The 126,578-nt window shown below is 42.3% G+C and overlaps 2 protein-coding genes across 4 annotated transcripts in view; one reads left to right on the top strand and one right to left on the bottom strand.

Moving 5' to 3' along the window:
- Positions 1–6,456: 6,456 nt before the first annotated feature.
- BORCS5 (BLOC-1 related complex subunit 5) lies at positions 6,457–110,236 on the bottom strand. 2 transcript variants are annotated; one of them, XM_047787523.1, is made up of 4 exons: positions 110,113–110,236; positions 107,171–107,314; positions 36,513–36,670; positions 6,457–7,140 (listed from the first exon to the last, which is right to left on the bottom strand). In XM_047787523.1, coding segments are annotated over exons 1-4 (534 nt in total). In that variant the 5' UTR covers positions 110,114–110,236; the 3' UTR covers positions 6,457–6,909. The 2 variants fall into 2 exon arrangements, with proteins under 2 accessions (XP_047643479.1, XP_047643478.1); XM_047787522.1 differs by having other exon boundaries at positions 109,741–110,150.
- A 9,610-nt stretch (positions 110,237–119,846) lies between these two features.
- MANSC1 (MANSC domain containing 1) overlaps positions 119,847–126,578 on the top strand; it is a 15,227-nt gene continuing 8,495 nt past the window's right edge. Inside the window, exons 1-3 of one of the 2 annotated variants that reach the window (XM_047787526.1) lie at positions 119,847–120,239; positions 124,315–124,633; positions 125,864–126,004. In XM_047787526.1, the coding sequence (XP_047643482.1) occupies positions 124,411–124,633; positions 125,864–126,004 (364 nt within the window). In that variant the 5' untranslated portion in view covers positions 119,847–120,239; positions 124,315–124,410. The remainder of the gene's footprint in view (positions 120,240–124,314; positions 124,634–125,863; positions 126,005–126,578) is intronic. The other variant, XM_047787525.1, reaches the window with a different exon arrangement.

Below are 126,578 nucleotides of genomic sequence, written 5' to 3' on the forward strand. Positions count from 1 at the left end.
CATCAGGGGAAGTGTGACAGCCTTGAAGATGGAATCAAAAGCACTTGGTCACAAAAGCTTTTAGCATAAATCACACCTCACTATATAATACAAGGTAGCAGTAGGACTGTCTCTTGATTGGTGAAGAAAAGTAATTGAATCCTATGTTCCATCCTGTCCTATGTTGACACGGATGACCCCAAGCAAACTCCAAAGAGTAATGAATGGACACACACGTACACCCAGCCCACCGCACGGGATGCTGGTTACACTAATAGCAACACTACATTTGGTTGCCAAAAAGACGTTGTAATGTTTTGGTGTGAAGCATGTGAGTAAGTTATCTGGTCACCCTTCCCCTCTGCGGTTGGGACGTGCGAACGGAAAGGTACAATGGGAGCCCGTGTGTGTGTGTGTGTGTGTGAGTGTGTGTGTGAACTCAGTGTTACCATCAGTCCTTGAACAGCAGTGACATTGCCGGGGCAAGTGCTTGACAAAGAGGTTGAAAGGGTAAGGGAAAAAAAAAGCAAAATTACTTCTCTCACAATTGAGAAAAAGTTTACACCTACAAATTTCACAAGCAGAAAAACTCCCTTCTCCCCACTCTTAGTATCAACATTTTAAGTCACTTCCTACTGAGGACTACACATCTGGGTTTAGCTGAGGAGGTATATATAAACAAGAACGGAAGATAACATGTTCAATTACTCAAGAATTTTAACACACACTTGCTCAGGGCTCTCATTACCACAGATTCCTGGTTTTCCTTGGGACTTGCTGGGAGAAATGCCAACGCTAAATAAGTTCTACAAATAAACCCAAAAGAGCCAGGGATGCATGTAGTTCCCCAGGGCCATGAGATTATGTAGCCTTGGAGACGGCATTTTTATAATACTTAAAATGTACCTTTTTCATACAGAGAGATGGCTAGAGAATACCAAAACCCAACCTACCGACCAACCTCATTTTTTTTCTTTTTATGGCCACATCTGCAGCATATGGTAGTTCCCAGGCTAGGGGCTGGATCAGAGCTGCAGCTGCCGGCCACAGCCACAGCCATGCCAGATCTGAACCGCATCTGCAGCTTATGCCACAGCTTGCGGTATTAACCCACTCACTGAGGCCAGGGCTTACACCTGCATCCTCACAGAGACAGTGTCGGATCCTTGACCTGCTGAGCCACATCAGGAATCCCCAAACTCTTTTTTTGATTTTTTTGTCTTTTAGGGCCACACCTGCAGCATATGGGGGTTCCCAGGCTAGGCGTCCAATTGGAGCTGTAGCCGCAGGCCTACGCCAGAGCCACAGTGACGCCAGATCCTTAACCCACTGAGTGAGGCCAGGGATCAAGCCTGCATCCTCATGGATGCTGGTCGGGTTTGCTAACTGTTGAGCTACAACGGGAACCCTTTTTTTTTTTTTTTCCATTTCTTGAGTGCACGCCTATATCTTAAGGTATGGAGTCCTCAAAAACACATTTCATCAGGAGTTCCCATCGTGGCGCCGTGGTTAACGAATCCGACTGGGAACCATGAGGTTGCGGGTTCGATCCCTGGGCCTCGCTCAGTGGGTTGACTATCCAGCATTGCCGTGGGCTGTGATGTGGGTTGCAGACGTGGCTCGGATCCTGCATTGCTGTGGCTCTGGCATAGGCCAGTGGCTACACCTCCGATTGGACCCCTAGCCTGGGAACTTCCATATGCCACAGGAGCAGCCCAAGAAATGGCAAAAAGAGAAAAAAATAAATAAACATTTCATCAAATACTCACTCTGGCAGAGAACATAAATTACTAAGAATGATAAAACTGAGGGAAACAGACGTGAAATGTATAAAGTAACTGCAGAGGTGTTCATGGGATCCATCCCTGCTCTTAACCTGCAATTCATTTATTATATGTACATAATACACCCCTTCTGCTGAGCCTCCATTTCAAGTAGTGACATGAGGCTGCAGCATAGCGATCGATTTGATGGGGTCCATAAATGTCAGTGAGCAGACTGACCAGCGAAACAGGTCTTTACAAGAAGGGGTCTCTGTTCACCTAATTCATAATTAACAAAATGAAGGACAGGAGCTCTCCCCTGGTAACTCAGAATTTAACGTCGCTGTCAAGACCCAGGGCCACAGCCCAGACACAGCGGGGGAAGATGCTCCTTACTGTCACTAGAAAGTGACCTCTCAGAACTGCAGACTTGGCAACTAAGAGCCAGGAGGGCCTGAGAGGCCACCCAGACCGGCTCATGCTTTAGGGGAGTGGAAAATGAGGCTCAGGGAAATGTAAATGTCTCACCCAAGATCCAGCCTGGAAATTTCCAACCAGGGCACTTGGACAACACCAGGCCTCCTCCCCATCCCCAAAACATCCTAGAGTGTCCTTCCCCAGAATCCATCAGAAAAAGTAAAATATTAACAGACAGTTCTCCAAAGAAGACAAACGGCCAAAAAACACATGAAAAGATGTTCAACATCACTCACTATTAGAGAAATGCAAATCAAAACCACTCTAAGGTACCACCTTACACCAGCCAGAATGGCCATCATCAAAAGTCTACAAGCAGTAAGAGTGCTGGAGAGGGTGAGGAGAAAAAGGAACCCTGTTACATTGTTAGTGGGAGTGTAAATTGGTGCAACCACTGTGGAAAACAGTATGGAGACTCTTCAGAAAACTAAACATAGAACTCCCATTTGATCCAGCAATCCCACTCCTAGGCATCTATCCAGAGAAAACCATGACTCGCAAAGACACACGTACTCCGATGTTAATTGCAACACTATATACAGTAGCCAAGACATGGAAACAACATAAATGCCCATTGACAGAGGAGTGGATCAAGAAGATGTGCTATATATATACAATGGAATATTTCTCAACCATTAAAAGGAAAGAACGGCATTTGCAGCAACATGGATGGACCTAGAAATTATCACGCTAAATGAAGTCAGTCAGACAGACACCAACATCAAATGCTATCACTTACATGTGGAATCTAAAAAAAAAAGATACAATGAACTTCATTGCAGAACAGATACTGACTCGCAGACTTTGAACAACTTACGGTTTCCAAATGAGACAGGTTCAGGAGTGGGGGGATGCACTGAGAGTTTGGGATGGAAATGCTATAAAATGGCTGTGATGATTTTTGTACACCTATAAATGTAATAAAATTAAGAAAAAATTTGATTAACGTACCAAAAAAAGATACATATACCTGTACATTCATCGCAGTACCACAGATGCAAGAGATCCATGAAAATTCAGTGCATGAAATGCAACAGGAACTGTCCTGACAGCCGGTGACTGTCATTCAATGCATATGCCCATTGTTTTACTTCCACTAACAAATCTCATGCAAATTTCTCTGGTGGCCAACACTCACCAAAAAGGAACAAGGAATGAAATTCTGGAATAAGGAATTCTGCTTAGCCAAAGTTGACAACATGGCAAAACCACCACACGCCATAAATATTAACTACAATTATTTCAGGACACATCAGTTTTGCCTATTGTTCTTACCTCTCTGCTTCTACCCAGTAGGTAGCCCATAACTTTGGGTCCAAATGTAGGTTAACACCATGTTCTGTCTAATGTCTTTATAAGAAGGAAAAGGGTTGGATGGAGAGCTGGCTGGCAGGGAAGTTTATCAGGCCAGCCTGGCCTTTCTGCCATGCACAGACCTTCAGCTGCTGCAACACAGTGAGAAAGCTCTGTTCTTATAGGCTTAATCTGCATATCATTTTGTCATTTGTAAATTGTGTTTATTTGTAAATTGTATTAGGTGTAGTGAGGGTAACGGAACCTGATCCTTGAGCTGTTTTTACAGCTCTGGAGGCAACCAGCCCTTCCTTCTTGGGAAGTTACAAGCATGTCTCTATTCAGAGCCAGGTTCTGTGTACTCCAGGAACTCCAAAAAAGACAATGATGGTGCGGGGTTAAAAAAGCCACTTTTTGTCAGTCTAGGGTGAGGAAATATGAGCATGCCTTATATTATTTTTTCAACTTTTCTGCCATTTGAAGTTAAAAAAAAGTGAAGGGAGGAAAAACAGTCATCGAAGTAGGTGGGGATTTAGTCTAGCCATATCAGATTTTTTTTTTTCCTGCCACACCTGCAGCATATGGAAGTTCCCATGCCAGGAATCAAACCCGTGCCACAGCAGTGACGCAAGCTACTGCAGTGACAACACCGGATTCTTAATCTGTTGAGCCACAAGGGAACTCCTGGCCATATCAGATATTAAAATGTATTGAAAAATTATAATATTAAAAGAGTGTGGAGGAGTTCCCATTGTGGCTCAATGGAAATGAATCTGACTAGTATCCATGAGGATGCAGGTTCGATTCCTGGCCCCACTCAGTGGGTTAAGGACCTGGTGTTGCCAGGAGCTGTGGCGTAGGTCACAGATATGGCTCAGATCTGGTATTGCTGTGGTTGTGGTGTAGGCCAGTGGCTACAGCTCCAACTTGACTCCTAGCCTGGGAAACTCCATACGCCATGGGTATGGCCCTAAAAAGACAAAAAAATAAAAATAAAAGAGTGTGGAAAACCAAAACAGCATGAAACAGTATGGAGAGAAAGATCAATGGTTCAAATATAGTCCAGAACCAGATCCTCAATTACATGGAAATTGAATACATCAAAGGAGCATTGCATATGGCGGGGTAGGCGGAAAGCGTGATTCAATAAATGTTGCTGCCTTCCCCTCCATGACATTTCTTAGAATAACCGTAGCTATTTAACAGGTTTCTAAAGTTACAGAACATCTTTCTTGATTTGTATTCTCTAATGGATTCCTCTAGAAATGGTTTAGAAAAGTGGTTTAAAGCCCTACCAATATCCTCACCATCAAAGGCATTATAAAGATGAACTTCGGAGCTCCCTTTGGTGCAATGGGATCAGTGACATCTTAGGGGCGATGGGATGTAGGTTCCATCCCCAGCCTGGCACAGTGGGTTAAGGATCCGGCATCACCACAGCTGTGGCTTAGGTCAAGACTGCGGCTTGGATCTGATCCTTGGCCTGGGAATTCCATATGCCTCGGGGTGGGCAAAAAAAAAGGGGGGGGGGGACAAAATTATTTCACCAGCATGGCCCAAACTTTAAATAAAGGTGGAGCTCCCCATGCCCACCTCATTGCTTCCAGTTCCTCCCTGGCTCCCTCAGACTACTTTATCTCCTCGGGCTGGATGTCTTTACCCACCTTCCTAAGGAGCAAAGAAGAAGGCAGGTGCTGCCCTGGCCTCTTCCCTTGGCTCTGGTTTCAAACTTGTCTTTCCACCTCAGAAGGAATGAGAAATCTTGATAGCTTTTGGTTTTTAGAAAATCATTGAAGCTGTTGATTTTTTTCCATGTCTAAACTTTAAAAAATTATTTTTTTCGGAGTTCCTGCTGTGGCTCAGTGGCAGTGGGTTAAGGACCTGACAACATAGTGTCTGTGAGGACATGGGTTCAATCCTTGGCCTCGCTCAGTGGGTTAAGGATCTGGTGTTGCCACAAGCTGCAGTGTAGGTTGCAGATGTGGCTTGGATCTGGCATTGCTGTGGCTGTGGCATAGGCTAGCAGGTACAGCTCTGATTCGACCCCTAGCCTGGGAACCTTCGTATGCCAGATTTGGTCCTAAAAAAAAAAAAAATTCCATTTAACTTAGAATGGTCGTATTTCCGCTATCATCCAGCAGTTTTATGTCCTACATTTTACTCCAGGTTCTAAGAGTCTTACAAGATAGTGTCCAATTAAAATCTGAGATTAGAATCAGATAAAGTTTACCGGAGAGATGGTAAATTAAGTGGGGTCGATTTTTAACCTTATAAATTTACTGAAGGCTGTCTGGACACATAACAAACACTGCTGAGGTTTGGAGGAATCCAGGGAGCCCATGGAGACCAGCATGATATCCTGGCCCCAATGACCTCCCTCGATCCGTGGCTCCTGGTCTCAGTTTGCCTGCCCAGACCTGTTCTACCATCCACTTCTTTGCTTCTGCAGTTTTTTTCATCCATTTATGATGTGCAAAGTAGTGCACTAAGTACTTTTGTGGTTACTCAAATTGCTTTATTTCCTAAACCCCCATGGCAACTGAGCAGCACTTGGGAGTTTTTTTCTCTGTAGGAAAGAAGGGCCGGGACAACACAGCCTGTTTTGTAGCCCCAGCACAATGTCTGGCCCATCAAGTGGGCTCCGGGAACGCCCGCTGGGTGAGCCTGACGGCACCAAGCTAGAAAGCATGTGCTGGCTAAAACTTGCCTACAAAACCTACAGTCCCACCAGCGCGGATGTAGTAAGAGGAAACCTACAGTGTATCTGCATCAAGGAAAGCAGTGACCAGCGGGAGATGAACCCGACGAGGGTGTGGAAAGGGAGTCTTCAGTTTCTGATGACGACATGGGAGGGACACACTAAGTTGACACCGTAGCAATGCCAGTGTCTCGCCAGGCAGATGAAAACCTGCTGCGATGGGAGCACAACACACATACACCTGGATTAAATTCATTCTTTATGTTTACAACCCAGACAGCCTACTGAGAGAAATGGTACCAAGGCGTCAAAAACACAGAGCTTCTTAAAATATTTTTACCCTTGACATTTTTACTCTGCAAGCTAAGACTAGGTAATAGACACTGCCAATTAAAAAAAAAAAAAATGGAACTAAACAAAATAAAAATAATTCCCGAGGCACAGTTCTGTAAAGAATTCCTAACAGTTCAGACGTTCCACCTTCGGTGACCACTGAGAGTTGGTTTGTTGGCTTTGCGGGGAAAGTGCAGGAGGGAAGGGCTGGGCCTCACGGGTCTCCAATGGGGCTGGACCGCTTCCCCTGCCCTCAGGAGCGTCAACGCCTCCAGTGGCCTTCAGTCACCTCCCATGACTGTGGTTCCAATCGTCCCAGGGCCCTGGCGATGCTGATCTACGCCCACAGCTGGCAGGGTGAAGTGGCTAGAGCCTGAGTTCCCGCTCAGGCTTCATGCTGAAGGGCTCCAGGCGCTCGGCCTCGGGCAGCAGGCTGTTGAGCCGCTCCAGCAGCGGCACCGTCTGGTCGATACCCATCTGGATGCGGCGTAGGATAGCCGACATTTCGTTGACCTTCTGGATCTGCTCTGCGTATTTGGCGTATCTTTTCTGGCGCTCTTGCATGAAGCTGAAGAGGGTTTCTACAGACAGATCCATCTGCAGAAGGGAAAGAAGCGAGACGCGTTCAGTCCGGTGGAAACAAATCCTGTCATGAGGAGGGGGGATAAGCATGCAGGTGCTGAGCCCGCAGGCCACAGGGGGGTGACCAGCTTTCCAGGATGCACTGGGCATAAGAAAAAACCCTCCCATCGCTTCTCAGCCTTTTGGCTAAGATCAAGTGAAGAAAAAACCCTCCCCAACACGGCCCTTCCCAGCCACTGCCCCAGAACCAGCCTCCGAGGGAGGCAGCAGAGACGCTTTCCAGCTCTGTGTTCTGGGAGCGTGAGCTATGGAGACCTGGCTGAGACCCTGGGGCTTCTAGCTCTTTCTATCTACAGGAAAGAGTCCTGGGTTTGGAAATCAGACAGACTAGGGTGTGACTCTGGCTCTGCCACTTGAGTGGCTATTTCTTATCCTTTCTGTTTCAGGCTCTTCATCTCCAAAACCAGGGAACTGACTGCAGACTTGCAGGGTTTCTGTGAGGACACAATGAGGTGACACATGCAAACACACTAGCTCAGGATTGCTTCCTCCCTCCTCCCTGGTGGCTGCAGTCACTGCAGGGAAGCTGCGCAGCGGGGGTGGCACCCCCGGCCAGGACAGCAAATGCCAACCGAGTCAGGTCTCTCCCGTGCCTCGAAAACTGTGAGGACTGATTTGTGCACCCCCCACCCCATCAAACTTGAAGCTCTGGGCTCCCCTTCTGTGACCTCTTTTCCTCCCCTGGTGAAGCTCTTTGGAAGCTTTACCTGGATAAAAACAGGGAAGAGACCAACAGTGTGTCCATGCCTGTAAACCACCCCCCCCACCCCACCCGCACGGCCCTGCATCCACACCCTCTCCAACCAGGGAAGAAACAGTCACACCACTGGGATTCACATTTCTGTCCCAAAGCTCAAATGCTACCTCAACCCTTCCTGTCTCTCTGAGAAGCACAGCCCTGCCCAACCCCGGTGTTGGGTGAAGTACTGGCACGCCATATAAGTCACAGCAGAGCCAAAAGTGGTGTGATAAAGACAAAATCAAAACATTCAACACTCTTAACATTTAAGAGACTCAGTCCTCCCTCCCTAAGCCTGCCCAAAAAATAACCAGTTTTTTTGTTTTGTTTTGTTTTACAGTCACCTCTGTGACATATGAGAGTTCCCAGGCCAGTGACTGAATCAGAGGTGTAGCTGCCTGCCTACACCACAGCCACACCACCACCAGATCCTTAACCCACTGGGCAAAGCCAGGGATCAAACCCACATCCTCACAGACACCATGTCGGGTTCTTAACCCACTGAGCCACAAAGGGAACGCCACGGTTCTATTTTTATATGTGTTGGGGGGGAGAGGGATGGTGAGTGTGTGGGGGGAGTGTTAGAAGAACTTAGTGCTTGTTTTTTCTACACTGGTTCTCTTGTCCCTTGTTTTGCAATGCCAAGGGGACAAAAAACCAGCCAGTGAAAGTGAGGGTGCAGGGTGAAAAAACAAAATCCACCAGAGAGGGAAACTCCACACAAGGTGGACACAATGTATACCTCGAGCACATCAAATTACCTGACAGAAAAGTTACCGTCTTTTCAATCCCTTCCCATTCCTTCTGAGTGCTGCAAGGAAAGTCTCCCTCTGGTACCAGTAAGATTTTGATACCTGGAAATGTGTACTAAAATGGGTAATGCCTACTTCTCCGGCCCCTGCCCTTTGCTGTCTTGAGACAACAGGGCTCCTGACCCCTAGCCCCTACCTTAGTATGAACCACAAAGCCCAGCTACAGACTCACTCAAGCATGTCTGACATGACTTTAGGCCAGGTCAGCAACTAATGCAGTTCTGAATCTTACCATTTGTTTTGCTTTGTTTGCCTTTTCTAGGGCTGCTCCAGCAGCATATGGAGGTTCCCAGGCTAGGGGTCTAATCGGAGCTGTAGCTGCCAGCCTACGCCAGAGCCACAGCAACGCAGGTTCCGAGAAGCGTCTGCAACCTACACCACAGCTCACGGCAACGCCAGATCTTTAAGCCAGATCCTTAACCCACGGAGCAAGGCCAGGGATCGAACCCGCAACCTCATGGTTCTTAGTCGGATTCGTTAACCACTGAGCCACGACGGGAACTCCTGAATCTTATTACCATTTTGACAATCTGGAACATGTTCACCTTTCCTACTGCTATTCTGGCACAAAGATTCTGCCAAGGAAGCAGAAATGCAGCACATGGAGTCCACAGACATGAGTATCATTGTGCGCCGTGCACCACGCAAGGTCCTAGCAATATAAATGTTGAGAACCAAAACCATGTACACTCACATGGTGTGCTGTGCACATTAATATGAGTTTCCTCTTCCACTCTCTGTTAACATGACTTTATTATTCCAGGAAGCTTGGGTCCAAAAGGGGAAATGTTGCAAATAACTTTGTTTCAGGTACTTCCAGAAAAAAAACCATTTGAAATGCAAAAAACCATTAGATTTTCCAACAAAGAAGGACTATTTATTCCCCACGACTTGTGCCTCAAAACCCTGGCCTTGCTGTGAGCACATGACTAAGGTCACGTATGTGTGGCAGCCTCTCATGGCAGCTTCCAGGCAGCTTCCTTAAAAGTTTGCTGCCTGCTCCTCCTCTCCTCTTCTTCATCCCTTCCCTCCCTCTGCTGCTGCTGAAATGCAGATGCAGCCCCTGTGGACCACGAGAACAACTACAAGAACAACTACAGACACAATCCTTGTGTCGGCAAAGCAGTGAACTACAAGTCTGGGTCCATGAGGACTTTCCCGGTAAGAGTCATACCAGGCCTGGGAGAGAACAATGAACTTCCATTCTGTGGAAGCCGCCCTGATCCCAGGTCTCTGTAACACCAGTTGGATTCAATCTTACACTGACAGAATGAATGTGATGAGCTCTCTGCCCTAAGGAACTCACCAACTCACCACTGACTCTTAGACTCAAACGTCAAACCCTGCCCGCATATTCATAAACTGTCTCTGGAGGCAGCACATCTCAAAGGGCAGGTGGCAAAGGAGGTAAGGTTATTTGTGGGTGTAAGTACAGCCTTTACTAAGACATTAGACATATCTGTGGAAGGCGTCTAATGTGGCTCCAAATACCTTGTGTGGATTTACTCCCCTGGTTGGTACACTGCCAGCAATAAATCCAAAACTTTAGCAACCCAAATCCAGCAACTTACAAAAAAAGATATTATATCATTACCGAGATATATATCCTTAGCTTATCATTTAGCTAAGGATATAAGTCTTTGCAGCATCTGAAAATCAAAGGAACTTGCCATTTCCATATAATCAAAGTTAAAAATCATATAATCATTTCAATAAGTGCATGAAAAGCATTCAACAAATTCAATTATAAAAAAATTCCAGCAAATAAGGAACAGAAGGAAACTTCCTCAATCTAATAAAGGGCATCTACAAGAAATGACAGCTGGAGTTCCCGTTGTGGCTCCGCGGTAACAAACCCAACTAGTATCCATGAGGTGGCTTTCGATCCCAGGCCTGGCTCAGTGGGTTAAGGATCTGGTGGTGCCGTGGCTGTGGCTGTGGCCGGCATTGGAGCCCTTGCCTGGGGAACTTCCATATACCATGGGTGCAGCCCTAAAATAAAAAGCTAAAAAAAAAAAAAGACAGCTTACACAGTTAGTGGTGAAAGATACTTTTCTCCTTAAGATTACGAACAACCAAGGATGTTCACTCCCATCCCTCTATCCAATGTTGGAGGACCCAGCTAGTGTAATGAGTCAACCAAAGGAACGAAAGGCACAGGAACCAGGGAGGAATAAGTAAAAGGGTCTTATCTGCAGATGACATGATAGTGTACCTACTACAAAAGATTCTTAAGGAGTCTACCCAAAACTAATAAATCCAACAAGTGAATTTTGCAGAGGTGCAAGGTCAATATAAAAAAATCAATTGTGGAGTTCCCACTGTGGCTCGGTGGTAATGAACCCAAACAGTATCCATGAGGACTCATGTTTGATCCCTGTCCTCGCCCAGTGGGTTAAGGATCCAGTGGTGCTGTGAGCTGTGGCGCAGCCTGGCAGCTACAGCTCCAATTTGACCCTAGCCTGGGAACTTCCATATGCTACAAGCAAGACCCTGAAAAGTAAAACAGCAAACAAAGATGTCAATTCTTGCCAAATCAATTTATAGATTGATTTACAATTTTAATCAAAATTCCAGAAGGATTTGACAGGCCGATTCTAAGTAAACAGAGTGGTCAAAAGAATTTTGAAAAAGAACAAAGTTTGAAGATTTACAGTACTTGATTTAAAGACTTAATATAAAGCTAACAGTGATCAGGATAGAGTGGCGTTAGCATAGAGACAGACATGTACAGATCAATAAAATGAACAGAGTATAGCAACAGATCTAAACATATGTGTTCAACTGATTTTTTTTTACAAAGTTTCCAATGTAATTTAATGGGGAAAAGAAAGTTTTCCAACAATTTGTGGGAGTATAACTATATCTCTATATAAGGGGAAAAAATAAACCTGAATCTCTACACCTCAGCCCTTGCAAAAATGAGCATGAAATAGATCACAGACCTAAACATAGAAGCTATAGAACTTTTAGAAGAAAACGAAAATCTTTGCTACCTTCAGACAGGCAAAGATTTCTTAGGTCCAAAACACATTAACCATAAAACAAAACAAAAAAAATGGTTAAATTGATCTTCATTAAAACTATGATCCAGCAATCTCACTCCTAGGCATATATCCAGGGAAAAACCATAATTTGAAAAGATACATGCACCCCTATGTTCATAGCAGCACTATTTACAATAGCCAAGACACAGAAACAACCTAAATGTCCTTTGGCAGAAGAATGGATAAAGAAGTTGTGGTACATAATATACATACAATGGAATATTACTCTGCCATTAAAAAGAATGAAATAATGTCATTTGCAGCAACATGGATGGACCCAGAGATTATCATACTGAGTGAAGCCAGACAGAGAAAGACAAATATATGGTACCACTTATATGTGGAATCTAATAAAAAATGACACAAGGGAACTTGCTTATAGAACAGAAACTCACAAATTTCAAAACCAATCTTATGGTTACCACAGGGAAAACCATGCGGGTAGGGGAGGAATTGGGAGGATGGGAGTAGCATATACACACTACTGTATAGAGTAGATGATTAACAAGAACCTACTGTATGGCCCAGGGAAATCTACTCAGTAGTTTGTCATACCTATAAGAATGGATATTTGATTCACTTTGCTGACACCTGAAACTAAAGCAACACTGTAAGTCAACTATGCACCGATAAAATTTTAAAAACAACCAAAAACCCCTTCTCCTTGAAAGATACAATTAAGAAAATGACATGGCAAACCACAGACTAAGAGAAGATACTCTACACATATATATATGATAATAGACACATCCAGAATATATAAAGACCTCTTACAATTCAATATTAACAAAAAATCCAAATTTGGGATCTTTCCAGGAGAACTGACTTTGGCCTCTGCCTCATTAAAGCATTCATTGAATTTCTAAAGAAAGTCTACTTTTAAGACCTTTAAAGGGAGAATTAAGATCCTCTCCAGGAAAGTATGCCTCCAACTGATGAGCTGAATATCAAAGGAATTTATTCAAAAGAACAGAAGGCTGGCGGGGGTTGGGGGGTCGTTGGGGGTACAGTGAAGAGCCCCTGGAAGTGAGTGAGGAGCTCAGGGAAGAGTCCTGCTGGAGATTAGCTCCAAGTGGGACCCAGCCCTCTCGGGATGAAAGATCCAAGGAGGTAAAAGAGTAAAACCTGCCTGAAGATGGACCCCACAGGACTGCTAAGTAAGTGGACTACAGATCAGGGAAAATGAATAGCTGGATGTGAACCAGACAGTAGTCCCCCCGGAACTCCTTTGCAGAAGCCCCAAGAGTATAGAGGAGAAAACATTCTGGTCAGTTCTCAAATCACTCTGAGGACCCTGGAGGCTTCGAGTCCATGATCAAGACTATCCTGAATACCATCCACTGTCTCTGGGTAGTTACTGCAGCCAGAGGAGAAGTGGCCACTCATGACGCCAGCGCCCACCGGGGCTGCGCACTTCACCTCTGGAGAAACCTGTTCCGGGGACTCTCCCAAAGGAGCTGAGGTGGCAGAAAAGGACTAAGGTGTTCTCAGACCCACTGGCTTAAATTCTCAAGAGTTCACCTTCCAGGTTTCCCCAGAGCTTTTCCCTCAGGTGGGAAGTGACCAACCAGACCCTGTAAAGGACATGTTTAGACATCTGAAGCCTCTCTGAGCTGGAGCTGATGTCACTCTGAGTCACTCTGAGAGGGGTGGCCTCACAGGAAGAGAGAGGGTTTCCACAGAAGCAACAAAAGAACCAGAGTTCATGTGAGTCTGAGGAATCATTCCAGCTTTATGGCCAACTACACAAAGCTCAGGTAAAGACTGTGTTATCGGGCAGAACTGGGTCAAAATCCTGGTTGTGCATATGACTGATTATCTTTGTGACCTTTAACCAATTACTTAACCTCTTTGAGCCTCAATTTTTTCACCTTTAAACCAGGGATAATGATAGGACTTACCTCACTTAATGTGAGGAATGAGAAGATAACAGGTACAATCACCTGGAGCAGCTCCCGGGGAAAACAGAGCTCCATAAATTACAAGACATATGTGAACTGACGCACTTCTGTATACTAACAATGAAATATTAGAAAAGGAATACAAAAATATCTTTTAAAATTGCATCCCCCAAAATCCAATGCCTGGAAATAAATAAACTATAAAACAAATACCTAGGAATAAATAAACTATAAAACATTCATCAAGGAAATTCAAGAGGATTCAAAGAAATGGAAAGATATTCCATGCTTCTGGATTGGAAAAAATAATACTGTAAACATGACCATACTACCCAATGCCATCTACAGATTCAAGGCAATCCCTATCAAATTACCCATGACATTTTTCACAGAACTACAACAATCCAAAAATTTATATGGAACCACAAAATACCCAGAAGTGCCAAAGCAATCCTGAGGAACAAAAACCAAGCAGGTGGCATAACTCTCCCAGACTTCAGGCAATAATACAAAGCCACAGTCACCAAGACAGTGAGGTACCAGTACCAAAACAGACATACAAACCAATGGAAGAGAAAAGAGAACCAGGGATAAAACCCAGACACCTACAGTCAATTAATCTTTAACAAAGGAGGCAAGAATATAAAATGGGAAAAAGACAGTCTTTTCACCAAGTGGTGCTGGGAAAACTGGACAGCTGCATGTATATCAATAAAACTGGAACACACCCTCACACCAGGCACAAAAATAAACTCAAAATGGCTTAAAGACTTAAACGTAAGATAAGATACCATCCAATTCCCAGAAGAGAACATAGACAAAACATTCTCTGACATCACCTTACAAATGGTTTCTTAGGTCAGTCTCCCAAGGCAACCGAAATAAAAGCAAAAATAAACCAATGAGACCTAGTCAAACCGACAAGCTTTTGCACAGCAAAAGAAACCATTAAAAAAAAAAAAAAAGACAACTTACAGAATGGGAGAAAACAGTTTCAAATGATGCAACTGACAAGGGCTTAATCTCTAAAATATACAAACAATTTATACAACTCAACAGCAAAAAGCCAACAACACCATGGAAAATGGGCAAAAGACCTGAATAGACATTTCTCTAAGGAAAATATACAGATGGCCAACAAGCACATGAAAAAATGCTCAACATCACTGATTAGTAGAGAAATGCAAATCAAAACTACTATGAGGTACCACCTCACACCAGTCAGAATGGCCATCATTAATAAGTCCCCAAATAACAAATGCTGGAGAGGATGTGGAGAAAAGGGAACCCTGCTGCACTGTTGGTAGCATGTAAATTGGCACAACCACTATGGAAAAAAGTGTGGAGGTACCTTAGAAAACTGTACATAGAACTACCATATGACCCAGCAATCCCACTCTTGGGCATATATCCGGACAAAACTTTCCTTGAAAAAGACACATGCACCTGCATGTTCACTGTAGCACTATTCACAATAGCCAAGACATGGAAACAACCTAAATGTCCATCGACAGATGAATGGATTAAGATGTGGTATATGTACATAATGGAATACTACTCAGCCATAAAAAAGAACAAAATAATGCCATTTGCAGCAACATGGATGGAACTTGAGACTCTCATACTACGTGAAGTAAGTCAGAAAGACAAAGACAAATACCGTATGATATCACTTATATATGGAATCTGATATACGGCACAAATGAACCTTTCCACAGAAAAGAAAATCATGTAAATCATGTAAATCAATAAAAATGGAACATACCCTCTCACCAGGCACAAAAATAAACTCAAAATGGCTTAAAGACTTAAACGTAAAACAGACTTACGTCTAGAGAACAGACTTGTGGTTGCCAAGGGGGAGGGGAAGGGGTGGGATGGACTGGGAATTTGGGGTTAATAGATGCGAACTATTGCCTTTGGAATGGATAAGCAATGAGATCCTGCTGTATAGCACTGGGAACTGTATCTAGTCACTTATGATGGAGCATGATAAAGTGAGAAAAAAGAATGTATATATGTATGTGTGACTGGGTTACCTTTCTATACTGTAGAAAATTGACAGAACACTATAAACCAGCTATAATGGAAAAAAATAAAAATCATTATCCAATAAAATAAATGTGAACTGAAACAGAGACTATGTTGAGAAACCTCTTTTACATGAAAAATTGAAAAGCAAGATTAGGCGTTCCTGTTGTGGCTCAGCAGGTTAAGAACTTGACTCGTATCCATGAGAAGGCCGGTTTAATCCCTGGCCTCGTTCAGTGGGTTAAGGATCCGGCACTGCCGTGAGCTGTGGTGTAGCCTGCAGATGAGGCTTTGATGTGGTCTGGCTATGGCTGTGGTGTAGGCTGGCAGCTGATTTGACCCCTAGCCCAGGAACTTCCATATGCTGCAGGAACAGCCCCCTGCAAAAGAAAGAAAGAAAGAAAGAAAGAAAAGCAAGATTAAGTAAAGAAGGGTAGAAAAAATGATGACACTTTTAAGATTTTCAAATAGGCACATGGATCTCTGTTGTAAAGGCGGGGAGCTATTGTTATGCCTCAGCCCTCTTACATTAACCATCTCCAAGGCTTACACATCACTCAGGAAAATTCACCATTGTATTTTTTGCTGACATGTTTTATTTTTGTTCTGGATTTTTGCTACTGAAAATCTTACCACAGAGTCCCATTACTCATCCCAAAGTTCCCTACATAACAACACTACATAACAACTAAAATCATTATTAGCATACAAGTCCTTCCATGTGTTTTTGACTTTTATGTTCGGCCATGAGGATGAGTTACTATTACCACTGTTTGGTGCTACTCAACATGGTAAAATAAAAATATATGTGTGTACTCACATGTATATGTTTTTTTTTCTAAAATTATTTTTGAAAGCAAGCAGAAGAGTTTTAATAAATGGTATCTTCTCCAACAAGAGTACACTGCTTCAAAAACTGTTACATAAGGAGTTTCCTGGTGGTCTAGTGGTTAGGATTTGGTGCTTTCACCACTGAAGCCTGGGTTCGAGCAGCCAAAAAAATTACATAAATTTCCTTTTTTTTTTGGCTTTTTAAGGCTGCACCTGGGGCATATGGAGGCTCCCAGGCTAGGGACTGAATTGGAGATATAGCTGCCAGCTGCCAGCCTCCACCATAGCCACAGCAACATAGGATCCGAGTGGCATCTACGACCTACACCGTAATTCATGGCAACACTAGATCCTTAACCCACTGAGTGAGGTCAGGAATTGAACCCACAACCCCCACAACCTCATGGTTCCTAGTCGGATTCGTTTCCACTGTGCCACAATGGGAATGCCCATAAATTTTTTTTTTTTGGTCTTTTTTTGCTATTTCTTGGGCCACTCCCAAGGCATATGGAGATTCCCAGGCTAGGGGTCCAATCGGAGCTGTAGCCACCGGCCTACGCCAGGGCCACAGCAACGCGGGATCCGAGCCGCGTCTGCAACCTACACCACAGCTCACGGCAACGCCGGATCGTTAACCCACTGAGCAAGGGCAGGGATCGAACCTGCAACCTCATAGTTCCTAGTCGGATTCGTTAACCACTGCGCCACGACAGGAACTCCAAGGAACGCCCATAAATTTCTTAAAAAAGGAGTTCCCATTGTGGCTTACTGGTTAAGAACCCAACTAGTATCCATGAGGAACTGGCATGGCTGTGGCTGTGTTATGGGCCAGCATCTGCAGCTCTGATTCAACCCCTAGCTTGGGAACTTCCATATGCCACAAAGGAGGCCCTAAAAAGCAAGAAAATAAAATAAATAAAAATGGTAATAATTATACCTGTCCAGCCATCCATCCTATTTTTACAGTTATGTTATGAAGAGTATAAATGAGATGATATATACACGAGTGATCTAAAAACAGAACAGAGCTATAAACATGTAAGGTTATTATAACAAATTCCACTGACTGGCCGAATATGTTTGGAGATTTGCTTTTCATAGTACTAAAGTGAAACTAATAAATTCTCCAATTAAATGACTACATTCAAAGGAAAAAGCTTCAATTTTTTTTTTTTTTTTGTTCTTGTTGTTTCTGGCTGCACCCAGGGCATGTAGAAGTTCTTGTGCCAGGTTAAAGCCGTGACACAGCATCAAACCTGCAGTGACAACACTAGATCCCTAACCTGCTGCACCACAAGAGAACGCCAAAGTTTTATAAAAAGCTTCACCCTGTCACATGTTCTGAATCTCAAAACCACCAATCCTCCCAATTAGAAAGCAGTTAGCATAACTATATAAATTAGTATTAATCTTTGTCCCGGGAGCAAAATCGGTCCTGCAAATACAGCTCAGAATTCCCCAAAGAAGATATACATATGGTCAGTAAGCACAGACACGTAACATCTTTAGTTATGCAGAAAATGAAAATCAAAACCACAAAGAGATACTACTTCATATTCACTGGTATGCTTAAAATAAAAAGCCAGACAATAACAAGTGTTAGTGAGGATGTGGAGAAATTGGAACCCTTGTGCACTGCTACTGGGAACATAAAATGGTGCAGCACTAGGCAAAACAGTTTAGTTTCTCCAAAAATCAAACACAAAGTAACCATATGGCCTAGCAATTTCACTCACAGATATATACTCAAGTGAACTAAAACATAACGTTCACGCCAAAACTTGTAAGCCAATGTTCAAAGCAACATTACTCACAATAGCCGCAAAGCAGTAACAACCCAAACGTCTGTCAACTGATAAATGGATAAATAGCATGTGGTATATCCATACAACAGAATATTGTTCAGCCATAAAAAGGGATGTGATACCGATATAAGCTACGACATGGATGAGCCTTGAAAACATTATGCTAAGTGAAAACCCAGACCCCCAAAGCCACAACGTATATGATTCCATTTACACGAAGTAGGCAATCCAGAGACAGGAAGTAGAATAGTGATTGCCAGGGAGAGGAGATGGAACATGAGAGTGACTGCTAATTTATATAGTGCTCCTTTGGGGGGATGAAATGTTCTGGAATTACTGATGTTGGCTGCACAACTTTGTGAATATACTAAAAACCACTGCATTGTACACTATAAAAGGGTGAGTGGCACCTCAAACTCAATTTCTTAGTAATTTCCTGGAACCTTCCTTACTATTTCTTACCTTTAGAAGCCACATTCTTTTTTTTTTTTTTTTTTTTGGTATTTTTGTCTTTTGTCTTTTGAGGGTCTCACCCACAGCGAGATGAGGTTCCCAGGCTAGGGGTCAAATTGGAGCTATTGCCACCGGCCTATGCCACAGGCACAGCAACGCCAGATCTGAGCCACGTCTTCGACCTACACCACAGCTCACAGCAACACCAAGATCCTTAACCCACTGAGCGAGGCCAGGGATCGAACCTACAACCTCATAGTTCCTAGTTGGATTCGTTTCCACTGCGCCACATTCTTAATGTCACTCCAACTAGAAGCACCTTCTTCTTAGGGTCTTTCTTCAACTCTAAGAACCCACTGCTGGGGCATAGTTGCTTGAACGTTCATCCATCAGCCCCCTCCTGATTTTCCCTCTGACTCATGCTACTAGCTGTCTCCACTTCAGAGAGTGGATTGCCCCTGCCACCAATCAATGGTTGGTACATTCTAGCCCACCCTCCATCTTCAATCCCCACCCATCTAGTGGGGATTCGGACAGATCCTAAAGGTTAGGGTATACCAGAGTGCAACAAAAGCTGTTCTGCATCAGCTCTGTGTTGTCTGGCTTTCTGAGCCTCCTCCAGATTTCCATTCCCACAGAGGGTTTGGGAGCTCTCTGTGGGAATCTTCCCCAGGATACCTCTCTCTTGCACAACTGACAAACAATGGGCAGACGTTTTCATTAATGACGCCATGAGCTAAATGGCACCAGTGGCTAAATGGCACCAGTTACCACATAACTGGACATTCTGCAGTGACTCTGTTCCTGAAGACAACAGTTTGCAATGGGCGCTTACACGAGTAAACTCTTGTCATTTATTCTCATCTCACACCTTTGATCTGTAAGTTAGACAAGAAGAGAAATCCCTCTCTGGCAAATCTTGGTCTACACGGTCTACCAAAAACAAGAGCTGAAATCCATTCTAGTGGGGATTATTTTTTTAGCCATCTAAGAATGAATGAACATCATATGAGGATGAGGAAGGTAGAACACATTACGTAACATTTAGTCATTCCCTAGTTATTTTTATTAATGTAATAAAACAATGTATAACAGTTATAATTACTATTCACTGAGTATCAATTAAATGTCAGGCATTGTACTATGTATGTACACCATGTATATTATCCCTATTGCTCACAACAATCCTATAGGGAAAATACCTTTCTCCTACTGGAGCTGCAAAATCAGGGAGTCAGAAATCCTAAAACGTGTCCAGGGTCCTACAGCTCATACTAACAGTGAAGACAGAATTCAAAATAGTGCTTTTTTGCCTAATCTCCATCTATCTTTTTTTTTTTCCTTTTTTGGGCCACACCCAAGGCATATATATGGAGGTTCCAGGCTAGAGGTCAAATCGGAGCTGCAGCTGCCAGCCTACACCATAGCCACAGCAAGGCAGGATCCAAGCCAAGTCTGCAACCTACACCACAGCTCATGGCAATGCCAGATCCTTAACCCACTGAGCAAGGCCAAGGATCCAACCTGCATCCTCATGGGTACTAGTTGGGTTCGTTAACCGCTGAGCCACAATGGAACTCCTCCATCTACCTTTTCAACAGAGCTCACTAGCTCAAATACCATTTCAACTACATACATACCAGTTTGAGCAATGTGTTCAACACTTTTCTGAAATCCTTGACAGATGAATATAAATGGGAAGTTTTATAGTTTTCCAGCAGAGTGAAAGGACACTTTTGTTTCTAATTTAACCCCACCATTTATTTTCTTAATAACAAAAAGAACAACTTGCCAGACATAACATGAACATTCATAAAACAAAACCTAAGAGGAGCCTAAAGGGAATAAAATATTTGGTAGCAGATAAACTTTAATGACATTTTCACTGGCAAAGACTTGTTTGTACACTTCGTACTCTGACCTTTCGCTTGTGCAAGCATTTCATAATCCTTGACTTCACTGAGGGGGCTCAGAATTCAGAATTTTAGCACTGCAAGGGTCCTCAGAAATCATTCAATCCCACGCCCCTCACTTTCCAGAGGAAGGCCACCCCCCGAGTGGGTCAGTCCACACAGCAGGCACTGCCAGAGCCAGGGTTGGACTCCAGTTCTTCTGACTGAAGGGCTCCCAAACCATGCTGCTGTCAGCTGTGCCAGCAACGAGAGATGGCCGGAGACACTTCCATTTCCACAGCTAGCTGTCCCTTGTCAAACGAATTATAACTGTGTCACCACTGTGATTGAGAAGTTTCTCAAGACACCATTCCTGGCCACAAGGAAAACAAAATCTATTGCGAATTGATGTCAAAAGTCAAACGGCAGGGTCACACTGAGCAAATGCCTCCTTGTCCTTTGGGAATAGGAACCTGCTCAGTAGGCCAGACCTGCACTGAGGAGGATATTGGTCACAATTGTGCGGGGTTTCTGGGTCCTTCTGGAATTACGTAAGCCCTCTCCAGTTCCGTATTCGTCTGCAGTTTCCTGTTGCGCAAGGGACAGACAATGGGCAGACTGTCGCCAGTGTTTTCATTAATTACACCACAGGCTGAATGGCATTGATTACCACATAATGGACATTTTGAAGTGACCCTGTTTCCTTTGTTCAAACAATGTATCCGAATGTCTCGGTGAAGGAACACATTTTATCTGGGTATTCAAGAGAATGAAGACATAGGGGGATCTCGGGAATCTGCATGGCATCCCTGGGCCCCAGGGATTATTTTAGGACTTGTCCAGCTTCCCCGTGCCCCTTCTTACCGTCGGAGGCATTATGTCCAGGCAGGAAGGGAGGAACAAAAGCCGAAAACCTTTAAATGGTTCCCAAAGCCAAAAACATACAAGTCAGGCAGATTATCACCCCCAACCCCCACCAGAAAAGGGCTAGAGAGTGACACTGAAAGGCCACAAAATAGGAAAAGAGATCAGGGTTTAAAAAAAAAAATCAAAGCTTGAGGGCAGAAATCCCACTCTCCTCCAGCCTACCCTGGAACTGCAGCCTTTCCCTGGACTATGACAGATGCTAGTTCTGAGCCCACAAACACCCTAGAAGACCCTCGGCCTCCTTGAGAAGTCCCTATTCTGCTTCCTCTTTCATTAAAGCCCTCCATCCCTGCAGCCCCCCTGAGTGGGAGGGGGCAGCACGGTCCACTGCCCAGCTTCCCTGACAGTGTCCCTCCGTCCACCTTCATTGCTACCATGGTCCATCCAAGATACTGGGAAAAACCCTTTTCTTAAAAAAGTGATAAACTGGGGAGTTCCCGTCATGGCTCAGTGGTTAATGAGTCCGACTAGGAACCATGAGGTTGCAGGTTCGCTCCCTGGCCTTGCTCAGTGGGTTAAGGAACCGGCGTTGCCATGAGCTATGGTGTAGGTCACAGACATGGCTCAGATCTGGCATTGCTGTGGCTGTGGCATAGGCTGGCGGCTACCTCTCCGATTAGACCCCTAGCCTGGGAACCTCTTTATGCCACGGGTGAGGCCCTAGAAAAGGCAAGAAAAGGCAAAAAAGGACACACACACACACACACACACACACACACACACACAAGTGATAAACTGGGAGTATGGGAAAATTAGCTGGCTCTCTTCTTTCCTTCCTTTCTTCCCCTCTTCTTCCCTTCCTCCCTCCCTTCTTCCCTTCCTTCCTCCCTTCTTCCCTCCCTCCTTCCTTCCTTCTTCCTTCCCTCCCTTTCTTTCTTCTTTGGCTGCACCCATGGCATATGGAAATTCCTGGGCCAGGGATTGATCCATGCCGGATCCTTGACCGACTGAACACAGGGGGCATTTCCCCTTTTGGGGGGGGACACTTTCAAGATATAAACAGATCTTCAGGGTTATTTTCTTAAGTGTGGCTGCATCCCCTTAGGATACTTTTAAAATACAAAAACACACTGTGAAAGTGGAGGATGGGATCAGGGAAAGTGAGGGACGAACAAGGAGAGGGGTTGGGAAGTGAAAAACTTTTGGATCAAGAACTCAAGAGACAGGGAAAAGAACAGGAGAAAAGGCATGGGCCCTAGAGTCTCAAATGTGGGGGTTAGGTCTCATCTGAGTCTCAGCTCCTCCATTTAATAACTGAGTGACTTCGAACGGTTTGCCTTGGTTTCTGTACCTGTCAGAAGTCGATGGTAATGCGTGTAAAATCCCTATCCTAGATCCAGCACATGGTAAAAGGGTAAAAAACTCCCAGCTGTTTTATTATTCCTCCTCTTCTGCCTACATCGGGAGAAGAGCTGGAGGAGCCATGCTGGCGATGGAGTGGCAGGTGGTGAAGAAAATCTGAGAGCCACAGCAGTAACCTGGACTCTCCTTCCCAATGTCCAGGATTAAAGGGACATAAAGGTAAGTTTGTATGGCCTAAGTGACACACTCAATATTTTAAAACCTGAGCCAAGGTTTTAAATGATGTAAAACTGGGTTAATTATGTGCTCTCTCATTCCCTCATTTATGCACGCAAACTAGCCATGAATACAACCCCCCCTTTTTTTGTCTTTTTGTCTTTTGGGGCCATACCTGCGGCATATGGAGGTTCCCAGGCTAGGGGTCCAATCAGAGATATAGCCGCTGGCCTATGCCAGAGCCATAGCAATGCCAGATCTGAGCCATGTCTGTGACCTACACCACAGCTCACAGCAACGCCGGATCCTTAACCCAATGAGCGAGGCCAGGGGTCAAACTTGTGTCCTCATAGATGCTAGTGGGGTTGGTTAACTGCTGAGCCATGACGGGAACTCCGAGCCCCCTCCTTTGACTCAGAGGAGAGAACAGACTTTGGAAGTTGTGTGAAGGTCAAGATTTTACAGCTAAAATCCTCTGTCCTGTGCCTGAGGAAAGAAGCAAGAGGCGGCCAGGATGAGAGGAGATGATGCTGATGACAGAGATGACATAATCTGACAGATCCCAGGTGGTGCCCAGCTCTTAAACACTGGGCCCGGTGACCTCTCCTGAAATGCCTGGCCTAGAGTCCAAAGGCCCGTGTCATTAACCCGTGCACACGGCTAAAGTGACAAATCAGCTTCCCCGTGCAAATTCACCCAGTGAACATTTCCTGAACATGAAGGGAGGAAAGAGACAGGAGACCCCCCTGACCAGGGAGAGCAGGGGTGCTTTTAGACAGGCTGCTGGCATTTCACAGGAGGTGTGGAGGAGTGGAGACCAGAGAGAGACCTGCAGTAAGTGGCTTTGGCAGAACACAGCTATGATGATTACGAGATGGAAAGGCAGATACCTGGTGACACAGAGTCTAGGTCTCAGCAAGGTGAAAGAGAAAGTGGCTGATAAAAAAAGAATGAAATAATGCCATTGGCAGCAATATGGATGGACTTAGAGACTATCACACTAGGTGAAGTAAGCCAAAGATAAATATTATATGATATTGCTTATATGTAGAACCTTAAAAAAAGAAAGACGCAAATGAACTTATGTACAAAATGGAAATAGACCCACAGACATAGAAAACAAACTTACACTTGCCAAAGGGGGAAGGCAGGCGGAGGGATAAATTAGAGGTTTGGGGTTAACGGACAAATACTACTATGTATAAAACAGATAAGCAACAGGGACTTGCTGTACAGCCCAGGGAACTACACCCAGTATTTTGTAGTGACCTATAAGGAAAAGAATCTGAAAAAGAACACACACACACACACAACATAATCACTATGCTGTACCCCTGAAACTAACCCAATATTGGAAATCAACTATATTTCAATTAAAAGAAAAAGAAAAAGACAACAGCTGAGCTGCACTAGGATGCAGGAAGAAATCAGTACTAAACTGTATTGTAATTGTGCCACGAATGTGCATGCCCCTGCAATAACATCTTGCAATCACCTCCCTGTTGGACTTGCTTGCATTTGAAAGAAATGACTTTTACTTGCTTAAAAAATCCTTTCATGTACACAGCTCTGTGGATCCTGCAGTGGACTTTCCCATTTGCTTTGGGCTGCCAGTTGACCGTCACCTTAACTTTTCTGCAAGAGCAATTCTAGTAATGGTTTCAAATGACCTTAGACAAGCCACAAGCTCTCTACTCATGTGCAGAAGGAGATCTGGGGAGTGAAGCATCTAAAATCTCACAATCCAACAGAACATGATAGAAGATAATACGAGAAGAATGTATGTATATATACATATGACTGAGTCACTTTGCTGTACAGCAGAAATTGACTGAATGCTATAAATCAACTATACCTAAAAAAACTTTTTTAAGTAAGAAAATTAAAGTAAAATCTCACAATCCTAAAGCAGGAGTAGAATAAAGTTAACTGTGGCCTCGAGTTCTAGGGACATGTCCTAGAGAAAGTGGGAAGGATTTTAGGAATCCTTGAGACTTGAAATAATTAGAGATGTTTTTATTTTTAATTAAAAAAATTTTTTTTTCTCTTTTTAGGGCTGTACCCGTGGCATATGGAAGTTCTCAGGCTAGGGGTCAAATCAGAGCTGTGTCTACGACCTGTACCACAGCTCACAGCAATGCCAGATCCTTAACCCACTGAGCAAGGCCAGGGACCGAACTCAAGTCCTCATGGATACTAGTCGGGTTCACCACCACTGCAAACTCTAGAGATGTTTTTAGGAGTATGTGATAAACAAAGTCCTACTGGAGAGCACAGGGAACTATATTCAGTATCCTGTGATAATCGGTAATGGAAAAGAATTTTTTTAAAATATGTATATATAGGTATTACTGAACCACTCTGCTATACGGAAGTTAACACAACATTGTAAATCAACTTTACTTCAATAAAATTAATTTAAAATAAGATAAAAGGAATATGGATCTCATGTGTCCTCCCAAGCAATGAGAGAGAGCAAATAAGCCTTTAGTTCAGAACATCCAGATAAATGTGATAATGAACAGATTGTTAATAACGAATAGGATCCTGGGTACCGTGATTGCCGTTGGTCAAAAGAAGTGTTGCTGCTGAATAGCATTCAGAACTTTGTCTAGATACTCATGTTGCAACAGAAGAAAGGGTGGGGGAAAAAATGTAATTGTAATGTATACATGTAAGGATAACCTGACCCCCTTGCTGTACAGTGGGAAAATAAAAAAAATTATTAAAAAATAAATAAATAAATAAAATAAAAAAAAAAGAAGTGTTGGTAAATTTTAGGTAGAGACAGAGTTCTGAGGAAGAGTCTTCTGGCTGGCGCTGTATGTTAAAAGTTCCTTTCTAGTAAGGTCTTCCTGGTCCATCCTACCTAAAACTTTCACTCCACTGAATTTCAAATTCCTTTTCTTGTTCGATATTTTGATTCTTAGCCTTTATCTTACATGCTCTATGTTTTACTTTTTTCATCTTGTTTATTATCTGCTTCCCCAGTGGAATGTAAGGCCTATGAGGAAGGGACTCTGTTTCGTGCAGGCATATATCCTTAACACCTAAAGCAGAGCCTGGCCCGGAGCTGAATGGGTTCATAAACGAAGTGGACTTGTAGAGGCACATGCATATCATATTCTGAAAGGCATATTTTTATCTTAGTGAGTCCAAAAGCTGCAGCCAAGGCGACAGGACACTAATAAGGCTCATATATTATAACATAGAATAGAATTATTCCAAATTGGGGGGGGGAATGCATATTCAAGATGGAGATTTGTAAAATATAGGAAAACAACAAAGTAGGCTAAAAGCAAATATGACTATCTTGTCACCAAAGGGCAACCACAGCTAATTGTTTTACTTCCTTCTAATCTTTAAAAAAAAAAAAGATATTTAACATATTTGAAATCGTATTAACTATAAAATGCAGTGTACTTGTTTTTTTCACTTAATGTTTAAAAGCTTGAGTGTTTCTTAAGAGTTCTGGCCATGGCACAGCAGGTTAAAGACCTGGTGTCATCTGCAGCAGGTTGGGTTGCCACTGAGTCTCAGTTTCAATCCCTGGCCTGGTATAGAAGGTTAAAGATCTGGCGTTGCTGTAGCTGTGGCAGAGTTCACAGCTGTGCTCAGATTTGATCCCTGGTCTGGGAACTTCCATGTGCCATGGGTGCAGTCTCAACAAACAAAAGCTTGAGTGTTTCTTAAATCACTTGTTTTTCATCTATAAGGGATGAAAATCAAGTGAAATTTACCATGGAAGCTTGCACCAACTCTTGGGAACGCAAAGTTGGGCTAAAGATACATTTTAGGAATATAAATTCACAGATGACACTGATATTCAAAATGTATCTCAAAATTTAGTATAACCTTGAGCACACAGATAGACTATATTCCCAGTCTCCTCTGGAGTTGCCTGTAGCCATGTGACTGAGTTCTGGCCTAAACGGTGTGTGACACAGGTTTAGTCCAGAAGAACCTCCTAGCTATGCTATTCCACCCTCTTTTCTCTCTGCCAACCAGATCCTCTCAGCAAGGTGGCCCTGGGTGCAAGAGCCACAAAATGGGAGGAGCCTGAGTCCCTGAACTCAAAGGAGGAGTCACCTGCTAACAGGAACATCCACCTTGAAATGAGCAAGAAATAAACTTCTGCTGCATTTGAGCCATTACACAGTTTGTGTCTATTTATAGCTATAGTCTAGCCTACTCCACCTAAAAGAACTCTCATAACCTTTATTTTCTCTAATAGAATAAGAAAGCTTACCAGTCACTATGACAAAAATATTGACATAATTTAAGAAAATATTAAGTTTTTCATTTAACAAGCATTTACTAAATTGTTACAATGGGCCAGGCACCTGCTAAGCACTGAGGCAACATTCAAATGCGCAAAAATTCCTGTTTTTCTTCACTGAAAGAGACACAGGACAGAGAGTATCTCTTCCTGGGCCTACTGCCGCCGCTATAACCCAAGTGTCCTTACTACTGCTCACTCTCTGGCTTACAGACTGCAGGTCCTCTGGCTTTCCTCTTGTGAAGAAAGGCTGAAGGGGCCTCTGATGCTGCCCACCCAGGCAGGTGGGAAATGAGCTGGGCGGGGGGAGTGGGACGGGGGCTCGAGGACTTGGCACGTGTGGCCAGTACTAGGAAAGCTGGCAGACCCAGCTGTCCAGGGGCACATCTGGGGCAGGTGAACTGGGGGGTGACGGGGCTGCTGTTCACACATGTTCCTATGTCAGTGTCCGGCACCTCAATGGAGGTTAAATCTCAGAGCAGTCAAATGATTGGGTTTTGCTCAGGCTTCGCCAAAAACCACAAGCCTACATTTCCAAAAGGCAAGTAATAACCTAGACTGGGCCCTCTTCCAGGATTTCTGCCTTTTGCTGGGACAGCGCTGGTGTAAAGGAAGTGTGGGGCCAGGCCCGAGGAAGTCCTGGCCGGCATACTGTACAGCCAGACGAACCACAACAAGCCAAGCCCCCACCTGTATTTCCTGCCACTCACAAGGCCAGTTGTATATCTTACCTAAGAGAAAGGTTGCCCAAAGGACAAGAAGGGGAGACAACTCTAATTATGCTCCAAGGGTTCAACCTGAAACTCACACCAGAGTAACTTGTAAGATAGAAACACAGAACGTTCCTGAAATGCCTTGCCCTCAGTATTTCAGCCCAAAGAGGCCCAACATTTCTATGTTCTTGTCAAAATTTACAGCTTTAAACACATGCTCCCAACCTATTTTATAATTTGAAGTTAAGCAACCAGTGACCAATGCCGGCACATGCTTAAAAGCAGCAACAGGAGGAGTTCCCTTGGGGTGCAGTGGGTTAAGGATCTGGCATTATCACCACAGCATCTTGGATCACTGCTGTAGCATGGGTTTGATCCCTGCTCTGGGAACATCCATATACTGCAGGCACAGCCAAAAAAAAAAAAAGGCAGTAACAGCAATCTCACAATGTTGTCATTTAGAGGAGACTCCTCCGTTCAGGGTGGCAGGCAAAGAGGAACTGCCTCACCTGGCCAACGGTTCACACGAACCAGGCTTTTCATTGAAGGGGCTCAGAATGAACACTAGTGCCAGTTCAGACACTGATTCTCTGTGCAAACCATGAGAAGCTCATTTAACCTTGGTCAGCCGCTCCTCCAGCCCCATGGGAGGAAACACGGTAGAGGAAGTCAGGTCAAACGCTTGGAAAATGGCTCCAGCTGGGTCTTAAACATTACAGTACTGTCGGCTGAAAGAAATCCTTGTCCAGCTCTGTGTGCAGGCCCTTGAAGGGTAGTTCACCCCTTCCAACACGAGTTGAGTGCCTACTGCATGAAAAAGGAATAAAAACACCATGATAAGATTCCACAGAAGTAGAATATAAGTAGTATGGTAAAGCAGAAAAGAGGACAGGCAATCAAGAAGCTTCATCTTAGTCATGAACTGGAAGAAAAACCTTGGGCAAAATCCCAAATAAATTCAGGGATCTGTGGTTTCTTTATTTGTGCAACGAAAAGGGCTGAATTAGAGAATCTGGAGGGTCTCTTTATAATCCCATGTAATCATGTGGCTTTCTTTTATTTATTTATTTATTATTTATTTTTTTATTACTCAAATGAATTTATCACATCTGTAGTTGTATAATGATCATAACAATCTAATTTCACAGGATTTCGTAATCATGTGGCTTTCTAAGGATTGCAACGCTTATGTGTCCAGCTGAACCCATTCAAAGCCTCATGTTGGTTTATGCTAGATGGCATGCTTATCAACACATCTAATGATGAAACACACAAAGGCTACCAGAATCACTCATGAATTTAATCTCAAGGCCCTTAAGCAAGTACACAGTAACTAACAAAATTAACCTAGCAGCTGCGTTTTAGCTAAGAAGGTATTCTCAACTGTGAACTCAGTTACCCTTTGACAGCAACTAGAGAGAGGCAGAAACATGACCCAGGTCAGTGACAAGAGCCACTCCACATGTCTCAACCATGCGTCTCTTGGGCTGTATATGTGCCATCTGCCTTCCTCCCCAACTCTCACCACCTCTGCTGCCCCAGGGAAAGCCTCTACATTTGGAGGATGGGTGTTCTTTTCTCCTTTACCTTTCAGTAACCCCGATTACAATGGCAGATGTGCCCTAAAACTGAAAGTATCTGCCTGCCAACTTGAATCCTTAACAAGAAAAATGAGATATCACAGACATCACTGACATGATAAGAGGTGGGGCATCCACAGCCTAGAAGCAGAGGGATAATCATGTGCCACCATCTAGTTTCACATTTCTCAAGATCCACGCTCCCCAGGACTCAGTTTGCTCTTCACAGAGCAGAATAAACAGTTAACTACAAAAATTCCAGAAAGCACATCTGTGGCATGAAAGAAATCGTGCAGGGCTTGAAGGAAACCAAACGGGGCTAAAAATTATCTGTCTTGCCTCCACTTCGTTCTTTGGCATACTTGGGTTTGCTGACAGTACAGCTTAAAATAAGCCAATATTTAGGATGCTACTGGTCTCAGGAAACTTTATACAGGCCAGTTCATAGCAAAAAGGTTAGGCTCTCCTCTTTTAGTCATTATTATATTTAAAACAGTAACAAGAGCTAATAACATAGTGTTTACTCTCAGGCAGATAGAGCCCCATACTCTACGTAGAGTAACTCATTTAACCCTCAGGAGAACTGTTCTGAGATGAACTACTATTCTTATCCCCACAAAACAGAAGAGGAAGCTGACACAAGAATCAAGTAACTTGCTCAGGGTCACCACACAGCTAATTCAAGGCAGTGCCAGGGCTTGAACTCAGGCAGTGAGGCCCTGGAGTTCGCACTCAGAACTACTCTGCAGACATGCCCACGGAATCCAGGTCCAAGTTTTCCTACCTGGACTAAGCACTCAATGAGTCCTGCCCACAACGTACTATGTACCCAATAGTCATGCCCAGCAAATGACCTCCCCTCTTCTTCAGAAAGAAAACACAGGCTCCTTGGGCATGACTGAGCTGTGCCAGGTCTCCTTTTCTTAAAAATCTGCCTAGATCTCCCATGGTCTCTCAAAACAAATGCCCTCAGGGCTCTAAGTCCCCCGCTCTCGCTGCCTAGGAGACCTCGCTCTCAGAATCCCTGTCTATTCTGCATCTTCCATCTCTTCCCCCTTACCCATAAGCACATTCAAACACACCATCTGCAAAAAAGCAAAAAAAAAAAAAAGCAAAAAAAAGCAAAAAAAAAAAAAAAGCAAAAAAACTCCACAACAACAACAAAAAACCCTAAGCTTTCTTTGATCTCCATCCACTTTTTTTAAGGACCACACCTGCAGCACAGGGAAGTTCCAAGGCTATGGGTCAAATCGGAGCTGCAGCAGCCAGCCTGCACCACAGCCACAGCAATGTTGGATCTGAACTGCATCTGGGACAACACCAGATCCTTAACCCAACGAGCAAGGCCAGGGATCAAACCTGCATCCTCATGGATACTAGTTGGATTCATAACCCACTGAGCCACAACGGGAACTCTCAATCTTGTTTTTGTTTTTTTGGGTTTTTTTTTTGTTTTTTTTTTTGCTTTTTAGGGCCGTATCTGGAGCATATGGAGGTTCCCAGGCTAGGGGTCCAATTGGAGCTACAGCTGCCAGCCTACGCCATAGCAACATCAGATCCGAGCCGCATCTGTGACCTACACCACAGCTCAGGGCAACACGACTGAGCGAGGCCACTGAGCGAGGCCAGGGTTGAACCTGCAACCTCATGGTTCCTAGTCAGATTTGTTTCTGCTGCACCATGACGGAAACTCTGGACTCTCAATCTTCATTCACTTTTAGTTCTATAGTTTTAGTCACTATCTCACTCTGTGACCACAGATAAATTGCTTACTTTCTCTAACAGGCTTTCTGCATCTAAATAAGGAGGGCCCTGAACCAGAAGATCGCTGAAGTTCTTCCATTAAAAACACCTGTGGTTCAAAGCTCCCACCGTGGCTCAGCAGTAATGAACCCAACTAGTATCCAGGAGGATGTGGGTTTGATCCCTGGCATTGCTCAGTGGGTTAAGAATCCAGTGTTGCTGTGAGTTTCGACAAAGGTTGCAGGTGCAGCTCGGATTCCGAGTTGCTGTGGCTGTGATGTAGGCCGGCAGCTGCAGCTCCAATTTGACCCCTATCCTGGGAATTTACATGTATCTCGAGTGCAACCCTAAAAAGACAAAAGACAAAAACAAAACAACAAAAAAACACCACTTGTGCTTTTTTTTTTTTTTTTTTTCCTCAGGGCTGTATCTGGAGCATATGGAGGTTCCCAGGCTAGGAGTCCAATCGGAGCTACAGCTGTTGGCCTACACCACAGCCACAGCAAGCCAGACCTGAGCTGCATCTTCAACCTATGCCACAACTCATGGCAATGCTGGATCCTTAACCCGCTGAGCGAGGCCAGGGATCAAACCTGCAACCTCATGGTTCCTAGTCAGATTCATTTCCGCAGCACCACGAAGGGAACTCCCAGCCGTGGTTCTTAATGGAATGATTTCTTGAAACAAGTTTAGTTTCTCCACTGTCCCCTTAAGCCCCAAAGATCATTGTCTACTGAGAGTGTCAGCTGTTCCCCCCGCCAGTGACACACTCTTCTTTCTCCCCATTCATTTCCCAAATCACGGTTGTCCTTTCAGACCTAGCTTCAGCCTCACTGGCTCCAGAATTTCCTGATCTTTCACTCTCAAGAGAACTTCAGTGTTGAACCCCAATTGGGCACGCACCATCCATGGCACTGCATCTTCTGTCTTTCTGTTCTGTGCATCTTTGTTCCCTTACCCAGACTAAGTGCTCAGGGGGCAGGGACCAGTCATGTTTCTCTGTAACCCTTAAAGGACCTCACATGAAGTCAGTCGGTGACAGATGCTCATCCATGCTGGCTGGCTGACCGGGGGTCATCCTGAAGCCACTGAGGAAACTAGTGGTCAGTGTACATTACAAGACTCTGAGTATGAAGACAACCACTGGCTTCCACTCCTCTCTTACACATGCATTTGTAAAACACACTTTTCATTCAAGAGCACCATCCAAATTGGACAACAGAAGAGCTCAGCTGACCCCTTGATTTTCTATCTGAATCAGAAACGGTTACAGCCATCTTTCCACTTGATCCAAATGACCACAAGCGTGGCGGCTGTCTGGATCTCTGGTTGATCCAGGTTCTACTTCCAAACACACATTCTCCACAGTTATGAAGTTCCCTGACTTTTCAACATGTATAGCATTATGTTACTTCCTCACACTTGCAACCAAACTTCCAGGAAACATCTGGAATAATATCAGAGAGTTGGTGTTTGATCAAAACTACATCCTCTGCTTTATTCATTTGGAAGTGACTCATTTTGACCCTTCGGTTTGAAACAAGCTCAGATGGATGTATGCGTCTCAGGGGTTGGCCAGCACATGCCAACAGAGACGGATCTCCAACAGACCCTAAAACAGGGCTCAGCCCCTCAGGCCTAAGAGAACTGAGGCACTGTGCTCTGCGTGACAACAATCCTGGGTCACTACCCACTGCTCAAACGGAATCCCAAGGCTCCACCAGCAGAACTTTAAGCTCAGTTTCACTGTGTTACACGAATGCGCCACAGCCCTGGTGCTGAGCTCCAGTCACACGTGAGAGTCTTCCAGAGCATCTTCATGAACACCAATGCCCAGCTTCTCCCTCCCCACCTACCAGCCTTCAAAGATTTCCGTCTAGTTGGTTTGGAGTGAGACCTACACATCAATGTCTTCCCAAAAGCACCTCAGCTACACTGAATGACTTAAGGTCTGACTGCTAAATATTTGGAGTATAATATAATGGCACCGTGGCTGTGTTTTTGAAAAGAAGTCTTTTGTGAGTGGAAAAACTGGTGAAATTTAAATAAGGTCTCCATGTAGTTAGCAGTAGAGAACCAATGTTAATTTCCTGGGCTAAGGTTTTATAAGATGCTCATTTTAGAGAAAGCCATGTCAGAGGTATACGGGAACTCTCTGAATTCTTTTTTGTGACTTTTCTCTACATCTGAAAGTAATGCCAATTAAAAAATTTTTTAAGACAAGTCCTTTATCTTTAAAGATGCATACTTAAATATTCATGAATGAAACGATATGCCTGAGATTTACCGCAAAACAGACTAGCTGGGGAGGCGGCAGGGACTGAGCGGGAATGTGGATGACACAGGAGTGCTGATGTCTGTAGTAGCCGAGCGAGGACAGGGAGGGTCATGGGATTTGTCTACTTCAGGTTATAGTAAAGCATAAAGTTTTCCACCACCTATATTAGAGGAAAATAATCCCAGGTGATTCCAACACGCATTCAGGGCCAAGAAGCTCTGCTCTCTGGAGTCTTGAAAATGTGGTCAAATGAGGGGCTGTGTCTAATACCATCAGCTACCAAATACTTTATTTGGCTCTTTTTCAGTGAGTTAGTCACTTAATCTTTCTGTACCACACTTTCCTGAACTATAAAATGACAGATACGGAGTAGAGGACTTTTCAAACAGAAGACGAGAAGCATTAAAACATGAATTTTTTCTAGAATCGTCTGAGAGCTGATGTCACAGTTCATTTCCAGCACAGTCAAAAACGGTAAGATCTTATGTCTTCAAAAACATTTCCCAACGCATGCTCTAAAAAAATACCACCTGTATAAGATGTCAACAGATGTTACCTAAGATAAGGGTTCTGAAATAAGTTTAAAAACTTATTCAATAAGTAAAGAAAACTGGGTTTCTTTAATGGAGAATTCATAAGAGCTTTTAGTGAGACAGTAGGCTTTATGACTTTCCAGGGGTGGTGATGAAATACGCAAAAAGCCTCACCTTCCTTACATGGAACTGGTTTCATACAACTTTTTTGGAAAACAGTGCTTTAGACCAGTGGTTCCTGAACCCCAGCTAATGGAGAATGGCATTAGTAACATTTGCTAAGTTTACTAAAATGATTCACAGACCACATCCTAGACCTACCGGAGGGGAGAGGAGAATTCAGTATCAAAACAAACAAAACTCCAAGTGATTTTAATGCCCAGTCCTATTTGGGGCTTAAAGCTGTCAATCATAATGCAGTAAAATAAGTATAATATCTGACAGATCACATCAGTGGCATCCAATATAAAAGGTCGTATTTAATGATCTTCCAGATGAAAGCATTTAGCCCATGAGAGAAGCATCTATGTATACAACAGTTCATGAAAAGTAAGTACTAAAATACTGGAGGTGCAGGCAAATTCATTTATTATTAAAAATTTTTTTAAAAAATTTTTGTCTGTCTTTTTAGGGCCACACCAGCAGCATATAGAAGTGCCCAGGCCAGGGGTCCAATCGGAGCAATAGCTGCCGGCCTACGCCAGAGCCATAGCAATGCCAGATCCGAGCCGCATCTGCAAACTACACCACAGCTCATGGCAATGCCAGATCCTTAACCCACTGAGCGAGGCCAGAGATTGAACCTGCAACCTCATGGTTCCTAGTCAGATTTGTTTCCACTGCACCACAATGGGAACTCCGGTGCTGGCAAATTTAAAGCTATCGATATAACTAATGACTACTTTGTAGTCCTGAGGGTGTAGTGCGTCTATTACTAACTGCTCATTAATTTGCAGTGATGCTCCACCGTCTACTTGTGTATTTCCTCACGCCCATCTTCTCTCGCCAGGGTCAATGACCAGGACTGCTCTGTTAAACTCCAGGGAGTGCCATTTACATAAGTGGTTTCCCCAAGGTACACTCTTGACCTTTTCTTTCTTTTTAAATGATTTTTATCTTTTTTGACCTTTTCTTCATATGACATTATTTTGGGGTATCAGAATAGAAGTCCCTTCTTAAGTGAACACTTTGGAAAATGTATTTACTGACACCTTGGTGCTCCCAGAGTTGTGTCATGTGGTGGCCCAGTCAGTGATTTATTTAAATGCCTAAAAGAAGTACCTACTTACTGTAATTCATAATTACTCAACATGTGTACCATGTTCTTTCATTAACTAAGATTTTTCTGGTTTGTTTTTTTGTGTTTTAGGGCCACACCCGAGGCATATGGAGGTTCCCAGGCTAGGGGTCTAATCAGAGCTACTGCTGCCGGCCTACACTACAGCCACAGCCACGCCAGATCTGAGCTGCGACTGCAACCTACACCACAGCTCACGAAGGATCCTTAACCCACTGATCGAGGCCAGGGATCAAACCCGCAACTTCATGGTTCCTAGTGGGATTCGTTTCTGCTGCGCCACGATGGGAACTCTTCATTTACTAAGTATTTTCACATGAATTATCTTGCATCTTCCCTCACAAAAACACTGTGGGTTAAGGAGGCATAATTGTTCCCCTCCAGCCAATAGGAATCACTGAGCTTTGTCTCTAACACAGTGGAAAATACAACTGAGGGAGCTGTCAGGGCTCCTATTCTCAAAGAATCGAACACTCCATTGGAAAACAAAATATAAATTGCACACGGGAAAGAGCTGAAGTCAGTTCAAAGACATGTTAGCCAAAGCAAATCAGTCTGGCAGGACTTCTCACATACTAGCAATAGTTAACACTTACTGAGCAATTTAATCCTCTCTCAACCCGTGGGGTAGGTTCCTACCCTTTTTCAGATGAGGAAACTGAGACCAAGAGCAGTTAAGTAACTTGGCCTGAGCAAGTAAGTGGTGAACCAGGATTCAGACTCCAGATGAGTCTACTCCATGGACCGCTCTTTTTCACTATCACATTTTCCTGCTGAGAAAGACAATCTTCCCAAAGCAATGGGGACAAATGTCAAGACATTTAGATAGAAAATGACGGCTTCCCAGCAAGTTGGGATCCCTGGCTCTACTGCCCATCAGAAATGGACTCAGGAGCCACAGGGAATTGCAAGAATGGATCAGCAGTGATATTTTCTCACAGTACATACCTCTTTGATTCGCTTAACCAAAGCGTTCTGGTCAAAGGCCACGGCCTCTGCACACTGATGGAGGTGATCCTGGTAGCGGAGGCAGAGCTGCAGCACCTGCTGAGAATCCAATTTCTCCAATTTGGTGTTTGTTGGGGATGTCTGGCCACTCAGTAGCCCTTCAAGCAGAAAAAAAAAAAAAAAAAAAGGATCCAAAGAAATGGAATTACTGATAAACTTATAAACAAAGTAGTTTAGTAACAAGTGCAGTGAACACGGTAGGAGACTTAAACTTAACCTTTCATCTTTTGTCATATGCTAATGACAATCACACGACTGTAATTTTTGGAGCATCTATCATGTGCCAAGCACCTGGCAAAGTGCTTTTTCATACTCATAATTGCCCAGAAGAGTAAACTATTATTAGTCCCATCTTACAGGTGAGGAACCCAAGACGCCGAGGGGTTAAGTAACTTTCCTAAAGTCACAGAGTAAGTGGTTTCTCCAAGACAGAGCTCCTGACCTTTTGGCACCATTTTAACATATCGGGAATATAAATCCCTTCCTGACTGAAAAATATGGAAGATGTACCTACTTCATTTCTTTTGCTAATTCAAACTTTTGTCTGAGAAACAGAAAAAAAGAAAACATACACAGAAACTGTTAGGAGGTGCAAAAATGAAAATATTTAAAAGGTGAACAGTCCGTCCATTCGCTAACATGCCATAAGCCTCATTCTTTACATTTTCTTCCAACATCAGTTTAGTTGAACAAAAAATGAATTCCCTTTAAATTTGAATAGGACATTATATTTTCAAAGGCTTTCGTACGGGTCTATTTTACCTTTAAGGTGCGTAGACCAGGATAATTACTAGTATTTACAAAAGATGAATTATCAGTAAAAGAGGCTACACGACTTGCTCAGGGTCACACAGCAAATTCCCAACTTTGGTTTGACTTCTGGTCACATGCTTCCTACCAATCACGAACTTTTTGGTGTTAGGACCTCTCCCACCCTCTCAAAAATTATTCAGGACCCCAACGAGCACTTGTGTATATAGTTTAAACAAATATTCACCTGTTAAAATTAAAATTGAGAAAATTCTTGAACATTAAATCATGTTAAAATTTGTCTTTTTGAATTTTTTTTGGCCATGCCCTCAGCATGCAAAAGTTCTTGAGCCAGGGATCAAACCCATGCTGCAGCAGTGACAACACCAGATCCTTTAACTGCTAGGCTACTAGGGAACCCCGTGAATATGAAATCATTTAAAAAATATAATAATAACCCCATTACATGTTAACATAAATATTTTAAGGAAAATAACTCTTTTTCAAAATAAAAAAGTGAGAAGAGTGGCACCAGTTTACAGTTATGAAAGTCTTTTTTTTTTTTTAATAAAATTCTGTTGTTTTAAGTGACACAGTCTATGTACTTTGATGGCAGCCCTAGCAAACTAATATACATGCCTATGAACTTCCCCTTCTGTGCCACGACTTTTTTTTTTTTTTTTAGGACTTCACCAGAGGCCTATGGAGGTTCCCAGGCTAGGGGTCCAATCAGAGCTGTAGCAGCCAGCCTACACCACAGCCACACCAGATCCGAGCTGTGTCTGCAACCTACACCACAGTTCACAGCAATGCTGTATCCTTAACCCACTGACCAAGGCCAGGGAATCAAACTTGTGACCTCATGGATACTAGTCAGACTGGCTTCCACTAAGCCACTACAGGAACTCCTCTACGCCACATTTTATTTATTTATTCTTTTTTTTGGCCACCCCATGGGATATGGAGTTTCCAGGCCAGGGAATCAGATTTCAGCTGCAGTTGCAACCTACGCCACAGCTGCAGCAACGCAGGGTCCTTAACCCACTGCCACTGGGCTGGGGATGGAACCTGTGACCTGGCACTGCAGAGACGCTGTCAATCACATTGCACCACAGTGGGAACTCCTTGAAAGTCTTTTAAGTGTCTGCTTCATAGTAAACAGTTGGGTTCCCATATCTGCTTCTGCATTTACTCTGTTGCTATTTCACATCACGCAGCCTCTGAAAAACTCCACTGTCCACTTGTAAAAGAATGAGAGTAACAAGCAAATGTCTAGTATTCCTATGAAAAGAGTTTTAACTTCAGAAAATCCCTGCCAGGGTCCTGGGGATCTCGGGGACCCCCCTCTCACAGGCTGAGAGCCAGGACACTCGCTCTAGAGCCAACGGCACAGCGGGGATACACCAAAGTATGACAACAGTGCATGTACTGGGCACCATCAAGATGGACTCACCCATATCAAAACTTGTCTTGGGAACCCTTCCCCAATCCTGCCCCCCACCCACCAATGTCAAACCTTCACTAGTTCTGAGGAATTGGGGCCTAAGCCGGATCTTTTCCCCCTAAACAGGCTATAGGCTCGGCTATCTGGTGAGGCTATCAAAGAATCCTCTCAACTCTCCATCTGGCCTGACAGAGCACAGGCTGCATCCCAGGCAGCTCCCTGTCCCACACACTCCACTGCCAGCACAGGGGCGCTCCGTGGCTCTGCTGCCAACCCCAGCACAGGTAAGCACCAGGAGCTTCCCTGAACCTGCTTCCTCGGAGGAGCTTTCAGTGAGGCTGGTACTCGCAAAAATAAGGTTTTTTGTTTGTTTTTATTTTGCAATTTTTGTTTTGGTTGTGCCTGTGGCATACAAAAATTCCTGGGCCAAGGATCGAACCTGAGACATGGTAGTGAAAACACCAAATCCTTAACCACTAGGCCTCCAGGGAAGTCCTGAGGATTTATTTTTTAATTTGAATTTTTTATTGCGATCTTATGTATAGGATCTTGTGTATCCCTTTACCTAGTTTCCACTAAAGGTAACATCTTGTAAAACTATACTATAAAATCACAATCAAGACACCAACACTGAAATAACCCACTGATATGATTCAGATGTCCCCACCTCACTTATACTGGGGTGTGTGTGTTTAGGTCCGTATAATTTTTTCACACGTGCAGGTTTGTGTATCTACCGCACAGATACTGAGCCATTCCACCATCACAAAGATTTCTTCTGCTGCTTTTTTGTTTTTTGGCCACACCTGTAGCGTATGGAAGTTCCTGAACCAGCAGCAACCCAAGTCACAGCAGTGACAACACCAGATCCTTAACCCACTGAGCCACCAGGGAACTCCTGCTGCCTTTTATAATCACATCCACCTCTCTCCCATGCTCAACCCTTAGCATCCACTAATCGGTTCACTGTTTTTCAAATGTTGTCATTTCAAAAATCTTTAAAAATGGAATAATCCAATATGGAACTTTTGGGCATTGACTTTTTTCACCCAACATAATAACACCTGAGAGATTCATCTAAGTTGTTGTAAGAATCAATAGTTTGTGGCTTTTATCTCTGAGTAATATTCCATGGTTATGTGAATGCCAGAGTTTGGTTAACCATTCACCTACTGAAGGACATCTGGGTTGTTTCCAGTTGTGGTTGTGCCTGTGGCATACAGAAACAGGGGCTATTACAAACAAAGCTGCTATGCACAGTCGTCGTACAGGTTTTTGTGTAAATGTCAGTTTTCCTTTCGCTGGGATAAATGCCCAAAGGTGCAGTTGCTGGCTTGCATGACAACTACATGCTTAGTTTTATAAGAAACTATCAAACTGTTTTCTAGAGTGCCTGTAACCAAAAAAATGGGTGATTTTTCAGATCACTAAAACCTCCCGACGAAATTATCAAGGGCTACCCTGCTACTAACAAAGTTCCAGGAATGCAGACTTGGGAAGAAAGGCAACTAAAGCTTTTTGCTGCCAATCCAGGACTGAAGTAGAAAGATGGTGGAGGCACCGTGGAAAGAGGCACCGTGGAATGATTCTGTGCCATCAAAAGTAGGCCAGCAAATGCAAAGGCCATAAAAGAAACACTGATAGATCCGGCAAGAGAAAAAAATCAAGACCCCTCACGGCAAAAACAGTGTAAGTTAAAAAAACAAAAAACAAACAAATAATTAAAAAAAAAAACCCTGCAAAAGATATTTGGGACGCGTATCATAAAGGGTAAGCTTTCTATTAGACAAAGAGCTCCTAGAAATTGGCAAGTAAAAATCAGCAAAGATGGACAAAGGATAAGAATGGCATTTCACACCAAAGGAAATACCGTGCCTCAACTCTAGAAAAGATGCAGAACCTCACTCATAAGAAGAGAAACAGAAATGGAAATTTCTCTGCAAGCCCTTTTCACCCATCAAATTGGTAAAAGTCCAAAAGTATGATTAAAAACTCTGTGGGTGGAATTATGAGGAAACAGACATTGCTGATTTGTGTGGAAGTTGTTAACGCCTCCATAGAGGGTGATCAGGCACAGATATCAAACTTACAAATGCATGAACCCGCTAATGCAGCAATTTCTCTACTAGAAATTTATATACACATTAGCACACATGCTCAATGACCTATAATTATATATAAGATTATTCATTGTAGCAGTGATTGGCATAGTAAAAGATGAGCAAACACCTCAAAATCCATTAAAAGAGAGCTTGCTAATTAGTCAAGCAATTTACATTTATAAATAGTATTCTATGATCATAGAAAAGTACATACTCACATGGAAAAATCTCCATAAGGTATTAAGTAATAAAAGAAAGGTAATATAGAATAGTGTAGAGAGTGCACGACCATTATGTAAAAATTGGGGAGGGCTATAAGTAAATAAAAACATGTTATATTTACTTATAGTGACGTAAAGAAACTCTGGACTGACATACAGGAATTAGACAGGAATTAGACAGGTGGAGAAGAACAGCAGGGAGGGACTCTTTCAGAGTATACTTTTAACATTTTTTTAGTTGTATGAATCTATTTTCCTTTCAAAAATGTTTACAGAAATAGGAGTTCCCACTGTGGCACAATGGGATTAGCAGTGTCTCTGCAGCATCAGGACACAGGTCCAATCGCCAGCCAAGCACAGTGGGTTAAAGGATCAGGTGGTGATCCGGCTTGGGGATCCGATCGCTGTCCTGGGCACTCCATGTGCCGCAGGGTGGCCAAAAATGAAAGAAACGTGTTTGCAGAAACAAAGTAATTTTAACAACAAAAAAAAATGGCTAAGGTCTTTCCCATCCATCATTAAGTCATGTCCTCTTGGGCATTCTCTCCTCTTCCCCACCCCAAGTATCCCCAACTCTCTGAGTCAAAACCAGTTTCCTACCTTCCACACTCACCAAGGTCTATGTGGCTGAATGAATAACCTTAAAACAGTATCTATTCCAAGGAGGTTAAAAAGCCTCCAATAAACTGTGAGCTGGTAGAGGACACGGGGCCATGCTTTACTTACATGTAATTACACGTCATTTAGCATGTGTGCTAATGTGTATATAATTTCCTAGTAGAGAAACTGCTGCATTAGAGGCTTTATGCACCTGTATGTAAAAGGCTAGGTTAAGAGGATGCAGTTCTATTGCTGGGATTTCGAGAAAAGAGTGAGTGGGAAGACTTTAGGAGGAAAAATGGCTTCTCAGGGTCCCTACTCTGTCTTCTCCACATTTACTTCAGGGGGAGGCCTGGTCTCAGCCCGCCTCTGCTCCTCCGAGGTGAGCAGAGCCCTCACTGAAGAGGGGCGAGGAGGAGAGCTAAGGCCCAGGCCCCACACACCAGAGGGCTGAAGCTGGGGGCCCAGAAGCCAACTTAGGTTCACAAACTAAAACCCTTACTCTTTCTCCGAATGAAAAGGGGGCTGCCAAGTCTAGGAGGCACCCTACAGTGTTCAGATTAAGCTGCTCAGCCAACTCCAAAGTCAAAGAAATTACACCTCAAATCACCCTTAAAAAAATCACAATTGTACCCTCCCCTAAATCACTTTAAAACAAAGTCCAGGTACACAGGGCTTTTCTGATAACAGTATCAGAATGTGCTTCTTAGACTCACAGGAATCTCTGAAAATCTGCCACAAAGACTGCTCTAGAACAGAGATGGAGCAGGACAAAGAAAGCTGCCACTTTGTGGCTTCTACCCATGAAGCCTCAAAGCTATGGCAAGCCAGGCCCATTCTAGAGGCAATGAGGACAAAGTTTTCCCATCACTCTCGAGTGTCTCGAACCCATCACCCTGATTTTGATGACGGAACCACCCTTAATCTTCTGATTAAAAAAGGAGGGACAGAAAGCTGGGTAAATTTAGAAACAGTGAATTTTTCATTTTCAGGAGACCACAAACTGCCAGCCCTCCAAATGGTTTTCATTCTGAATGCAAGTTAAAAGTTGGTTTTTAGTCTGAATGCATGCTAAAAGTTCTTTAAAACTGTACGTGCTTTAAATGAGATATGTATTTTCCTGCCCTCCCAACCCCTACCTGTCTATAGCCAGCCAGCTCCCCTCATTTGCACTACCTGCCTGGCTTATGGGGGCCTCTAGGCTTACTCTCCATTTTGACTCTTATTTACCAACTCTAATACCAACCGAAACCCTTCACTTAGGCAACAGGGGAGTGAACTCTCTATTGCCTTGAAATTATTTTTTGTATATACATTTTTTGGGCCGTTCCTGTGGCATGTGGAAGTTTCTGGGCCAGAAATTAAAACTCAAGTCACAGCAGCAACTAGAGCCACTGCAGTGACACTGCAGGATCCTTAACCTGCTGAGCCACCAGGGAACTCTTATTTTTTGTATAGGTTTATAAATGTGCTTTATGGTGAAGAGTTTTTCTTCTTTTACTTTTTATTACATAAATTTTCAAACATAGAAAAGAAAAAATAGATACCCAAATACCATCTAGAAGCAACAATGAACATTTTATCATATCTGTCATCTTTGTGTTTTCCTGAGCCATTAAAAAAATTAGACATTATGACACTTCACTCCTAATACTCTAGCCTTCCGTGAGTTTATGGTTAGTTTTTCACATTAAATGAAAGTTTTCTAAATCATGTCTTCTTTCCTCTGCTAGGGACCAGGGCCATTACCCTCAATTTTCTAATTCTTCTTTAGCTTAAAACAGTGATGCACACAAAAGAGAAGTTTGAGTTAAAAACCTGATCTAACAGATTCTGTATTTGCAAATGGCAAATACAGGAGACATTTCCTAAGACCCTATTGAAACCGCTTTGTTTATACAGGAATGGAACGAGGGCTCCAGGGAATGTGTGAGGACCAAGACTGAGCATTACACAGGCCCAGCAAATTGCCGTCTGTACCTACCTCTTTGTGTAAACTGGTGAGTGGAAAAACCATCAGGGTTAGAAATTTGGAAAATATTTTGCTGAGCCATCTTTTTCTTTCTGAAATGTCAGGTAGGAAAAAAAAAGGTTTTCTGAAGTACAGTTACAGAGCCATATGGGTATTAACCTATACTATTAACAAACTGAATTCCTTAACTTTTAGAGGCTTAGCTAGTTTCAGGACTAGAAATGAGTACTGTGAATAGCAAGGCTCACACATGGTAAATGGTATAACGAGCTCCATTTCCCGCCACAGAATCTGACAAAAGTTACTGTGAAAGGGAGTTCTCTTGTGATGCAGCAGGTTAAGGATTCAGCATTGTCACTGCAGCAGCTTGGGTCACTGCTGTGGCATGGATTTGATCCCTGGCCTGGGAATTTCTGCATGCCTCAGGTGCAGCAAAAAAAAAAAAGTTACTGAGAAGGTACAATTAAGCAACGGATTAAAAAAAAAAAAAGAAAAGCAATTCCCTACAAAACTAATAAGGGATCTTTGACTCTATTGATCATAATACATTTCAAAGTTAAAAGCACATAAGCCATGTGTGTTACTGACCTAATATAAACTCTTGTTATCAAAGGCACTCTCTCCTCTTCCCTTAAGAAAAGGGAAACGTCTAAAAATACCCACCCAACTTGGACAGGACCTTCTGATGTGTGTGATATATTCCTTTAGGATATTTAGAAAAAAAGGTGCACACCATGCTGGCTCCTTTAGGAACTTTTACCTTCAACTTTTACATTCTGAGAAGATGGCAGAATAGGAAGTACCAGGAATCTGTCTTCCCATCTAGACAACAAGTTGCCGCAGAGGCACACCAATCTCACCGAGAAGCAGCAGCCACACAGAATGGCCACCATCATTGTTTTGATTAATATATGTGGCAGAAGAGACTACAAGTTCAGACAACCCCAGTACAACAGCCACCCTACCACGATGCTCCCTTTGGAGAGAAACAATGTTTCCAGTAGCTCCCTGCTAAGGGTTTCCAATAACTACCTAACCAATAAAGAACCTCCTCAATGAGGTAGCGCTATAGACAGAATGTCTCCCCCACCCCAGTTCCCATGCTGAAACCTAATCCCTAATGTGATGGTATGAGGAGGCAGGGCCTTTGGGAGGTGAGTAGGTCATAAGGATGAAGGTGTCATGAAAGGGGTTAATGCCCTTATAACAGAGACCCCAGAGGTGTAGCATATTGACTGGCCTAGTCACCATGTGAGGACACAGCAAAAAGACCACCATCTGTGAAACCGGAAGTGGTCCCTCGCCAGACACTGAATCTACAAATACCTTCATCTTGGACTTGATAGCCTCCAGAACTGTGAGAAGTAACTGTCTGTTGTTTATAAGACATCCAGTCTATAGTATTTTGTTACAGCAGCCCAAATGGACTAAGACAGGGAACAGGGGGAAAAGGGATTTGAGCTCTATTATTTATTAGCTGTGCAAACATGGACAGTTTACCTTATACCTCTGAGTCTCAGTTTTCTCACGTAAAACTGGGGGTAATAACCACCACCACCCCTTTTAGGGTTTGCCTAGCAAACAGTGGCATCTTGATAAATATCTGTCCCCTTTACTCTTGTGTTTTTTTAAGACTTGGGGGGCAAATGGGCACTCAGGCTTCAAGAGAATCTTGGAAGGTTACCAGAAGCACTTCATGCCTCTAAGTTCAGACACATATTTGTGTTCATGGCCAATGGCCCTGGTTTACGAAACCAAACAAGAACAGAGGCTGTCAACAACCAAAAGCAGATACAGTGTCTCCAAAAGCGATCACTATCCACAAATGAGACACCTCAGTATCTTCAAGGAATCCTGTCCACTGTTGTGAACTTAGCTTTTTATAATCTTCTTCACTTTTTCTTCCCAAAGAATTAAGGAAAAGGTTCAACATATTATCTTCCTTTAACAATTTCTAGGTTCAAAGACTTGCTCTCTTGCTGAACTTACAAGCCAGGGAAGGGAGGCCACATGATATTGTTTAAAAAAAAAAAAAAGTATAAGCTTAGCAGTTGGATAGATGTGGGTATTTGAATCCAAGGATTGCCACTTATTCCCTATGTGATGTGAGGGTAGTCACTTAACTTCCCTGAACTCAAACTCTTCATCTACACATTAAATATGATTTACATTAAAGCAGTTCTCCTTTACTGTGAGAATTATATCACGTTAGGCCTAGCACAGTTATCTTGCACAGAGTAGGTGCTCAATTCATGTTAATTTCCTCAATGTCCCCAAATTCCTAACTACCAATTTCTATAGTCAAAAAAGCAGGGTTCCAAAATCTAGCTGTATGATGGGCTAACTCTACCATATGTAGTAAGTATTTGCTAGCACTTCCATCTACAAACCAGCACTGCAGAAAATAACTAGACGTGATCCCACTCCTCAAGCAGATTACCAGAAGATGCAGGAGTAAAATATAAAGAAGGCAGATGTGAATAGGGACTAAAATTAAAAAGAACAACAACAAAACCCTCCAAAACCCAACTAAAAAATGGGCAAATGACTTAATCAAACACTTCTCCAAAGATACACAAATGTCAATAAGTACATCAAAGATGCTCAACATCACTAATCATTAGGGAAATGCAAAACAAAACCACGATGAGAAAGCACCTAACCATTAGAGGGGCAGTTATCCAGATAACAGAAAATAGTAAGTTTTGGTGAGGATGCAGTGAAATTGGAACCCTGTGCATTGCTGGTGAGAGTGTAAAATTGTGCACCCACTCTGGAAGACAATATGGTAGTTCCTTTAAAAATTAAAACACAGAGGGGATTCTGAGAAGATGGCAGAATAGGAAGTACCAGGAATCTGTCTTCCCATCTAGACAACAACTGCATGGCAGAATTTGTCTGATATAACTATTTTGGAACTCTGGAGTCACTTCCAGGGAAAGGCTTGGATGGTAAACAGTGGTTAGTTTCACTTTCATCTCTTAGGACAGCAGCAGCTATCCATCCCCCAATCCCTGTGGCAGGCAACTGTGAACCTGTTCCTAGGGTAACCTATACATACCTTGTAGGAGGCAGGGTGGGCAAAAAAGACCCTGTCCTCCAAACATCAGGGGTCTGTGTTCTGACAGCTGATTGGTGCTTCTAATCACAAAGGTACAGACAAGGAGGCAGGGCTACTGTTGCAGACTCCTCTCCCTCCAGCTGAAGTGGCTTCCAGAGGATTTTTAAAGGGCTAGCACCTTCCCCCATTCCCACCTTAATTTTCCTCTTTTGGAGCTAGACATTGAACATGAGAATATTCAAAAGCTACCATATACATGGGGAAAATTACTGTACATGCCCAGGGAAGGTGCAGGCTCAGAAAAGACCTGGGAAGACCTTCTGTTTAAACCTCAGGCTGCTCCTCAAGCAAAGAAATAGCCTACAACAATCAAATAAATAAAAACAAAAGACAACAACAAGGCAGTTCCCATTGTGGCTCAGCAGTAACAAACCAAACTAGTATCCATGAAGGTGCAGGTTTGATCCCTGGCCCCACTCAGTGGGTTAAAGATCCCACATTGCTGTTAGTTGGGATATAGGTCACAGATGTAGCTTGGATCCCACATTGCTGTGGCTACGGAGTAGGCCAGCAGCTGGAGCTCCAATTCGACCCCTAGCCTGGGAACTTCCGTATGCCAGAGGTGCAGCCCTAAAAAGACAAAAGAAAAAGACAAAAACAAAAGCTGGCAAACCCTGGGGAAGGAGGAAAATCTGATTCCTGGAGTAACCACATTATTAGATGCAATGTCCAGTTTTCGACAACAAAAAAAATCACAAGACGCACAGGAACAGAAAATCATTCAAAGATACAAACCAACCAAAAGAAACTGCCCTTGAAAAAGACCTGCTGGCAGACCTACTACACAGAGATTCTTAAACAACTCCCTTAAAAATGCTCAAAGAACTAACTAAAGACATGGAGAAATTCAAGAAAAATGATATATAATAAAATGGAAATATCTCAAGATAAAAAACCTAAAAAGGAATAAAATGATTCTGGTAATAAAATGAAAACTATGATTACTGAAACAAAAATTTCACTAGCATATTTGATAAGGCAAAAGAATCGGTGAAGTTGAAACAGGACAATGGAAATTACCAAATCTGAGAAATAGAAATAAGATAAAAAGAGCCCCAGGGACTGATGGGACACCATCAAGCAGGTCAACAAACATATTGCAAGAGTTCCAAAAGGAGAAAAGAGAAAGAGGCAGAAAGAATATTTGAAGCAATGTAACTGAGCAGGACCCTGTGGGTACCTCTATCAGGTTTATGCTTAACCTCTTTATCTGAAGTTTATTCCTTTTCTTGGAAGGCAGCTATGCTCACCATTATACCACCAACACTACTTCAAGTTGTATTCCTTTTCTTGTCTGACACTTGTTCTCCTAAAGAAAAGGGAGGAATTGTAATCTAGCAGGACCCTTCGAGGCCTTCTCCAGGCAGGCCTTTCCCTATATCCTCTGTTTTAGCTCCTCTCTGCAGCAGAACATGTATCTTGTTGGAGGTTTAAGGGAAAATTGTCATCTGACCTCTGTGGAGAGCTGCAAGAACAAAGGGTTTCTGCACCAAGGAGTTTGCAACAACCATCCACACCCTTTCCTCACCTTGCCTTTTTTTTTTTTTCTTTTTGCCTTTTCTAGGGCCGATCCCACGGCATATGGAGGTTCCCAGGCTAAGGGTCTAATCGGAGCTGCAGCCACCGGCCTACGCCAGAGCCACAGCAACAGAGGATCCAAGCCGCATCTGCAACCTACATCATAGCTCACGGCAACACCAGATCCTTAACCCACTGATCAAGGCCAGGGATCGAACTTGCAACCTCATGGTTCCTAGTCAGATTCGTTAACCATTGCGCCATGATGGGAACTCCTCCCTCACCTTGCTTTTAAAAATGCTTTGCAGCGTTCCCGTCGTGGCTCAGCAGGTGAAGAACCCAACTAGTATCCATGAGGATGTGGGTTCAATCCCTGGCCTCACTCAGTGGGTTAAAGGATCCAGGGTTGCCTCAAGCTGCAATGTAGATCACAGATGCAGCTCGGATATGGTGTTGCTGTGGCTGTGGCAAAGGCTGGCAACTGCAGCTCCAATTTGACCCTTAGCCTGGGAACGTCCATATGGCACAGGTGCAGCCATAAAAAGAGAGAAAAAGAAAAATGCTTTGCAATTTTCTTTGGGGGGTCTGGGATATTTTGAGGGCACAAATCTCCCATCTCCTTGCATGGCCTGGCAATAAACCTTCTTCTGCTCCAAACTCTGACATTTCAGTTTGTTTGGCTTCACTGTGAGTTGGGCACATGGACTTGTGCTATCAGAAATATTGCCTGAAAACTTCCCAAATTTGATGAAAGACATGAATATATTATATATATACAAGAAGCTCAACAAACTCTAAGTAAGATGAACTTAAAGGAAATCCACACCAGGACACATTATAGATGGTCTACAACTTATAATGGTTCAACTTAATGATTTTTTTTTACTTTACAGTGATGCAGAAGTAATACACATAAAACAGAAACCATACTTTGAATTTTGATCTTTTCTCAGGCTAGTGTTATTCAGTATGATACTCTCATGATATGGGCACCAGTAATAAGCGACAGTTCTAAGTCAACCCTGTGATTACAACAGTATACCTACAACCATTCTGTTTTTCACTTTCAGAACAGTATTCAATAAATTAATGAAATAGTCAACATTTTATTATATAATAGGCTTTGTGTTAGATGATTTTGCCCAACTGTAGGCTAATATATGTGTTCTGAGCATGTTCAGGGTAGGTTAGGCTAAGCTATGATATTTGATGGGATAGGCATATTAAATGTGTTTTCAAATTTACAAAATTTTCAATTTATGCTGGGTTTTTTAGAACAAAACCCCATTTTGAGTTGAGGAAGATGTGTAAAATCAAACTGTAAAAAGTCAAAGAGAGAATTTTGAAAGCAACAAAAGAGAAAAGCAATTCATTTCAAGCAAGGGATCCTGAATAAGCTAATCAGATTTCTGAAAAGAAACTTTGTCAAATTGGAGCAGCAGCTGAGGCCTACACCACAGCCATGGCAACACCATATCCAAGGCACATCTTCAACCTATGCCACAGCTTGCAGCAATGCTGGATCCTTAACCCACTGGGTGAGGCCAGGGATCAAACCCACATCCTCAAAGAGATAACATCAGGTCCTTAACCTGCTGAACCACAAGGGAATTCTCAAGGTGATTTATATTCAAAACTGTCAACCAAGAATCCTATAAGCAATAAACTTGTCTCTCAAAAGTGAGAGAAAAATTAGGTCATTCCCATGTAAAAGCTGAGGAAGTTTGTTACCACTAGATATGCTTTGCAAGAACCAAATGGAGTCCTGCAACTTGAAATGAAAGGATGCGTGACAGTACCTTAGAATTGTCTGAATAAATAAAGGTCTCAGTAAAGGTAAATGTACAGGCAATTATAAAAGCTAGCATTATTATAACAATGGTATGTAAGTCCACTTTTTGCCTTCTACATGATTTAAGAAACTAATACATTTAAAAAAATTATTAGCTTGTGTTTTTGGACAATGAATTAAGGTGTAATTTTGTGACATCTACTACTGAAAGGAGTGAAGATGGAGTTGTAAAGAAGCAGAGTTTTTAATGGTACTGAAGTTAATCTGATATAAATTCAATTTAAAGTATTATAATTCTAGTATGTTAAATGTAATTCCCATACTGAAATTAACAACAATAACAACAAAGTAATTATAGAATATACAAAAGAAAATGAGAAAGAAAATTTTTAAAATTTCACCACAAAAAATCCAACTAAACACAAAATAAGGTAGCAATGCAAGAAATGAGGGTTAAAAAAAAAACTATAAGGCATTAAAGAACACAAAGAAAAATGACAGAAGTAAGTCTCTCCTCATCAGTAATTACTTGAAGTGTAAACAGAATAAACTTTCAAATCAAGAGATTTTGATTGGGATTATAGATTTTTTTTTTTAAAAAAGTGTATGATCCAACTTTGTGCTCTCTACACAAGACTTGTGGGGTTTTTTTTGTTGTTTTTTGGCCACTCCACAGCTTATGCAGTTCCCAGGGCCAAGGATCAGACCTGAGCTGTGGTTTCCACCTAAGCCACAGTCATGGCAATGCCAGATCCTTAACCCACTGTGCCAGGCTGGGGATCCAACCTGTGTCCCAGCTCTTCCAAGACACCATCAATCCTGCTGCACCACAATGGGAACCACACGAGACTTGCTTTACATCCAAAGACACAAATAGATTGAAAGAGAAATGACAGTAAAAGATATTCCATGCATATGGTAACCAAAGGAGAGCAGGAGTAGTCATGCTAATTCAGACAAAAGACATATACTTTAACTCAAAAAAAGTTACAAGAGACAAAGAAGGACATTAAATATTAACAAAAGGTTCAATACAGCGAAAGACATAACAACTGAAAATACTTATGCACCTAATAACAGACCATCAAAATACATTAAGCAAAAATTGACAGAATTGAAATAAGAAACAGACGGTTGTAGGAGTTCCCTTGTGGTATGGCAGGTTAAGGATCTGCAGTGGCTCAGGTCACTGCTGTGGCATGGGTTCAGTCCCTGGTCTAGAAACTTCCATATGCTGTGGGCAAAGCCAAAACAAATAAATAAATAAAACAGAAGGAAAACTGAAAAATTCACAAACTTGTGTAAATTTAACAACACACTCTTAAAACAACCAGTGGATCAAAGAAGAAATCACAAGGAAAATTAAAAAATACTTAGAGACAAAGAAACCAAAACACAATACACCAAAATTTAAGAGAAGCAGTAAAGCAGGGCAAAGGGGGAAATTTATAGCTATAAATGATTACGTTAAAAAAGAAAAAAGATAACAAATCAATGACCTAACATTACAACTTAAGGAACTAGAAAAATAAAAACTGCTGTAAGAAACCTTAAAGATTACAAAAAATTTTTAAGATAAATGAATTTAGTAAGGTAGTAGAATACAAAGTCAACACACAAAAATCAGTTGCATTTCCATACACTAACAATGAACAATCCAAAAAGGAAAGTAACAATTACATTTACAGTAGTATCAAAAATAATAAAATAGTTATTAACCAACGAAAGAAAACACTTATATAATGAATACTCTAAAACATGGCTGAAAAGAAGTTGAAAAAGACATAAATTAATGGAAAGGCAACTCATCTTTCATGAACTGAAAGACATAATATTATTAAGATGTCAATACTACCTCAAGCAATCTACATGTCCAATGCAATGTCTATCAAAATTCCAACATTTTTTGCAAAAATAGCAAAACACATTCTAAAACTCATATGGAATCTTAAAGAAATGTCAATTGTCAAAACAACCTGGAAAAAGAAGAGCAAAGCTGGAAGATTCATATTTTGTGATTTTAAAACTTACTACAAAACTACAGTAATTGAAACAATGTGCTACTGGCATAAAAAAAAAGCCATATAGATCAATAGAATAGAAAACCCAGAAACAAACCCTCACAAATATGGTCAAATGATTTTCTACAAGGATGTGAAGACCATTCAATGAGGGAAAGAACAGTCTTTTCAAGATACAGTGCTGAGAAAACTGGATATCCACATGCAAAAAATTAAGTTGAACGCTTATCTAACACCACATACAAAAATTAATTCAAATGGTTCAAAAACCTAAACTATAAAACTCTTCAAAGAAAATAAAGTGGCAAAAGCTTCATGAATCTGGATTCGGCAATGATTTCTTAGATGTGACACCAAGAGATACAAGCAACAAAAGAAAAAACAAACTGGCCTTCATGAAAATATAAAAATTTTATGCATTGAAAAGCACTATCAAAAGAGTAAAAAGGCAGCCCACAGAATGGGAGACAATATATGGTAATCATATGTCTGATAAGGGATTAATACTCTCTCTCTCTCTTTATATATATACATACCCTAACACAATATAAAAAACCAAACAACTCAATTCAGAAATGGTCCAAACCTGAATAAATATTTCTCCTAAGAAGACACACAAATAGTCAATAAGCACATGAAAAAATACTCAAAATCACTAATCATATGGGAAATGCTAACCAATGCTACAGTAAGATACTATCGCACAGTCATTGGGATGGTTACTATAAAAAAGGAAGAAAATAACAAGCGTTGGTGAGAATGTGGAGAAATCAGAACCACTGTGCACTATTGATGGGAACGCAAAATAGTAAAGTCATTGCAGAAAGTAGCCAGGTAGCCCCCCCCCAAATTTAACACAGAATTACCATATGATCATGAGCAATTCCACTCCCGAGTATATACAGAAAAGAACTAAAGGCAGAGTCTTGAAGTGATATTTGTATACTCACATTCATAGCAGCATTATTCATGGGAGTTGGAAGCAACCCAAGCATCCATCAATGGATGAATGGATAAGCAGACATGGTATATACATACAATGTTATATTATTCAGGCTATAAAAAGGAAGGAAATTCTGACATAGGCTATAATATGGATGAGCCCTGAGAAAATTATGCTAAGTGCAGTAAGCCAGATACAAAAGGGCAAATATTGTGATTCTACTTACTAAGGTACAAAGAATAGTCAAATTCTAAAGGAAACAATGTAGAATAATAGTTGCCAGGGGCTAAGGGGAGAAGAAAATAGGAGGTTAGTGTTTTATGAGCACAGAATTTCAGTTTCAGAGGATGGAAAAGTTCTGGAGATGGATGGTGGTGATGTTGCCTGATAAGGTGCATGTACTTAATGCCATTGAATTGCATGCTCCAAAAGGGATAAGATGGTAAATTTTATGTTATGTATGTTTAACCACAATAAAAACATCAAATAGATTGATTCTAAGTTTTGTTAAGCAAAAGTATTTCACAGTACTTCTCTAATAAAGTAGCCAAAAATTGTGGCCAACAGGGAAAAAATGAAAACTAAAAAGGATAAACCAAAGGAAAAAAATCAGTCTCATTTCCTTCTCTAAAAACTGAGCGAGTCAAAACATGTTTTCTTCCAAGTCTAAACTTTGAGAAGTCCATATTTTTTAAGAAGAGAGAGACAAGTTATTATTCTACACTGCTGTACCCGATTTTTTTTTGGGGGGGGAGCAGCACCTGCTGCATATGGGAGTTCCTGGGCTAGGGGTCAAATCAGAGCTGCAGCTGCCAACCTATGCCACAGCCACAGCATTACCTGATCCGAGCTGCATTTGTGACGTACACTGCAGCCTGTAGCAAAACCAGATCCTTAACCCACTGGGCAAGGCCAGGGATCAAACCCGCATTCTCACAGGCACTATCAGGTTCTTAGCCCACTGAGCCACAACGGAAACTCCTTACCCTAATTCTTTTTTTTTTTTTTAAACAAAGTCAAGACTGATTTACAATTATTTGCAGAAAGGAACATATTTAAATTCAGAAGACCCTTACTCTGAGTGTGAAAACAAAAGAAACAGTCTACTACAAACGTATGTAGTTTGGATGCCATAGCCTTTCAACACCTCTCACTGAATGAACACAGAAAACTCACTTTGTCTCACTTTTCTGGAAGAATGCACACCAGCCTGTAAAAACAGGGCACCTGGGTCCTTCCTGCAACTTGGCAGCCAGAATTCACCACGCCCAGGTATTCTCTACGTGCCGAAACATCAACACCCCCAAACTGCAGCTCTCCAAACAAAGTAAGGATGGTTGTTGGGAGCACCAAAGGGGTCTTCCCTCTCTAAAAGAGTTTGCTTTGAGGAGCAAAGTTTTCTTTTAAAAATAGGCATGTAGGTCCTGCTGTAGAGCACAGAGAACTATTTCCAATCACTTGTGATCAAGGTATAGATAGGTATGACAGAAGGTATGAGAAAAAGTATGTATAATATATGTATGTATGACTCAGTCACTTTGCTGTACAGCAGAAATTGACAGAACATTGTAAATCAACTATAATAAAAAATTTAAGGAGTTCCCACTGTGGCTCAGTGGTAACAAACATGACTAGTATCCATGAGGATACAAGTTCCATCCCTAGTCCCGCTCAGTGGGTTAAGGATCCAGTGGTGCCATGAGCTGTGGTGTAGGCTGGCAGCTGCAGCTCCAATTTGGCCTCTAACCTGGGAACTTCCATATGTTGCAGGTGTGGCCCTGGGGAAAATTAAAAAAAAAAAAAAAATTTAGGAGTCCTTGCTGTGGCACAATGGGATCAGTGGTGTCTCTGCAACACTAGGACACAGGTTTGATCCCCATCCAGCACAGTGGGTTAAAGGATCTGGTGTTGCCACAGCTGTGGTGTAGGTCACAACTGCACTGATATCTGACTCCAGCGCAGGATCCATACGCTGCAGGACAGCCAAAGCAGGGGGGTGGGGGGTGGGGGGCATTTAACACATGACTTTAGTTAGAGCAGATCTTCTTTAAAATAAAGACTGTGTGAGGCCACCAAGATTGACTCTAAAAGACAGGAGGCTATCTTTATAGAGTCAACAGCAAACACCAGAGACCTGACTTTTTTTTTTTTTTTTTTGTCTTTTTGCTATTACTTGGGCTGCTCCCAGGGCATATGGAGGTTCCCAGGCTAGGGGTCCATCAGAGCTGCAGCCACCGGCCTAGGCCAGAGCCACAGCAATGCTGGATCCGAGCCGTGTCTGCAACCTACACCACGGCTCACGGCAACGCTGGATCGTTAACCCACTGAGCAAGGGCAGGGACCGAACCCGCTACCTCATGGTTCCTAGTCGGATTCGTTAACCACTGCGCCACGACGGGAACTCCTGATTTTTTTTTAAGATTATCAGAAAGATGAATTATAGGTTCACTTTACTCAAAACAAATGAAGCACTAAGAAAAGGATGCAACAAAAAAGAAATCTGAAATATTAATCCCAAGACCTCCTTGCTCCAAAGGGTCGCCCTTCTTCTAGGTTTTAACTCACAGCTTCTTTGAAGGGTTACGTACCCTGTACTCCAACAGATAACGGGAAACACAGGATTGTTAACTCTGAAGAAAACACCCTTCTCAGATGGAAAGTTCTCACTTGTTAGGAGCTTAAAATGCTGAGGCAATACTGTTAATTTATAACAGCTAATTTCTAAGATCAAGACTGAGTTTAAAGGAGTTCCCAACGTGGCTCAGTGGTTAAAGAATCCAACTAGGAACCATGAGGTTTCGGGTTTGATCCCTGGCCTTGCTTAGTGGGTTGGGAATCTGGCGTTGCCGTGAGCTGTGGTGTAGGTCGCAGATGCGGCTCAGATCCCATATTGCTGTGGCTGTGGCGTAGACCAGTGGCTACAGCTCCAATTAGACCCCTAAACTTGGAACTCCATATGCCGCTGGAGTGGCCCTAGAAAAGGCAAAAAGACAAAAAGACAAAAAAAAAATTGAGTTTAAAAAAAACTGACTTTTCTACACATGAAGTCTACTAATAAGGAAAATAATCTTGATTTCTACTCAGCTTATACACAATTTAAGAGGAAATAAAGAGCATTTTTTTTCCATTATACACAGAGAGAATTAAGACCCAAGGAGCTGGCAATAAAGCAAAGTGTCACAGATAAGAACCTAGTGGCCTATTATATCTGCACTGCAGCTAGAACACGCAAGTTCCACACCAATCTATACACGTACACCCAGCCACTAAATAGGGAGCAAATGTTGCAAAATAGGGGCTTTCCAAGAGGAACATCCTCTGGTGACACAGTATTTCTGAGGCAAAACAGAAGCAGAACCAGTGCAAAGTCCAGACCAGGGCGTGCCAAGTGCTTGGTGATGGCAACAGTATGACCTCAGTGAGTCAGTTCTGCGGCTTGATTTTGGCCATTATGCTTGGGTAGGCTGAACAAAATCTGGTTCTAGAGCTCCTTTGGAGATCCTGTGTACTATCTACTATCCTTTTAATAAATTCTCCCTTGGCTTAAATCAGCCAGAAAATTTGACAGATACACTTAACCTCAATTTCTCTATTAGTAAAAGAGGGTAAAACTATGTACCTTGAAGGTAGCTGAGAGGATTAGTTGAGATATGTTAAAGCCCTTCGTAAACAATGATATAGTCAAATGTTTGTAAATAAACACTTAACTATAGGTTGGGCACTATATAAAGCATTTAATTTCAAGAAAAACAATAGCTAACAGTAATGATCACACTCTTTTGCCAAGCACTGTGCTAAACTCTAATATGTGTTTTATATATATATATATAGTCAGGATTACCTTAGGAGGCAGATTTTAGTATCCTTTGTATTGAGTAAATTAATAGTAATAATAATCATGACAACAAAACACAGTGATGAAATTAACAAAAAAGAAATAGTGTAAATTAGAGTTCCTGCTGTGGCTCGGTGGTTAACAAATCTGACTAGGAATCATGAGGTTGCGGGTTCAATCCCTGGCCTTGCTCAGTGGGTTAAGGATCTGGCGTTGCCATGAGCTGTGGTGTTAGGTTGCAGACGAGGCTCGGATCCAAGTTGCTGTGTCTCTGGAGTAGGCTGGCGGCTACAGCTCCAATTAGACCCCTAGCCTAGGAACCTCCATATGCCGCGGGAGCGGCCCAAAAAATGGCAAAAAGACAAAAAAAGAAATACTGTAAATTAACGATTGGGATGACAGAAATATTACTGTAATTTATGAGAGAGAATACAGTAGCTAAACCATGAGAGCTACGGCATTGCCAATTCTTACAATTTTAGTGTGCATAATTTGACAATTTACTTGAGAAATTAATTTTTTTTCTCTTTTTGCCTTTTCTTGAGCCGCTCCTGTGGCATATGAAGGTTCCCAAGCCAGGGGTCTAGTCCAAGCTGTAGCCACCAGCCTACGCTACAGCCACAGCAATTCAGGATCCGAGCTGCGTCTGCAACCCACACCACAGCTCACAGCAATTCAGGATCCTTAATCCACTGGGCAAGGGCAGGGATCGAACCTGCAACCTCATGGTTCTTAGATTCGTTAACCACCGCACCATGACAGGAACTCCAATTTTTTTTTCTTTTTAGGCTGCACCCATGGCATATGTACGTTCTCAGGCTAGGGGTTGAATGGGAGCTACAGCTGCCGGCCTACACCACAGCCATAGCAATGCAGGCTCCAAGTCTCGTCTGCAACCTACACCATGGCTCATGGCAATACTGGATCCTTAACCCACTGCGCAAGACCAGAGATCGAACCTGTGTCCTCATGGTTACTAGTAGGGTTCGTAACCACCGACGGGAACTCCAAGGAAATTAATTTAAAATAACATTTTCCTCTTAATTTATGCTTAAGACTGTGTTGCTTATTTGAGAGTTGGTTATACTTTGGAATCAAAATGTTTTCAGCTGCTCTATAGCTCATTTATAACGAAATTTTACTTTTCAGAGGGTGGATCTGGGGAATACACTTGGTTGAAGGTTCATTTAAGGCATTTAACATAGCATCCTTTTAGTGTATTATTACTGACATTCTTGCTTTCTTCCCAGTTATCTGTTAAGGTTCTTGAGGAAGGAATCATGTATTTTTATCTCTGAAATTCAGTCCCGAGGCACATGAGTGCCTTATAGACATATACAAAGTCACTCTCCATAGATGTTTGCTGTTTCACAGACTGAGGAATGCTCACATGCGGATGAGTTCTGCGAACACACAATTGGTGCCCCCCCAACCCCCAGGCCTTGGCTAAGGCTCCCTAACTTCTGAAGGCTCACTTACTCCCATTCCATTTCCTCCAAGCAAAGTTCTGATTTAAATTTATTTCTTAGCAGAGCAAGGGACACACCTTCTGTTCATATCTCTCCAAAGAAATGAACTCATTTCTGTCTGTAAAGTAAACTTACGTCACCCAATTGAAAGCGATAGGCTCTTCTTGTGCAAGAAGTGAATGAGGCCTTAATCTATAAATCACTTGACTGCAGCCTTTTGAAAATTTGGCAAAGGCGGTTATATGGAACTAGTGATAAAAGTGATACCAAAGGTCAACAAAATGAGGATTGAACTTTGTGCTTTCCCCCAGCAACTACCCACATACATACACACTACACCCCGTCATCACTAGGTCAAAGCTTGATTGGTCCTGTGTAATTAAATCATATATTCAACAAGTCCCTCCCTCGTCCTCTTACCCTTGGTCTCAATTTCACTGAGATAACATATCTGGATCCCAAAGTGACCACAAAAGCAAAGATTCCTATCACGGGGCTGGGAGAACGGGTTTCCACATGCCCAGCCCATCAAGCATGTGCGTCACTGCCTTTGTTGTAGAAGACACCCAAGTTATAAAAATTCAAACTTGTCCCACTATCCCTAAAGCACACAGCTGTGAAAACATCCTTCTTAATGGAACATATCAGCTGATAATATTCAGAAAAGAATTATGTAATCATTTGTTGTTACTCTTTTCTCATTCTGTGCTTCAGTTTCCCCAGAGACAGGAAGGAGCCCCACAGGGTGCTAGGGAGAGAGTGGAAATCATAGGAAGGAAATCCTTGATGTGTCTAAACCAAGGAGAGAGCAGCGGGGATTATCAAAGACAAGCAAGTAGAAGCAATATACCTCCAAGAGTCATACCACACCACCAATACGGTGTACTGACTGAGGAAGCCAAAGACATCAATGTCTTTGAACAGAAATACATCTGACTTTTTGATGAAATTCATAGAAATAAGTGAGGGAGACACACTTGGCAAACTGGTTAAAGGTATAGGTTTTAGAACTAGACCTGGGTTTAAACATGGCTCTGCCTTTAATATCGGTGTGACAGGAAAGGTCTTTAAACCTCTCTGAGCCTCTGCATCCTCATCTGCCAAATGAGGAAAATGCCTATCCCAAGAGGTTGTACAGAGTTTAAAGGAGGTAATATACATACCAGCTCTGTGCAGAAAAGAAGAAAAGAGAGCGACAGAGACAGAACGATAAAAGTTCTTAGCATTACTAGTGGAACAGTGAGACAAAACCTCTGCTTATATGCATGCAACTTCTAAGAAATAATAATAAAACAAGTAGTATCTATAGACACTTGGAACTTTTATACTTTTCCACCAAGTATAAAAATATGTGGAAGGATTTCTGAGCCTACCTATGTCCACATACATAATTTTCACTATAAATGCAAGATTAAATTATATCTTAGAAGGAAACAAAGACTAAAAGTAGGTCAAACACATGTTTGTTTTCATGTCAATTACAGTAGAAGCTAACAGATAAACGCACAAAGGTGAAATATTTCCAGCATTACTTTTAGGGAGCCTTTCATTAAAAAACAAATGAAACGGGAAGTGAAAATCAGATCTGGGCTTAAAGTGACAGAACCACACTCAACTAACTAATCAAAGCTGTCTAATAAAGAAGCTAACCGCCTTGTATGGCAACAACCAGCTTGGGACTAGATACTTAGCAAGTCAAGCCTATAAGTCTACTTCTCTGAGATAGTCTACAAAATACACTCAATTAGGGGAACTCTGTAGGAAGAAGACGGTTGGAGGATAAAATTTTTAAGTCTTCTCCAATTCTAAAATTCTATCAACCTTGACCACTACAATACACAAGCAATTCCACCCTACGAACATCATCCCATCATACCTAAAAAAAGAAGGGTGTCCAAATTCAATTTGAAAGACAAATTTGCCACTCATATCAAATATAAGAGAAGCTAAATTAATGGAGCTCAGGATCCCCCAAACCACATTTCGTTTTCCTCTCTCTACTGCTTTTTTCTTTTCCCTGGATGCCTTGCTTATAATCTCTTCGATCTAATTCCACAAATATTTACTGACCTCTTCTAGAAAGCTATCACAAAGAAACAAACTGCAACTCATAAGAAGGAAGATACACACACACACACACACACACACACACACACACACACACCAAGATTTCTTACTTCAGTATTGTTTTAACATCAAAGATGTCCACCAAGGAGAAAAATCATTCAATTACAACATTTATACAAAGAAGTGTTACACGGCTATTAAAATGGTGCTTTTAAACTATAGTCAAGGAAACAGGAAATGCCACAATATAATCTTAACTGAAATTGTGATATAAAAGGACAAATTCAGCATGATTCTAATTAGAGAGTAAGTGTATATCACATATATGTTTACACTAAAGGAAGTACACAGTAAAATGTTAACAATGGCTATAGCTAGGTGGTGGAATTTTTTATTTTTTGTAACTCTGTTTTCCAAATTATCTCAAATAATCACATAGTCACTTTGCGATCATAAAAAGGAAACATTAATTTCTAAAAACAAATATGAACCAAAAAAACCCCACCAAACTGTGTTATAGTTATCCTGGATCTGTAACTCTGAAAGTGAAAACAATTCCTTTAAAAGGAGGAAGCCTGATATACAAAAATAAGTTTGCATCTGACCCTATGTTTGAGATGGTTGCTAAGCACAGGGCTATCTTTAAATTAATCCGTAAATAAGGAACAGCTGGGACAATATCTAGTGTTAGCGAGGATATGGAACAACAGAAACTTTCATACATAGCTGGTAAGGATATAAATCAGCACAATCACTTTGAAGAGTAATTTTACTATATCTAATAAAGGTGAAAATATGTGTGCCCTGCTAGGCAGCAATTTACTCGCAGCTACATAACGCTAGGGAAAAGTCTCACACCTGTGCACGAGATGAAAGGTACAAGGTGCCCATTGAAAAGCTGTTTAATAGTGAAAAAAATAAACAATTCCAACATAAACTGTGAAATACTCATATAATGGAACACTACACAGCAGTGGAAAAAATGAGGTATATATCAAGATGGATAAATCTCGAAAATATAAGCCAAAAAAAGAAGAACAAAGAAAATTATAAAAGTATATGGGAGAGTTCCCGTTGTGGCGCAGTGGTTAACGAATTCGACTAGGAACCATGAGGTTGTGGGTTTGATCCCTGCCCTTGCTCAGTGGGTTAACCATCCGGCGTTGCCATGAGCTGTGGTGTAGGCTGGCGTCAACAGCTCCGATTAGACCCCTAGCCTGGGAACCTCTCATATGCCGCAGGAGCGGCCCAAGAAAGGGCAAAAAGCCAAAAAAAAAAAGTATATGGGAGTTCCCATCGTGGCAGAGCGGAAATGAATCTGACTGGGAACCACAAGGTTGAGGGTTCGATTCCTGGCCTCGCTCAGTGGGTTAAGGATCTGGTGTTGCCGTGAGGTGTGGTGTAGGTTGCAGACGTGGCTTGGATCCTCCGTTGCTGTGGCTCTGGCGTAGGCCAGCGGCTACAGCTCCGATTCGACCCCTAGCCTGGGAACCTCCATATGCCACAGGGTGTGGCCCTAAAAGGACAAAAGACAAAAAAAAAAAAGTATATGAAGCAAACATAGTGGAATGCAATTCATACAAAGACAAAACACATAAAAATATACTAGATATTGTTTAAAAACAAATATGTAGTAAAAAGTAAAGACATGAAAGAAATTCATGAGTATGGTTAACGCCAGTCAGATCAATGATTCTCTGCAGAGAGGAAGAGAGAAGGAATATTAGGGAAGATTACAAACGGTGGTGAGGGAGCTTTAACTTAATTTGAAATATTTTTCTCCTGGGGGGAGGGCAAGATCTGAAGCAAATACGGCAAAACATTAAAGTCTGATGAAGCTGATAAATGAAGACTCAGATGTTTCCTACTTTGCTACATGCTAAGATCTTCCAAATGAAAAAAGAAATATTAGGTAGCAGCTGGAAATCTCTATTGAGGGCAAGGCTCTCAATCCACAGCAATAATTTGCAAACTATTTTAAAGTGTGAAAATTAATAAAAGAAGCCTCACTACAATGGAGTCAGGAGGCCAAATAGGAGATAAACATTGCTTCTCCTACAAGAAACTGACTACCCCAGAAACTCAGCCAATGAGAAACAACCCTGTTAATCAAAACAACCCTGCCCATGGAGTACCCACTGTGGCTCAGTAGTAACGAAACTGACTAGTATCCATGAGGATGCGGGTTCAATCCTGACCTCACTCAGTGGATTAAGGATCCGGCATTGCAAACAATTTAAAAAAGAAGCTGTGGTGAAGGCCAGCAGCTACACCTCCAATTCAACCCCTAGTCCAGGAACTTCCATATGCTGTGGATTCGGCCCTAAAAAAGCAAAAACAAACAAACCCACCTCACCAATTCTCTTTCTCTCTATAAAATAACATTCCTTGCCTCTATTTATTGGACTTGCTTAGAGTTTTTGCCATGTCTTGCTTGTCCTGCATGGTAATTCTCTATATTCCTGAATAAGCCCATTTTTTGCTGATAAAATGACTTTTTTTTTTTGTCTTTTTGCTATTTCTTGGGCCACTCCCGCGGCATATGGAGGTTCCCAGGCTAGGGGTCCAATCGGAGCTGTAGGCACTGGCCTAAGCCAGAGCCACAGCAACGTGGGATCCGAGCCGTACCTGCAACCTACACCACAGCTCGCGGCAACGCCGGATCGTCAACCCACTGAGCAAGGGCAGGGACCGAACCCAAAACCTCATAGTTCCTAGTGGGATTCGTTAACCACTGCGCCATGACGGGAACTCCAGACTTTTATTTTTAAGGTTAACATTATTTGGTGTCAGAAGTGGGTTCCAGGGAAGATACCCCCAACAGCTCCACTTGGGCTGTTCCTATTGTAACTGTGCTGGCCTTTGGTCTGATTCCTTTTGGAACCAGGCAGTTCCTATCAGAACTGTGCTAGACTTTGACTCAATTCTTCTTGGAACCAGCCTAGTTCCCACTGAAATTGTGTAGTTTAGGAATTTTTCTTCTCGCTCTAGAGAAAAACCTCTAAGAAATTGGGTCCCAGTCATCAAAGTGCTTTGATGGTACCTCCTCTTCTGGGACCCCAACCAGTTTTATGTTTAAAAACTGCAGTCACTCCTCAGGCACATTTCTAACTAAATGGAATGACTTAGCTGAAAAGTAATTTATAACACCCATGGCTATTACATGGAACTTTCGAACTCCCCAAATCTGCTAGACAGACATGATTCTAAAATTTTTTAAAGTGAATAAGATACCTCTTTGGATTGGTATTTTGAGGCTTTCAAACAATATCAAGATCTCTCCGCAAAATACAATTTATAAAATAACTGAGGCAAACAATTTAAAAAAGAAAAAAGAGAGTTCCCACTGTGGCATCAGTATCCATGAGGAGGCAGGTCCAATACCTGGCCTCAGTTAGTGGGTTACAGGATCCAGCATTGCTGTGGCTGTGGTGTAGGCTGGCAGCTGTAGCTCCAATACAATCCCGAGCCTAGGAACCTTCACATGCCGAGGGTGCGGCCCTAAAAAGACAAAAAGATAAAAAAGAAAAAAGACTTCTGAGTCCTCTCTTTCCCTTCTCTCGGTTTCTTTTTTCTTTTTTCTTTTTTTTTTTTTTTTTGGTCTTTTTTGTTGTTGTTGCTATTTCTTGGGCCACTCCCTCGGCATATGGAGGTTCCTAGGCTAGGGGTTGAACCGGAGCTGTAGCCACCGGCCTACGCCAGAGCCACAGCAACGCGGGATCCAAGCCTCGTCTGCAACCTACACCACAGCTCACGGCAACGCCGGATCTTTAACCCACTGAGCAAGGGCAGGGACCGAACCCGCAACCTCATGGTTCCTAGTCAGATTCGTTAACCACTGCGCCACCACGGGAACTCCCCTTCTCTCAGTTTCTGACTCCAACTTCCAGTGGCATCATCTTCCTTCCCTTCACTATGTCCACTTCCTCTACGCCCTCAGTTTCCCCATTCTAATTCTCACCACACTTCCCCTTTTCCCCCAACCTCTTCCCCATTCCCTCCCCCTCTGAACCTATCAGAACCCACCCCTTAAAAGTTAACTCTTAAGATGATCCAAATAAATCCCAGGTTTTTTACGATGTCTGGACTAAGACCAAACTGCAAGCCATAGTTAAAGAGTTTCCTAAAAGTAACTAAGGACCCCATGGGTTTGCTGAAGAATTGAACATAGTTATTCAAATTTCCCAACCTGGTCTTTTATCCACGTGCTTGTTGATGAGGGTCAAGCCAAACGCTGGATGAAACTCCCCTGATGGGAACATCTTGAACAGAATTTAGAAAAACAAATCCCTAACTTTTGACCAAAAAATGCTGAAAACCTCCACCAAGCAATAATAGCAGTTTTTCCTAAGCCTATTGACTGGAACAAAATTTAGGCTTACACACAAAAATCTGATGAACCTGTTCATGACTATTACAATCAACTTCAGATTGTTTTCAAAGAAATTTCTTTTAGGTGATTTAATGCATCACCTAAAAGAAAAACCACTCAAGTCTTAATTTTCAGCTATGGCAAATGAGGACCCTTAAATACAAAGCCAAAAAAACCCCAGTTTCTGCTATTAATGCAAGAGCCAGGACACTGGAAAAAAGATTGCTGCAAACTTAACTGCTCCAGGCTTTCTTCCTTCTAGCCAGTCTTTCCAATGTCTTCCTAATTCCCAGTGACGGGGCTCCAAGGAACTACATGGGCTCTTTCCAATCCTCTCTCTTAATCAACTCAGAGAAACCACTTTCCAGACTGGGAATGAATCTCCCTCTGTCCCTACTGACACCAGAGCTACACTCTTAGTGCTCAATCCCACTGCGACAAAGCAGCCTCTGCCTTGGAATAGTAACACAGCTCAAAAAGTAGGGGTCTCTAATAAACCTCAACAGGTTCCTATCTCTGAACCTACTCCCTTTAAGAGATGCATACCCTTTTCTCCTCAGTTCCTCCACCTCTACCTATTCATTTACTAGGCCACAGCTTCTTAGAAAAGTATCATGCTGAAATCACTTTCTCCTAAAAGGGGGAAATAATTCTAGAATTTTACAGCAGCAATCAAAATAGCCAACCAAGTGAATTAAATGACCCTTCGACATTTTTTATTTGCTCCATTTCTGATGTCACTATAGCTGAATCTGGGGGTCAATTATTCAGTCAGCTACTGTTCTCTTTATGGGCAAAATCCTCAACTGATATTGGCAGAATCTGCAGTGCACCTGCTATCAAGATTCGAAGAGATCCTTCAAAACTTCTCTCAAGAATTAATCAATATCCTATAAATAAAGAAGTCTTTTGCTGCATCAAGCTCGTAACAGAGGATAACAAGGCCCAGGGCCACAAGAGTACTAGTCCCTATACTACCCCTATTTTACCTGTGAGAAAACCCAACCGCCAAAAAATGGAGGTTTGCTCATAACTATGAGCAATAAACCACATAGTTATCCACTGACGTCTTATTGCTCCTAATGTGCACACACAGCTGACATTCATCCCCACTGAAAACAAATTTTTTACTGTAACTGATTTATGCAGTGCACTATTTTGTATTTCAGGTGATAAGGCTAGCCAATACCTTTTTGCTTTCACTTGGCAAGAAAGACAATACACCTGGTAATGCTCCAGGGTTTCACAGAAAGTTCCTCTTCCTTTTCACACATCTTGAAAGCTGATTTGGATGACACGATGAAGGCAACAGCTGCTGTACCTCTACATTGCTGGCTAAGTACTCAGAAGGACACAGAGTCTTTCAGAGGCAAGGCTTGAAAACCCAAACCTACCAAGGGACAGTAAATACTATAATTCAACATGCACGAGAAGGTCTTTAACTGATGTAGTTACCTCAGATGAGTTTTCCGCCTCGAAGTTCTAGATCTATGATGCACAAAATTGCCCGGGAAATACCAACACGGTAAGCTTAACAATGCCATGTAAAACCCTCAGTTTCTTTACTGTGTTTCATCATCCCCTTGCCTTCCATCTTTATGTCCCAATCCACATCTTTTCTTCACGCATGCCTCTTCCCTGATGTCCCTCTGTCCTGTTACTTCCCTCTACCTTACCTCCTCCTCTGCCTATACTCCTGGGCTAAATATCTGCTGCCTCTCAGAAAAAGAGACACCACTGACAGAACTGGAGATTTGAGGGAACAATGATGGGCTAGATAGAAGTTATTCTTTCTCTTGGAGTTCCCGTCGTGGCGCAGTGGTTAACGAATTCGACTAGGAACCATGAGGTTCGGTCCCTGGCCTTGCTCAGTGGGTTAAGGATCCGGCGTTGCCGTGAGCTGTGGTGTAGGTTGCAGACGCGGCTCAGATCCTGCATTGCTGTGGCTCTGGCCTAGGCGGGCAACTACCGCTCCGATTTGACCCCTAGCCTGGGAACCTCCATATGCCGCAGGAGTGGCCCAAGAAAAGGCAAAGAGACAAAAAAAAAAAAGTTATTCTTTCTCTGTTGGCAGTGTCCTGCCCTAATACCCATCTTTCTAAACTTCTTTCCAATGGTCTTTTTTTAAATGGTCTTTTTCTGAATGAAACCTCTATCATAAATGCACAGCTTTCTAGGACTTTCCAAGAGTTTTATGCAAACCAACTTGAACAAAGAAAAATTGTGCTTCTTAATAATCCTGAGTATAGACTGGTTTTAATTCTGGCCCCCTCTGGGGCCGGGGGTGGAGCAGGGGTAGAGTGGAGGTGGGATTTGGAAGAATGAGACGGAGCACTACTTGAGTTTAGTAGAAAGGGATGGAAATCATCCTCCAACACATAGAGGCAGTCCCACGCAATGAAGACCCGTTTGCCCAAAACACAGGTAGAGCCCCAACCCCCTCCCCAAACTCTTATTTTATTTATTTATTTATTTATTGTTTTTGCTTTTTAGGGCCACACCCGCGGCATACAGAGGTTCCCAGGCTAGGGGTCCAGTCAGAGCTACAGCTGCTGGCCTACACCACCGCCACAGCAACATCAGATCCGAGCCACGTCTGTGACCCACACCACAGCTCACGGCAAGGCCAGATCCTCAACACACTGAGCAAAGCTAGGGATTGAACCCGCAACCTCATGGTTCCTAGTTGGATTCATTTCCTCTGCACCATGATGGGAACTCCCCTCTCTTTTTTTTTTAAGGATAAATTATTTATTGTTCATTTCAAACAGTCGTCAATTTTAACTTTGGGGGGGGAAGAAATATCTATTTAAACGCAACTTCCTTCAGCAAGATCTATAGGACATATGTCCTTTTTTAAACTTTTTTTCAAACTCTTGTTATAAAACACTGGACCACAGACCTTCACTAAGCCAGGTAACTGCAACCAATTTCAATACATATTTGGTTAATCATAGCACTTCCTAGCTCTTAGAAAGATGGGAAATTGGCCATCAGGTTGTCTCCATTCCCCATGTGGCACAGAATTTTCAAAGGCAGAGGCAGGTGGTGTCACATACTCCCCACAGTCTGCAATATTACTCCATCGTGTTTGGAAATCCTAACCAAAATGATTACGCTTTGAGTTTGATATCACTGAGTTTTAGGGACTTCTTCCCTCATACTTGATGCATCCCTCAAGTGAGCCAAAACAGCTACAGGGGCCATTCTTCCCTGAAAACAAGCCAAGGCGGTTACACAACCCTCACAACAACACCATGGAGGGAGTGTGGGAGGAGCCCGGTAAACATCTCTCTCCTTCATCAGTTCATGTTCCAACTCAGATGCCTCCTGACAAAACAAACATGGCTTTTGTGTCATAGTAATTCCTTTGTAGCAAGCAACTCGATCTCACATTCCTTCTCCAACTTATTTTTTCCCCATCATTCTTTACCCTTTCCCTCAAATCCCTCCTCCCCACCATGTTGTACTATTTGTATGGAAAAAAAATTTTTTTCAGAGTTGCTTCTTGCCAAGTGTGACATCAACTCATTCTTATTTAGTGATGTCCGGCAAGAACTTGCTCTCCCAAAACGTTTGCTCCTTTTGAAGCAACAAGATTACTAACCTCATTTTGTTTTCCCTGTCACTTGTTTTTGATGCATTAGTTATCTTCTGAGACAAATGACATAACACCTCATTTCTATGACCCAAGGCACTCTACATGTATACACAGGTCTTTGCAAACAAGCTTCAGGAAGACAAGGAATTGTCTCTGTTATTAAGAACGTAAGTAAAAGATAACATGATAAAGTAACCTGATCATTTTAAACTCCCTGAATAAGATAGCTCTGTTTTCAGGACCAAGAGAGGACCATCAATACTAAAGAAAATGAAGGCTTATGGCACAACACTGTAAATCAACTACGCTTTTAAAAAAAGAAAAGAAAATGAAGCCCTACAGACTATTCTGGGTAATGAATTTTTGTTACTCAGGGGGAAAACAAAGAATAAAAATGGGTGACCTTTAAATAGTAAGACAGAAGTTACACTATTTCAACTCTGGCCAAGCACTACTTAATGCATAATTTTTGAAAAGCCAGCAATTTTATTCTATACATAAAAAGAAGCTACAATTCAGAATTCTTTTTGGTTAGCTTGCTGGAAAAATCAGTTGGTGCTGGTATTCTTACCATGTAGTCCAACTATGATGGAACCATGAGCTATGTCAGGTAGTAATCCTCCCAATCCTTTCAGTTCCACTCCTCTGTTAATTAAAAGGCGCAACTGAAAACAATTTAGTCCCTAGGTCTCCTTCCTTCAGGGAATATTAGCAGCTAACCTCACTTAGTGGTCAGTATAGAGAAGTGACTTCCCAGGGTGGGTTGGTCCTGAGCATGAGCTCAAATTCCAGTACCTGCTGATCAGAGTGGCACTGAGGAACCTCGTCCACATGAAAAACGTGTGCATATATGCTCACGTTTTCCTGGTTCACTGTCTAAGACATCAAGGCATTAGTTCCAAAGCACCTAGACGTACTCAGAGCTCAGAAATCTGGGTAGACAGCTAGCTCTGTTTGGAGTGTTCCAAAGCTCTAAGGGATACCAGGTTTCAAATAAAATAGGAGGCGAACAGGAAGGCATATACCTTCCTGGGGTACTTAACAAAAACAAGCGCAGAAAGTCTATAAGCATAGAAAATCAACTATATTTATTTTATTATTATTATTATTTTTTTTGTCTTTTTGCCATTTCTGGGGCCGCTCCCACAGCATAAGGAGATTCGCAGGCTAGGGGTCGAATCAGAGCTATAGCCTCGGGCCTACACCAGAGCCACAGCAACGTGGGATCCGAGCCGCATCTGCAACCTACACCATAGCTCACGGCAATGCCGGATCCTTAACCCACTGAGCAAGGGCAGGGACCGAACCCGCAACCTCATGGTTCCTTGTTGGATTCGTTAACCACTGCGCCACGATGGGAACTCAACTATATTTTAATTTATAATTTTTTTAATGGAAAAGTCTATAAAGAAATAGAAAATCATAGCTGTGCATGTGTGCGTGTGAAGTCAGCTTGAGAAAAAAACAGAGGAAAAGGCCTTAAAAGTTGTAATTCCAGAAAGCGGCTCAGGTGACTTCATCCCACCCACCCACATTCTTTTGATTTTCAAAAAAGTATGATGAGCACTTTTTCAGTTAGTGCTCCAGAAAGACTGCAGCTGGTCAAGCGCAGGTGTCACATGCTCAGTTAAGAACGTTATTTTATCAACATAGAGGTTAACAGCATCTAAATAAGGGTAGCAATTTCCAACACGAACACGATAAATTCATATGAGCATTCACTCTGCTTAAAGATAACAGACCCAGAAGGTTCCTGGTGTGAATAGTCAAATAATAACATGAAGAGTCATAATTGCCCCAACTCCCACCCAAGATTCTCAGCTTGCCCTTTATAAAATACATCTGTGTTTACACACATCGGGATGGAAGCCTTTGCCATGACTGAGATACTGCATCCAATGGACCCACCTGCCCCTCTCCTCCTCTCCTACACTCCCTACCTTCCACCCCATCTCAGCACCACTTTCTTTTTTTTTTATGTCCACACTCACCACATATGGAAGTTCCCAGGCCAGGGACTGAATCTGAACTGCAATTGCAACCTATGCATTGGGCCAGGGATTGAACCTGAGCCTATGCAGCAACCTAAGCCACTGCAGTCGGATTCTTGATGCAACTCACCATAGCAGGAACTCTCAGCACCACCTTAAATGTTCTCCTCCAGGATCAGATGTGGCATCACAATGGTGCTCAGCCAGGGAATATTCCATGTTCAAGACCAAAATGACTCCTATCAGCTGTGGTTTGGCAGGGCAAATGTATTTTTGTCTTTTTTTTTTTTTTTTTTTTTCCTTTTTAGAGCTGTACCTGTGGCACATGCTAGGTTTCTAGATCGAATGGGAGCTACAGCTGCCAGCCTACGCCACAGCAACACCAGATCTGAGCTGCTATCTGCAACCTATACCACAGCTCACGGTAACGCTGGATCCCTTACCCACTGAGTGAGGCCAGGGATAGAACCCAAATCCTCATGGATACTAGTTAGGTTCATTACCACTGAGCCACAATGGGTAACTCTTGCTAATTAAAAAAATTAATTTCCCTGCCCAATGCGGCCATTATTCTGCTTCCTCCAATAACCAACCCTATAACTGTTTCCTCTTTCCTTTTTTTCCTACACCTAAGCTGTCAGGCCCTATCATTTCTTCCTCAAAAATGTCTCTCAAATTTGCTCTTACCTTCCACTGTTCCCACACCAGTCCAGACTTTCATTGCTCATCAAAACTAGAAGACACAGAGTTCCCACTGTGGCTCAGCAGGTTAAGAATCCAACATAATATCCATGAGGATGTAGGTTCAATCCCTCATTTAGTGGGTTAAGGATCCTGTGTTGCCCAAGCTGCAGCAGAGATCACAGATGCAGCTTGTATCTGACATTGCCATGGCTGTAGGGTAAGCCTCAGCTGCAGCTCTGATTCGACCCCTAAGCTGGGAACTTCCATATGCCGCAGGTGCAGCTCTTAAAAACAAAAAACTAGAAAACGATGACAGTATCCTAACTTCTGTACCCATCTCTGTCTACTGTCATACTGATCCTCCAAAATACACAGCTCTCAATGTGCCAACACCCTGCTCCCTACTGCAACAAATATAAAACTCCAATTGCTTCTTCGAGCATCACCTTCACATCCCTTCCGTGACTTTAAAGGGCATGCATGATCTGGCCATGGTTCAGCTTTCCGACCTTACTTATTACTCCTCTCCAAGTTGCACCCTCCTCTTTCGTCAAGTGGCTATCTCACTGACTCCACCCCAGATTGCTAAAAGCAGCATCCTCAGGCCCACCTTGCTTATAGGACTCCCTCCTCCACCCCTCCCAACCCAACCCAACCCATCCCACTAAAATCCCGCCTATTCTTTTAGGCGCAGCTCAATTAATAACTCCTCTACATGGCAGTTTCCTGTGACTCTGGTTCACCTAATCCAATATGATAAAAAGAACCAAGTTGTTGGAATATGACAGACTTGAGTTTAAATCTCTGTAGAAATCGAACGTGTTGTCTAATTCCTTTCTTGTAGCTCAGCATTCTTACCTATAAAACGAGGATGACGTTAATACCTCCTTCATAAGGTTGTTTTGCAGATAACATAAAGATTCCCCGTGGAGAGCAGTTAGTGTAGCTTCGTACATGGTCAACAGGCACTTAACAAAATGGTAAGTATTATACATCACATGACCTTATATGTGCAGTATGCATATAAGACTCTAGGACTTAAGGAGTTCCTGTTGTGGCGCAGAGGAAATGAATCCAACTAGGTTTCAGCTTTGATCCCTGGCCTCGCTCAGTGGGTTAAGGATCCAGCATTGCCATAAGCTGTGGCGTAGGTCGAAGATACAGCTCAGATCCCGTGTTGCCGTGGCTGTGGCATAGGCCAGCAGCTGTAGCTCTGACTTCAACCCCTAGCCTGGGAACCTCCATATGCCAGGAGTGTGGTCCTAAAAAAGCAAAAAAAAAGCAAAAAAAAGAAAAAAATCTCTAGGATTTAAGTCAATCATGATGTTTTGTTTTTCCTCTAGGTTATAAAATTATCCAGGAGCAAAAATAGTATCACATCCAATTGCGTCTCACTTATTTAATAATTCTAACTCCCTAAAAATCCAAGAACAAGCAGAAACAAATAAAATGGCTTACAGGTTGCCCAAATAGTTACTATGAATTCTACACATTAATGCCTAGCTGTTTTACAGCCCCTAAGAGAGCCCAATGTTTTTTATTTTGGTTCCCAAGCTGACAATAGCTAGTAAGGTGGATGCTATTTGTTATCAGCAAGGGTGACAGAAAAACTATAAAAAGTAAACATACATGCCTGATCTGTGCAAAACTGCAAACAAAATCAAGTCTAGCAACTAAAGCTTCTAGTTGGGCAATTAGCATGACTTGCTTCAGAGATAAAGTAGCCCTAATGTTAAAAAATAGAGAACCATACAAAGTTAAAATGATGGTGATCATCACTGTTAAGGTGAGAAGAACATTTTACATGATTAAAGCATGTAATGATGATTAACTGTTAAAGTGAGAAGAATACTTTACATGATTAAAGCAATTATTTGCAGAGTCCCTGATATATACCAAAGACATTCTATACATAAGCAAGCCATGCTGCTCACACAAATTAATCCTATTAGCTTCCTGAGGTAGGTATCAGTATCCCTATTTTATAGATGAGGAAAACGGAGCTCAGAGAGGTTAAGTGACTTGCCCAATATCATATGGCCGATGTGTGACATTTTTTAGCCCTGAACAAACTCCAAAGTCTGCATTCTTTTCCCATTGTGCCATACTGCCCCTCCGCACGCTTGTTTTTTTTTTGGTTTTTTTTTTGTCTTTTTGCTATTTCTTTGGGCCACTCCCGTGGCATATGGAGGTTCCCAGGCTAGGGGTCGAATCGGAGCTGTAGCCGCCAGCCTACGCCAGAGCCACAGCAACGCGGGATCGGAGCCGTGTCTGCAACCTACTCCACAGCTCACGGCAACGCCGGATCGTTAACCCACTGAGCAAGGGCAGGGACCGAACCCGCAACCTCATGGTTCCTAGTCGAATTCATTAACCACTGCGCCACAACGGGAACTCTGTGCACGCTTGTGAATTTTAAGAGCTGACTGCAATCTAATTGATTGAAACTTATGAAAAAAGATTCTTTCAGTTCTGCTTAAACACATCTAGAAATCAGGTGTTCCTGCGGTGGTGCAATGGGTAAGGAGCCAACTGCAGCATCTCAGGTCGCTGTGGAGGCACAGCTTTGACCCCTGGCCCAGAGGAGTGGATTAAGGATTGGGTATTGCTGCAGCTCCAGTGTAGGTCGCAGCTGGGGTTCGGATTCACTCCCTGGCCCAGGAACTTCCATACACCGCAGGTGCAGCCAAAAAATAAAAATAGTGAAACAAAAAACCAGTATCTAGGAGTCCCCGTCGTGCCTCAGTGGTTAACAAATCAGACTAGGAACCATGAGGTTGCAGGTTCGATCCCTGGCCTTGATCAGTGGGTTAAGGATGCAGCGTTGCCTGAGCTGTGGTGTAGGTCGCAGACTCGGCTCAGAACCTGTGCTGCCGTGGCTCTGGCGTAAGCCGGCGGCTACAGCTCTGATTAGACCCCAAGCCTGGAAATCTCCACATGTCGTGGGTGCGGCCCTAGAAAATTCAAAAAGACAAAATCAACAAACAAAAAAGAACAGTACCTAGAAATAGAGAGTTCATTATTTGCAAGGCAGCTTAGTGGCTAGGAGCACAGGCTTTTGAGACCAGTCAAATCTAGGTTACAAACAGCTGTTCAGCTACTTTCTAGCTGCACAACTGAACAATAGCTTTCTTGTCTATAAAATGGGACTAAAACATAGATAACCAAAAATCCTACAACACAGAGAATTATACTCAATATTTTGTAATAACCTATGAAAGAAAACTATTTGAATATATAAATATAAACATAAATTTAAAAATATACAGGCAAAAACAAAAAATAAAAATATACAGGGACTTCCTGTTGTGACTCAGCAATAACGAACTCAACTAGCATCCATGAGGATGTGGGTTTGATCCCTGGCCCCATTCAGTGGGTAAGAGATCTGGTGTGGCCATGAGCTGTGGTGTACGGAGCAGACACGGCTCAGATCTGGAGTTGCTGTGGCTATGGTATAGGTTGGCAGCTGCAGTTCCAATCTGACCCCTAGCCTGGGAACTTCCATATGCCACGGGTTCAGCCCTAAAAAATATATAGATAAAATAGATAAACAGATAAAAAACTGAATTACTTTGCTGCACACCTAAAAGAATGTAAATCAACTATACTTAAATTAAAAAGTTAAATTAAATGGAACTAAAACGCACCCATTTGACAAGGTTGCTGTGGAGGTTAAATTTGAGAGCCTGCAGAAAAGTGCTTAGCTCACTACCTGATGTATTGCAATATTACCATTCAAATGATATTACTTGCTGTATTACAGTTATAGTTGTACAACAATCATCACAACCCAATTTTATAGCATGTCCATCCCAAACCCCAAGTGCATTCCACCACCTAACCTGTCTCATTTGGAAACCTTAAGTTGTTCAAAGACTGTGAGTCAGTATCTGTTCTGCAATGAAGTTCATTGTGTCCTTTTTTTAGATTCCACATGTAAGTGATAGATAGCATTTGATGTTGGTGTCTGTCTGACTTCATTTAGCATGATAATTTCTAGGTCCATCCATGTTGCTGCAAATGCCATTCTTTCCTTTTAATGGTTGAGTAATATTCCATTGTATATATGTACCACATCTTCTTGATCCACTCCTCTGTTGATGGACATCTAGGTTGTTTCCATGTCTTGGCTACTGTATACAGTGCTGCAATGAACATTGGAGTATATGTGTCTTTTCGAGTCATGATTTTCTCTGGATAGATGCCTAGGAGTGGACTGCTGGATCAAATGGTAATTCTATTTTCAGTTTTCTGAGGAATCTCCATACTATTTTCCACAGTGGATGCACCGATTTACACGCCCACCAACAGTATAATAGGGTTCTCTTTTATTGACACTCTCTCCAGCATTTATTGTTTGATGATGGCCATTCTGGCTGGTGTGAGGTGGTACCTCATAGTGGTTTTGATTTGCATTTCTCTAATAATGAGTGCTGTTGTACATCTTTTCATGTGTTTTTTGGCCATCCATATGTCTTCTTTGGAACTGTCTGTTCAGATCTTCTGCCCATTTTTTGATGGGTTGTTTGTTTTTTTGGTATTGAGCTGCAGAAGGTGTTTATAAATTTTGGAAATTAATCCCTTGTCAGTTGCTTCATTTGCAAATATTTTCTCCCATTCTGTGGGCTGTCTTTTCATTTCGTTTAGGGTTTCCTTTGTGGTGCAGAAACTTAAGTTCAATTAAGTCCCATTTGTTTATTTTTGTTTTTACTGTCATTACTCCAAGAAGTGGATCTGAGGAGATATTGCTGTGGTTTATGTTGGAGAGTGTTTAGCCTATGTTTTCCTCTAATAAGACTTTTATAGTTATCTGGTCTGAAGTTTAGGTCTTTAATCCATTTTGAGTTTATTTTTGTGTATGGTCTTAGAAGTGTTCTAATTTCATTCTTTTACACGTGGCTGTCCACTTTTCCCAGCACCACTTATTGAAGGAGCTGTCTTTTCTCCATTGTATATTCTTACCTCCTTTGTCACAGATTCGTTGACTATAGGCACACAGGTTTAATTCTGGGCTTTCTATCCTGTTCCACTGATCTGTACTTCTGTCTTTGTGCCAGTACCATATAGTTCTGATGATTGTAGCTTTGTAGAGTAGTCTGAAGTCAGGGAGCCTGATTCCTCCAGCTTCATTTTTCTTTTTCAGGATATCTTTGGCTATTCTGGGTCTTTTGTGCTTCCAAACAAACTTTAAAATATTTTGTTCTAGTTCTATGAAAAATGTCCTTGGTAATTTGATAGGGATGGCACTGAATCTGTAGATTGCCTTGGCTAGTATAGTCATTTTGATACTATTGATTCTTCCAATTGAAGAGATAAATTTTAAAAAATATCACTAGAGAGATGTGTCCCCCTAAGTCACCTCCTCTCCAACCTAAAAACTCTATCTGCGCAAGTTCCCATTGTGGCTCAGCAGTAACGAACATGACTAGTACCACGAGGACTCAGGTTCAATCCCTAGCCTCGCTCAGGGGGTTAAGGATCTGGCATTGCCATGAGCTATGGTTTAGGTAGCAGACATGGCTCAGATCTGGCATTGCTGTGGCTGTGGTGTAGGCCAGCAGGTACAGCTCCAATTCGACCCCTCGCTTGGGAACTTCCATATGTGGCGAGTGGGGCCCTAAAAAGAAGGGAAAAACACCTCTGCTTCAAGACATCTTTACATGACAAGGTTTCCAAACAATGACCTTCTGGTCATTTTATTCAGGACATACCCTAGTTTATAAATATCTTCTTAAATATGACACCCAGAACACTCTCACAGGTATAGAAGGACCAGTGCCACATACTCTGCCTTCCATCCACATTCTGAACTTACTAATCACTAAAAACCCCCCACTGAATTGCTGTTGAGCCAGTTTTCCCACACTTTGTCCCTATGTAACTGATGGTTTTTCATCTAAATGTAGGACTTGACATTTATTGCTTTTAAATGTCATCCCGTGGCTTCAGCCCATCTTTTAAATCTGTTGAGATCATTCTGAACCCTGGATCTATCATCCGTCATCTTAGATATTCCTTCTAACATTTTATCATGTGCAAATTTGATTAATATGCTGCTACCTCTTTATGTAAGGTCAATTAACAAATGTCTAATGAGTTATAAAGCATACCCAGAGTCCTTTGGTAGGGGTTAACTGATATGATGTTGAGTAAGACAGAGGTCAGGTAAGAATCCTGTAGTTTCTCACTTATGATCTTCTTGTGCACTTACCTTGAAAATTTTTAGTTTGCAAAAGACAAAGCTGATGAAGGCTGTCTGTATTTTTAAAGGGAGCAAGTCCTTTAGGTACAAAGAGTTGGGATCAATGGATACAAGGTTACAGTGATGGACATTTTGGAATGATCTTCCTTCATCCCTTCCTTTTAATGAAAATATTTTTTTCTATGTCTAAACTTCTGGAACCTCTTCTATCCTCCACAATTCATTCAAGACGGGGTTTGAGTAATTTCATCTACAAGTTCTTTCATTTCCGGGACTGGAGAGGGGGCAAAAGGGGTGCAGGGATAGACTAGGAGAGGGTAGGGTGATGAGACAAGCACCAGAAAACAATGCATTTTGATCAGCTAATTGTACTTACAGTGTCTTCCATCTGGGATTTTAGCTACTCCTTTGTCTTATCATTTCCAATTTATTATCCTTCTTCTTGACAGAAAATATGGAAGCAAAAGAGGTGCTAAATAGTTCTGCTTTGTCATAAACAGGACATCAACCGACACAAGAAACTGACTACATCTATTTATTGCTGCTTTTGCTCTGAACATCACTTTCTGTATTTCTAGTTATCTTTCATGTCCCTCACCCCAGAAGCAGCTTCTTTTTATCCCAGCTTTTAGACATTCTGACCCTATTCTTCCAAGTCATATCACCCCTTTATACCTGTCTTTGCTTCTTTCTACATTTAGGACACATGCTTTAAAAATCAGAGCATTTGGAGGGGAGTTCCCATGGTGGCTCAGGGGAAACAAATCTGACTAGCATCCATGAGGATGCAGGTTCAATCCCTGGCCTCGCTAAGTGGGTTAAGGATCCGGCATTGCTGTGAGCTGTGGTTTTGGTCACAGGCAAGGCTTGGGATCTGGCGTTGCCGTGGCTGGGGTGTAGGCAGCTGAAGCTCCGTTTCAACCCCTAGCCTGGGATCCTCCATAAACCACAGGTGTGGCCCTAAAAAAAAAAAAGACACACACACACACACAAAAATTAGAGCATTTTAGGAATATTCTGTGCCCAGCCACAGTGATCATTCAAATATCTTACTTTTTTCTTTCTCATCATCATGATTTGTATAAAGATGCATCATAACAATTTAGAGAAAGTAAAAAAGATGGGGTTGAAGATTTGAGACAAACTTACATTCTAGGGGGATGATCGATAAGCAAGTTCTACAAAAGCAAGTAATTTATATTTTACCAGAGGCTCACCTACTAGAACAGCACCTAGAGTTCATAGTAGCCACTTCAATGTTTGTTGAACAAATGAACAATCACAATCTTAAAGAATGGTAATGTTTGAGCAGGCTGATGGAGAAGACAGCTTTCAGATAGAACAGCATGAGCAGAGGCGTGGAAGCAGTGAAAAAGGAAGCAGTCCTATTCGGCCTAGAATTCAAGACACAGGCACAAAGTGGCTGATGGGACAGAAAGACTTCTTGAGATCTTCACGTCAAGCTGAGGAGCTCAGACCTGAACCTGGCAAGCAGTATGGAGCAACCCAAGACTGAGCAGAAATCACATGACATGAGCTAGGCTTCCGAAAAGACTCTGGCAGAGGTATGCATGATTAACTAGAATTTTTAAATGTTCATTTAAAATGTATTTGTCTGTATATGGGACTAGGGAGAAAAAAAAAAAAACCTGACGAGGGACAGTTAGTATCGTCCTACAGACTTTCTATTTGAACTCACAACATTTGTCTCAGCAACCTGTGCTCTGTCCCCATGTTGGAACAAGCAAGAGTCAGTGAGAGTTACCAAAGCCAAAGGAGGGATAAAACAAAGCCAAAATAAAGAGGCACTAGAACTGTTATCTTCTTGCCAGAATTGACTGCAAGTTGGAGGAGTGTTGGCTTCAACTTGCTAAAAGAATGGCTTAGTTGTCTAACCAAAGGGAGTTATGCTCATTTATCTGCGAACATTTATTTCATTTCCATCTCACACTTTTAATGTGTGGGGCTGCCTTGATATTGTGTTTCCATCTCTTCCAGTATATTGGCAGGAAATGGAAAGAACAGCAGAAAGATAAAGCCCATCTGGCCATAATGTTAATGTTAGCCTTCCTCTGGTCCCCTGACCAGACTTCCAAATGACTCTTACCTTTTCTTATATGTGCCCCTTATGAGTCTGGTTTCCTTCCCATAATTACTCATGCCTTGTCCTACTTTTCCTTATTGCATTACTATGGAACATTGCCTGTTACAGTGGTTTTACTAATATGCTTATCTACTACTGCTCAGTAACCACATCCAAAGAAAACAGTGGATGTCATGATGACATTTATTTTATCTTCTTTAGTTACAGATATATTTATTTTGCTTTTGAATATTAACTATCCCTGGCTAGCAGTTCCTCTTTGCTCATTTCTTGCACTCTAAATTAGCAGTATCCACGACACTACTAGTTTATTTAGGTTTAGGGCAGGTTTTTTGATTTTCGTTTTTGGTTTGCTTTTTTTTAGGGCCAAATCCATGGCATATGGAAGTTCCTAGGCTAGGGGTCAAATTGGAGCTGTAGCTGATGGCCTACACCATAGCCACAGCAATGCTAGATCCCCGAGCTGCGTCTGCGACCTACAACTCAGCTCACGGCAGCACCGGATTCTTAATCCACTGAAGGAGGCCAGGGATCGAACCCGCATCCTCATGAATACTTGTCGGGTTTGCTACCGCTAAGCCACGATGGAACTCTCTAGGACAGGTTTTAAAAAAAGTTTTCTCTCTCCCCTCAATGTTGCAATTTTCTCTCTGATGACCGCCACTCTGTTTGGGAAGTGTGGTCCACAATGTCATCTAAAGTCTTAGGAAAAAACCAACTCGACATTTTATGTAAGTACTGTAGCAATAAAAACATGTACACAGAGTTATACATAGGATACCATAATAAATATTGCATCCATGACATCTGATAAAACATGATACTAATAAAAAGATACCAAAATAAGTCTTAATACCTATTATAGTACTGAACTTCACCTTTTGCTAATTATATATATATATATAAGGTGGCAATCTCCTTACCCCCCAAAACACAAAACAGAAATTAGAAAGTAAAAAATATTCTTAACAGATGGCAAGAGTTCTGTGTCTGCTGACTCTAATAGGGCCTGAGCTCTTCTCTCGCTCTCTGATCTCAGTCCTGTCCTGTTAAGCATTTTTCAGTGACGTGAATGAGGTCACTCAAAGTATGTTAATCATGGGGGTCCAAAAATAGCCTGAAGAAGTTAGAAACACTGGCTACAGCTGACATGAACTCTAAAGACGTGCAATGAAGGTCCAAAAAGCTATCTGCAGAAATACAGAATGAGGGAGGTGTGGCTTAACATCAGCGTAAGTAAAGAGGACTTTAGGATTTTTGATGATGCAATATGACTCTACTGCCTGTGGCTGCCAAGACAGCTACCTCAAACTTGGGCTGTCTTAAAAGAAATACAGCATGCAGAGCAAGACAGAAGATCCAATCCACACCTGGAATACTCTTCAGTACTAGGGGTCACGCTCTAAAAAGGGTCAAAACAGTATGTTTAGGTTTCAGGTCAGAGGGCTGGGTGAGACAAAATCATGTTATACGGGAACTGAAACTGTCTAAAGAAGAGTCTGTTCCACAATTTTTAAAGGTGCGGATATGACTTTTACGATCAGATTAAAAGACATTTCCATTTTGGATTAAAAAATATGTAAATATGCCCAGTGTTAAAGAGGATATTATGAAACTAACACATTCAGACACTGCTAGTTTTACTATGAACTGGTTTATTAAATCTTTCGGAAAACAATCCTGCCATGTGCTGTGACAGCTGTTAAACTGTTGTTACAGTGGCTTTATAGTCAAACTATGGTAGTTTCGTAAGATGGAATAGTGATCAGCAACAAAAAGGAACCATATACTGATATAACCATAGGGATGAATCTCAAACGCATTACGCTAAGTGAAAGAAGCCAGACGCAAAAGGCTATAACTTAAATGATTCCATTTAAACAACATTCTGGAAAAGGCAAAACTTCAGGGATGGATCAACGATAGTCAGAAGCTGAGGTGAAGGGTGAAACTGACTATAGAGTGACATAGGAGTTGGGAGAAATGACAAAACTATTTTATTTCATGATGTTAGACTGGTTTCACAACTGTACAGATACATCGACACTCAGAGAACTATACTTTAAAATGGGTATATCTTACTGAATTTAAATTATTTTTTTTAATAAGGGTAAAAAAGAGAAAATCTTGAAGGCAGCCAGAAAAAAAGAAATACATTACACACAGAGGAACAAAGAAATAAAGTTAACAATAAAGACTTTTTCTGATCAACGAAAACAAAGAATTCATTTCCAAAAGATCCATACCACAAGAAATGCAAAAGGAAGTTCTTCAGGCAAAAGGAACATGATATCAAACAGAATCCTGGATCAATATAAAGAAATGAAGATCTCCAGAAATGGTTGAAATGAAGGCAACTATGAAATACCTTTTTTCGTATTTTTAATAGCTCTAAATAATGATTGTCTAAAGCAGGGGGTCAATAAAGTATGGCACAAGGGCCAAATCGCACCCACTTCCTGTTTTTGTAAGTAAAGTTATATTGGAACACAGTAACACCCATTCTTTTATGTATTGTCTATGGCTGCTTATGACAGAGTTGAGTAGTTGAGACAAAGACCAGATGGCCTAAAATACTTACTATCAGGCCCTTTACAGAAAAAATTTACTGCCCCCTGGTCTAAAACAAAAATAGCAATGTATTGTGGGTTTATAGCTTATGTAAAAGAAAAATGTATAACAACAATAGCACAAAATATGAAGAGGAAATTGGAATATAAATACCTTCCTGAGATAAAAACTTTTACACTACATGAAGTGGTGATTAATGAAAGACATGCATTGTAAACCCTAAGGCAACCACACAAAGAGTTTTGAAGATTGAAATGATATGCCAATAGTGGAGATAAAATTGGATCATAACAAGATTTGATTAATGCTAAAGTAAACACAAAAAGAAGGAAAAAGAATTAAAGAACAGCTGGCATAAACAGAAAACAGCAAGGTGTAAAAGTTCAATCCAACCACGCTGAAATTACATCGAATGTAAGAAGGTTGAAGATACTGTATAAAAGACAAGAGATTTTTCAACATGAATAAAAAAGCAAGACTCAGCTATATTCTGGCTACAAGAAACACACTTTAAATATAAACACAGATTAAAAGAACGGGCCAGATATGACCTTACTATAGCTAAGTAAGGTGATCAACAAAACATCTTTATAAAAAAATTCTGAAGCGTGAGAAATCGGCCAAAGGCATATAATAACCTGAGAAGAATTTATGTCTAAAAAAACAGATGAACTTGAACAAAAACAGTGGGGAACTGTGGCATTCTAACCTGGGGCTTCTCCCATCCCTCCTGCCTCAGCTAAAGTAGATGTTGTGCCAGAATGGAGCAGGCTATGAAAATAAGCAACTTTTCTGCTGCCCTAGGAAGAGGCTCACTTGATTTGAAGCAGTGGATAACACCCAGGCGCAATCATATTGTGGGAATTGACTATCTCAGAGATGGGAAAGTGGGAAAGGCTAAAAGTTCTACTCTCACAAGGTTGTGGTCATGGTTAGGGCAAGTTTATTCCTGGCTGAGGCTGCATGCATTTACAGCAAAGACCCGAGAGGTCCCAACCAGTCGCACACTCCCAGCTGACCATGAGGCTGTGCACATGTCGAGAGAAATGGGGAAAGGACAAGCAGGATGTAGAAGATGAGAAACTTGAAAATGGTTGAACTTTGAATGTGCTTTCCCAGACACAGATTCACTGACACATGACAGACACTTTACTGGATCAAGGTGGTTGAATACAGTTACTGGCTGACTAGCAAGCCATAGAGACATAAGGACAACCCCTAGGAAAGCTGACTTAAAAATAAAAACAAGTTTTAAAAAGGAGCAGAAACATCAATAGCCACAAATCACAGGGAGAAGAGATTTTACAGGCTTAGCAAGTATGTTACTAAACAAAGAACAAAAAAGTAACAGGAGGATATGTTAATTAGCTTGACTGTACTAATTATTTCATAAAGAACATGTATATTGAATCATCAAACTGTATACGCCAAGTATATGCAATATTTAATGGTTAAAGATTCCCCAATTTAAAAAATTAAAATCTTGAGGAGCTCTGGGAGTTCCCGTTGTGGCGCAGTGGTTAACGAATCTGACTAGGAACCATGAGGTTGCGGGTTCGGTCCCTGCCCTTGCTCAGTGGGTTAAGGATCTGGCATTGTCGTGAGCTGTGGTGTAGTTGCAGACGCAGCTCAGATCCCACGTTGCTGTGGCTCTGGCGTAGGCCAATGGCTATAGCTCTGATTAGACCCCCTAGCCTGGGAACCTCCATATGCCACGGGAGCGGCCCAAGAAATAGCAAAAAAGACAAAAAAAAAAATCTTGAGGAGCTCTGAATCTAGAGCTGCTATAATGTTGTTGAAAATGCCTAGTTCTCACGAAAAATTCTAAGACATAAAAAGAAGCAGGGAAGTGTGACTCAAACTCAAGAGAAGTAGCCAAAAGAAATTGTCTCTGCATATCCCAGATACTGGATATAGCAACAAGTATTTCAAAGCAGTTACTACATATAAGTTCACAGAACTAAAGGAAATTAAAGAAAAAAACTATGGCAAAAATGAATATACAAATAGAGATTCTCCAAAAGGAAACAGAAATCCTGGAATTGAAAAGTACAAAAGCTGAAATGAAAAATTACCTAGCAGTTTAACAACAGTTTTGAGATGGCAGGAGAAATAATCAGTGAACATGAAAACACAAACTATCAAATCTCAGTAAGAAAAAAGGCTGAAGAAAAAATGAACAGTTCCAGAGATCTGTGCAACAACATCAAACATACCCACACATACACAATGGAAATCCCAGAAGAGGAAAGAGAAGCTTACCAAATTTGATGAAAATATTAATCCCTACATTCGAGAAGCTTAATGAATTCAAACTAAGACAAATACAAAGAAATCAACACCTGTATAACAAACTGCTGTAAGCCAGAGTCCAAAAAAAAATCAAGGGAAAAGTGACTTATCTGAAACAATGGAGGCTAGAAGAGAGTTGACATACATTAAATACTAGGGAAAAAATTTTGTCAACCAAGAAGTCCATATGCAGCAAATTTTCTTTCAAAAATGAAAATAAAGATATTCCCAGACAAACAAAACAGAAAATTCATTGCTAGTAGACGTATATTACAAGAAATAACCAAGAAAGTTTCTTTAGGCTGAAAGAAAGTGACAACAGTTGGTAACTTGAAGCCACAAGAAGAAATGAGGAAAAATAGTAATATGTGGATTAATATAAAAGAGTCCATAAATATGTTTTTACTCATTTCTTCTAACTTCCTTGAAAGATATAAACATTTAAACACTGCATTTGGGTGTTTATGACATATATATATAAACATGTTTAGGAGTTCCCGTCGTGGCGCAGTGGTTAACGAATCCGACTAGGAACCATGAGGTTGCAGGTTCGGTCCCTGCCCTTGCTCAGGGGGTTAAGGATCCGGCGTTGCTGTGAGCTGTGGTGTAGGTTGCAGACGCGGCTCGGATCCCATGTTGCTGTAGCTCTGGCGTAGGCTGGCGGCTACAGCTCCGATTCAACCCCTAGCCTGGGAACCTCCATATGCCGCAGGAGCGGCCCAAAGAAATAGCAAAAAGCCAAAAAAAAAAATGTTTATAATAAACTTTTTTTTTTTTGGTCTTTTTTGTCTTTTCGTCTTTTGTTGTTGTTGTTGCTATTTCTTGGGCCGCTCCCACGGCATATGGAGGTTCCCAGGCTAGGGGCTTAATTGGAGCTGTAGCCACCGGCCTACGCCAGAGCCACAGTAACGCGGGATCCGAGCCGTGTCTGCAACCTACACCACAGTTGACGGCAACGCCGGATCGTTAACCCACTGAGCAAGGGCAGGGACCGAACCCGCAACCTCATGGTTCCTAGTCGGATTCGTTAACCACTGCACCACCACGGGAACTCCCATATTTATTTTTTAAAGTCTTATATATAGTAATATATAATAGCAGAAAAGAGGGAGTTCCCATCGAGGCTCAGTGGAAATGAATCCGACTAGGAACCAGAAGGTTGAGGGTTCAATCCCTGTCCTCGCTGAGTGGGTTAAGGTGTTGCCATGCGCTATGGTGTAGGTCACAGATGCAGCTCAGATCTGGCGTTGCTATGGCTGTGGTAGAGGCCTGCAGCAACAGCTCCAATTAGATCCCTAGCCTGGGAATCTGGCTAGGACCCGTGGCATATGGAGGTATTCAGGCTAAGGGTTGAATATGGGAATCACACTGGACAAAACAGCAAGATCCAACTATACGCTTTTTATAAGATACACAGCTTAGATTCAAAGACACAAATGAGTTGAAAGTAAAAGGAAGAAAAAAGATATATACTATGCAGAGAACTATAAGAGAGAGTGGCTATATTAATATCTTTAGGACAAAAAGTATTATCTTTAGGACAAAAGTAATATCTTTAGGACAAAAAGTATTATTAAGGAAAATTTTCATAATATTAGAGTGATTACATCAGAAAGATATAATAATGATAAATGTATTCACACCTAACAATACAGCCTCAAAACAAATGAAGGAAAAACTGACAGAATTGAAAGAAGCAACAGACAATTCAACAATAACAGATAATTGGGAATTACCTTGCAGCAGGTTAAGGACACTGCATTGTCACTGCAGCGGCTCAGGTCACTACTCTGGCATGGGTTTGATCCCTGGCCTGGGGAACTTCCATATGCCACAGGTGCAGCCAGAAAGGTAATAATAACAACAACAGTGATTAACTTAGTAACTCTCTCTTAATAATTGGTAAAACTAAAATTTAGTAACTCACTCTTGATAGTTAAAACCAATAAGGATAGAGAAGACTTGAACCCAATCAACTTGAGCCAATGGCTGGAGAGAACATACTCTTTAGAAGTGTACACGGCTTACACCATTCACAAACAGTAACTCAAAATGGATCAAAGACGTAAATGTAAAACACAAAACTATAAAATTCCTAGAAAAATAACAGGAGAAATTCTAAATCTCATTGGGTTTAGTGATGACTAAAGCAGAGCTTAGAGGAAAGTTTCTGGCTTTTAAATGCCTGTTTCAGAAAAAAAGATGTGAAATTAATCAACTAAACTCATAACTCAACAAACCAGAAAGAGAAATGCAAATGAAACCCAAACCAAGCAGAAGAAAAGAAAATAATGAAGATGAGAGCAGAAAGCAATGAAATAGAAAACAGGAAAACAAGAGAGAAAAATCAGTGACACAAGTTGGTTCACTGAATAGATCAACAAAACTGACAAATCTGTAGTCAGAATGACCGAGAAAAAATGAGAAAAGACTCAAATGATCAAATCAGGAATGGAAGAAGAACATCACTATTGCCATCATAGAAATTTAAAGGATTAAAATGGATTATGAAAAAAATACAAAATTAGGGACGTGAAAGACAAAAAATACCAAAATTGACTCAAGGAGAAATAGAAAATCTCAATAGACTTATACCAACTAAAGAAAATCTTGGGCCCAGTGGCTTCACTGAGAACCATATCAAATATTCAAAGATCAAATAATACCAATCCTTCACAAACTCTTACAGGAAAGAAGAAATACTTCCCAATGGATTTTATGAATCCAGTATTCCCTCATATCAAACAAGTCACAAGAGAAAAGAAAAAAAAAACTACAGATTAATTCCTAAATTATGATAGGTCACAAAGGTCTGATATCCAGGTATGTGCACAAAAACTTTCATTCTAAACATTCATACAGGAGTATAACTATTTTAAATCATGCTTTACTGACACTTTTTTAAAAATTTCCAAGGCCATACGTAGATATGAGATTCTTACACTGATTTTAGAACTTGATTATACCCAACACCTCTACAAACAGGATTTGTTCCTCCACTGTTCTGGGCCCACAGGTAATCTGAGTAAAGATAATGAAATGTATAAGAAAGCCTCATAGACAGAAATTCTCTAAGAAATCATTTTTTAAACTGAAATACTGGGTATGGGTTGATGGTAAAGCCCTGGGAAGCCTCATTAGATTACTGTGAACTTCCTGAAAAGGCGGCTGAGTGTATTAAATTACAGGTTGAAGAGTCAAAGGCCAAGACACTGGGGAAATTTATCTATTAGCTACAATAAGTCTAGAGGTGTTAAGATGGTCTCAGGGCTTTCAGGAGTTCTACTTCCTTGTCTTCAAGGGAACTCATTCTTGCCTTAAGCCATACTAGTACATGGTCCAACCTAAAAATTCTACAATGTAGGAGACTGTAAACCTTCTAACATCAGACCTCTCAGTAGAACACTTAGTTCAAATATGGAATTGCAAACTTTTCCTAAGCCATTGCTGGAAACATTAACAAAGTTGCGTAGGAGTTCCCATTGTGGGTCAGTGGGTTAAGAACCTGACATAGTAGAGACACCAACATCAAATGCTATCACTTACATATGGAATGTAAAAAACAGACACAATGAACTTCTTCTCAGAACAGATACTGACTCACAGACTTCGAAAAACTTATGGTTTCCAAAGGAGACAGGTTGGGGGGGGTGGGGAGATGCAATAAGGGTTTGGGATGGAAACGCTATAAAATTTGGTCGTGATGATTGTTGTACAACTATAAATCTAATACAATTCATTGAGTAATTAAAAAAAGAAGCAGCAGCAGCTGACATAGTATCCATGAGGATGCAGGTTTGATCCCTGGCCTTGCTCAGTGGGTTAAGGATCTGGTGTTGCAGCAAGCTGTGGCACAGGTCACAGATGCCGCTTGGATCTGACATTGCTGTGACTGTGGCGTAGATCAGCAGCTGCAGCTCTGATTTAACCCCCAGCCTAGAAACTTCCATATGCTGAGAGTGTGGCCCTAAAAATCGAAAAAAGAAAAGTTGCATAAGCATAGGGTTCCTGCCCCTTACCGGCTTCCCCTAATATTAACATAGTACATAACCACAGTATAGTGATCAAAACCAGAAAATTAGGAGTTCCCGTTGTGGCGCAGTGGTTAACGAATCTGACTAGGAACCATGAGGTTGCGGGTTCGGCCCCTGCCCTTGCTCAGTGGGTTAAGGATCCGGCGTTGCCGTGAGCTGTGGTGTAGGTTGCAGACGCGGCTCGGATCCCGCGTTGCTGTGGCTCTGGCGTAGGCCGGTGGCTACAGCTCCAATTAGACCCCTAGCCTGGGAACCTCCATATGCCGCGGTAGCGGCCCAAGAAATGGCAAAAAAGACAAAAAAAAAAAACAAAAAAACCCCCAGAAAATTAACATTGGTATAATGCAATCATATAACTACACACCTTATTCAAATTCCCATTTTCCCCATTAACATTCCTTTCCTCTTCTAGGATTCAATCCAAGACCCCACATTACAGGTCTCCTTAGTTTCCTCCAACCTATCACAATTCTTCAGTCACTCCTTGTCCTTCCTAACTTTGACTCTTATGAAGAACAGTCGTCAGTTACTTTGCAGACTATCCTTAATATTTTTTCTGATTTAATATTATTATTAACAAAAATCATTTACTGAGAGTTTACTAAGTACAAGGCACAAAGTGGAGCCCTCCATCTGTATCACCTCTTTTAAAACGGAAGTGTTTTTAACACACTTTATTTTATTTCATTTTTGGCTGCACCCGTGGCAAGCGGAAGTTCCCAGGCCTGAGATCAAACCTGAGCTGCAGCAGTAACCCGAGCCACACCCATGACAACAGCTGAATCCTTAACCAGTAGGCCGCCAGGGAACTCCAGAAGTGCATTTTAAAAACTTTAGAGCAAGTTCCCATTGTGGCTCAGTGGTTAACGAATCCGACTAGGAACCATGAGGTCGCGGGTTTGATCCCTGGCCTTGCTCAGTGGGTTAACGATCCGGCGTGGCCGTGAGCTGTGGTGTAGGTTGCAGACGCGGCTCGGATCTCATGTTGCTGTGGCTCTGGCATAGGCTGGTGGCTACAGCTCCGATTCAAGCCCTAGCCTGGGAACCTCCATATGCCGCGGGAGCGGCCCAAGAAATAGCAACAACAACAACAACAAAAACTTTAGAGCAGAAGCATTTTAAAATCAAAGAGTAATCATCTTTAACTCACCTTTCTTCAAGTGCTCACGTTTTATAAACTACAAAGCATTATCAAACATATTATTATTCCCCCACTCTAATATCCTTTAATGTCCTCTCCCCCCCAAAAAAAAATATTAAGTCAAGTATAAGGCTTAATTTCAAAGCCCTTGAGTTCTCCATCCTTCTGAATCTTTACTGCCCACATCTTCTTACCCTTGAACCTTGGCTCATTGCTTTCTTCATTTGTACCTGCACTCCCTTTTCATCTCTAAAAACCCCTTCTTTAAGACACCTTTAATCATTGCCCCTAGCTTCCAACAATTACTGATCCTCTGAAATCCCACAGAGTTTAACAACTTGCAGGACTCATCCAATACATACACAATGCCCTGAGCTGGGGGATATGTTTTTCTAGATTCTTGTCTCCCAAATGAAACTTTTCGAAAGGAAGACTTGGGACCTATCTTTTTTTTTTTCCTATGCTAGCTACCCTCATATACTACTGTAATGCTTAATAACATTACTGAATATGTATCAAGTGCCAAGCTTTGTGGCAGGCTCTGAGAAATTAGAGATGATTAAAACACAACCCCAACTCTTCAGGAATTTTGATGTAATATATGTTTCCTTGAGTACTGTGAGACTGAAAACAGAGTTTATCTCCAAAAAATTAAGGTCACTGAAAGTTTCCTGTGACAGTACAATTTTTCCTTTTCTGTCTTGATAAACACTAAAATAACTAATTATAGATTACTAATGTGTCACAGAACATGTTTTAATGTGTCACAGACATGTTTTAATGTGTCACAGAACATATTTTCCAACCAGCTCGTGCTCGAAGCAAGCCATGACTCGGTTTTAGGAGAAATCCAGGTGGTACAGAGTAAATTTAATTAACCAAAGGCTTTGCAAATATGGCCAAAGGTTGTAGCAAATTTCCTCCAGCTTACCAACTGTTTTAGTCTAGTGACATCTAGTGGCAGAAGCATTAAAAACAAAAACACAGCACTGTTATAAATTGAACTACATTAGAGGGAAGCCATCTTAGGAAAAAAGCAACAAAATGTGAGAAAGAACTATGATATTCACTAGCATTTTTAAAATGTTTTGGAGTTTCTGTCGTTGCTCAGTGATTAGTGAACCCGATGAGCATCCATGAGGACTCGAGTTCGATCCCTGGCCTTGCTCCAGTGGGTTAAGGACCTGGCGTTGCTGTGAGCTGTGGTGTAGGTCGCAGACACAGCTCGGATCCCAAGTTGCTGCGCCTGTGGTGTAGGCCAGCAGCTATAGCTCCAATTTGACTCATAGCCTGGGACCTTCTATATGCCGTGGGTATGACCCTAAAAAGACAAAAAAAAAAAAAAAAGAGTTTTAACTTTGTTGTATAGCAGAAATTATCACAACACTGTAAATCAACTATACCTCAAGAAAACTTTAAAAAATGAAAAAAAATGGGAGTTCCCGTGGTGGCGCAGTGGTTAACGAATCCGACTAGGAACCATGAGGTTGCGGGTTCGGTCCCTGCCCTTGCTCAGTGGGTTAACGATCCGGCGTTGCCGTGAGCTGTGGTGTAGGTCGCAGACGCGGCTCAGATCCCGCCTCAGATCCCGCGTTGCTGTGGCTCTGGCGTAGGCCGGTGGCTACAGCTCCGATTCAACCCCTAGCCTGGGAATCTCCATATGCCGCGGCATATGCCGCGGGAGCGGCCCAAGAAATAGCAACAACAACAACAGACAAAAGACAAAAAGACAAAAGACAAAAAAAAAATGAAAAAAAATGTTTTAATGTCTTTTTGGCCCTATTAAAAAAAAAATTCCCCAGGTGGCTTTATTATTCATAATTTAAAGTTTTGGAAATAATTATTATTAAGACCACAAATATAAATTCTTCTAAAGCTGTTCCAGTCAGTGTTTCCTGCCTCTTTCAGACGGAATAAATTCTTCCATCCTTTAGGTTCTCTGATGGGTTATACTTTATTTATAGCAATTACCCTGTTGAATCACAATTTATCTGCCAACAATTTATCACTAGCCTGTAAGTGCTTCAGGGAAAGAGTGGTGTTTTTCGCTCTTGTGTCCCTAGACTGACAATATCTGATAAACTGCAAGACCTTACTTAGCAAATTTGGTTAAATGAATAAATAGACATATGTGCTCAGAAGTGAGAAAGCTGATGTAGTACTAGTTCCAAATATGATTAAATTAGCATCAAATTAATGTCTAATAATCAGTTAAAATTTGGGGGCTGGGAGATAAGAAATTTTTTTTAATTCTGGGAATATTTTAAAATCTGGGCTTTCCTAAATAAACATGTGTCTCAAATACCAATGTGCTTTGTTTTATTTTTTTTCCACTGTGTTTTAAAATAGAAGAATTTTTATATGTGGTTTTTGGAAAAGTAGAAAAATTCAAAATGACTAACAAAATTTTATACTATTCAGTCTTAGAATGTTTCTAGGCTGCCACTTAGCAGAAACTACAAGCCAGAACCTTAAAAGGAAATATATACTGTACATTCATCTTCACTGTCATATTCCAGGCATAAAAGCCCAGCTCAGGCAGGAAATGTTATTGCTTAAAGGGATATATCCTTGGATACCAGCTAAAATAAACCATGTGTATTTTGTTTAAATTTGTAAAAGAACGCAAATTGAAAGTTTAGAGAAACAAACAAGAATGAATGATCAGTACATAAACTATCTGATAATTATTCCAAGAAGTTAATGTTTAATATGGCTTAAAATTAAAATCAGAATTTAACCTGCATATATTTGGGTATTTAGACTAAGAACAGAAAATTAAAACAGTATATCCCAGATGTAGTTTTGGTCAAGAATTCATTTGGCATCTTTTAATTTTATCTTGTTATCTACATGGAAGATTTTCAGCCATGGACACCCTCCCTGGCCCTGTCTTCTCCATGTGGCTGCCTTCCATCCATCCCTGAAAGCTCAGCTTCAATGTTACTTCCTCTGTGAAGCTGGCCCCAAATTCCAAGGTCAAATGAATGACTCCCTCCTCTGGGCCTTCGTAGTCTTTTGGGCACATGACCAGCGTTACACAGGCTATGTCACTATGAGTTATATTTACCTGTCTAAATCAGTCCCAAAGCTATAAGCTCCCAAAGGACAGCAAGTGTGTCTCCATCTTCTTTGTATCTCCACTGTCTGGAGCACTACCAGGACCTGGGCAAGGATATACCAATATTTTGCAGAAATGAATGATCAACGTGGTCATCAAAAGCCATCAGCATGAGGCGCTTAAGTAAACTGAAGAAGTGGTGATCGACAGAAAAATACAGAGGAAAAGCCATCTTTGGAGAGGATTTCTGCTTCTCCCCACAAAGGATTAACTGCTGTTATACCTGCCAGTCAATAAACAGCTAGGAAATCAGACAAAATACATGAAACACTCTTTTCGGATATTGTCTAACAGGTAGTGCAGGACTTTGAGCCCCAAAAGGAGGGAACGGAAGTGAGCTCCATCATTTCCCCAGCTTACTGCTGAGAGGCAGTTCCCAGGATGCAGGCCAGGGAGGCCCGGTAGCCTCAGTGAGTTGAAGAGGGAGTGGAATATGCAGAGACTAAGGTGTCTAGAATTTACAGGACACATACAGGAAGGGAGGGCCGCTCCATAAGCACACCCCGGAGATCTGCACAGGGTGCCCTGGAAGCCTCGTGCACTAATCTGTCAATTTATTAGCCAAAATTCCATCACGCTGGAAAAAGAACCAGGAAAGGGGTAGACCAAACAATTTCTGAAACTCTCAGAGGGCTAAGAGCAGTTCATGTTCCCACCAGCCAGACTGGGAAGACCCTCGTAATACATGGGACAATGGGTAGTGTACTCAGGAGGGTGTTGCCTCAGTAGTGAGCCTTAATTAAAATAGGCTGGGAGGCGGTCCCTTCGTGGCTCAGAGGGTAATGAACCTGACTAGGATCCATGAGGATGCGGGTTCAATCCCTGGCCTTGCTCAGTGCATTAGGGATCCGGTGTTGCCGTGAGGTGTGGTGTAGGTCACAGACACAGCTTGGAACCCATGCTGCTGTGGCTGTGGCGCAGGCTGGCAAGCTTTGCTCTGATTTGATCCCCTAGCCTGGGAACTTCCATATGCCATGGTTGTGACTCAAAAAAAAAAAAAAAAAAAAAACCTAGGCTGGGAGTTCCTGCTGTTGGTACAACAGGTTCAGTGGCATCTCTATCAGCACCAGGACACAGGTTCAAACCCCAGCCCAGCACAGTGGGTTAGAGGATCTGGTGTTGTTGCAGCTGCAGCATGCACAGGTCACAACTGCGCCTCAGATCTGACTCCTGGCCGGGGAACTCCATAGGCTGCAGCGCAGCCAAAAAAAAAAAAAACAAACTAAAGGCCACTCCAGATGAGCTCTGACAAAACTCAAAAGCAAGCTGAGAGAGGGTCAAACTGATTACATAACTAACTTAGCCTTATGCTAAAACAAAGTAAAATATGCTTTAACAAAATCCAGCGTCCAAAAAACATAAAATATACAATGTCTGGCATGCAATAAAATTTTCCAAGGATTAAAAAAAAGGCAGAAAAATGTGACTTGCAAAAGCTCATTCAATAAAAACAGATCCAGAAATGACGGGCTAGCAGATAAGAGTTAAAAGCTACTATACTCTATATGTTTAAAAAGTAGAGAACATAAACATGATAAGCAAAGAAATAAAGACTTGTTTAAGGGGAGAAGGGACATCTAAAGCTGAAAAACACAATTATCTGAAATTAAAAATACACTGGATGGGAATAAGGGTGGCACAGACATGACAAAAACAAAGACCATCGAACCTGGAAATATAGCAATAAAAATTATCCAAAGCAGGACAGAAAGGAAAAAGACAAAAAAAAAATTCTGAAAGGTGCCTCAGTGACCTGTGAGAAAACATCAGGTGGTCCAACGCAGAAACTGGGAGAGGCGGGGGCAGAAAAATATCGGAAGAAATAGTGGCCAAAGTATTTGATAAAAACTATAAATCCATATGGATCAAAGAACATATGGAGCACATTAGTGTGAACTCATCCTTTTCAATATATAAAGAAAATACAAAAATAAATACAAGTGTGGAGCTCCCTGGTAGCCTATTGGTTAAGGACCCAACATTGTCACTGCTGCAGCTCGGGTTATTGCTATGGCTCAGATTTGATCCCTAGCCCAGGATTTCCATATGCATGGCCAAAAAATAACAAGAATAAATAAATAAGCAAATAACTATAAATGCAAATGTGTGAACTTGTATATATACACATGCATATATTTCCTTGCCAAACCCACCAAAAGGGACTGGGAGTGGTTTCTAAACACCACCCTTCACTTAAAGAACCAAGCTCCTGGAGAAATGCCTGATCCTATGGTGGGGGCCAAGGAAGAATAAGGTAAGTTTGGAGCCTTATGTTGTGCCAGAGAATAAAAATATGTTCAAAGAATAATGAGAATACATCAAAAGGATACAAGAAGCTAAACTGATGGTGTTCCAACTAGACAAATTTGGAGCATTTTGAGACTGAAAATAAAGAGTCATCCCTTGGTGTTTGTGGGGAGACTGATTCCAGGACTTTTGGATACCAAAGTCTCTGGATGCTCAAGTCTTTTATATAAAATGGAATAGACAAACATAAGACATGACACCATAAAACTCCCAGAAGAGAACAAAGGCAAAACATTCTCTGACATCGACTTTACAAATGTTTTCTTAGGTCAGTAATCCCAAGGTAAGAGAAGTAAAAACAATGCCTAATCAAACTTACAAGCTTTTCCACAGCAAAGGAAACCATCAAAAAAACACAAAAAGACAACCTACAGAATGGGAGAAATAGTTGCAAACGATGCAACAAAGGCTTATTCTCAAAAATACACAAACAACTCATACAACTTGGCAACACACATACATACACAAAACCTGACCGAAAAATGGGCAGAAGACCTAAATAGATATTTCTCCAAAGAAGACAGATGACCAGTAGGCACATGAAAAAATGTTTCACACCACTAATTATCAGACAAATGCAATCAAAACTACAATGAGATACCACCTCACACCAGTCAAAACGGCCATCATTAATAAGTCTACAAATACCAAATGCTGGAAAGGGTGTGGCAAAAAGGAACCTTCCTACCCTGTTGGTAGAAATATAAATTGGTACAACCAGTATAGAGAACAGAAGGGAGGTTCCTCAGAAAACTGAATGTAGGAGTTCCTATCGTGGCGCAGTGGTTAACGAAATCAGACTAGGAACCATGGGGTTGCAGGTTCGGTCCCTGGCCTTGCTCAGTGGGTTAAAGGATCCGGCATTGCCGCAAGCTGTGGTGTAGGTTGCAGACGTGGCTCGGATCCTAAGTTGCTGTGGCTCTGGCATAGGCTGGTGGCTACAGCTCTGATTAGACCCCTAGCCTGGGAACCTCCATATGCCATGGGAGTGGCCCAAGAAATGGCAAAAAGACAAAAAAAGAAAAAAAAAGAAAAAGAAAACTGAATGTAAAACTACCATACAATCCCTCAATCCCACTCCTGGGCATATATCCGAATAAAACAATTTAAAAAGACACATGCTCCCATATGTTCATAGCAAACGCTATCTCAATAGCCAAAACATGGAAACAATCTAAATATCCACTGACAGATGAAACTGGCACATTGTAAACTATACTTTAATTAAAAAATTTAAAAATAAAATGGCATAGTATTTGCATATAACCTATGCACAGCCTCCCATACATTTAAAATCATCTCTAAATTACTTATAACATCTAATGCAAACTCTATGGAAATTGATGTAAATGGTACATAAATAGTTGCTGCTGCTCAGCAAATTCAAGTTACGCTTTTTGGAACATTCTGAATATTTTCTTTCTTTCCTGAGTATTTTCACTCTGCCCTCGGGTGAACCTATAGATTCAGAACCCATGGATGTGGAAGGCCAAACATAATGACTTTACATTATAACTCACTGAATGATAGAATTCACTGTTCCACATTGACTTAAATGAAAAACAAATATATAAATGAGAAGAAAAGGTCTTCCTTATAGTAAAATGCAAACTAATAAATGTAGAAGGAATAATAAATTAGAAAATCACTATTTGGCAAACATCACTATATCATTAATTCAAGCAAAAAAACATCAGTGGATATCATAACCAGCAATAGAGTGTTGAAAAACAAGTACAAAGCTTTGTATTATTGCCTCAAAAACATAGTAATTATAAAGGGAAAAAAGCTTTATAACAAAACTGGGCAAAACTGACATTTTTATATAAATAAAAACAAAGAATTTTTTCCTACAAGAAATGCTACAAGGAGTTCTTCAGACTAAGAGTAAATGATATCAAATGGAGACTTGAGTCTTTAGGAAGGGACTAAGAATTCCAGAAATGGCAAACATGTGAGTAAACCTTCTATATATAGTTTTTTTCTTCTCCTAATTTCTATAAAAGATATCTATCTTCATATATATATATCTTTCCCATGGGGTTTTCAATATATGGAGATGTGCTATATATATATATATGATAACTATGGCACATAGACGTGGGGGTGAATGGAATCACACCATTAAAATGTTCTTACATTTTACGTAACGTGGTATAATATTAACTCTATGTGAACCATGATACATAAAGGACGTACATTGTAATCCCTATAGCAACCACTTAAAAAATCACGCAAAAGAGTTCAACTGAAAAATCTAATTGAGGAATTAATATAGAATATTAAAAAGTATTCAACTGATCCAAAAAGAGTCAGGAAAAGAATATGAGAGGAGCCACAGCAGACAGCAAAAATAAGAGCTACAAAGTAGACCTATATCCAACCACACCAATTTATACTCCAATTAGGCAGACTGGGGGTTCCCACTGTGGTGTAGAGGGTTAAGAATCTGACTGCAGCAGCTCAGATAGCTTCGGAGACATGGGTTCAACCTTTGGCCCAGCACAGTAACTTAAAGGATCCAACATTGCTACAGCTGTGGCACAGGTGGCAGCTGTGGCTAGTTTTAGATCCTTGGCCTGGGAACTTCCATATGCCATGGATGCACCCATTAAAAAAAAAAAAGGCAGACTGGAGTTCTGTGGCTCAGAGGGTTGGTGACCCAGCATTGTCACCTCTGTACCTCAGATGCTACTGTGCTGTGGGTTCAGTACCTGACCCAGGAACTTCCACATGACACAGGTGTGGCCAAAAATAAAAAATGAAAGACTGTCAGCCTAGATGCAAAGGCAAGACCCAATTATACACAACCTACGAGCAATGCACTTTAAATATAAAGATGCAGATAGATAGATAGATAGATAGATAGATAGATAGATAGATAGATAGAGGACTGGAAAAAAAGATATACTATGCAAACAGTCAGCATGAAAGCTGAAGAAAAAGAGGGTTCATAAGCAGATGAAACCCTATGTTAAATATGAAAAAGGTAAGGACATGGACAGGAGGTGCCGGTCATGGTGCAGCAGAAGCAAATCTGACTAGGAACCATGACGTTGTGGGTTCGATCCCTAGCCTCACACAGTAGGTTAAGGACCTGGTGTTGCTGTGGCTTTGGCATAGGCTGGGAGCTACAGCTCTGATTAAACGCCTAGCTTGGGAACCTCCATATGCCGTGGGTGAGGCCCTCAAAAGATTAAAAAAAAAAAAAGAAAGAAAGAAAACAGAAACAAAAGACATGGACAGAGAAAAACTTTAGGCATGAACTTTATGCATGAAAAGGGACCACTAGTAATCATCCAAAGAAGTAAATGTTGATGAGGCCATGTATGGGAGACCCTCAAGAATGGAAGAGGAGGAGTTCCCGTTGTGGTTCAGCAGGTTAAGAACCCAGCCAGTATCCAGGAGAATGCGGGTTTGATCCTTGGTCTTACTCAGTGGTTTAAGGATCCAGTGTTGCTGCAAGCTATGGTGTAGGTCACAGATGCTGCTCAACTCTTGGGCTGCCTGAGCTGTGGTGCAGACCATCAGCCACAGCTCCAATTCGACCCCTAGCCTGGGAACTTCCATATGCCGCAGGTATAGATAGCACCAAAAAAGAAACAGGAAAAAAAAAAAAAGGAGTTCCCATTGTGGCTCATTGGTAACGAACCCAACTAGTATCCGTGAGGATGCAGGTTTGATCCCTAGCCTTGCTCAGTGGGTTGAGTATTCTGTGTTGCTGTGGCTGTGGCATAGGCTGGCAGCTAAGCTTCAATTCGACCCCTGGCCTGGGAACCTCCATACACCACAAGTGCAGTTCCAAAAAGAAAAAAAAAGAAAGAAAGAAAGGAGTTCCCTGGTGGCCTAGCAGTAAAGGACCTGGCATTGTCACTGCTGTGGCTCAGGTTTGATCCCTCGCCAGGGAACTTCCACATGCTGTGGGTATGGCCCAAAAAGTAAAAAATAAACAATAAAATAAAAAATAAATAATAATTATTTTAAAAAAGAATGGAAGAGGTAGATCTCAGAGTTCCCTAGTAGCTCAGTGGATTAAGGATCTGGCATCGTTACTGCTGTAGCTCGAGTTCAGTCTCTGTCCCTGGAACTTTTACGTGCCCTGGGCACAGCCAAAAAAAAAAAAAAAAAGACAGAAAGGACACAGGGACAGCATGTCATGGCCATGTACTCAGTACGTTTGGCAACAGAGATAAAAAGGGGAAATAGAGTCAAAACAAGGTCTTTTTGTCTTAATAATTTAAAAGATGGGAAGATCTGTATATCTAAACAATAGGAAAAACATTCACTAAGCTAGAAGCTAAAGACAAGCAAAGGACAGAAGCAAAGTTCCAGCAAATGAAGGAAAAAGTGAAAATGGAGCAGAGGTAAATTTTAGAGAAAGGCAAAGACACACCTTCTCTAAGATTTAATGGCAAGAAATAAAAATGGATGCAGGCAAGATCCACCAGAATGAGGGAAAAAGTGCAGTTGCTCTGGTGAACCTTCTCTGTTGGTTTAACAGAGTGTGTGTGTCCCACTCTTCTCAGCAAGACTTGAGTGTGGCTGGGTATTAAAAAGTTAACCAGAACGCTATTACATATACAAATACATCCATAAAGTAATCAAGAATGAATTATTGGCTTTTCAAAGATGGTATTCGGAGGAAAATATACTCTTAGGATCAACCTGGGTCTAGAGGTCATGTCTAAACCGTTCAGAGGACTGTGGCTCTCATTAAGATCCATCCTTTCCTCCCTCTTTTGATGCTCAGCTTTCCAATGCAGAGATAAGGCCTGACAGCCGGCAGTGGCAGGTGTCTGATAAATGCCAGACTGTCTTCCCTTATTTGATTTGTCTGGCTAGTGGGTGAGAAAGAAGTGAATGAACTGGTCATCTGAAATCGAGCTGTCACGTTCTTCACATCACTCTTTTCCACCAATTCATTCTTCCCCCGCTTCCACCTCAATCGCCAATTCTCAGTATTCCACGTGATATGAGGGCCTTCACTGCTGTTCTGTGAGATTCTGCTCCACCAAGAAAAGCCACAGGCTCTTTTTGATGGTCAGAAATCTTCTCCACCTGCATCATGTTCTTAACAACCAAACACAGAACTCCTAACAAAGCTGCTTAGTGTCGATGAAGCATTTAGAGCATATGTTTGATTTTCCTTGTTGGTAACAAGAACAGCCCTCCTTAGGCATCAAGACAACCTTATGTTGTAACCAAGGTCAGTAACAAAAATGATCGGTCATTGAAAAGAATGTCACATGTGTACGCGTGACCATGTCCTTGAGCATCGATGCATATATTCATTGCTAGGAGTGAACAGAATAATAATTATTATTGTTTTTGTTTTTTTGCCTTTTCTAGGGCCGCTCCCTCGGCACATGGAGGTTCCCAGGCTAGGGGTCTAATCGGAGCCGTAGCCACCAGCCTATGCCAGAGCCACAGCAATGGGGGATCCGAGCCTCGTCTTCGACCTACACCACAGCTCACGGCAACGCTGGATCGTTAACCCACTGAGCAAGGGCAGGGATCGAACCTGCAACCTCATGGTTCCTAGTCAGATTCATTAACCACTGCGCCACAACAGGAACTCCCAGAATAATTATTTTATAACTTTTATACATAAAACATCAACACTGCATTTCTCTTGGGAGTATTTCTATAGAATGACATAAAATAGTGGGATTCATTAAAAAATATGAGTGCCTGAATTTTAAGTAAGAAATCTATAGGGCTTGTTTAACCCCTGGACATCTAAACAATTTGCATCACACCTACATTTTGCCTTTGTGCTCTGTCGAGGCCATTTATTGCTACTTTCTAATTTTTAATTTCTCATTTTCTCCTGAGTGTGTTAACATTTCAAAATAAATTGCTAATTCAGAGACCGCTATGATAAAAAGAAGTTCTTTTGGCTTAAAATAAAAGAGGAACATGAACAGCACAGTGCAATTTGGCATTTGTTTGGAGCATAAATTATACCCTGGGATAATTAAGAGTTGAGACCAAAGAAAAGAATCTGTTTATTAAAAATGCAAACATTACCTCAGTCATACAAATAGCCCCAAACTCTCCCAGCCACTGCCTCTGCAGATCACCCACCAGCATTAACATTACATCATATGACATTATGGAACAATAGTGAACTCTGTGTAATACTTGAATGTATTGTTTTGAAAGAATACACTGTCATTAACTTGAATAAAAGCTTTCTGAAATCAAACCTGGGGGTGCAGCCCTCAGTGTGTGTGGCCCTTTTACTATTTTGAGAAAGAGCCTCACCCTGAAAGCAGTAAAGGGGAAGAAAGAGATGAGAGTGCAAAAGCAACAGTGATGAGTGGCCCCAGCCCAGCAAGCCGATGCCGAGCTTTAAATTACCAGGCAGAACAATGTCCAAGCAGGAGGCTCTGTAACAAATGCTGTACCTGAAAATCCAAACCAGCTCACTCCATCACCCTATTTTCTATTAGAGCCTTGTGATTTTAATGATAGGCTTCGCTAGAATTGGAACTGAGTCTGAATTTCTTTTTCAAACTAAAGTAAAACTGATTTGATACTATATTTCAGGTGTACAACACAGTGATTCGATCATTTTTGTGCATTATCAAAAGATCACTGTGATAAGTCTAGTCACCATCTGTCACCACAGAGAAATACTGTAATATCACTGAGTAGGTTCCTTATGCTGTACAGTACATCCCTGTGACTTATATAACTCAAAGTCTGTACCCCTTAAACTCCCTCGCCTTGTTCCCTCATCTGCAACTCTGGCAACCGCCAGTTTGTTCTCTGTATCTGAGACCTCAGTGTGAACACTCAGTCTCGTTCTATGTACAAAATATTTAAAACTTGATGTCCTGATGGCCTCTTGAGATGGGCTATCACTTACAGCCATGTGATTTTAGGCAATGAATTGAAGCTTTCTGAGTCTCAGTGTTTTCATCTACAAGATAGGAAGAATAACACATCATGCAGATTACAGGTGGGGATTAGCTTTTATTATTATTATTCCCACCAATTGTCCCCCTTGCCTACCTTTTCTTTTCTTTCTTTTTTTTTTTTTTTGTCTTTTTAGGGCCATACCCATGGCACATGGAGGCTCCCAGGCTAGGGGTCTAATCAGAGCTACAGCTGCCAGCCTACACCACAGCCACAGCAACAGGGATCCTAGCGGAGTCTTCGACCTACACCACAGCTCACGGCAACGCCAGATCCTTACCCCACTGGAGTGAGGCCAGGGATCGAACCTGCAACATCATAGGTCCTAGTCGGATTCATTTCCACTGCACCCCGACGGGAACTCCCTGCCTCCCTTTTCTAATCAATGTAGAAGATATCTCTTCTTCACATGTGAAGTAGGAGCATCAACTTAAATGCTCACTGGCTTTTTTGTTGTTCCCTGCAGACTGGCCACCCTACTGTTGGCATTTCTATTTTCACATCCCTCTCACAAATGATTTCTCCTACTTTCTCAGCCAAATACCAGGACTCCCCTTAACTACAAGCTGCTTCTTGTGAGCCTTCTCCTCTCCTGCATCTATTCTCAATATTCAAAACACCAAGTTTCAAAGAGGTGAAAAACAAAGCCAAGGCAACACAGCCAGTTGGTAGCCCAAGTCCCAGTTAAAATCCATATGCTATTGGTAGGAATGTAAATTGGTGCAGCTACTATGGAAAACAGTATGGAGATTCCTTTTAAAACCAAAAATAGAACCACCACATGATCCAGCAATTCCACTCCTGAAATATATCTGAAAAAAATGAAGACACTAATTTGAAAAGACAATGTGGAGTTCCTATTGTGGCACAGCGGAAACAAATCCGACTAGGAACCACGAGGTTGCACGTTCAATCCCTGGCCTCTCTCAGTGGCTTAAGGATCCGGCGTTGCCATGAGCTATGGTGGGCCCCAGATGTGGCTTGGATCTGGTGTTGCTGCGGCTCTGGCATAGGCCAGCAGCTGTGGCTCCCATTAGACCCCTAGCCTGGGAACCTCCATATGCCACAGGTTCGGCCCTAAAAAGACAAAAAGTCAAAAAAAGAAAAAGAAAAAGACACATGCACCCCAATGTTCATAGTAGCACTATTTACAATGGCCAAGATGTGGAAACCACTTAAATGCCCATCAACAGATGACTGGATTAAGAAGATGTGACCAGCCGTAATGGAAAAAATAAAAATCATTATAAATGAAAAAAAAAAGATGTGGAATGTACACACACACACACACACACACATAAAGAGAGAGCATGCATGCACACCACAAACGGAATATTACTCAGCCATGAAAAAGAATGAAATACCACCATTTGCAACAATGTGAATGGACCTGAAGAAAATTATGCTCAATGATGTAAGTCAGACAAAAAAGACAAATTACACAGAGTTCCCGTCATGGTGCAGTGGTTAACGAATCCGACTAAGAACCATGAGGTTGTGGGTTTGCTCCCTGCCCTTGCTCAGTGGGTTAACAATCCAGCGTTGCCGTGAGCTGTGGTGTAGGTTGCAGACGCGGCTCGGATCCCGAGTTGCTGTGGCTCTGGCGTAGGCCAGTGGCTACATCTCCGATTTGACCCCTAGCCTGGGAACCTCCACATGCCGCAAGAGTGGCCCAAGAAATGGCAAAAAGACAAAAAAAAAAAAGACAAATCACTATATAATATCATGTATATATGGAATCAAAAAATAATACAAATGAGGGAGTTCCCCACTGTGGTACAGTGGGTTAAGAACCTGACTGCAGCAGCTCAGGTTGCTGCAGAGGTACGGGTTCAATCGCCAGCCCTGCACAGAAGGCTAAAGGATCCAGCATTGCTGCAGCCAGCTGGAGTGTAGGTCGCAACTGCAGCTCAGATTCAATCCCTGGCCCAGAAATTCCATATGCTGTGGGTGCAGCCATTAAAAGATAATAATAATAATAATAATAATAATGAATGTATGTGCAAAACAGAAACAGACTCACAGACATAGAAAGCAAACTTGAGGTTACCAAAGGGAAGAGAAAGAGGGGAGGGACAATTTAAGGGTACGGGATTAACAGATACAAACCACCATATTGAAAATAGATAAGCAGCAAGGATATGCTGTATAGCACAGGGAATTATACCCATTATCTTTTAATAACCTATAATGGAATATAAGCTGCAAAATATTGAATCACAACACAATGCTGTAAATCAAATATACTTCAAAAATAAAAAATAAATAAAATCCAAGTAGCGAAGCACCCAAGTCCAGCTGTGCTGCATTCATGCACCATATTAATTATTCACTCTCCAGATTCCAGGTGATGATTTTAAATCAAGGTTAGCTTCCCTTAACACAAAACCTTCCAGGTGCTTCCCTCAAGTCAGTTTATCATAAAATATGAATTATTATTATTTTTTTTTGGCTACACCTGTGGCATGTAGAAGTTCCCAGGCCAGGGATCAAACTCACATCAGAGCAGAGACAATGCTGGATCCTTAACCTTTTGCGCCACCAGGGAAATCCCAAATATGAATTTTTTTTTTTTTCTTTTTACAATGCATCTGTGGCGTATGGACGTTTCCAGGTTAGGCGTTGAATTGGACCTGCAGCTGCAGCCCTACACCACAGCCACAGCAACAACTAATCTGAGTCACATCTTCAATCTGTATCACAGTTTACAGCAATGCAGGATCCTTAACCCACTGAGTGAGGCTGCAGATCTAACCCGCATCCTCACAGAGACAACACTGGGTCCTTAAACCACTGAGCCACAATGGGAACTCCCCAAAGATCAACTATTTTAAACGTTTAAAGAAGAAACATTTAAAGAACCACAAGGACCTCCCTTGTGCACAGCAGGTTAAGGATCAGATGTTGTGGCTGTGGCACAGGTTTGATCCCCTGACCAGGAACTTATGCATGTCACAGGCAAGGCCAAAAATAATAATAATAATAAAAATAAAGAAAAAAAATTCTAATTCCAGAAAATTCTTAGGTATACTTCAAAGTTCTAGGGAGTTTCTTGTTTTCCTTTTTTTGTGGTTTGCTTTTCATATTTCCCTAAAGTGGAGATAAAAATAGATCATACAGGCCTCACCCAGGACTAGAAGACTTTGGAAGGAGAAAGGACATGGTTAACAAGAAGTAGAGGAAGGAAAATTGCGACTGTGGGCAGCACCACATGAAATTCCAGAGGGGATGGAGTGCAGAACACAGGTGACCACCTCCAAGTTTCTAAAGATAAAGGTATGTCTTTTAAATGTGATTGCACAAGGATATATGAAGATGGACATTTCATTAATGTTGGTTTCTTTGGAGAATCACATTATTCCTCAAAATAACAGAAACTAATGAGAAGATGGTAACAGGATGTAATGTGTTCTTTTGTGTAAGAGCCAGAATAGTTTACCAAAGCCTAACCCTAAAGGGCCAATTTAAAAAGAATGAAGGAGTTCCCGTCATGGCTCAGTGGTTAATGAATCCGACTAGGAACCATGAGGTTGTGGGTTCGGTCCCTGCCCTTTCTCAGTGGGTTAAGGATCTGGTGTTGCCATGAGCTGTGGTGTAGGTTGCAGATGCAGCTCGGATCCCGCGTTGCTGTGGCTCTGGCACAGGCCGGCGGCTACAGCTCCGATTAGACCCCTAGTCTGGGAACCTCCATATGCCTCAGGAGCAGCCCAAGAAACGGCAAAAAGACCAAAAAAAATAATAAATAATAGAAAGAATGAAAACTTGTTATTTCCTCATATACAAAGCAGATGAAGTATTGGGAAGAATGAGATAATATATGGATCATCTATGAAGCCTCATTTGCTTTTAAGTACAGTATGGAATAGTGTAACTAGTATAAGATTTGACATCAGTAATAAGGTTCAAGTTCAACTTCTATCTGCCAGCAAATCTGGCACAAATCATTTAAACATTTAATGATATAAGAACTAAAGAGATAATGTGTATGTGTGTGCAGGGTAGGGAACCTATTAATACAAACAGCTATATAAATGTAAGCTGTTTTATATTACATTGTACCAGGTTAAGTAAACTAGTATGTGTCAACTAAATCAATTATATTTCCTAATCTTTTGTGAGGAGAGGGAGAAAAAAAGAGTGATTCTTACAGGGGAAACCTCATTCAGTTAACAGAAAATCATTGCCACTTAACAGAGATATTAAAATAATAAAGTAATATATGTATCAATATAAAGTTAATACTAAAATACAATTATCAAGGGAGTTTCTGCTGTGGCACAGTGAGTTAAGGACCTTGCATTGCCACAACTATGGGGTAGGTCACACTGTGCCTCAGATTAGATTCCTAGCCCAAGGACTTCCATATGCCATGAGTGAGGCCAATATATACATATCAAATGAACAATAAAATTCATGCTAAAAGCTAACTACATACACATATGCCAATCAGGAGGGCTGATCAGACACACTCTCTCCTCTCAAACACAAATTCTCCCTCCTACAAAACAATTGCCAGGATTAATTACAAGCGTATGTGTTCATGGAGATTGTCTTTAGAGAGCTGAACTAGTCAACCCATAGTCCAGATCACAAACAGGAATGAAAATCTTTTTTGTGGAAATATGACAGGTAAGCCAACTTCAACATCATTCATTCATGCATTTACTCGGTCCCTACACTATAGCAGGGCTCTACTGCAAGTGCTAAGGATTCAACAGTACACAAAACACAGACAGTTCCTGCCATTAGGGAGCTCCCATTCTAGCAGAGAAGTACAGACAGTAAACAAATAAACTATGCAGTGGGTCAATGGTGATTATGAGCTCCAGAAAAACAGGGCAGAGAAAGGGGCTGCAATTCTAAATAGAGGGGTGAAGAAACACCTCATCAAGAAGACAGCATTTAAGGAAAGACCTAAAGGAGATGAGTAAGGCACAGGGATATCAGGGGAGAGTAGTGGAGCTATGCACACCTTTCCAGCAAGTCCAGATAAAATAAAATGCAAACCCTTGAATAATTTCTATCCTCTTAAATTTGTTGAGGTTTGCTTTGTGTCCTAGTGTGTGGTCTATCCTAGAGAATGGTTCATGTGCACTTGAAAAGAATGTGTATTCTGGGGTTTTTAGGATGTAGTGTCCTATAGATATCATTTAAGTCTATTCTATTGTCATTTGGGATCTCTGCTGCTGTAATGATTTTCTGTCTGGAAGACCTGTCCTATGATATCAGTAGGGTACTACTACATTAAATGTCTTATAATAACCTGTAATGGAAAAGAATCTGAAAAAGTATATATACACACACACATATAACCAAATCACTCTGCTGTACACCTGAAACATATTGCAAATCAACTATATTTCAATAATTTTTTTTTAAAAAATGCAAGTTCTTACCTTTCAAAAGTGGCTGGAAGGTTGGAATCTCTTGCAACTTGATGACATCAGGATCATTGCTGACATTCCGTGAGGCCTGGGAGCCCTGAGCTACAACCACAATATCATCCATCTTGGCTCTATGCTTAGCTGGAGAAGGGGCCACTGAAAACAAAGTTACACTGCTCAGAAGTTGCCTGTTAGTTAGCTTCCTCTCCCTCACCAAAGCTGTCTTCACTGTAGTCATTAAAAAGACTATTTTTTTATACATACACAAAAATGTTAACTGTAGTTATCCTGCAGTGAAGGCTGGGATATGGGGGATGAATTATGGAGGACCTCTATTTTCTGAGATTGAAAAACCCTCAAACTTCACAGGAACACACGCCAACTATGAAATTGTTTTTATAACTGCAAGTATTTTATTATTCAATACACAAAAGAAAAAGCAGATTATTTTTAACTTTTGCTTTCCTCCTCCTGATGTTTGCCTCTATTTCACCAATGAGGAAACAGGGGTACAAAACTTAACTGTGACTTGCTCAAGATCAACAGTGCTAGAAACAGAATTAAGAAAGGAACTGGAAGTTTATGAGTTGTTGGTATACATGGCCCATTCCTGTGGCACTTTGCAAAGCTGTGTAGCCATCCCATCACAGCAAGCAAGCCCAGTATGTTGGATAGACAGTAATCACGGTTGGGGAGTGGGGGTTCTCAACCTTAGGTGATGGCACCACCCTCTTCACCCTTAAAGTCACAGGACAGAAATAACCAGTAGGTCCATTGCAGGCTGAGGCAAAATTCAGAATTTGGAGGACTGCTAGAGATGCAGGTAAATTTCAGGTCCCCAAGGAGAATGTAATCCATTTAGAGGGAAGTGATTCAAATGATCAAGGGCTCCCTTGACCAAGAAATCCTCTTCTCCCAAATATCTTCCTGGTTGGGGCAAGAATGAATCTTTATTGTTTTATACTCTAAAAGGTAGTATTTATAGGCTCAGCATCATCATGTCTCAAAAGTTTATCCAGAGGAGTTTCTGTTGTGGCTCAGCAATAATGAACTCAACTGGTATCTATTCAGCCCCTAGCCTGGGAATTTCCATATGCTGAACATGTGGCCATAGAACTGCCCTGCCTCCTGGAGCCAAAAGTCTGTGTCTTGGCATTCACTGCATCTCAGCTACTTTCACTGCTCTTCAAGAACTCTCTCTTACCCTCTTTTGCTAATTCACCTAATGTTTTACAAATCCCAGGCCAGAACTCTTTCCTGCTACAAAGTAATTCCTCCTTCCCTAGACCCCATACAAAAACAGATTTTACTAGATTCTAGTTAGCCTCTACTACTCATCTGTAAAATGGGGCTACTGCAAGGATTAAAGAGGAACACATGTGAAGCACTAAGCACAGGGGAACAGGCAAGTTGCAACCTATGCTATTGGGTAATACAAATTAGTGCAATCTAGTACTATTTAGAGCTCAGGCTGTTGGCTAGTAGGTGAGCAATCCTATTAAAAAGATGCCACACTTCTTCCCAAAGAATATGTTTCTGGCCTGACACAGAGGCAAGAAAGTAAGAGGTAACAACTATTTCTGTGTTTGTTATAACAGATACTACATTCTGGGTTTTCCAAAAAAAAAAAAAAAAAAGTAGCAAAGCTAGTACATGCTGCACACCATAAAAAACTGTCTAATCTAGCTCCCAGAATGGTCTGAACTAGAAGGGCAGCTTTCAGTGTGGAATCCCCTGATCTGTTAGCGTCTATATTTCTGAAGTACAGATCCTACCAAGAACAGAGCAGCCCTATGACCAGACCTCTTTTTAGGCTCCAGTTATAAGCCAATTTGGATTAACAACTCTTATCCAGGGCAACTCCAGTGGTCCCAGGGTTTGGCAGGTAACAAAGAGGAGCAAATGATTCTCAGTTAGCAAAGCATCACCTGTTTTATTTACTGACTGCTCATTGTATTACAGGAACAGTAAGCTCCCGTTCCTATATCAAACTCGGAGAGAAATCTAAAAAATATGGACGAGTGAAGAATAAGGAAAAACATCAGAACCTGCCTTCCTGGACAACTTCTATATTAAAAAAGGAGCCGAGAAATCTTCCGATTGGTTGCAGTTCCTGGGCACGTTTGCAACCAAGGCTGCAAAACACCTGTCACACATCCCTCTGAAAAGGAATCTCTGGGACCCCACTTCTAAGAAGGAATCTGTTCTTTGAGGTCTTGTCTGTGAACCATACACTGTGCGACCAAACCTCACTGTCAGGCATCAATACTAAAGCCAGGTATTATTTAGGTCCTCTTTCAAAGCGTAGGCTACACTGAGAGAAACACAGCTGTTTTGAAAATTAATAGGCACGGGCGGCCACGCTGGCTCAGCTTGCAATCACAGGCACTCACTACCATTGGGAGACTCAAAGCCAGGGCAGATGGTTACTTTTTTTTTTCTTTTTTTTTTTTAAGAAAAAAACACAGTGAGAGCTTTCTGTGCGTTCCTGTCACCCGTCCCAGTCCCCACCAGGCTGGGAGGTAGCCCGCTCCGCAAGCAGGCAGGACTGGCTGGAGGAGAGGGGAAGTTAGGACACCGACCTGAGGAGTTCAGATCGTTGGGTCGGCTCTCGGCCTCGGAGCTCTGCTCACTGCCCATGGTTGCCGGCAGCGGTGGCAGCGGAGGAACGGTGGAACGGGCGGTGACCGCTCCGGCGGCGGGGCGACAGGGCAGGGGCCAGGGACCTAGATGAGAAAGCTACACGGGTTGCGGTGTGGGGATGGCGCGCCCAGCCCAACGAGTGGCGCGGGCGGCAGGGGACAGGAGGCCCTATTGGGGAACTGACTGCAAGGATACGTGGCTGGGCTACACGCCCCTCGCCGCCGTCTTTGGGGAAACCCAAGACCAAAAGGCAGGGGAACGCCCGGCACCAGCCGCGCCTGCGGCCGGCGGGCAGCGCCGCTTTCACTCACTCGCTTGCTCAGGCGCCGCAGCTCGCTCCTTCCGGGACGCCAATTGGCCGCGCAGGCTGCGGCGGCCGTCAGTTCCGGGTTAGAGGGCCCCCGCCCCGGCCCGAGGGAGGGCGGGGAGACTCGCGCGGAAGACTCCCGCGGCGCAGCCTTAAAGGACCCAACCTCCTCAAAGACAGAACCGCCCCGAAGGGTGAAGCGTTTCCTGTTGTAATATTGCACATCACCTTTAAGCATTATTCACACAATAGGCACTTTACTCCTATTTTTAGAACTTTACATAATAGGTTTGGGGGGAGTTTGTTTTTGTGTGTGTGTTTTGGGCATTTATTGTTTTCCGTTTTAACTGAGATATAAGTGACATATAGCATTATATTAGTTTCAGGTGTACAATGTAATGGCTCCGTATTCGTATGTGTTGTGAAATCAAATCTTGTTTTACAAATGGCAAAATAGAGGTGTTAGACTTAGGGTTGGAACCCATAGCTGTCTGAATGCAAAGTTCCTGTTTCAGTTCCAAAAGGTGGAAGTTTGGCAGTGGACAACCGTGCAAAAAAAAATACTTGATGGTAAAGGACGGAGTTGAAAATGAGAGCAAAATGAATAGAAAATGCTGACTCGTTTGTTAGGATGTTTATGCATCTTCAAAGGAAAGTGGATGCCCCAAGTCCTGTCACTTTCCGGGGAGCTTGACAATTATCACAAGGCATTCTGAAACTAGCAAAGGTGGAAAAAAAGTATGCGTAACGCAAAACAGAAACTGCGAACTTTCTCGCATCGTGTACGAAGACTTAACAATGTATTCCCATCAAGGAGTTGAGCGGTTCTGGGATTCTTAGAACTTTGCAACTCATATTGTTTGTTTTACGAAATTTCAAGCAAATACCCTGAGATTATATATACATAAACGTCTTATGCATATCATCAGAAAGTGTCAAATTGATGAAATGATTAAATCCCTTCTACTCTGCAATATCACAAACATTTCCCCTGCTTTAACTCATTTAATTTTCCCAATAACCCTGATGACCATAAGCAGGTAATTTCCTCATGGTCACTAGGTGGTATGTGGTGAAACTAGGATCTGGGATTCTCTGGTTATAAATCTCATGCTCTTTCCTCTGCTCCCCATCACAGTACTGTCCTCCCTGGGTATCCTCTGGGGGATTGGTTCCAGGACCCCCTGCCTCTGGAGGATACCAAAATCCATGGATATTCAAGTTCCTTACAGCTGGCCCCTCTAAATCTGCAAGGAAGAAATCTTGGGTATGGAGGGCCCACTGTACCATGAGAAAAATTCAAGTGAACATAAATTCAGTATTTGGTGAGAATGTGAAGATAGAACTAAAAACTGCCTGAGAGATCAAAAGAGTTTCCTAAGAGGTGATGTTTGACTATAGTCTTGAAGTTTACATAAACCACCAGACTTGTGGAACTGGGAAAGGCCGGCTAAGTAATGTGTCCATTCCCTCTTGCAAAGCCCTTGGCTCTTCTCTCAGATATTTGGGAAGGATGAGCGAGAAGGCAAAGAGGGGAAAGTAAGTCATAGTCTGACTCTTGTTCCCTCTCCCACACCAATATTTAATTGTGTTCTATACCCTAATCCATACTGATGTGATGGTGATTTTTATGCTTCCCTTTGGATAAATGTTTCATTCTAGAAGGGATCCATCAATTGATGAATGGATAAATATATCATCCCAGGAGTTCCTGCTGTGGCCGAACAGCATCGGTGGTGTCTCAAGAGCACTGGCATGCAGGTTCAATCCCCAGTTCAGCACAGCGGGTTAAAGATCTGGCATTGCCACAGCTGCAGCGTAGTTCACAGCTGTGCCTCGGATCTGATGCCTGGTTCAGGACTCTTTATGCTGTGGGGTGGCCAAAAGGAGAAAAAAAAATATATGTGTATCCCATTCTCTACTGGCCAGCAAGGTATCTGCAAAGAAATCCACTGATAACCTATGTATAAGAAAATTGTTTTTCTCTTGATGCTTGTAAAATTCACTCTTTGTCTTGATTTTAGGCAACTTATTGGTCTTGGAAAGTAATGTTTTGGTTTTGAAATTTTCGGATGACCTATAAGCTTCATGAACTTGTATGTTCAAATCTCTCCCCAGGTTTGGGAAGTTCTCAGTTATAATTTCTTTAAGTCAGCTTTCTACCCCATCTTCCGCTTTTCTCCTTCTGAGAATCCAACATGGCAGGGCAGGAGGTGGGGGTGGGAGGTGCTGGTTGTTGGTGTGCTCTCTGTGGCTTCACAGTCTCTGCCAGGCAGGTGCACTGTGGTGCAGGCCAGTGGCTGGCATCAAGTTTACAGCTGGAGGGGTAGCCCAGATTGAGCACAGGGTAGTGGAAGTCAACCACAGGGGTCCAGACTGGCATCTTGCATTCATGCAACCACAGAGTCCTGGGCTGGCTGCTATTGTGATTCTAGGCTCCAGGGGAGACTGGGGGCAGGGGAGGAAGCAGGGAGGGATGTAGGCAGCTGTCAGCAGTAAGTGTAAATACCTGTGGGGTGAAAGCTGATGATGGGGGGCATGTCTCAGGTGGCAGTACTAGTCACTGGTTTCTTAAGTGGTGATAGCTGCTGGGTTTGTCTGCAGAGCAGGTCAGTGGGAACTGTGATCTCTTCTGCTCCATAACTGCTGTTCCTGTTTTTTTCCATGTTTCTAGCATCTCTATACCTCTTAGCTTCGCAGGTCTGCGTCAGGCGAAATTAATTTTGGAGAAACAGTGGTGAGTGATGGCTTGGAATGGGATCTTAATTTTCTGCTCAGGAATTGAACCTGGGCAGCCTGGGTGAAAAACAGGAATCTTAGCCACTAGACTAACTAGAGGCTAAAAGCAGAATTGGGGGAGTTTCCATCATGGCACAGCAGAAACGAATCTGACTAGGAATCATGAGGTTGCGGGTTCGATCCCTTGCCTTGCTCAGTGGGTTAAGGATCTGGCATTGTGGTGAGCTGTGGTGTAGATCAAGGATGCAGCTCAGAACCCACGTTGTTGTGACTCTGGCGTAGGCCGGCGGCAACAGCTCTTATTAAGCCCCTAGCCTGGGAACCTCCATATGCTGCGGGTGCAGCCCCCCAAAAGACAAAAAATAAATAAAAGCAGAATTGCCCCGCTTCCTGTCCCTTGTTGAAAGCAAGACTGTTTCAAAGAGGCAAAGCCTGTGAAAACAGGTACAGAGTTTATTGCTAGAAACACAGTACAACACGTGGGAGAGCACACAGAGAAGTAGTCTTACATGTCTAAGGCAGAACCAAAGCACTAACACACACCCAGAAGAGGAGCGTGGGTTTGAGCATCCTCCTCAGTGAAGGGTGCACCAGATGAGTAGTTTAAACCACTTACATAGGACAGATCTCCTGGTCTTTGTTTTCCTTTGGTCAGTTTTCATCTTTGTTTCTCACACCTGACAGAACCCAGGGCCCTCCCCAATGTGCCAAGATGGCACAAGACAGATTCCAGAGCAAAGGGTCATGGGACAGTATCAGGACTTATTATGGCCTGGTACCACTTCCCTTTGTGATCCCTAGGAGTCTTTGTGCGCATGCGTAATTGGGGAGGTCTCCTTGACCCCAGGAGTGATTGATGTGGTTATCTATCTTTTTACTCCAGCAGAGCTCAGCTCCTGCCGTTAACTTTCTCCCTGAGGTGTGTCAGAGAGAAGAAAGGCTCCATTTACGCAGCCTAACAAGTCCCAGCTGTTCTCAGCGCAGGGGCCCATCTACCTCCTACCTCAAAATCAAACTTGCACGTTCATGTGGTGCCCTGAAAGGCTGGGGAAGCTGGTTCTTCACCCCACTCCTTTTTTCTAGCAAAACAATTTCCAGCTGGCAAGTTCCCTCTTGGTACTGAGCAGTGCAGTCAGGGATAAAAGATCCAGCAAGACTCAGTCTCCCTGCCCTGTCACTGCCCTCCAATAATTCCCCATGGCTTCAGGATAGTTTAAAATTTAGCAACTGAGAACTTTCTTGCTCTGACCCAGCCTCTCTCTCTATTCCTTTCTCTTCAGGCAAACTTCATCCCAGTCAGGGTGAAATCTCCTGGGTGATCATGCTGTTGTCTCTGTTTTCTCTGTCTGGAGAGCTTTTTTCTCTCCATCCAGTTAACTGAGTTTCATTCTTTTCTTTTTCTTCCTTTTTGTCTTTTCTAGGGCCGCACCCACAGCATATGGAGGTTCCAGGTTAGGGGTCCAATTGGAGCTGTAGCCACCAGCCTACACCAGAGCCACAGCAACGCAGGATCCGAGCTGAGCTGCATCTGCAGCCTACATCACAGCTCATGGCAACAACAGATCCTTAACCCACTGAGCGAGGCTAGAGATCGAACCCACAACCTCATAGTTCCTAACTGGATTCCTTAACCACGGAGCCACAACAGGAACTCCTGAGCTTCATTCTTAAAGATTTCGTTTCTGGGAGTTCCCATTGTGGCTCAGCAGGTTAAGGACCCAACATAGTCTGTGAGAATGTGGGTTTGATCCCTGGCTTCACTCAGTGGGTTAAGGATCCAGTATTGCTGCAAGCGGCAGAGTAGATCACAGACGTGGGTCAGGTCCTGTGTTACCAGAACGGTGACATAGGCCTCAGCTGCAGCTCCGATTCGACCCCTAGCCCAGGAACTTGCATATGCTACAGGTGCAGCTGTAAAAAGAAAAAAAAAAAAAGATTTAACTTCTGGTTGAAAACTTCTGTCCACACAAAACCTTGTATAGAGGTGTTTATTGCAGTTTTATTCACAACTGCCAAGACTTTGAAGCCACTAAGATGTCCTTAGGTGAATACATATACTCTGGTCCAGACAGTGGAACAGAGGAAGTCATGGAGGAAACTTAAATGCATATGACAAAGTGAAAGGAGCCAATCTGAAAAGGCTACCTACTATACAATTCCAACTACATGACATTTTGGAAAAAGCAAAAATGTGGAGATAGTAAAAAGATCCACGTTTGCCAGGGTTAGAAGCACAGAGGAGGGGTGAATAGGCTGAGCCCAGAGGATTTGGGAGGCAGTGAAAATACTTTGATACTGTAATGGTAGATACATATCATACATTTGTCCAAACCTCTAGAATGTACAACACTAATAACATAAACTATGGTCTTTGGGTGATTATGATGGGTCAACGTAAGTTCAACAGTTGAAACAAATATACCTCTTCTATGGGGAATGTTTTTGTTTGTTTGTTTTTTGTCTTTTTGCCTTTTCTAGGGCCGCTCCCTCGGCATATGGAGTTCCCAGGCTAGGGGTCTAATCAGAGCTGCAGCTACTGGCCTACACCAGAGCCACAGCAAAGAGGAATCCGAGCCATGTCTGCGACCCACACCACAGCTCTTGGCAACGCCTGATCGTTAACCCACTGAGCGAGGCCAGGGATCGAACCCACAACCTCATGGTTCTTAGTCAGATTCCTTAACCACTGTGCCACAACGGGAACTCCTGGGGGGTGTTGGTAAAGGGAAAGGCTATGCATATGTGGGGGCAGGGGCACATGGGAAATCTTACTGTGAACCTAAAGGTGCTCTAAGAGAAAATAAAGTGTTAAATAAAAAAAATTGAACTTATGCACCTCCTCCTGGATTTCCAGATTAGATGTCTCCCTTGTCATCTTCCTCAGTTAGCCTTTTTTTATTTTTATTTTTTTTTATTTTTTAGAGCTGCACTTGAGGCACAAGGAGGTTCCCAGGCTAGAGGTCGAATTGGAGCTGTAGCCACAGCCACGGCAATGCCAGATCCGAGCCATGTCTGCGACCTGTTCCACAGCTCATGGCAACGCTGTATCCTTAACCCACTGAGGGAGGCCAGGGATTAGACCTGTGTCCTCATGGATGCTAGTCAGATTCGTTCCCACTGAGCTACAACAGAAACCCCGCATCTTTTATTATAACGCATATTCCTTACACAGTCATTGATTTACCTGTGTGTCTCCCTCACTGAACTATAAGCATCTAGAAGGTAGATTTGTAACCAATCAGGACCCTATGGGCCTTCCCAGGACAGACCGTCCCCCATGTCCTCTGCTGTAGCTCCTCTCTAAAGCACCCAGATATAGTATCTCATGCATACCGTCCTGAATTTTCAGATGCTAAAAACAACCACCACATGGAGGAAATTAACTGCTTGATGATCATGAGTAGCCCCCAGATCTACTGGCCCTTAAGGCTTGATAAAGTTAACCAGCCTGATACCTTGCCTTCAGTCAGAGGATTGTGCATGAGCTGATCACAAACCCTAGAATGCCCTTCCCTCACCTGGCCTTTAAAAAGGCTTTGCTGCTGGCATTTTCACTGTGGTGCAGCAAGTTAAACACTCTGTCGTGGCTTGGGTTGCTGCTGAAGCATGGATTCAATCCATGGCCTGGGAACATCCATGTGCCACCAAAAAAGTAATTAAAGAAAAAAAAAAGGCTTTGCTGGAGTTCCAGTGTGGTGCAGTGGGTTAAATATCTGGCATTGTTACTGTAATGGTTTGGGGTCACTGCTACAGCGGATATTCGATCCCTAGCCTGGGAATTGCCGTGGGTAAGGCCAAAAAAAATTTTTTTTTAATAAAAAGGCTTTGCTGAATACATTTGGGGAGTTTGGGGATTTGGGGGGCAGGAGCCACCTGTTCTCCTTTCACGGCCCGGCAATAAAACTTTCTCTCCTCTAAACACCAGTGTTTTGGTTGGTTTGGCCTCACTGTGAGGCAGGCACATGAACTTACATTCGGTAACAAATTCGTCTTTAATTTCCATGAAGGAGTTCCCGTCATGGCACAGCAGAAACGAATCCGACTGGGAACCATGAGGTTGCGGGTTTGATCCCTGGCCTCGCTGCTCAGTGGGTTAAGGATCCGGCGTTCCCATGAGCTGTGGTGTAGGTCGAAGACGTGGCTCGGGTCTTGCGTTGCTGTGGCTGGGGCGTAGGCCGGCAGCAACAGCTCCGATTGGACCCCTAGCCTGGGAACCTCCATATGCCGTGGGTACGGCCCTCAAAAGACAAAAAAAAATTTCCCATGCAGGTGTTTAATATATATTTTGCGAATAAAATACTTTTTAAAAAAATCTGCCTTTACCTAAATGGAACTTCTAAGCATCAGGAGAAGACAATTAAGAATCTCTTCAGTCAATGAGGTGACAATGAATACAATTTCTAATTTAAACACCTAGTTTACATCAATAGAAAATTTTCTTTAGTCATTTTCATCAGTGTCCTCTGTTCACTGAAAATTATACCACTTCAGCAGCAACCAATTCATTTTATCACAAAATCTTGAATTTGAAGTTTCGAAGTGGGGAAAGGTCTACTTAGCTCTTAAGCGAGGACCACGTGTGAAAGGACCTTCAAACACCGTGAACTTTCTATACCCTGGACCCTCACATATGCTATCTGCAGAGATAAAATGTACAGAGCATGTCAGTCTCTGGTTTCATGAGAAAAATTACTCCAATGGGAATTCACTCCGGAGGTTCTTTTACTTTGGTAACTCTTCAAAACAAAATTTGAGACATTGGTGTAATTCAAGAGCAGGTCAGGGAGTTCCCATTTTGGCTCAGTGGTAACAAACCAGACTGGTATCTCTGAGGACTCAGGTTTGATCCCTGGTCTGGCTCAGTGGGTTAAGGATCCAGCATTGCCATGAGCTGTGGTGTAGGTGGCAGATGCAGTTTATATCCTGCATTGCTGTGACTGTGTGTAGGGCCAGCAACTATAGCTCCAATTTGATCCCTAGCCTGGGAACTTCCATATGCCTTGGGTGCGGCCCTGGGAAAAAAAAAAAAAAAAAAAAAAGACCAAGCTGGAGCTCCCACTGTGACACAACAGGACTGGCAACATCTTGGGAGTGCTGGGACGTGGGTTCCATCTCCAGCCCAGCACAGTGGGTTAAGGATCTGTCATTGCTGCAGCTTCGGTTTACATCGAGACTGTGGCTCAGATCTGATCCCTGGTCCTGGAGCTTCTTGTGCCACTGGGCAGCTAAAAATGAAAAAAAAGAGCAGGTCATCGTCTGGATACAACTAGTAGAGTTAGTTTCACACAATGGACCTTTGTTCACAGGCCGTATCTGTCAACATATGCCTCCTGCAGCTATTGGTTAAAACTAGAACCGTAGGCTGTCAGGCCTAGAAAATCTACAGCTGCATGGTGCCTTAGGTCTGAAAGCTCTCTCACACCAATCAAGGCAGAGATATGGTGAAAGGTTAGAACGCTTGGCAATTTAAGTGTCAGTGGTTGAATAATGTTGCGCTTGTTTGCCTGTGTACAGGGGTGGGAGTGAAGTGAGCACCCTAGACCTTCTTTCCTATTCATGCAATCAACACATAAATTTTTGTTAAATATTTCCTATGTACCTATTATGTACCAGGTACTATGCTAAATATTAGAGATAAAATTTTTAAATAGACGCCATTGTTTTCATCATTATTATCCATACCTGTAAACAATAAATCCTGCAGAATCCCAATGCCTTTCCAGAGTCTTGACTTGCACGTTTAACACAAAAATTGCCAAACTGATTGAGGACCATCCATGCCTTGAACGATTAAAACAGGATCCTCTTTATTATTTTTTATTTATTTTTTTGGTTTTTTGCCTTTCCTAGGGCTGCTCCTGCGCATATGGAGGTTCCCAGGCTAGTGGTCTAATCGGAGCTGTAGCCGCCGGCCTACGCCAGAGCCACAGCAGTGAGGGACCTGAGCTGGGTCTGTGACCTACAGCACAGCTCACAGCAATGCCAGATCCTTAACCCACTGAGCAAGGCCAGGGATTGAACCTGAAACCTCATGGTTCCTAGTCGGATATGTTAACCACTGAGCCACAACGGGAACTCCGAAATAGGATCCTCTATACCCAGAGTGAAGGCACTGTAAACTCCTGAACAATGAAAAAATTGTGATCAGTGGTTGCTTCTGGGGGGGCACTAAACTGGAACACAGAGGGTGAGAGGCAGTGTCTTCACTGTATAGGTATCTCTGAGAGATACCACTATTGAGTTTCAGACCACCACAATCAAGTGAATTTCACAATAAATGAGCCACACAACTGTTTTGGTTTCCCAGTACACATAAAAGTTGTGTTTACACTCTACCGTAGTCTATTAAGTGTGCAGTAGTGTTAAGTCCAAAACACAATGTCCATACCTTAAAATATGACTAAAAAATGCTAGCCAGCATCCGAACCTACAGCAAACCATCATAATAACATCAAAGATCACTGATCACAAATCGCTATCATAACACATATAACAATACTGAAAAAAATTGAAATATTGTGAGAACCACTAAAAGGTGACACAAAAAGTGCAAAAACTGTTGGAAATGTGGCACCAATGGATTTGCTCCAAGCAGGATTACCACAAGCCTTTAATTTAAAATAAATAAATAAATAAATAAATAAATAAAAGCGATATTTGCTAAGTGCAATCAAACGAGGTATGCTTGTATAGTGTACATTTTTGTGTTGTTTGACTTGCATGGTTTTTGCCTGTTCTTTGGCCTCGGGGAAGTGAGAAGTGAGAACTCGCAGCTGCAGACCCTTAGGTACTCACGAGGGTCGCGGCCGGCCCCCAGCAGTGCGCACAGCCGGGATGCATAATGTGAAAGGGTGAGTGGGTGAGTGGGGCGCCCGGGGCGGGTGGGTGTGTGTACTGGGAGGGGCTCCCGGCTCCCGGCTCTCGGCTCTCCCGCGTGCCTAGAGCACAAGCTCCAGGTTGCAGCCAAGCATCTCCGGGTTGCAGGGCGGGAATGTGCCCTTCCCCCTCCGGCAAAGTTTGAGAGGCCGCAACGGAAGCAGGAACTCGGGAACCACAAACCCCGGGTTGGGCGGGATCTGCGGAGCCTCCCAGGCGTCCTCGCCCAGTGCCTTGCGGATCTGCGGCTCCTGCCCCGAGAGTGCGGGGCTGCCCAGCAGCGGGAGGCAGCAGGGCCCCGTCTTCCCGCCGCCAGGTAAAGGCTCTCCATCGTCTCTTCCAGCCCCCTGCGTCGCCACCTGAAGGGACAGAGCTCCCCGCTTTCCCGGGGCAAGGCTCCCTTGCCACCTCCCCCGCCCAGGGGGTCTCCACGCGGCCGGTAGCAGCGGCTCCCCTTACCGTCACCAGAGGCAGAAGAATAGTTTAGTGAGCGACGTACATTTCCCCAAAGGAAGGGCAAGTTTTCCATTTTTTTCTTGTACGGTTTGTCTCCTGTATTCATCGAACCTGCTAATTGTCTAATACTCTGTAGGGTGTGTGTGTGTGATTAAGTTAGATTATGCTGTGCGTAAAATGTTTTCCAGCATTTGACAGTGTTGTTGCAGGTGCGTTGCCGGGACTCGAGCAAGCAGGCATGCGCTTCGTCTCCCTTCCACCTGTATTCGTTCCCCTCTCTCAACAGGATTCAACTTCACTTTGGGCTTTTATTATTATTATAAACTTGTTTTGGTATTTCTATTGTAAAGTAGACGTAAATTTTTTCTTTTTATCATTTTTAAGTGTGCAATTTTGTGGCATTGGGTACTGTCACATCATTGGGTAACTGCCATTCTATCCATTTTCAGGACACTTTTGCGATCCCAAATAGAAACTCTACCCATTAAATAATAACTTCAGGGAGCTCCTGTCTTGATTCACTGGTAACAAATCCAACCAGTATCTATGGGGGTGTGGGCTGGATCCCTGGCCTCCTCAGTGGGTTAAGGATCCTGTGTTGCTGTGAACTGTGGTGTAGGTAGCAGACGCTGCTCAGAGCTGGTGTTGCTGTGGTGCAGACTGGTAGCTACAGCTCAGATTGATTTGACCCCTATCCTGGGAACTTCCATATCTGGCTGCGGCCCTAAAAAGACAAAACAACCCCCCCCCATTCCTTCTTCCACCAACCTCTGGTAAGTTCTACTTTTCGTCTCTGCATATGCCTATTCCAGGTACTTCATATAAGCTCAATCATACACTATTTAAGCTTTTGTATCTAGTTTATTTCACTCGGCATAATGTTTTCTAGATTGTAGCCTGTATTAGAATTTCATTCCTTTTTGTTGCTGAATAATATTCCATTGTGCGTACATACCACCTTTTAAAAATCTATTAATCTTTAGACCTTTAAGACCTAATAATAATGGATTAGAAGAATTAAGTTACCTAATAATCATTAAGTAACATTAATGAGAAGCTCATGAGTACTGCTCACCATCCAGGCGTGTAGGTACAGTGAAGATGCTAGTGCTGATAACACAGCCCCTTCCCCTGCATCCCCTGGCAGGAGTTCAGGTTTCTTTGCAAGAGCTTGGGAAGAGACTCTTTGAATCCATTCAAGTGAAGTGTTGGCCGGGTTTTTCTCTTTTGTACCTGTTTTGTTTTCTCCAGTGACTAGAAGAGACTTGCAAAATGTTGCAGCATAAAAACGTAACTTGTGCCAGGATTGTTTTTTTTCCTTCTATCTCCTCTGCACCTGTGGCATATGGAGGTTCCTCCAGCCAGGGATCAAATCCTAGCTGCAGCTGTGATATATGCCACAGCTGCAATACCAGATCCTTAACCCTCTGCCACAGTGGGAACTCCTGTGCTAGGATTCTTAACCTGGAGAGTCCAGGAGCAGTATTCAGAAAGTCTGTGAACTTGGGTGGAAAAGTTTGTTTCACTAACCTCTAAATGCAGTGTAGTGTTTCCTTTAAGAGCCATGTAGGCAAAAGCCACAGGAGTATTAGTGGTGGGCAGCTCTGATTTAAAACTAGTAGAGGAGGTACCGTCATGGCTCAGTGGTAATGAACCTGGCTAGTATCCATGAGTTTTTGTGTTCAATCCCTGGCCTCACTCAGTGGGTTAAGGGATCCGGTGTTGCTGTCGCTGTGGCATGGGCCAAGAGCTGCAGCTCAAATTTGACCCCTAGCCCAGGAACTTCCAAATGCTGAGTGTGTGGCCCTAAAAAAAGACAAAAATAAATAATCAGTTAAAATCAATAGAAGTTACAGATCTTTCCATATCATGTTACTTAATGCATAGATCTCAAAATCGTTACATTCAATGCTACTTCCAAACTGAGGCACTGATTAGACATTCCCCTTGTTTTTTTTAATCACATGATTGATTTTAACTGAAAAATGGGGCTTGGGAGTTCCCGTTGTGGCACAGCGGAAATGAATTAGACTCATAACCATGAGGTTGCGGGTTGGATCCCTGGCCTCACTCAGTGGGTTGAGGATCCAGTGTTGTGGTGAGCCGTGGTATAGGTCACAGATGCAGCTTGGATCCTGTGTTATTGTGGCTGTGGTGTAGGCTGGCAGCTGTAGCTCCAATTCGACCCCTAACCTGGAACCTCCATATGCAGCGGGTTTGGCCCTAAAAAGACAGAAAAAGGGGGGGGGGGCTAGTAATGGGTATAGCTCATAGAATTCTTGAAGGATTAAATGACATGGTATATGTAAAGTGCTTAGCATAGAGAGTGGCCTGTGAAAAATATACACGCTACTCTCTTTTTGGCTTTGCCCATGGCTTTCGGAAGTTCCGGGGTCAGGGATTGAACCCATTCCACAGCAGTGACCCCAACAGCTGCAGTGACAACACTGGATCCTTAACCCACTGCACCACAAGGGAACTCCTCAAAACATGTCTTGTATATATTTTAAAACATATCAGAAGGGAATCTAAGCATCTCCAGGGTACTAAAGATTTCATGACCGGAGTTCGCATTGTGGCTCAGTGGTTAATGAATCCGATAGGAATGATGAGGTTGCGGGTTCGGTCCCTGGCCTTGCTCAGTGGGTTAAGGATCCAGCATTGCTGTGGCTGTGGTGTAGGCCGGCAGCTACAGCTCCAATTCGCCCCCTAGTCTGGGACCCTCCATATGCCGCAGGGGGAAGCCCTAGAAAAGGCAAAAAAACAAAAAAATAAATAAATAGATAGAAGTGGTAATTCTGCCCTAGGCTTCATTTAGTGAACAATTTGTATTCTGGAAATAATGAGGATAGTTTCTGATAGAGCCTTGCCAGTGTAAATTTTTTTTCTTTTTTGGAAGAACCAACTCACCAATGGAGTTGGCTTTATACATATTATGACTTTTGTGTGTTTAGGGATTTCCAAAAGAACAGTTGCCTTTACACTTTCCTTCACCTGAGCCAAAATGTTCCCCCTGTAGATGGGCTAATTCCTCAAATTAGATTAATAGGGTTAACCTGCCTCTGGGGTGATACTTAAAAATAGGCAGCAACAAGAAAGGCAGCCTCAATTTCCTCATCCATAAAATGAGGAAAATAACAGCTTTTTTTGGAGACCTGGTATAAGGATCAACTAGGACAATATATGTAAATTTCTTAGTGCATTGCCTACCAATCAGTAGGTGACTTAAAAATGCTCCTAGTGGAGTTCCTGCTGTGGCTCAGTGGTAACAAAGCCAACTGGTATCCATGAGGACGTGGGTTTGATCCCTGGCCCTGCTCAGTGGGTTAAGGATCCGGTGTTGCTGTGAGCTGTGGTGTAGGCGGCAGCTCCAGCTCCAATCAGACCCCTAGTCTGGGAACTTCCATATGCCGTGAGCACGGCCCTAAAAAGACAAAAAAAAAAAAACAAACCAAAAAACCAAAAAAACAAAAACCTCATTGTTAATATTGAGAACGGGAATTTGTCTAAACCAATTATCACTGCTTTATCAATGGCCAGAGATTTTGTGGTTCTTCTCCCTCCTGGTTAGGAGAGGAAGGATTTTAGAGCCAAAACGCAGGCCTACTGTTTAGGACTTCTTTCATAGACACTTGTCACGATTTTAAGGATTGATTGGACAGTCTATGTCTATGTGCTTACTAGTTTTTTGCCCATTTTTGTAAAGAAAACTTGTCTAAAATCTATTAAAATGAAAACAAATTTTAAAAAAAACTTGTTCTGGAGTTCCCACTGTGGCTCAGCAGGTTAAGAACCCAACATAGTGTCTGTGAGGATGAGGCTTGGACCCCAGGCCTTGCTCAGTGGGTTAAGTATCCGGTGTTACAGCAAGCTGTGGCGTAGGTTGCAGATGCTGCATGGATCCTGCATTGCTGTGGTGTAGGCTGGCAGCTGCAGCTCTGAATGGACCCCTAGCCTGGGAACTTCCATGTGCTGCCAGTGTGGCCTTAAGACAAAACAAAAAATACTTGTTCATTTCTGTCCTTTTATAAGTTGTGCGTCATTTACATTGACTCGAAGGAAATGAAATGTTATCTTTTCTAGGTTTGTTGGAAGAAACGAAACTCATTGATGCTTTCCTGTGTTTGTCCTACAGAGAGATTTCATCACCTGCACAATATTCCTGAAGCAAACCAAGGCCAGAGGGGGAGTTACCCGACCTTTGAAGACTCCAGCTAAACTGACATTTAAAATGTTCTTCATGGGAGGGTGGAGCTGGACTTACACTTTCGTAATAATCTGTTCCCTGACGCTCCAGCTGTCCACCAGTCAGACCTGCCCCACTGAGAGTCTGGAGGATGTGGTCATTGACATCCAGTCGTCCCTTTCCAGGGGAATCAGAGGCAATGAGCCCATACATACGTTAACTCAAGAGGACTGCATCAATTCTTGCTGTTTGACAAAGAACATATCAGGTAAGTACTGGCACTTGGGCAACTCTTTCTTCCTTGGGTTTTGTGGTATACGTAGCTGGTGGATGAGGCTGAAGAGTCTGTAAAAGTGATGCTCATTAGGGTAGAAAGGGGGGGGGGGTGACAAAATCACCAGGGATGTTCTCCGGATGCCCACCCCTCCCCTAAGCTGAGCCAAAGTTATTGATGAGACGATGTATAGCCCTCAGGTGTCTGGGTTGAAAAAGGGTTGCAAACCATTGGTGTTATGTTCTAACAGACATCTGGGATATTGAAAACAAAAGTGCTGGGAGTTTCCGTTGTGGCTCAGTGGTTAATGAATCTGACTAGGAACCATGAGGCTGAGGGTTCGATCCCTGGCCTTGCTCAGTGGGTTAACGATCCGGCATGGCCGTGAGCTGTGGTGTAGGTTGCAGACAGGGCTCGGATCCCGCGTTGCTGTGGCTCTGGTGTAGGCCGGCAGGTACAGCTCCGATTCAACCCCTAGCCTGGGAACGTCCATATGCGGCAGGAGCGGCCCGAGAAATGGCAAAAAGACCAAAAAAAAAAAAAAAAAAGTGCTATTTAAATTCTTAGCTACTCTCTGTGTGGAGTGTTGGAATACAGTGATATAAAGACACATGTGGAAAGAGGCAAGATATGGATGAATTTCCTGACTCCCCTCAAGGAAGTCAGACTGATGGCTTCATAGATATCTAAGATGCTCTCAGGATGCAAGAGAGAGATGAGATCATTTAGATCCATTTCTTTTTGTTTGTTTGTTTTGGGCCGTGCCTGCAACGTGCAGAAGTTTCCAGGCTAGGGGTCAAACCCACACCCCAGCAGTGACCTGAGCCACAGCAGTGACAAAGCCAAATCCTTAATCCCCTGAGCCACCAGGGAACTCCTAGATCCATTTCTTAAGGTTCGACTCAGTAGTGAGTTGTGTCAAGATTGCAGCATCAGTATTTCTATGTATGGTTGGATACACAGTTTAGCAAATGGAAGTCTTCTTTCTAACTAATGTGCTGCAAAGAAAGTGTTTTGTCAAAATTACCATCGTTTAGATTTTTAAACCCCAGTTCTTTAAAAATTGCTTTCAGTGACTAAGCTAAGGAAAAGGAAATGACTCAGCAGCCAGGAGGCAATGAACAAAGGTTTTTGCGTTGACCACCCGGATGAAGTTCTTCCTGCTCGCCCTGCTCTTTCAAAAATCTTATTTCAAAATAATGCTCATAGAACCTTTCGTTGCAGGGGACAGAGCATGTAACCTGATGATCTTCGACACTCGAAAAACAACTAGACAACCCAACTGCTACCTGTTTTTCTGTCCCAGTGAGGAAGCCTGTCCCCTGAAACCAGCAAAGGGACTTAGGAGTTACAGGATAATTAGAGGTAATATAAACATTGTTCTTGGTTTTTTTATGATTGGTATTATTTAAGGATATGGTTCCTATGAAAGATTTCCTACAAAAGAGTCTAAGAAAAACTACAAAAAGGAGTCATTAATATAGAGGCATATCACTAACATCGCATGGTTAAAAATTCAGTCGATTCCACCAAAACATCTTTTTCTTCCACTGAAAGACATATACATGATAGTGTTTTGTTTTTGTGTTTACCTTCATAAGATAAAAGGCACACAGTCCTTTCATGAACACATTTTGAAACACCTCTTTTTTTGGGGGGGGTCTTTTTTTTTGTCTTTTTAGGGCCACACCCATAGCACATGGAGGTTCCCAGGCTAGGGGTTGAATTGAAGCCACACCACAGCCGCAGCAACGCAGGATCCGAGCTGCGTCTGCGACCTATACACAGCTCACAGCAACACCAGATCCTTAACCCACCGAGCGAGACCAGAGAGCGAACCAGCAACCTCATGGATGCTAGTCAGGTTTGCTAACTGCTGAGCCACGACGGGAACTTCTGCAACACCTCTTTAGAACCACGTCAGCAACAATGGAATAAG

Source organism: Phacochoerus africanus, chromosome 7 (genome assembly GCF_016906955.1).
Source record: "Phacochoerus africanus isolate WHEZ1 chromosome 7, ROS_Pafr_v1, whole genome shotgun sequence".
Classification (NCBI taxonomy): domain Eukaryota; kingdom Metazoa; phylum Chordata; class Mammalia; order Artiodactyla; family Suidae; genus Phacochoerus; species Phacochoerus africanus.

What these genes read in the sequence shown, in the direction of transcription:
- BORCS5 (XM_047787522.1), bottom strand. Translation starts at nt 109,798, where the DNA reads ATGGGCAGTGAGCAGAGCTCCGAGGCCGAGAGCCGACCCAACGATCTG. An exon ending in CAACGATCTGAACTCCTCAG is followed by an intron (nt 107,315 to 109,740) that starts GTCGGTGTCCTA and finishes CTTTGTTTTCAG; the next exon opens with TGGCCCCTTCTCCAGCTAAG. An exon ending in CTTCCAGCCACTTTTGAAAG is followed by an intron (nt 36,671 to 107,170) that starts GTAAGAACTTGC and finishes TTCTGCTTGAAG; the next exon opens with GGCTACTGAGTGGCCAGACA.